General features: G+C 41.7%; 1 protein-coding gene across 8 annotated transcripts; it reads right to left on the bottom strand.

The window, feature by feature from the left end:
* Nucleotides 1–27072: 27072 nt before the first annotated feature.
* On the bottom strand, nt 27073–89881 carry PXYLP1 (2-phosphoxylose phosphatase 1). 8 transcript variants are annotated; one of them, XM_061345340.1, is made up of 6 exons: nt 89765–89881; nt 70600–70731; nt 42963–43124; nt 41937–42063; nt 31990–32129; nt 27073–29415 (listed from the first exon to the last, which is right to left on the bottom strand). In XM_061345340.1, the coding sequence occupies exons 2-6, from the start codon at nt 70676–70678 to the stop codon at nt 28484–28486; spliced, it is 1440 nt and encodes a 479-aa protein (XP_061201324.1). In that variant the 5' UTR covers nt 70679–70731; nt 89765–89881; the 3' UTR covers nt 27073–28483. The 8 variants fall into 8 exon arrangements, with proteins under 8 accessions (XP_061201324.1, XP_061201327.1, XP_061201323.1 ...); XM_061345343.1 differs by lacking the exon at nt 89765–89881 and adding an exon at nt 89375–89498; XM_061345339.1 differs by lacking the exon at nt 89765–89881 and adding an exon at nt 88530–88551.
* Between the last annotated feature and the right edge of the window lie 30604 nt (nt 89882–120485).

Raw genomic sequence — 120485 nt, 5'->3', positions numbered from 1 at the left:
GCTTGACTAGTAGTCACCTTTCTGCTTTCAGAAGATATATGGAGGTCAGGAGCTGCCAAACCCATCTGATCCCCTGTAGGACAATTGCTGCTGCCCTGCATTAGATGTACTGAAGGGAAGCAGAATTAATTGTGCAAGGAGGCACAGGTCTCCATGCCATAATTTTGATTTCCCCCGTATAGTCTGAATCAATTAGCCCTGAGAGGATGAACAACCTTGCTCTGGAATGGAGGTTCTATGGCTTAACAAAGCAAACAGACCCTTAGCCAATGGCCTGAGCACTTCCGTGGGTGTCAAAGGTACACTCTGGTCTATGATTGTGGTGCACTGACTTGTGGCCAAATCCAACCCAGCACTCCCTGCTGTGGCGGTCTGGAGTTGACTGACAGACCGAGCTCGTGGGATGGGAGAATCAGATAATAAGGATTTTGGCTGTAATGACAGAGAGGTCCCTGGTTGCACCCCATTGTGGGTGTGTTGTTTTGCAAGCTGGACACCTGAACTGGGGGTTGTGAGCTTTGCCAATTGGCCCTGTTGGTAGCTTTTGGGGCACCAGGTCTCGAGCCCCTCTGGCCATTTCCTGGACTTGACAAAACATTACCAGATTTGTCCATTTTTGACTGACATTGATTGCCCCAATGATAGCCCTTTTGACTTTGAGGACAAAGTTGGGTAGGAGCCCTACCCGGGGCTTCCCCTCATGATCCCTTGACCCTTCCATTCTGATGGGGGCAATCCTTCTTAATGTGACCCTCTTGCCCACAAAGAAAGCATTTCACTGCCACCTTATCAGCAGTCAACTGCTGAGATAAGGCTGCTGTGAGAAGCTCAGTTTTGTACTGATCTGACCCAACATTCTGACAAGCTGTTATGAGATCGGTTACTGTTTTAACTTGATTCTGCAATGGGTCTATCGCCTGTCTACAATCGGTATTAGCATTTTCAATAGCAAGTTGAAAAAAAAATAACGATTCAGATGCCTATGGGGACTCAATCTGTCGCTGTATAGCTGTTTGCAACGGACCAGGGAACTGTACATAGAGTTCTTGCACCCCCTGCTGGATCGTTGCAAAAGAAGTCTCCCTTTTACCCACATCCGGTGCTCTATGGAGTGCTCTGATGGCAAGGCTAGTCGCTTGAGTAAAAACATCACGGTTTAAAGCTGTTTGAGCTGCCCCTGTTGCATACTGACCCTCCCCCAGTAACTCCAGCTGTCCAATCGCCAGACCATTTGTTAAATTCTCCATTGCTTGAGCTATGGCTAGGTCTCTATATTCTGTTGACCACACTGAATATTGTTCAGCCTACAATACAAGCCGCAGGAGAGGTCTCCAGTCTACTGGACTCATGGCATATGATTCCCCTATGGCTTGCAGCAAATTCATAGAAAAAGATGCTTGTAAACCATAATCTCTTATAGACTTCCGCACCTCTTTTACCACATCATAAGGCAATTGTCCGAACTCAGGAGGTTGATTAGGCTTATAGAAGACTGGCATGGCTTGCACTAATTGTAAATCACTGCGTTGCAAAGCCTCTTCTCTACGTTTGCCCAGTAGACCAAGACTTTGCTCCTTTGGCTGATAAAGTGGAGGGGCAGTTGGTGATGGATGCACCACAGAGGACTGGGACAGCAACCGTTTACACTGCTGCTGCAGGATTTCATCGGCAGTGGGGGCAGCAGCAGCCAAAGTTTTAATGTGTGTCAGTGGTGGGTAAAGATCAGGTTCTGCTTCCGGATCAATCACTCTCGGATCAAAAGGATCCTCCAATTCATCAAATTTTCAACCGGCTTGGGGGGGGCGGGGGGGTGGTGGTGGTGTGGTGTGCTGGCCCACCTCAGAGCCAAGCAATTCAGAAGACTGCTTCCCCTCCATTGCCTCAACCACCTCAGGGTTAGGAGCTGCCACGTTTTGCAGCACCTGTTCGGCTGGCTGTAAAGCTCGCAAGGCAGAGTAAACCATGTGCCAAGTCAATAAATGTCCCTTTAGGGAGTCAGGTTTCAATGTCTGGGCTGCTTGCAACTCCTCTCCCACTTGCTGCCACAGAGTCAATTCATAAAAGCCAGTCGATGGGAACCAGGAACAATGATCTCTGATTCAGACCAGCAATTTAACCAGTTCAAGCTGGGTTCCCTTAAAGCCTTGTCTTTGTAGAATACACTGTAGCAGATCATTATGGAGACGTTGCTCCTTTGTTGCACTTTGACCCATATCAAAATCAAGGGGTCAGTATATCTACCCACAGGTGCTCAACTTAGTCGTCTAGCGACTGGTGATGAATCTTTATGAGGATCCTCTAATTCAGGTTATTCCACCCGTCCAGCCAAACTGGGTACACCACCGGACTTTCTGCAGCTACCTTCAGCCTGAGATTCTCTTCAACCCATGTTGGGTGCCATTTGTGGTGTATGATGTCACGGACTCCATGGAGGTACAGAGTCATTTAGTTGACAAAGTTGCTTGGTTACATGCTTTAAGCTTACAAGGGTGTTATGGCAAATAACCAATAAAAACCCGCCATACAAATATTCCTCTACAGGTCACTCAGTCACCATTTGTCGTAACCATTTCCTTGTTATTTTTTCTAGCTAATATGTGCTTTAGATGCAGCAATCTATGTTATTGCTTAAGAAATCATCGCTCTTACAGACTGTGTTTCTTTTTGTGACTGCATAGCGGTTAAGCACAAGATATCTTCTGCTTCCAGAACTTTCTATTTGAAACAGTCTGTGAGGAACAAACATTATTTTTCTCCTTGGTCTGCTTACACCAGCACTTTGTGGTTAGCCTCGCATGTGCAGCTGCATTGTGTTCTTTGAATGGTCCTCAACAGCCCTGCTCTCAGGAAATGATGCTATCGCAGAGCTGGTTTGGATGCTCTTCAAGTGCAGTATTGGTTAAGGAGTCCTTTTCCTTTGAGATGGTCACGGCTGGGGTGGCAATTCCATACATTCCCCCCAAGTTAACGGATCCAAAGAATAGCAAAATGGAGGATTCAGAGAGCTACACAACAGAAAGAAAGCCAGAAAGAAGGAAAGAAAGAAAGAAAAACAGTCACAAGCTGGGAATTTGAAAGAGCTCCATACACACACATCTATGTTGATTTAACTACCTACACTGTCAAAAACTTCATACCCTCCCTTGAACTGAAGATTACCTGGCCAGGCTACGAATCAGCGTACTGGGACATGTAATGTTGTCTGGGACAACCAAAAATGACTGTCTCTGACATTAGGTGCCCTTGCACTTTTTCATTACTTTTGCCAATCCTACAATGCAGTGCTTACCTTCCTTCCTGCTCCAAAATGTAGAAAACTTCCAAAAACTCAGTTGAATTACGAAGTATGAAAATTAGTCAGCTTTTCTAGAGCAGCATCATTACAGTACTAGGGAAAGTCTTTTTCTGTTCAGTGGTTATAATTTTTTGTGACATTAACATTCTTAGGATGAAATAAAGACAATAATAAGGAGGGGGGAGGAGAAGTGCTAGAATGATGTCTCATTGCTGTTTAGTCGTGGAGCAGGCTCCGAAGCCCGTAAGCAGCTTTCCAAAATGCCACTGTAGCAGCTTCACTTACCCCTAGAGATGGTGTTTCTTCTTCGGAAGCACTCTCAATCTGCGCTCTTTCCCGGCTGTCATTTGAAAGAGCGCCTTCATCCTCCTCCTGAATAGTTCTCTGCCAGGAGAAGAGGAAAGAAATAAAAGTAAGAGAAAGGAACATTTCTCGTCTTCTGCTAACCACAGTCTATCCCAAAGAAATCATAGAATCATAACAATATTGAGAGTTACAGCCACCTCCTGTAGATCTGCCTCAAACTTCCATAGCAGCACTGATTCTGGGAAAGAGATGACAATCACTGAATGATCAAGGTTGAGATGACCTCAAGGTCATCTAGTTCCAAGTCCCCCTGCCACAGGCAGGGACGCCACATGCTAGACCATATTGCCCAAGGCTCTGTACAGCCTGACCTTGAGCACTGCCAGGGATGGAGCATTTACACTTCTTTGCACAGTGCCTCACCACCCTCACAGTAAAGAACTTCTTCCTTATATCTAACCTGAACTTCCACTGCTCAAGTTTAGAACCATTGCCCCTCGTCCTATCGCTACAGTTGCTGCTGAACTGAGTAGCTTCATATGCAAGAAGATTTACCTAAGAATGTTTTTAAAGTTTATTCTGCAGTTGATATTTTTCTCTAGGATGAAATTTAAAAAGAAAATGTTTGCAAGGACTTGCATTGACTTTCAAGGGATATAAAGGGTATACAGGGTATAAAATAAAAGGGTATAAAATATAAGGGTATAAAATTCAGCTACAGAAATCCTCCTAATCTCCATACACACACATCTATGTTGATTTAACATAGACTGTTGAAAAACAGTCACAAGCTGGGAATTTGAAAGAGCTCCATACTCACACATCTATGTTGATTTAACTACCTACACTGTCAAAAACTTCATACCCTCCCTTGAATTGAAGATTACCTGGCCAGGCTGCGAATCAGCATACTGGGACATGTAATATTGGTTGGGACAACCAAAACCCACTATGTCTCTGACAGTAGGTGCCCTTGCACTTTTTCATGACTTGTATCAATGCTACAATGCAGCGCTTCCCTCCCTCCCTGCTCCAAAATGTAGAAAACTTCCAAAAACTCAGTTGAATTACCAAATACAAAAATTAGTCAGCTTTTCTAAAGCAGCATCATTACAGTACTAGGGAAAGACTTTTTCTGTTCAGTGGCTGTAATTTTTTGTAACATTAAAATTCTTAGGATGAAAAAAAGAAAAAAATAAAGGGGGGGGGGGGGAAGCGTTGGAATGATGTCTCATTGCTGTTTACTCCTGGAGCAGGCTCCGAAGTCCGTAAGCAGCTTTCCAAAATGCCACTGTGCCAGCTGCACTCTACCCGTAGCGATGGTGTTTCTTTGTCAGGGGCGTCGTGAATCAGAGCTCTTACCAAGATGCTGTGGGAAAGAGTGCCGTCTTCCTCCTCACTGGCACTCTGCCAGGAAAAGAGGAAAGAAGGAAAGAAGGAAAGAAGGAAAGAAGGAAAGAAGGAAAGAAGGAAAGAAGGAAGGAAGGAAGGAAAGAAAGAAAGAAAGAAAGAAAGAAAGAAAGAAAGAAAGAAAGAAAGAAAGAAAGAAAGAAAGAAAGAAAGAAAGAACAATCTATACCAGGTGCTGTACTGCTTCGTGCAGAAATGAGGGCAGAAAATGGCCTGCACATAGTAAATAGAACAATCAAAGCCATACTTCTAGATTGGGGGAACACTGCAGGTGTTCTTGGCAAGCTGTCCTTTCCATTCCAAAATCATCATGTCACAAACTGAGTGAAAAATGGTGGGAAGGGAGATCTCCAAGGTTGAAGAGCACAATGGCTCCCCATCAGTTCTCCCAGTACACGGTCAAATGAAGCTGGCCTTGGCATATAGCAAAGCTCCAGGACAAACTGGTGACTTCAGCCAGATGGAGACTTGAATCCTGAGGCAGACCCTGCACCAGCACAGCCCGTATCTTCAGCTGGTAGTTTAGCATGAAGTTAGACCTGAACTGCCTACCAGTTGCATGAGGTTACTAGTCTTTATGATAATTCAAACATATCACCAAAAAAGAAAAAAAAAAAAAAAAGAGAAAAAGAAGAAAAGGTATCTCCAATATCACAAGGCAATGTTATTCAGTAATTTGTTTTTATAAAGATGATACAAACCAGCTAGAACAGGTCAAGAAGAAGCAGTGTCCAAAGCAGTGCACAGTGCTTGAAACAAGACTGTGTTAGGGAACAGCGGGTATTAGCGAAGTGAAAATTGCTTCTCCTGTTGAGTTTGCTCTGTTTGTAAACAATGGTACTGTTTATCTTAGGATTTCTTCACAGAGGAATAGGTAAGCATACATAGAAAGGAGAAGACAGGGAGATGGAGCTTACCGATTTTTTCAGTGAAGGGACTGATTCTCCCATCTTTTACACACACATACACACTTCCATTTAGTATCGTCACTATTTTAACCACCAAGTTTTCTGCCACAGCTTCTAGACTGCATCAGAAATTAGGACCAACAGACATGTGAAAAAAAACCTTATGAACATTGTCATGCAAATGGGTCATTTTGTTTCCATCAGCTGAATTAAAGAAAAGAAACCCCTCTTCCTGATTTGCAAATCAAATGGCTGTCACATACAAGTGTCACTCAAAAGATTGCCTTTTCTTAGTTGCAGACCTTCCTTTTCTTTTTTTCTTGCACCTAAGGAAGGTGTAATCATTAGAATGGTCATGGCACAAACACATATTGGGTTGATACAGCAAAATTCTTGTTTTCCCTGGTTGTTCTCCATTCCCCATAAACAGGTTGATCCTCCATAAGAAACTTTTTACTTTCAATACATTCACAAGTTTGTTGTTTTTGTTTTGGCTAGTTGCTACTCAGTCCTCCTCATTCCCAAATTCCTTGCCATAGTTAATGTTCTTTTCAAGCAAGCTTCAGTTTCCATAACAAGACAATTAACTATTTGATTAAATAGCTCTCAAAACTTTCCATTTATAAGCATAACTTTCCCTTCTGCTCTGTTCCATTTTACTTTGGTTACAGATACATTGCACGTGCCTTTGCTGGTCCTGCTTAAACGGGATGCCTAAACAGTATAAAACTCTGTTGACTATGAGGATTTTCATCTCTTTAGTTTTGATTCTAGGCTCTTTTTCAATAATTCTTTCAAAAAGAAATTGTTTGTTTCTTCCCCTAGAAGTCTGTAACACTCACATGTCCTTTCAGCCAAGCACTCACCAGAGGACTCTGCCCTTAATAATTATGTCGCACTGTCTATTAGTTGGGATACTGGGAGTATCCCACCCTACCTGGGGCCTCCTGTTCCTCTGAGCAGAGTTTTGCCAGCTAGCTCTGCATTTGTATCTAATTAGTTCAAAGTCTAAGGACTGCGTCCCTCCCACCCACTGAGTTATAATCAGATGGCATGGCTTAAGTTTGACTCGTTCACTTCATGCATACATAGTTTCCAGAAAGAGTAAATGAACTTTCAATTTAAATGCTGTTCCTACAGCAAATCCTAGGAATCACATTTTCAGTAGCATTATGTATGTTCCAGAGCACAATTAAAATGTCCACAACTAACTCCGTCGCTTAGATTTAAAACATGAGGGAAGTCTGCAGAAAGCAATCTTCTGAAGTGGGAATCCCAAAACAAAGCCTGGCATTTCTGAACATGGTGCATAAACACAACACTCTTAACCTCCAAGAAGTCATTAAAATAACAGAGATAAATTAAATATGAAGCCTTGTATTACTATCATAGTTGATCTTATTTGTTCTTTGGGTTTCTGGGTTTTGCTTTTTCTTTTTATTCTAAATGAATCATATTAAATTTGCAAACTATGCCCCTGTTTATTGTGGGATGTACTTCAAACGACTCAGAAATTCCTAGACCTCATATGTCAAGCAGCCTGCTGAATGCCAGCCATATAGGAGAGGTCTTCTGGATGCTGAAGACTGTCAAACACCGTGGACAGATTTCTCAGCCAGACCTAGAACAAATACTTGCATACTGGGATGGGCAGATGGGCCCTCTGTGAGATTCTCTGCTCCCAGACCACTCTGTTAAGACAAGCCAACAAAGGCTTCCTGCTAGCGTATCAGAACGTAGGTTTCAGTTCAGCTCAGAGCGGAGATATGAAAAACAATCTCATTTTCCAGTTGCCTTGGGCTACTGACTTTGGTTTCAGCACTGCTGTATTGCTCTATGTCATGCAACTTCACAAGAAATGGATATGAGAAAAATCTCAGGGCACTTAAATAGTAGTTAAAAATAACCAACCTGGATACTACATCAAACCAAGTTCTTGCCTTTGACCCCAAAGAAATTACAGAAACACTAACTAAATAATAATGAAAGTTACATCCACTTCCTGAAGGTCTGGCTCCAACTGCCACAGCGGCATCGATTCCAAAGAAGTGAGGACATTTTATATCAGCTGGGGACTTGGCCTATCAAGGCGAATGCGCTGAGCAGCACACCACATTCAGTGTGTGTGCATTTAAGCTCGTTTTACTTACTGCTGAAGCCGTCGGCATGTGCTTTAAAATACACCTTAGAGAAACAGTACAGAGATGTAACTCTTGCAGAAATGCAGACCCTTAATTTCTCATTCAGCTGAGAAAGCAACACAAAACTAAAATATCCAAACCTGTATTCATTCAACTTCTGAGGACGTTTTGGTGAGCTTTTGAGATCCCTTCATTAGTCAAAATATCATGACTATTTGTTTGGGAGACCTGATGCCCGTTCCCAACAGCAGAAAATAAACCATGGCACAGCCTGAAACAACTCAGTTGAATTACCAAATGCAAAAATAAGTCAGCTTTTATAAAGCAGTATCATTACAGTTCTAGGGAAAGACTTCTTCTGTTCAGTGATTGTAAATTTTTTTAACGTTAAAATCCTTAGGATGAAAAAAAAAAAATAAATAAAGAGGGGGGAAGCATTGGGATGATGTTTTATTCCTGTTTCTGTAGAAATGGTCTCTGCCACCCAGGGGGGAGTACCTACATTTAAGCAAGTGATATGATACATGTGAAAAAAAGACCCAAATGTGGAAACTGGTGAATAGTTCATCTTTGCTTTTAAGATGGACCAGAGAAACATACCTGTACACAGGCTATCACTTGGAAGAGTGCCTTCTTCATCCTCCTCCTGAATAGTGCTCTGCCAGGAGAAGAGGAAAGAAAGAAAAATAAGGGAGAGTAACGTTTCTCGTCTTCTGCTAACCACAGTCTATTCCAAAGAAATTATAGAAACATAACAATATTGAGAGTTACAGCCACCTCCTGCAGATCTGCCTCAAACGTCCACAGCAGCACCGATTCCGGGGAAGAGATGACAGAATCACTGAATGATCAAGGTTGAAAAGACCTGAAGGTCATCTAGTTCCAAGACCCCCTGACACAGGTAGGGACGCCACATGCTAGACCATATTGCCCAAGGCAGAGAGAAAGCCATGGCACAGCCTGAAATAACTATTAGATATTCAGCTTCTCAGGCCATAAGGTAAGATACTTATTTCTGGACTAAGAATCATGTGATCATGCTCTCAAGTGGTCAAATCTTTTTTACACCTCAAGGCAAGGGGAGGAGTCGACACAAAGAGATGTCCCAGATTGTGAAACACGAGCTCACTCCTCTCATGGAGATAACCAGGTTTTATTGAGGGACAGAGTGAATAAAGCAAAAGCAACACTGTAGCCGGTGGTGCACTGATTAGCATTTGTTACAGGTTTATATACTATCACTATTGCATATAGCCATATACATATGCATATACATATGCATAATGCCCACGTATAGGCAGGGAATATTATAACTAGCTCCAAGAAATTATTATTATAAGTCTTCTTCCTTTTGGCGCTTGCGCACTGCTCTCCAATGATTGTGGGCAAGGGTCTTGAGGATGAAGTAAGCAGTCTTCCTCGTGCAGGCAGGGGTCTTCAAGATGCAGTAAGCAGGCTTCCTCACGGTGTACTTTTCAGCTTTGGCACAGTTGGATGCCCCAGTAATCACAAAACTAGCTGAAACCAGACATTATCTAATTTTTCTGATAGCTGGCAAAGATTTAGAACAGTGTGACCTTCGTACAAAATTTATTGCAAGCAAAACAAGACGGGCAGACAAGTTGTATCCAATGGTAGCAGATGTTCGGGAGGCACTGTCTTCAAACTAATTGATAAGTAGGAGGATGGTGTGAAATAATTCACTCATGTTTAGTAGGGCCACTAAATCCTGTTATCTCACCACAGACTTACAACACAAACATTGTTCTCTATCTTCCACCCAAGCTAAGCTAAAATTACTTTAACCCTATGTTTTCCAGGCACTCGCTTACCTCATATCAAGTCGTCGTGTGTCATCCCCCCCTCCCCTTCTTTTACCTTTTCAAATTCTTTTCCTATGTGACTCCGTTTTGCTCAAGAGTTCTGGCCATTTTCAACTTGTTGTCTAATCTTGTGCCTTTAGAGAGCTTTGTTTCTGTTATTGCAAACTCCTACAGCTATATCCACATAGCAACTACCTATGATTTGTGAAAGCCAATACATGTATGTGTTTATCAGACAGATTATCCAGGCAGAAAAGTTCAGCATTTTGGTAGTCTTTAAATAGCAAGAGCAGTCAGTGCTAAAAGTTAATATCCTAACAAAGTCTGTAGAATTCTGCTCCCTGAAGCAGGCTCCTCAGTCCATGAGCAGCTTTCCCAAATGTCACTGTGCCAGCTTTACTTACCCCTAGCTGTGGGAGCTTCGTGACTGGTTTTCTGACTTACTGAAGTGAAGTAGTGGAGAAAAATGGTTTGTGGGTCCTCCAAGTGATGTGCATTTGGTGTTACCTGTGCTGTTTGTAAAGGAGGCCAAGTTAAGGTGAGCAAGACAGGATGTCCTTCAGACAAACAGAGAGAAAGCGAAGAAGTATAGCTGATCGGTTTTGGCAGTTGCTTCTGAAGAAGAGATGGACTGAGAAAACTGCCTTTCCCACTATTTCCAGACCAGCACAGAAGACACCAGATGTCTGTAGCTTTCCTTTTAGGGATGTTTCTGGTTTGAAGTTCTTGACAGCACTGAAAAAGATGGCACTGTCTTCGCAGACTAAGCAAGGCATTTTAAAACTCAGCTATGAGAGCATGAGGGGTGTCCTGGGTTCAGCAGTAGCAGTCATCTTTTCTCCTTCTTGGTAGCTGGTGCAGTGCTGTGCTTTTGACTTTTGGCCTGGGAACAGTGCTGATAACACCGATGTTTTTAGTTACTGCTCAAATGTTTGGTCTGACCAAGGACTTTCTGAGTCTTATGCTCTGCCAGGGAGGAGGGAAAGCCAGGAGGAAGCAGAGACAGGACACCTGACCCAAACTAGCCAAAGAGGTATTCCGTACCACAGCACATCATGCCCAGGATGTAAACTGAGAGTTACCCGGAAGGGCTAGTTCACTGCTCAGTCGGGCTGGGTATCGGCAGGTGGTATTGTATTCTCTTCCCTTGTTATTACCCTTATCATTATTATTATTGGTGGTAGCAGTAGTGATTTGTGTTATACCTTAGTTACTGGACTGTTCTTATCTCAACCCATGGGAGTTAGATTCTTTCAATTCTCCTTCCCATCCCTTCGGGAGCGGGGGGAAAGAAAGGGCGGGGGGAGTAGAATGCATGGTTCTGATCTATGGCCTGGGCTTAAACCACGACAAGGGGCATGAAATCAGAGAGACAAATGGCAGAGGCAGCAAGAGCTGAAACTGGAGCCTTGGGAGGCGGAGGCGAGATGGGAGAGAGGAGAACTGAGGTTTAAGCCTGGCTAGCAAAGTAGGCTCCCTTCAATCTGCTTTTCCCACTTGTTCCTTCTGACAGCTCTCCCAGAAATGCAGCATCCCGTGAGTGTGGTAACTGCATTGCATTAGCTCCATCTATGTAAGAAGTACCTTAGGGATTTAAATCCATCATTTTTCCCTTCTATCCTAGAGCTCTTTAGCTTTTTCCAGGACTGACCCATGACATCAAAGGCTTTGCTTCAACACCCTGCCCAATTGATTTGCTCAGATTGTCCTCCTGGGTTGAGTTTTGTCACCCGGGATGAAAGGATGACATCCAAGTTCAGAAATGTGAAAACGTCTCAGGTCAAACCATGGGTTTTCCACAGCAGATCTACTGCTCAAAGCAACTGTTTTGTGATGCTCCAAAGAGACCATCCCACCTCTGCTGGGAGGATGTGGCCTGTGGTGAGAGTACTGACTCAGACCAAAATCTCAGTGTGGCTGGACTTTGTCGGGCCCCTTGCACTCCTATGCAAGATAGCATTTAGCCAGCCAGATGTCCTGAGCTTCCTTTCAGCCTGAGGCTCTGAAGAACTAGAGCTAGACAGCAGGAAGGTCTGCTCACAGGGCCCCGTGGGAAATAGAAGTCACCTAAATGTGGCTGTGGGTTTAGGGCATAGCTGTGAATGCTGGTCACTGCCTGAGAAAGGCTGATCATTATACATCTGTCTATGCCTTTTCTGTCCCTGGTAGCAATCGTTTACATGATTACAAAAACACAGCCCAAGAACAAGTCCACCTCCACGTTTGAAGGTTGTTTTACCATTCTAAAGCAGCTTTTATCCCAGAAGGAACAGAAATACTGGTATGAATCTATACAGATCAACTGTGTTTTAAGCCAGCAGAGGATAAGAAAAGAGCTCAGTGAGCCAGATAAGATTAGTTGATTAGATCAGCGCCAAATCCATGTCAGCAGGTAGTATTTTTTATTATGCCGTCTACCTAAATTGCAGCTGACAGCTGAATGTGTCTTGGCAAGTAGTGTAGCCTGCAATTTACTGCAGAACTTAAAGTGGTATAAACACTGGGGGCATTAATGCCGACAATTGTGCTCTGCTAAAAATATGAAGGATTAGGGGGACTAATATCTGGTATGTTGACACATTAATGTAGTGTCTGCTTTTCATTTATTTCCTAGAGGGAGGGGGGTGGTCGTGCTTATTTCATTAAAATTAAAAGGAAGAAAAAAAAAAAAAGAAAGTGGCTTTCAGATTGTGGTTAAACAACAAAAGATGTTACGAGAGCTCAGTGAAAAACAACAAAATACTTTCCCTTGGCTTCTCTGGATGTAGGTTTTGAGTGTGCTCTCTGATCTGACATCAGGCCCAGTGGTGCTGCAGTTACAGCTGAACATGAGGAAACCCTCTGTCAGTGCAGAGGAAACAGTGTTTTGCTGATCACAGGTGCCTGGGACATTGCCAGTGAACAAGCTCAGCAATGGGTGGGTGTCTCTCTTGCAAAGGTGTCTGCTCTGAGGAGTGACTTTGCATGTTCTCTCTGTTTTCTCACCTTCAGATTCAGCTCCTTGAGCAAGCAGCTGCAAAAGCTTTTGAGTGGAAGGATGTTATATTATGACCTCTTTTTGAAAGCATCATTTCTCCTTGCTGGTGTCTCTCTCTGGGATTTTCCTGTAATGTTCAGGGCACAGTACAAACTACTCCTGGAAAGGAAAGGGTGGTGTTTGGTGGCATCTTGGCACTTCCAAGATGGACATCATGTATATTCCTCGAAGTCTTTTGCCAGCACAGGTGAAAACATACTGTCTTATTTTGTAGCCAAAGCAAACAGAAGCAGGAAGATGCTTGACTGCAAAACTCAGCCTGAATCCCTTGCTAGGCTGGGAACAGAAACTGCACATATCCTGATGCCTTGGGCCTTGCAACTCCATCCCATGTGGTCCCAAGGGAACTGAGTGCCTGGGCCCGCATTTGACCTACTGTGCGCTGTTGGAGCTGGGCATCAGACTTGGCTTCTCCACACTGGCAGAGTCATTGTATACTTACTGCGATCTGACAGAGACCCCTTGCAAAGTGCAGACAAAAGCTTCCATCACCTCTGGGCAGGTTGGGTTTGTGAACTTCCTAAGGCTGCCTGCTCTGCTAGACCTGCACCCTCTGTGCCCAGGTGCAAGGCAGGGCCTCCTCTCCCACAGGAGGACTGCTTCCCTTTCATCTGAATCACCTCACCCCTCGCAGGTGTGTAACAAATGCAGCCTTCCTTTGCTCAAGGGTGAGTCCTGCTGTGGAGAGTGAAGGCAAACAGTTTGGGAGTGAGCTCTGAGGCCTTAGTGCTTAACAAGCCCTGCGGTGATGAGCTGGGCTGTTGAAGGACAGGAAAGGTAAACAAGCAAGCCTCGGGAGGATGGGCCCGGGTGTAGTTGTGGCGGGAATCTAGGATGGAGGCTAGAGGATGTGGGGGTTGTGAGAGGGTCTGCAACACTGTGACTGGCCTGTTTACCTGGAGGGTTTCACAGGGGCCAATGAGATTGAACGTGTTATGTATGTGCAGGTTGGAAAGTACCGAACAAGGGGATAAAAAGGGCTTTGTGACAATAAACGAGGATTTGAGTCTGCATTAACTTGAGTCCGTGTCATGATACACCACAAATGGTGCCCACCATGTGGAGCATGATAAGCGATTAATTGTCAATCTGGTGGCGTGGCTCAGCCGAACTGCTTGATGAATGTAAGCAAAGGCGTACGCTGAAAGGAAGCGAATTCAAGCCGCGTGGATTGCCTCTCGCAAGACAGGGGTCAGCGGCTGAGAACTGTGGGGTCTGCTTTAACAAAGGAGCAGGGAAATGTTCTAGAAGTTTTTGCTATCAATTCTTAAGCAGTATGAGAAAAAAGTTGATAAGGAAGAATTGAAAAGTATCCTTCTCTGGGCATCAAAAGTCAACCTGTCCAATATTTATACCCTGGAGATTTGGGACAAAATTGGTGTTAGTCTGTGGGACTGTGCTACAAACAATGATGAAGTTGCTGCCAATTTATTGAGCCCCTAGCGAGTTATTTCTGAAACTTTAAAACTTCATGCCAGCTCACAAGCACGGGAGGCAGAAGTGGCACCTTCAGCTCCCTCACTACCCCCCTCTTTGCTGGTCTCTGCTGTGAGATTAAAAAATCGGTTTGCTGTTGTTGCTCCTGTGGTTCTGCCACCTGATAATTCTGATGCTGACCCGGACAGTCCTTTTGACCCGGGGCCTGTGGATCCGGAAAAGGAGCCTGATTTATATCCCCCAGATCCTTATGACAAATGGGCAGATGTAAAGGGAGAAGTGAGATGGGCGGGGGATGCAGGTGTATTGAGTGATTTCCCGGTGGCGTATGTGCCGGATCAGGACCTGCAGTGGGAAGGTCTCTCATATGCTCTTATCAAAGATACCAGATGAATGGTGACAGACCATGGACTGGAGGCCCCATATACAACTCATTTGATACAGTCTATCTGTGATACTCATGTATTTATCCCAAATGATTTCAAAACATTGTTTTGTTCAATAATGACGGACATGCAATGTACTATGTGGGAATCGAAAATGAGGCAGCTCGCAGGTGCCCAGGCTGCTGAAAATTTATCATTGAGGGTGCATAACCCACTGCGAGCGGTTACTGTTGATGTATTGCTGGGTCAGGCTGATTTTGGCAGCAATGCTGCGCAAGCTAGGGTTTGCCAGTCAGGCTTGCAGCAAGTTGAACAACTGGCATTGCGAGCTTTGAAAATTGTCCCTGAGGCTGGTAAAGAGAGACAGCTTTTTTTGTCTGAATCAAGCAAGAGGCAAACGAGCCGTTTATGAAGTTTTTAGACCGACTTAATGAGGCTCTGGAGAAACAGTTTGATAATGAGAAAGCACGTGAATGTATTTTCAAACAACTTGCTGTTGAGAATGCTAACCCTGACTGTCAGAAAGTATTGCGGCCATTATGAGATCCGAGCATAGATGATATGTTAAATGCTTGCATGAATGTCGGGTCTAGACAACATGACCTGTCTCTGATGCGGAAGCATTTGCAGCATCGTCGGCTAAGCCACAGCAGTGCTTTTTGTGCAGTTGGTACAGTCATTTGAAAAAAGCATGTCTGAAACTAAAAGCAGATAATAAAAGGGGAGCACCTGGGATTTGCTTGCTCTGTTGTAAAGGACATCATTAGAGTAAGTCATTGCAGATCAAAATTTGACAGGGATAGCCAGCTTTTAACTTTACTGGGAAACGCCTGGCAGAGCAAGGCAAGGGGCTGTGCCATGACAATAAATTATCCCTTCGAATGGCCCCCTTGGGGAGCTGCTGCAGTTTGTGCGCCAGCACAAGCAGCGGCGCTGAACTGGACCTGGCCATCTCGGGAGAGACAATAATTCAAGACACATTAGTTGTGCTTATTCCAACAGGCACATATGGCCCATTCGGGCATGGAAAGGCAGCACTGTTAACTGGACTGTCCTCTACAGCAATAAGGGGTCTTTTTGCGCTGCCAGGGGTCATAGATGCTGAATTTGAAGGAGAAATTAAAATAACGGCATGGACTCCATTGCCACCATGTACTATACCAGAAGGAAGCCGAATCATAGAATCATAGAATAGTTAGGAATCACACAATTAATACATGTTTCACCCCAGTTACCAGATGCTGTCCATACTGTGCAGGGCTCAGAATGTTTTAACTCTACAGGGATACCTGAAATTTATTGGACTCAACAATTAACTTTGGACTGACCCTAGTTGTCCTACACTTTAAAATTACGGGGGACAAACATTACTTTGCAGGGAATAGTCGATAGTAGAGCAGATGTGACGGTCATTTCTGCATCACAATGGCCCAATCATTGGCCTTTAATGGACGCTCATGCCTCATTAGCCAGGATTGGTGGTCAAACCTCTCCAAAGCAGAGCAGAGAGCTTGTTGCTATTTTTGGACCAGAAGGGAGATCTGCCTTGATTAGGCCTTTTGCGTTATCTGGATCTCCTACCTTATGGGGCAGAGACTGTTTAAGCCAATGGGGAATACATTTAAGTATGGATTTTTCCTAGGGGCCAATTCAAATTCAAGAAGCTACACCCTGGAAATATTTAGGATGGAAAATATCCAAGCAGAACATTCAACCACAGAATATCACCTTGAGGACAGGAATAAAGACTCTAAATGATTTACAAAAATTCTTAGGAACCATAAATTGGATCTGTCCTCTCTTGGGAATATCTACAGAAGAACTCCATCCCCTCTTCAAGTTATTGGAGGGACATCCATGTTTGACGTCTCCTTGAACACTCACCCCCTCTGTGTGAGCTGCCCTTGATAAAGTGGTTGTAAAATTAACCAGTCAAGTTGCTCATAGGTAAAAAATGGACCACCCTATTAGCCTTTTAATTTTTTATTCATCTTTTCAACCCTATGGGCTGTTAGCACAGTGGGTTCCACAAGATGCAGATCCATTGATTATTTTGGAATGGATATATTTGTCACATAATTTTGGAAAAACAGTTACAACAGCCATTGAAATGATAGCTATGGTCATTCAGAAAGGGAGAAAGCGGTTATTGACTTTAGATAGTGTTGAACCTAACATTGTCTATCTGCCGCTTGATACAAAACAACTAACCTTTTTAACTCACTAGTCTTTTGCTTTCCAGTGTGCTGTAGCAGATTTTACAGGGCAAATTAGTATTCATTTCCCAGAATACAAAATTGTGCAATCCTTACATTTTCTTTCCCTTTTGCCTGCTTCACAATTAACTATTACGCCAATAACTGAGGCCCTCACAGTATTCACTGATGGGTCTGGCAAGACAGGCTGAGAAGTAATAGTTCGGAAAGATGATGAAGGACACTGTAAAAATGATATGCACATTGTCACAGGATCACCTCACATAGTAGAACTCTCTGCTGTAGTCCGTCTTTTTAAATTATGGACTATTCCAATAAATATTATTACAGATTCTGCCTATGTGGCAAGCCTTGTTTCTAGGCTAGAACATGCCTTTTTGAAGGAAATTTCCAACAGAACCTTATTTGCCTTTCTCTGGGAGCTCAAGTGGCTCCTGGATCGTCGGGTACACCCATACTTTATACAGCATATATGCTCACATACTTCTCTACCTGGACCTATAAGCGAGGGAAATGCACAGGCTGATAGGCTTGCAGGTCTTACAGTCTTACCTGACCGTTTTGCACAAGCTCGCTTATCCCATGAATTTTATCATCAAAATGCAAAAGCTCTGCAACGTACTTTTCAGATAACTCAGGACCAGGCGAGGCAAATTATACAATCATGTCCTGATTTTCAACAAGTTCTACCCACACTAATGACTGGAACTAATCCTCATGGTCTTTTGTCACTTTAAATTTGGCAGACAGATGTTACCCATGTACCAGAATTTGGCAAATACAAATATGTCCATGTTCCTGTTGACACTTTTTCATCTTGTATTTATGCATCGGTACATTCAGCTGAAAAGGCCAAATGTTTGTCGACATTTCATTACAGCTTTTTCTACCCTGAGAGTTCCAAAACTATAAAAATGATAATGGCCCAGGTTATATAGCACACAAAACACAAGCATTTCTTCAACAGTGGGGAATTCAACATATTACAGGTATTCCACATTCTCCCACAGGCCAAGCAATTATTGAATGCACACATAGCACCATTAAGGCTATGTTACAGAAACAAAAAAGGGGGAGTTCAGGGTTAACCCCACAAGAATGTATAGCAAAAGTTTGTTATGTTTTGAATTTTTAAATTGCTGGACGGAGGATGGACCTCCTATACAGTGACATTTCAGGGGTTCTAAGAATTTTGAACAGGGGAAAGCTTGTGTTAAAGTACGTAATCTTGAAGCTCATGAATGGGAAGGCCCGCTCCCTTTACTAGCCTGGGGACAAGGGTATGCTTGTGTTTCCACAGATAAAGGACTTTGTTAGGTCCCTGCATGATGGGTTCGTTCTGCCTTGTCTTCTGTCTCTTCATCACGAGAGGACTGACCCTGCCGTGGTTTTCCGCTCAGCCAAAAGAGAACATCTGTAGCCAATGCGACAGGACAAGACACCCTGTGCCTGTTGGTTGCCACACCTATGAGGACTGCTGTTGGAAGCAATGGCAACCTCAAATCCTGTGGACACGTGGTATGGCTGGGTAGTATAATAACGCAGCTGCAACAAATTTATTTGTTGAGATCTGTAGAAACGATATGTATCTGTATTTTCATTATGCAGTTCAAAAATAATTGTTAGTGAGGAATGTTAACTGTTCTTTAACTGTTTATTTGCTATGAGTGAAAGAATTGTATTAAGAATGTTTGTTTTACTAGTTTTTATTAGCTTAGACAGTTTCTTATTAACCCAGCCCTTAAGCTTTGTGACAATAAAAGAGGATTTGAGTCTGCATTAACTTGAGTCCGTGTCATGAAATGGCACATCCTGCCTGCCCACTCATGAGTAAAAATGCCTCCACCCTTCACTGTGAACTTTGAAACCTGTGTGTTTCCCCTACCTTTGAGCCCCATTTATAGAATCATAGACTGATTTGTGTTGTAAGGGACCTTAAAGATCCATCTGGTTGCAACCCCCTTGGCACAGGCAGGGACACTGGGTTGCTCAAAGCCCCGTCCAGCCTGGTCTTAAACACTTCCAGGGGTGGGGCAGCCACAGCTTCTCTGGGCAACCTGTGGCAGTATCTCACCACCCTCATAGTGAAGAACTTCTTCCTACTGCCTAAATCTCCTTTCTTTCATGTTAATGTTATACCCACTTGTCCTGCCACATTCCGCCCCCCCATCCTCTGTTTGGAGGCTGTTGCCAAGCCCTGGGTGTGTGCAGGAGGAGAGGCCCCATGTCCTAGGATTGCTGCTGCATCTCCTTCATCACAGCCGCAGGTGAAAGCCCATTGCATCACTTGAGGCTGGCTTACTCAGAGGCTGAAAACCTGTTGCTGCTTTTGGCTCTGGGTTTATGAAGGGATTGTCAGCTGAGGAGCCAGGTCTGAGTAGAACGGGGAGGGGTTTGGGGATGAGGGGTTCGGGGATGAGGGGTTCCTGTGGTACTTCGCAGGTACCCGCAGGAGTTCTGCTGTATGTGTCTGTGTATCAGACATTGCTTCTGCTAAAGGGCAGTTATGCCTCTGCTGTATGCTTGGTTTTGCAGTGTAAAGGCAAAGGCTGAAAAAGACCCTTTATCTGTTCTAAGAGGAGGGTTTCCAGTCTCTCCCAGAGGGAAACTGATTGCAGGGTAAAAGTACCTGCTGTTAGGGAGCCAGTAAAAATTGATTTCATAGGAGAGGTCACTTGCTGCTGGCCGAATAAGCCAGAAAATGGCACTGTGGTGTTTTTGATTGATTGCTTATGAAGCAGACATTCTTGGGACTGAGGTCCTGGCATAAAGCTGGATTGTGGCGATGTAGCAACAAAGCAGTGAAATCTGCTGGTAAGGGTCTGATTCTAATTTCCTTTCTTGTGTGATCCCTAGGAATACAGATGTTCATCTGCAACCATGAACACTATGGTTTCCTTCCAATGCCCCTGAAATCACAGCAGACACTGCAAGAAGAAACTGAGAACTTTCTGCACACACTAATCGAGGCTATAAATATGCTGCTGTGCCCTGCCATGATGGACACCCCAGACGCCAGCCCTCAGTCCCAGTACCCCCAGTTAATGTTTGTGGAGCTCTCTTGCCAGCAGCCCAGCTTTCTTCCCCTTGGGAGCCTGCATCCTGATCTGATTGTTCTCATGCAGTTTTGATATGCGGTTTTCCATTTTCTCCCCGGGGATGTAATCCCTTCACAGTCAGGTGAACCTCATTCACAAAATCCCTCAACTTCCCCAGATCAAAAGCAAAGATGAATCTTTCAGGTGGCGCAGGTGCTGCAGAACTCAATTTTTTGTCATGATGTCTGTCTGGCACATGGCTGCTGTCTTCTGCTTTGCACCGTGGATGCTTTCTGCTGTACCTGCTCCTGGCCTGACTTCACATCCCTGCTCCTTGGGGCTTCAGGCCCAGTGATGGAAACACGTGGCAATAGAATCATAGAATAGTTAGGGTTGGAAAGGACCTTAAGATCATCTAGTTCCAACCCCCCTGCCATGGGCAGGGACACCTCACACTAAACCATGCCACCCGAGGCTTTGTCCAACCCAGCCTTGAACACTGCCAGGGATGGAGCATTCACAACCTCCCTGGACAACCTATTCCAGTGCCTCACCACCCTAACAGGAAAGAATTTCCTCCTTATATCCAATCTAAACTTCCCCTGTTTAAGTTTTAACCCATTACCCCTTGTCCTATCACTACAGTCCCTAATGAAGAGTCCTTCCCCAGCATCCCTATAGGACCCCTTCAGATACTGGAAGGCTGCTATGAGGTCTCCAAGCAGCCTTCTCTTCTCCAGGCTGAACAGCCCCAACTTTCTCAGCCTATCTTCATACGGGAGGTGCTCCAGTCCCCTGATCATCCTCGTGGCCTCCTCTGCACTTGTTCCAACAGTTCCATGTCCTTTTTATGTTGAGGACACCAGAACTGTACACAGTACTCCAAGTGAGGTCTCACGAGAGAATAAAGGGGCAGGATCACCTCCTTCGACCTGCTGGTCACACTCCTTTTGATGCAGCCCAGGATACGGTTGGCTTTCTGGGCTGCAAGCACACACTGCCAGCTGGCTCATGTTCATTTTCTCATCAACCAGCACCCCCAAGTCCTTCTCCGCAGGGCTGCTCTGAATCTCTTCTCTGCCCAGCCTGTAGCTGTGTCTGGATTTGCTCCGACCCAGGTGTAGGACCTTGCACTTGTCCTGGTTAAACTTCATGAGGTTGGCATCAGCCCACCTCACAAGCGTGTCAAGGTCCCTCTGGATGGCATTCCTTCCCTCCAGTGTATCAACCGAACCACAACAGCTTGGTGTCATCGGCAAACTTGCTGAGGGCGCACTCAATCCCACTGTCCATGTCAGCGATGAAGATGTTAAACAAGACCGATCCCAACACCGATCCCTGAGGGACACCACTCGTAACTGGTCTCCAGGTGGACATTGAGCCATTGACCACAGCTCTTTGTGTGTGGCCATCCAGCCAGTTCTTTATCCACCGAGTGGTCCATCCATCAAATTGATGTCACTCCAGTTTAGAGACAAGGATGTCGTGTGGGACAGTGTCAAACGCTTTGCACAAATCCAGGTAGATGACATCAACTGCTTTACCGCTGTCCATCAGTTCTGTAGCCCCATCATAGAAGGCCACCAAATTGGTCAGGCAGGATTTCCCCTTGCTGAAGCCATGCTGGCTGTCACCAACCACCTTGTTGTTTTTCATGTGCCTTAGCATGCCTTCCAGGAGAATCTGCTCCAAGATTTTGCCAGGCACAGAGGTGAGACTGACTTTTCTGTAATTCCCCGGGTCATCCACTTTCCTGTTCTTGAAAATGGGAGTTATATTTCCCTTTTTCCAGCCATTGGGAACTTCACCTGACTGCCATGATTTTTCAAATATGATGGCCAGCGGCTTAGCAACTGCATTTGCCAGCTCCTTCAGGACCCGCGGATGGATTTCATCAGGACCCATGGACTTGTGCACGTTCAGATTTTTAAGACGGTCTCGAACCAATTCCTCTCCCACAGTGAGCCCAAGGTCTTCATTCTTACAGTCCCTGCGTCTGCCTTCCAAGACTTGGCTGGGGCGGTCAGAGCCTTTGCTAGAGAAGACCGAGGCAAAGAAGTCATTCAGAACCTCAGCCTTCTCCAAATCCTGTGTAGCTAGTTCACCTGAGAGCTTCCTGAGGGGGCCTACGTTCTCCCTAATCTGTTTTTTATTTGCTATGTACCTGTAGAATCCCTTCCTGTTATCCTTAATATCCCTAGCCCTAGTTTGCTTGGTGGGTTGGCTTGTATCTCTCAGTTATAAGCAGTGGCACTGGTGAACGTTCACTCTGTTACAGGGGTGATTTTTCTCTCCTCTTTAGAGCAAAGTACATGGAGTACCATCGAGTCCAGAGACTTGAAAGCCTTTTCAGCAGAACCCCTCCTTGTTTACCCTGCGCACTCCAGCGGGAAGCCAGGCTACCTCAGTGACACAGAGACCTCTATAATCTGGGACAAGGAGACTGTGTCAACAGGCTGGGACAAAGCATACTCCTGGAAATCCCATCAGTAGGGCAAGATCCACAGTGATCCCCAGAACAAGGATGCTCTGCCTTCCCAGTCACCTCTCAATGAGCCGTCCTCCAGGGATGAGCTATGACTGCCTACTTCCCCTGGGACTCTGTTGACAGCTGAACCTGCCTCACACTTTAGCTTTTCACTCTTGAAAGTTGTAGACTCCTTCACATGGCCTCCTTCCCACTTCTTCGAATGGCAAAGTAAAGATGTTGGACCTACTAACTGAGCTGCTTAGGACTGGGTGGGAGATGAAGGAGGAGAAAGAATAAGTGTTTCCAAGTGGCAGAAAAAAGGCAGAGATGAAAACAAAAGCCCTCACAAGCTTTTGTAAAAACCCCCAGCCTTGAATGACGTCTTTTTGTAGTTCTTTGTGCAGAACACTGTATTTATAAAGATTAATATATAGAGGTGTACAAGTGTTAATACCTTTCTGGATAGCTATAACTGGGCTGCTGTGTAGCTGTAACTTCTTGTATGTTTGCAGGCTTTTATAGCCCTGTTCACTGAGAGAAACCTCAGGGAAGCATTTGGGTTATTTGGTTTTGACACTGATCCCTGTCAGAATTAAGATGGTTTCCAGAAATGTTGAGTGCTCTGGAGCAGTGCTTCTCTGTAGCCTCTTCTCCCTCATCTCATCTCAAGAGAAAGCTGTTGCTAGCTTCCCCTCCGCAGACTTCAAAACTTACTAGATCCCATCAAAACAGGCCTCCCAGCCCAGAACTGATGTCTTTGATGTCTTGGCACATCTAAAATCTTGGAAGCTGGATAGAAAAGTGGAGGGTTTATCTCTGCACTGCCTGAAGGGAGCAGAGGGGGAGCTAGTCTGTGTCATGTCCTGCTTCCTTCCCCTATTTCAATTTATTTCTTCAGGAAAACAAAGCCTGACAACCTACTTGCAGGCCTGTTTAATTAGGCCATAAAGCGAAGCGTAGGACCTCTAGGAACTTAAAATCTAGTTTGTTTACAAACTGCTTGCACTATCCTCATAAAACCAAAACAACCTACAGAAATATTAGTGTTGCCAACCATACTGTTCTCGACATCCGTGGCAGAACTGTGCACAATAGGCACAGACCTCAAGCTACAGACTGCTGTCGCAGTGGCTGGGTTGGTTGATTTTTGGTGGTGATGGCGGTGGTGTTTGGGTTTTTTATATTTTTAATAATTAGTGATCACTGTTGAGCTTTCTGCTAAAGAAGACATCTTATTGCCTGTCAGCAGGTCTTATAATACATAGAACCTGGTGCAAGATGAGCAGCTGTGTGTATTCTTCATTGGGTGGGAGTAGGTGTGGCAGGGATGGCCAGCTCAAGAGTTTTGCATCTCTGTCACTCTACCATGGAGTCACTGGCTGTAAAAATGTGCCTGCTCCACAGCTACCACCTGGAAGCCACATTCCTTCTGTTGTCCAGACTGGAGCAGGTGCCCATGTGCCATGGTGAGTATGAAGAGCAGCTCTGCTGTTGGCCGCCACACACAGCCTGGGTCATTCCTTTCTGACAAGCCCTCTTGCTTCCTCCTCCGATCTTGTTTTACGAGTGTCAAGTCTGACCTGCTTGGAGCACGATGGCCATCCCAGAGATGTTGGTGAGAAGCTTGGTGTAGCCTTCAGAAGCGGGACTCCTGTGACCTGGTAAGCATCCAGCATGCTGTCAGGTGTCAATGTGGATATGAGTATGTTACTAAGTTGGTCCATCACATCATCCTTCCCTTGGGATTGGGGCCTGGGGTATGATTTTGCAGCGTAGCTGTTTCTCCAGGCCTTCAGTAATGCTATTTTGAAGGCTGGCAGCTGCTGGAGCTGTGGTGGGAAGGGTGCACGAGAGGAGAAGGGCCTCAGCTTGGCACAGCACATGGTAATGTTCATGTGCATCCGAGTCTGTCAGAACAGGAGGGATGAGTCAGCACGGGTGGGTGAGCCCCTTTGGCCTGGAGTCATTTCTCTGATCCAGTATTGTGGCTGCCTTTGAGTATGTGGCTTAGAAGAGATGAGCATATCTTTATGAACTATGTATACACAGAAGAATAACTAGCTTAGCTTTTTCTTTTTATTTTTACCTTAGAGATTTGGTAATGCCCATGCACTGACCCTCAGACACAGAGGTAAGCAGGTGCTAGCAATATGGTTAGTAAGTTCCTACTCACACTGACAGCTGCAGGAAAAAAGGAATATTATTTATGACATGAGCACAAGAACATGAAAAGGAAGGAAAAGATAGCTTTTGTTGTAACTGATCTGCATCTTTGGCCATCTAAACAATATGATCAATCTGACCCTTCTGAACCTTTGAAAATTTTGCTCCAGATTTTCCTTAAGTTCCCTAGGCCGGCTTCCTCACCACTGCCCTGCTCATAGTGGAAGGCCACTGTGGCTCAAAGAGCTATCATGCTTTTTATCATGCCCAGTACAGGAAAGATGGAGCAGCTGTAAATTCTCCACTGAAGGTCCACAATGATTAAGGGATGGGAGCATCTACACGAGGGTAGGCTGAGAGAGCTGGGACTGCTCACCCCAAAGAGAGAAGTCTCAGGGGGAATCTTATCAATGCATACCAGTATCTGAAGGGAGGGTGTAAATAAGAGGGATCTCTTCACTGATGCCTAGTGACAGGCCAAAAGGCAGTAGGCACAGGAGGCTGAAACACAGGAGGTTCCACCTGAAACAGAAGGAAACATCCTGTTTTGTTTGCTTGCTTTTTTACTGTGAGGATGACTGAGGTTGGGGGGTCTGGACTCGGAGATACTCAAAAGTTGTCTGAACACAGATACACTGCAATGTTATAAGATTATTAACTCCTGTTGGAGTTCTGGAGAAGTTTTGCTAACAGCAAAGTATCTGTATGTTTGAAGTAACTGCAACGGTCTGTCTGAATTTCCCCTAGAAACAGGAAAAATTACTTACCTGTTATATTTCATGTAACATTGTTTTTTCTTCAAAAGAAAGACAAAAGCATGCAGGAAGAGCAACAACTGGAAAAGGTGCCTTTCACTATACTACACGCACATGGGTCTGATTGTTCACACTGTTATAGATTGGATGCCACAAGAAAAACTGACAAAGGTAAACCACCATCAACTATTAAGTGCACTCCTTTTCACCTTGTTACATTCCATTATGGCCATGCACCTCTTTTTTTATACAATTCTCTATACAAAAGTGTTAAATTCAGCCTGTGCTCCTCCATTTATGTAATGTATACTTGTTCTTTTCAAGTCACTCAAGCACCAGACCGACTTTCTTAAAAACATGATGTTAAGGATCATTCCTTTATTCAGAGATTGTGCAGTAAGGAGTGACAGCAGGGGGAGTGCTTAGCTGAACAACGTGGGAAAGAGCATGAAGTATCCCTATACCCACTTTTCTACCCTCCTTAAAAACCTACAGATGTTTACAGGTAACTGTGAAGCACTGGCTGAAGAAGAGAGAACAGAAATGAGGAATTAAACACCAGTTCCCATAACTCTCTAAGCATAAAGACAACTCTGACTAGAGGATAGCAGTGCTTCATATTCACCGTTACCACCATTGTTAGGGACACCCTTCCACACAGCAGTGTTGATTGTGATCAGACATCCAGAAAGGGCAAACATTTGATAACTGGGGCAATCTGAGGAACTGCAGCTACTAACAGAATCTGGCCTTTCTGCATCTGTCTCAGTTTTTTCAAGATGTGTGACTATACAGATGAGCATATTTCCTGGCACCTAACTTAACTCATTTACTTTGGGGAATTAACCTCCAGATCTACTTGAAACTTCAAGCAGAATGCTCATTAGTTGACCAGCAACCAAAAGTCCACAAAATCAGTGCCTTTTTGTTAAGGTAGAATTCAGGAAAACAGCTGCAATATCCATTAATATCTGGGATCTCAATGATTCTTTGAGCCCAACAAGTGAGAAGTCCACCCTAATTCTCATGTCCTCCAATCTCAAAACCTCTTCAACAGTCAGAGGGGATCTTTCTGCACAAGGAAATCAAATCAGAACACTTCTATGGTCTGTCTTCAGAAGAAGATGCAAGGTTAAATGCTGTTCCTAGCACAGGCTTTTGAAGACACCAAGACTGGCATGTGGAAAAACTGTAAAGGGTTCGAAGTTTCTAAATAACTTGCTTGAAACACCATTCTCTACATTTCAGCATCATTCCTGCAAATGGTCACCAAACAGCAATAAAGGTCAAACAGATAACCCTCTGAAGAGCTATAGCTGGCTTTTGCTGATAGCTCAACAGCTCTTTGCAGTATTTAATACTTACACTGGACAAGCGATTCAGTTCACTCCATTTAGAACAAAGAGAGCTCAGCTTTCAGATTCTCTTCCTGTTTGCCCTCAAGCACACAAACATGTACGACAACTACCAGAGCTAGTCTCTTAGACAGAAAATGTTTCCAGAATTTACACATTCTAATGAGGCATACATAATATTTCAGTATTTGCAAAACGTTTATCTGCTTCTTCTCAGACTAGGAACCAAAATATGTATTAAGTGCAGAAGTTACGAATGCAACAAGCAACTTCACAATACACACTCATTACTGCAAACAGTTAAGGAAGTCAGAATAAATGTAACACACAAGTTACAAACAGGCCCCAAAATTTTATTTAAAAAAACATTCTCAAATGCAGCATTGAAAACAGAGAGTGGAATGTGCCAGTAGTCAGAGAACTTACGCTGAGTTGTGTTTTCTTTGATAAACTAGCACCATTGCATCACAAGTCACAGACTAAATTATTTCTAGAAGCATAAAAAACTTCCACCATTATAAAAATTTCTATGAGTTCTATTAAAAATTGGTTCTCAATTTACCACTCCTAAACAGATGAAAGCAGTCTGAAGTACAAGTTTTCGTATCTACTCATTGTTCAAGTTACCCATGAAAGACAGTTTATTCTTAAGTCTAAACATCCCGATCAAGGGGAAAAAACATCTAAAGTGAGCTTCACAATTCTTTACAAACTAAACAAGTAAGAAAAAATCTACTGTGTTATAAATATACACAGTACAATACATACAAGTCTAATCTTACAAAATAAGAACTTCCTAGTCCATAAAAATACTAAATCAACTACAAAATTTTCTTAGTGTTTAGTCAATCTGTCTCAAGCAGTCACTACATCAAATTCCAAAACCACGGATGTGTTCCATAGCAGAGCAGCTTGAACACGTTCACAACAGGAAACAGCCCACAACTTCACCATAAAACTGATTTCTAACCCTAATTTCCCACTCAGGTTTAGTGGTAATTTTAGTGTTTGCTATCTATTTTAATGTCGTGAGACCTTTACATATTTCTAGACTGTGTTTGAACTATTCAAAGTGCTGAAAGTGCGATCAAAGAATAGAGTTTTTTATCTATTCTCCAGTACACTCTTCTCTGGCACTGGCAACAACAGCCAAATATTTATAGGTCTATGAGGTCAGAAAGGCACATGCTCCTTTGTACATGCTCAGCTAAGTATGCACAGACACACACATGCACTTTGCTTTAAAGACCTGCCCCTAAACATTACAAGGCTTCTTTATTTTTAGTAGGGAGGTTCAAGAATTCATTACAAATGATTTAATACAGATGCCTGGAATTCATAAAGACCATGATACAAACTGCTTAAAATTACTGAGATTGTGGGTTTGGTTTTAAAATTAAGGTATCCAAGTATTGCTCTGGAGTACAGAGAAACAAAGTCTATGCTTTCTCACTCTTTATCAAGTGATATCCAGGTTACGATAGCCATGTGATTTATCATCACAGTTCACACGGCACATGTGAGCATACACATAGACGTAACACCCCCTCAGTACTTGTTCTTCTGTTGGAGACTACCTGCAGTCTGAATAAAAATAAACCTATCTGAAGAATGTTTCAAGCAACATCCTTTTGTACTTACACATACAAGTACAAGAAATAACAGAACTGAACTGCGCCTCAACCAGAATACAGACTTTCACTGATACACAAGTTAACATTGCTTCCTTTCCATTCTCCTTCCCTACAGTGGTCTTCTATGACATGCATCGTAATAACTAGTGCTGTTAAAAATTAAGAACACATCCCTCTTGACAAAATTGACAAACTTTTCTAGGGGGCACATTGGCTTTGTGGACTGTTTATAATAATCCCTACAAAATGAGGTCTGGAATGTGACATCAGCGCCATTATACAGGATGCGGATAAAGTGATCTTTGGGTCTTTTCCCATCCTGCCACAGCTCAAAAACTAATCTGGCAGCAAATCTAGGAAATCTGGCATCTGTAATGCCCAAGGCACTGAGAACAGGTGACAATGTGACATCATGTGCAGAGTAAAGAACAAATACTTCTTCTTTCTTGCCTTCTACAATACGCTGCAGCCGATTAACAGTCTGGTTGAGAAGAGGATGCGTAGCCAATAGTGCATACAAGAAATAAAGTTTCTTTTCCTGTCTTTCTCTCTCATCCTCCAACTGATGTCTTTTGATCACTTTGAAGTGTTCCATATCAATGCAGCCAGTTTTGGTACATGGAAAACTGACATTGTGGCAAAAATAGCACAAGAGAGAATCTATTGGGTTAGAAGCTCTCAACTGCCTGGTGGGAATGCCTACAATCTTTGCCATATCCACATATATTTTCTCTAAGTCATTGTTTTTCACCCGCAAACTGTACTGTCTGCGCTGTTCCTCTTCCAGGTAGTGGTTTCGCATAGGACAGTTGCAGCTTCCAGAGCAAAAAATGGTGCTCCACTGATGTCTGATGTTAATTTTCTTCCAGTCAAAATCTGGCAAAAAAGTGTAGAGCAGTGCCAAAGCACTCTGCAGGGTTCGACTTTTTCCTGTTGTCTCCAAGTAAAGCTGTTTTGCTGTCCAGTCACTCAGAAGCAGTTTATGTTTGTTTATATAAATATCTCGCAATAGTTGTCCATTTTTCAAGTGTTGCACAACCCCTGAAAGAGAATTTTAAAAGAAGTTACAACACGTGATTAGAATCTTGGTTTTTTTTTTTTTTTTTTTTTGGAGTGGGGGGAAAAAAGAGCACAGCTAGCAGTCCTACTGATAGATGAACAATTACTTTAAAGGCCAAAAAAGTTCAAAACTGAACTTCACACCTATGCTTAACTCTTAGGAAAATTGCATGTAATGTGAGATACCTGCTATTCTTCAGTATGTCTTAGATCCTAGGAGTTAAACTGAGATGTAGATAAATAAAGTTGGTTCCTTAAGATCTGTTTCAAACCTTAGTGTTTTTCTGGACTCAGGCACAGACTGAATGGGTCTACCACAACTGAAAGACAGTTATGAAGATGGATCCAGACTGCACCTGAGTCAGGTTTTCAGGCAGGCAGTGAATGCTGTGCTCCCTGCAAATTTATGGCAGCTGGTGAAACTACTGGCAGCCAGGAAATGAACACACAGAATATAAACTAGTGTGTAAACTCACAAAACAGAGTGGTGAGGTGTGTCAGTTGCATCAAACTTCTTTCTCCAACTTTCTTCAGGGAAGTGCTACAATTGCTCAATAAATCTTACACTAATGCTCTGCCTTGATCCAGCTGGAAAGGAAGAGGGTGCGTATCCCTGTCACATGCCAAAACCTTTATTCCAGAATCCACCTTGCTTGTGTTATCCTCCCACAGCAGCAAAGCAGCAGGCATGAACCCTTTATGAACTAGACCATCTATATAGCTTACTACAGGCAATACAAGTCCCAGATACTCTCTATTACAAGTTGTGGGCAGTGCTGAGTCCAGTTTCACACACAACATGCTGTGTTAGGAGGAGTTCCTTGGTAACCTGACTCGGTTTCTCCTGACATCACTTTGCAAGACTTGACACTCGCTTAATACAAGCATTTCTTCTGGTGGGATCCCAGAACTTATGAGAATATGACAGGCAAGTTTTGGACTGAAGAATATAGGAGAGTCCTGGAAAGACAGCTGGCAAGTGGAAAATGCCACTAACTCCTCAGATCTTCAACACTCTTTGTTCTCCATAGGCTGTCTCCAAACCTACTGAGTACCCAGATTCACTGTGATATGCTCTTTCAGTCACTGGTATTTAAGATAGAAAGAGCAACATAGTAAAAAGGTATGGGAATAAAATGGAATGGATCAATGTTAAAATTTGAAAAGATACAGGAGAACAGAAAGTGTTATTAATGTGAATTGTCTGTTAAATTCATGAATGTTGAAGAGAAAAATCCACATGTGAATAATCCTTTTCACAATCACATTTCTGCCCAGTGGTGCAACAGTATGTTTCCACATGTTTGTGGGAAAGCATTTCTATATGTTTGGTTCTGACACACTGATATGGATATATGCAGAAAAATAAACACAGCAAACAAACACATGGACTTCAAGCCCATACCAGTTCATCTGGCTATTTTGGGTGTAGAACACAAAAAATTCCAAGAGCTGTGGAATCTGTTTCATACAAAGTGACAACCTGTTTCTGTACTTCTGCCTTCTTACCTTTTGTTCCCCTCGTATTTTCTATTGCCTGCTGACAGCAGTCCCAGGTCTTTTGTAAATGGCCCTTTTATCGCAGCTCTGATCCACCACTACAATTTTCCCTCTCCAATCCCAAACCCTTTTATCTCTTTATAACATTCCCAGTGCCTTCAGCACCACATTACTCTCAACTCTCCACGTACTTTCTTCTACATAGACAAACCCCTCACTGCAACACTTCAGTTACCTCTCATCTCCCCCACCCCTTTGGTATAGATAAACTAAACAGTATGTTCACCAGCAGAGCTCAGCAGTCTTCTTGGTAGAAGTAATACTGATAAAGTCTCAAAACTTCAACTTTTAAAAATAGTTTTTTGGAACTTAATTACTAATATTTCCACCTTTCCTCCCAATAAATAGCTCAGCAGACCTGATAGATGGAATAAGAAAATAACTAATTTTCCTGTGGAAAAAAAATACAAAAATAAATATGCCAAAACCCACAACCTTGGGATTTCACTACAAAGCTTGGGGCAGGGGAGGAGAGAAGGAAAAAGCACCATGTGTAAAAGGTTTTCTATTTCTATAATACAAGCATCAAATTTATCTATTACACCTGAATCCCTTGCAGGGACACAGTAGGTACCTCATAGGTAAAAAACTGGCAACTAAGTTCTTTAGTTCCATGGCCATGCTGAATTACAAACCCTTGCAGACCTTCCTCAGGAAGGACTGAGCAACGCCGTTTTTTACAAGGGTGACCAAGCAATTTTGTGGTGCGACTGCTCTGACTTGTTACAAATAGCGTTATTAAGATATGGCAAGTGTGATGAACCTGTAACAGAACTGGCAAGCTATAGGATAAAGCAGTTTCTAGAACTGTTACCACTTTTACTCTAGAGACTCTAATACTATATTCATATCTCAGCAGAAGCTAGGCTATGACCAACATTATAAATTTCCCATAAAAATGCATTTATTTCAATATAAAGAAAAATAGGAGATCCCTTTCCAAGCAGACTGTATTTAACAGAAGAGAGGAAAAGACAGAGCTCTACTGGAACTTACCTGTCTGTGTTAGCTCTCCCATTTCACACAAAGAATGGCTAGGGTAGCGAGGCAGGCTGCTTAGGGAACCACCCATCTGGGCTGCAGAGCCTTTTGACATATGTTTAATGAAAGCTTCAAGCTGAGGATGAGAAGGTTTCCTAGAGAGGTAAATCAAAATGTGAAAACTTCCAAAAGTATATGGGAAAACAGCTCAAGAGAGTCAAGTGTTCTGACTATATGAGCTCAGACATTCATGGCTGAGACAACATCTGGTCTCACTGAAGACTTCTGCAAGTATGCAAAATAAACCTAAGTACTGACTAATTACCAAAGGCCTACAGGGAAACTTGTCATGTTAAAACTATGATACCTTTTGGTAATTAATTTTGAAAGTTTTTTTTTTTTTTAAACGCAGTCACTGATACTGTTGTGAATTAAAAAAAAAAATCCCTACCAAAAAATACTCACACTATTGCACTTTAACTCTATGGACAAAGGCACTAACAATCTAAAAGGGTTCAAATAACCAGTAGATTACATAGATGATCTTGAAGGTATTCTCAAGTTTTGTAACATACTATGCTGATTACAGTATCAGCCTTCATTTCTATTTTTATTTGAACTAGATGATCTTGGGGTCCTTTCCAACACTAACTATTCTGATCACTTCAAGCTTCAAATCAAATATCACATACAGCCTCAGTTAAGTTGTACCTGGAAAGTAGTATCTGGTATCCCCATTAAAATTGGAAATCACTGTTTTGGGGATTGTACCATTACTCAGGAAGAAAGAGACCAACACTGCTGGACACTTAAAAAGATGAGATACTCCCGCAATGCACATAATGAATGCAACTGGAAAAGTGATACAGACAAAAATGTCTAAGTCAACTCACTGAATTCAAGTCAGTGAAAGAATGCTTAGATCTCCTAAACTGTTCTGCAAATTTCAGATACACTACAGGCTCTGCCCACTGTTGTACTACTGTGTGGAAAACTACATACAAAAAAACTCCACAATGATTTAAACCTTTAAAAAACTAAATCTACAATCACACTTCTACAACAGAAGTACATTACATAAGTAGGGATTTTCTTTTTTAAATGTCAACATTCAAGAAAAGTCACACAGTCACCTCTCTACTTTGGTGCAGAATTAAATCAAAACCTGGCAACGCAGCTCCACCCCAGACAGTCCTCATTTTAACAGTGCTTTCAGCCTGAATTCAGTAAGTGTTTTTTTATGTTACTAACAACAACAACAAAAGTATATAAAAATGGAAGATAAATTGGATCAGATAACTTTAACAGAAATCTGGTTTTAGTCTTTATTGTTCTATTTACACTTTGCTAAAATGATCAACTATTGTGATACAAAAACTTCAGGTCTGGAAAAAGAAACCTTCCAGAGTTGCAGGAACCACAAGAGGGAGCAATAACACTATTAAGTAGGAGGAAGTGTCTAACCAAAGTTTGCTAGGACATTCATGCTTATACATAGAAGAGACAACTAAGACACTCCCTAGTGCAAAAGCACCTCTTGAGGAGCAATGCTGACAGCATGCATGTACAGGAGGTCTCATAAGAATCAATACCTCTGTCGACAGAGAGGCAGCTCACTGTCATACCATTTTACAAAACTTGAATTGTCTAGTATTTAATTTACCTTAAGAAAAATAATATCCTGTGAATAAAATGGTACAATAAATTCTGGTGCAACTACCAGTAAGAAAAAATGTAAAATGAGGCAAAATCAAGGTGAGATAAAAATATCAAAAGATTTTTTTTTTCATTTTTACTTCCAATTAAAGAAAACCAGCCAGTTTATGGCATTCTAAATCCACAGCTTCTTCTGTATATTATAATTTTGACAATTGAACTGAAGATTAGTATTTGAGAAGTAGAGCTACATAAAAAAAGGTATTACAGTAAGCATACATTAGAAAGCTTAATCCAGCTCCAGAGGTGAATTAACTTTTTGTACGTTTCATTGTTTTTACTGCCCAGCAGTGTAATCTAAAAATGGAAGAATCAGGTTGAGAAAAAATTAAATTAAACTCATTAGTAAATAGCTTTTTAAGCTTATTACAGACGTAGCAGGCTGAACCCCCAATGTTCTAAACTTTGCCCCTTAAAAATCTATCAGCACGAATAAATTGTCAGTCATAATTTTCCTTAAACCCTGTTTACTTAATTAGCAATTTCTGCAAGTACATGTGCAAGAAAATGAAAAGAACTGCATTAGCCGTTCTGCTTCTTTTGCTACTTTGCTTACAAAAATCTGAATACTAATGGAATCAAACCCACACTGATAAAAGTGTCTCAGCAATCACTTGTGGGAAAGAAGAAAGAAAAGAAGAAGTATTTATCAGTGCTTTGCAAAAAGATTTATCTAAAAAGTGGCAGGCAAGATAAACTAACATCCAACACAAATTAATAACATATATGGCGATTTATAAAATCATATTCCACTATATTAATATAGCTTTTCATATACCCATTTAGATTCAAGTTACTTGACTTTGGATTACATTCTTTTTAAAGTGAGCACAGGTTAAGCACATGCTTGCAGAACAGAATTATGAAATATGACTGTTAAATGTATTTCTGAATATAAATTCAAAGCTTACTACTTGCTAAATACATTCCAGAGGAAGAAGAAAAAAACACGCAAAAATCAACAGAAGTAAGAACCATTTTGCCAGGCAGGGACAGACATCTCAGGCTACAATATACTTTTACCCTGAATGTAATCCTCATGTATGTAACAAGATTCTGAACAAACTGGCAATTCTCCTAATTAACCCTATATAACTGGGCAAATAAAAACTTATTTTTCTCAAAAGCAAAACTCACTGCACCACTCAGGCCACCTGGTAACAAAAGATTCCCCCTCCCTCCTCCAAGATTTCATTTAGAATATGAATCCTCCTGTTGAATTGGCCAATTTACAGATGCTGCAAGAGATGGAGTATCTAGGCAACACGAGCAAGACTGCTGGGGCTGTTTGAGTGGGAAGCAAAGAAAATTAGTTGTATAGTTGAAAACACTGAACTATAGTTAAAATTAATTTTCATAAAAGTAAACAGAAAATAAAAATGGGCTAAAGAGATATCATTCTGTATGTTGCTGGGCATTATGATGATAAGTTATCACATTTGGGAAATGTATTTATACAATAAATATTTCAAATTGTGTCAGAATATGGAATGGATTTTCACCTAACACCACAATTAATAAACACACTTTTTCTTAATTTGGAATATTTATTTCCATCTTTAATGTCTGTTAATTTTCCTTTTCATTATCTTATTTTTGTAAAATAAAATAATTTTTATCTGTGACAGAGCTGAGGACGCTTATTTTCCCCTCAAATAATGAATTCAGCTTATCTTTTTGTTATTTACAAACTAAACACTGGAATAATGGGCCCATATTTAATAGTGCAGTTTCCATGCACCAGCATTAAAATGGACCAAATTTAAATACTTATTCAACATTTAAATATCTTATTTGTAAAGGTATTAAGAAGCTTTAATACCAAAATGTCACCTCTTTATTGCTACACTGTAACCAGTGTACACTGAAAGAAACCACCCTGTGCAACCATTTGAACTCTGGTTCAAATGCCAGCAACTGAGCTGAGGTCTTTTCACCCTTTAGTAACAATTTCCTTTCTCTTTGAGGAGCTGAGATACAAAAAAAATAGAAATGAGGTGGTTGTTTTTCGGATTAATTGCTGATTGATTTGTTTATTTATTTATCTATCTTATTTATTTATGAGAAGCGAACACTAACTTGCTGGTTCTGAATTAGCACAGCAAAGTGAGAAACACAGTACCAGGGTGAGCACATGTACATGACACCTCAGAAAATCTGCTGATTGATTTTGGATGGTTACGCTATAATGGCACAAAACACTGTGTGAGAAACATGCACAAAAATACATCTATTGCATCTATTATAGACATGCAAAGGTATGAAACCTTACTCATGCAGTTTCACATTAAGTTTAAAGATATTATACAGCAAACCTTCAAATCTTGCACAGCAGTACAACTTTGTTACAGGACATTCTTGTACCCCACCCCATGAGACTAATTGAATTCAAGAGTTCAAGGTCAGTATTTAGGAACTGGTTTGGGAGACAATGGGGCTTTCTGCCCCTGGATAAAGTGATGTTCACAACTGAGTGCATAGAAGCCTCTTTCGGTAAAAAGTTAACTCTTTGAGCTGGTTGCCTTTGTTTAAATATTATCATCAGCAACACAGCATGAAGACCACTGCTAGATTTCATGGTTAATTCACAGAACAAAAAGAAAATCATCCTTGCTTCTCAGGGCTACTTGTCTCAGGATCATTCATGAAAATACTGCTATTGATTTATATTGTCTACTTGTGAAATACTTGCTTCCCTTCTGATCCTTGTTAGCAGAAATTGGTTTTATTAAAGAATTAAAACATAAATAGAAATCAGATCTGGTTTTGCTCCTCCTTTAGACCTAGACTGCAAAACAGACCCAAAAAGGTCAATTTGGGTAAAAATTCCCCACCCGTTATTCCTTACATTTATTAATTTTAGGGTTACTTTTATCAAAATTAATTCCTCAGTGGGAACAGGCTGAGATTCCTTTAACATTCTTTTCTATTAAGGCTACTAGACCACTGAACTACTGCCTTATTTCCACTATGTATAATGTAAAATGAAGTACAGTGTAAGCTTTGTTTCTTCAACAAACCTGATGGTCAACAAACCACAGCATTCACTCTGTCCTCCAACTCATTAAATTGAATGCTTTTTTGAACCATGTACAAATTTGAGACCATGTATCTCTAAAAATTGCCAAGTTACAGAATTTAAGGAACAGACATGTAAAGACATCATCTTGACAAGAGTAGAGGCAACTACAGTTTATTTAATAATTTACATGTTCATAAAAATTCAGGAGTGGCATAAATAATGTGCTTTTGCCACCATGCAAAATGCAACGGGCCAAAAACATACATTGGTCAAGGTTATGATTAAAAAGAAACTGTCAAAAAAAAAAGTAATTATTGAGATCAATTACTGTGTCATTTAATTAAAAGTAGAATTATGGAGAAGTAAACTTTTTATTCATCTTACCTCTGTAACTGCACAGTTCTGTCCTTTCACAGCACTATAGAGTTCTGAGGTCTACATGCCACAAGAAAGAACTTGTGGAGGTGGACATTTACAAAACTGGGATAACTTTTTCCTTCCCAAATAGCATTTATCTATGCAAATGTCACTTTTGTTAATAAATGCAGAATTTGCAGAGGACTGAACACCTCACAGGGAGTTGCAGAACCCTCAGTGTGTCACTTGGTGAGTAAACATGACCACGCCTGGCACACGCAAAGCTTTGGACAGAGAACGTTTCCTTCCTGTAATCATATAATAGATATATCAGATCCTGCCTGGTAACTGAACCAAAGGGCAGTCCCTTTTCTCTTTACTCAAAATGAAAAAAAAATACAACTTCAAGCAAAAATAATGTGTTTTCTGTGACGTTTAAGTAGACAAAAAAAAGTGTTAGATCAAAGGACTATACTGCTTCCTTTTAGAAGGCAAATGAATGAAAGAGCCACTAAAACCAACAACAGATTATTGCAGTCTACAAAACAGGTAGTTACAAGCATCAATACTGTTGGGGCATATTTATTCATAAAGGTGTTAGAGCCTTTACATTTTTATAATGCTCTATAGTGATCCAGTCTACTTCATTGCTCTTGTGAGTTTCTAGAGAAGTCAGAAGAAGCCTCAGGAGAGGTTTCTTCACCTAATTCTGGCCTACATCATGCTTTGACCTCCCTCCAAGTCAAACCCACACCTCCTTTAGCTTACAATACGATACTTGCCTCTCCCACACTTTTTGCTTTCATTTTTCTGGCAGTCTCAAGACATGTGCATATTGAACCTAAAATTCAAATGTTTGTTACTAAGCTTCTTATGATTAACATCAACACCTTTCAAAATGCCTCAAAGCATATGCTAATTAAGCCAGCATACTATGAAACGATAGCATCTTTCAAAAAACATTTCTTCACTGTCTTGCATACAAACTCAATGAAGAAACATTGCATATTTTTATATGCAATATAGTACATTTATAATTTTATGAGTATATACTTACATACTTCTGCATTTTATATGCAGTATAGTACATTTATAGTTTTGACACTGTAAGATACAAAGGGAAAAAGTGGAAGATTAATTTATTCCTCCCATAAGCAAACACTACAATGAAAAGATTTTTGTAATATCATTCTATTAATTTTCTTAAGGAAAAGAAGTATGTATTATTCATCTCCCTTTGGAAATTTGTTTCCAGAACAATGAAAATAATATTAATTGAAGTTTTAGATGGAAGAAATTTCCAAAGCATTTAATCCATTTGCTTATATTCATTTCACACTTACATGTCACAATCCGTAATTCACAAAACTGACATGTGACCTCAAGGCTATTTTGCATACCCATTAGAAGTCCATGGGCCTGTAGCATAATCTACTTAATTAATGAATTCCATCAGCTGAATGCCAAGTCAAATAAAGAACAGACTGAATCTGAGCAGCATACTTATCTGAAACTGAAGTCAAGAAAGCTTAAATAAGGCAGACTTTCAGACATCTTAGCCATACAGCATCACAAAACCTTTAATTCAAAGGTAGCAATTATACACCTTGTAATACTCTTAACATAAATATGTTTACAGCTGAGCACCAAATTTACATAATAAAAGAATATAGGCCTGACAACCAAATGCAGCAAATAGCTTCCTGATGTTGAAGTAATAAATGTTCCATTCAAAACAATGGCAGAAACGAACAATTCTAGCTTTATTCAGGTCAGCTTCAACACATCTGGACAGAATGGTACAGAGTCAATTCCTTTAATCTTTCTGCTGCCCTTTCAAAGTCAGCCAGGAGATTCTATTTTATATAAACTTTGCTTCAAGGAGACAAAGTCTTTTTGGTTCTCCACTCATATTCAGCTGATGTGAATGGCAAGGGAGGTATCATCTATACAGTGATGTTCTAGTGATTCATAAATTAGTAACAGCCAAGAGCATCTACATTGCTGGCCTCATCACATCCTGACACTGTGCCCTCCTATCTGCTTGAGTTGGTGATTCTGTTGGCAGTGTTAAAAGCTGCACTACTTCTCTGCCTTTTATGGATAGTTTTCCCGAGTTCAGGGCCTTCATGCTGTGTTCCTTGCCTGAAACTGAAGTGGAAACAGCTATAAAAACTTCTCCGACAAATATAAAACTGAGGTCTCACGTGGCACTGTAACACTGAGAAGTACAGGTTTTCATACAACATTGTCACTTGCAGTTAACATCTTTGCAATAAAGTGTTCTCACATACATGCTAATGTGACAGATACTGAGCAAGATCAGAAGATCACAGCCTATAAGAACTCCAGAAGGAATCTGCATCGTATTTCTTTACTTAGTATTTCATGCCGAGAATAATCTCAGCCCTTACAGGCAGGTCATTAAAAATGTTATCATAGCTATTAGCAGATGATTCATTTTTCATCTTGATAAAGAAATTAATTGGTTGGTTAAATCTACTGCAGAGATAATTGATGTTTGGTCTCCTGTCTGCAATCTCAGAGCTGCATATCCAATTTCAGAAAGCCAGTCAGCTCACAGCAGGCATAGAACACTGTTGGGACTGGACACCTCTCAAAGAAGTCAGACTTCTCTTGGAGGATGTTAGATAGGATCACCGAATGCCACTTTCACAAAACAAGGATTTTGTGGTGGAAGTTGAAGTACCGATACAGAAAAGCAGCAACCAATATGGTATCAGAGGAAACTTTTAATCTGTTTAGATCCTCATGCAAAATGTAGGCAGGTAGATACAGTAGCGTGAATATAACTTGGGAGCTCCTAAGTACCTGTTACCTATGAACAGGTAGACACACAAACAGGTGAAAACTGGTGATGGTTTCACACTTTTCTAGGGTTGCCCTTGATTCAACAGTAATGGTTACTTTTCAATTACTCATGCCAAATAGCATTACAACATTGACCACAACTGAAGACAGCACTGCACGCCTTGAAGATTTCAGGACACCTATTAATAACAAGCACATTTTTTTTTTAAGCAGCCAGGTATCTAAAAAGAAAAGCAACATATTTCAGCTTGCTTCAGAGAAAGATCCAATTTTCTTATCATTTTCTGCTAGCCTTTGTGTCCCTTACTGTTTGTATCTACTAGATACTAGGCAAGTCTCTTTAATCAAGCTTCCCATCAGCTTTATGAGATGAAGCTATACTTAATTAGCTTCAGGTATTCTTTCATGTCACTTCAGTGTATTTAAGCAACATTCCTACTGTGCAATATCACAATGGTGTTTGGGTTTTAATATACTTGATCCAGAAACTGACACAGGACCACTTATGAAAACTGGTTCATGTTTTCAAACGGAACTGCTGTAGACTAGCTAATCACAAACCTAGAAGCATAAAAGTGTACCATAATCCATCTTCTTCAGAGAGCTTCATTTGTTAAAAGCCCATTAAGGAAAAGCTGCAAGGACAGACTATTTCAGGTATAAAAGATAAAAATCATAAATGCTATTGATGACAGGAAGCTACTAAAATTTCAAGGAACACAGCCCATGAATCTATCAAAACAAGAAACACTCATTTGATATATCTAAGTCAGAAATGTACTTTCAGTGTTCCATTAACACTTTCAGCTGAGAGAGTAAAGCCAATTCTGAATAATTGGAAAGCAAGAATGTTATTTTTTTAAAGACAGGAGATTCCATGCTGTTCTCAAAAAAAGTATTCATGGTGTATCTGCATTGCTTTGTATACCGGCATGACTATGCCTCTTTTCCTGAGTAATGTGTGCAAGTGCACAAAACAGATGCAGCTCCCAGTTACTGAAATCTCCACACCTGACACTTCTGAGTGGGCAGCAGCATAAATGTGTAGATTTGCTTAGAGGTTTTGCTAACACATCTGACAGTTAAAAGAAAAAAAAAATAAGGAAAACTGTAAGTATTCAAACAATACCACATATCCTACTTAAAAGGAAAAAAACCTCATGTAATCAAGCAAGCTAAGACAAAGGTTGGTGATCACTGTTTATTTCTACTGCTCTAACATTATAATTCCTCTTTATCAATGAGACAAACAAGAAAGAAAGGTTCTTCCACAAGGAAGAGAAGCAATTCAGCTCATAGCTACAGCTCACAATCGTTCATGTATGAAGACAAGCATCAGAAATCTACAAAGACATGATATTAGACAGAAGCACACTATACTGAAATAGAGAGGTAAATGTTTATGTTTTAATGACAGACACAAAGTGTGACAGTTTTAAACAGTGAATGGTAACTGAAGGAAAAGTGTAGTTTTCAAGTAGCAAACAATGTACTTTTTGTTTAACTTTTAATAGTTAAATGTACAACCGCCATATTTTTTCCTTAACACTGACTTTAACTAATGACTTTGATCATTAATTTGAAGGAACTATGATAACCTGCATTCCTGAAAAGAGAAAAAGATAATAACAAACCACAAATAATCATTTTCCTATGGTAGTGATGAACTAAGACCTGTTTGTATTCACACAAAAGGAAGTCTGCTTAGCTGAAAGGGAAGAGACATTCCCAAATACTGAACATGCATTTAGAAAACATCTAGAAGCTTATCTAAGAGGAATGGTAACCTAAATATTCAATTAAATAGGTTTTGCTTTTTAAAGAAATACCAAGAATTTCTTCTGCTCTGAACTGGTAACAGGTAATAGTTCCTGTTTCCAAGGAAAGTGTACTGATGCAGGGTTTGCTGTTTTTTTTCATAATCCATGACAATGCACAAGAAGTCACAATGTACTTCAGGCTGCACAAAATGTTTCCTGAAGAGGAACGAAATAATTATCAAGCACTTAGCAATGAAGAAAACAAAGAATTTTACCTGTTAGGCTGCAGCATACAGTCAATGTCAGGTCTCTTCGTCTTGGGAATGGCATATAGAGGATACCTGTCACCATGTCGAATCAACACTTGAACTGACACTAGCTTAAAATAGTGAGGTGCATGCCCTAAAGTGAAGACAGAAAAGGGGGGGGGGAATCAAACCCCCCAAAAGGAGTGAGATAGAAATCTTTCCTTTGCACATATTTAATAAAATAGAGCAGGTATAATTAGATTAATAGCTTTGGTAATGCAGTGAAAGAAAACCCTGCAAGAAATAACAACTTACCATCTCAAGAAGGATTTCCACTTTAAACTGCAAGACAACTTAGGCAAGACTCAGGTTCTGAGTACATTTTTCACAATACATCTGAAGTCCAGTAACCATACAAGACATTACTCAAGCACTGACCTACGCCAACATGATAACGTTGACCCACTTTTATAATGCCTCTCTTCCAGACCACTAGCATAATGATGGATTTTGCAGCATTTCTAATGTGGAACTTTTCGATATACCAGTTTGTAATTAATTGTAATGGTGGAATATTCTAATGAAGGAACTCATTCAGAATAACTTGCTGCTGTCTTGCTAGGGCAAGAATGCAAATATACCTTCTAGCCGACTACTGATTTGGAGTTCTAAAATTAATTGCTTCTGTGTTTTGGAGGTTAGGGTATTTTTTAGAATTCCAAGTCAACTGTTTACAATGCAGCTCACTTGTAATAAGAATTACAGTTCAAGTATTAAATTCCTGTATCTCTCCCACACCTTTCAGTTTTAGGCCTCCAGTTGACCACTGACTGGAAATAAAACCACTTCCAAAAATCAACGCAACAGAGAGGATACAAAGGGAAGAAAAGAAGAACAGTATATTTTGAATGATTTAACAGAATTCAGCAACCAGCTGGCATTTGCTGTTCCTTCTCCAAGCACCAAAGAACTGACAATGCGCAAAGTTATCATTTCCAATGACATCACGTAGAAACAAGCAAATAAGCTGTCATTTGCATTCACAAAGCTTACCTTCCATGCTGCGCTCTGCAATGGTGGGAATGTTGCAGTAAACATGTGCTTCATAAACAGGATCTATTGCAGGAGGCTCAGTCAGCAAACCAGGCATTATTCTCTTTCGGCTCTTAGTGCTCAACCCATCTTCCCTGACGGAGTTCACTGGGATTAAATGCACTGAAAAATGCAAAACATATACCATATACCTTTAAAAGTGTTTAAGGACATATGGGACTTTTTTTTTCTAAAAAGTAATTATGCACAAAGATTATGGTTTCCATGAAAAGATGTCACTGTACTGTATTCACTGTGATTCCTTCATGATACACATAGTAAAGCAAGCCCAGAGAGCTCTTTAGCAAAGTCAACGCTTGACGAAGACTGCAGAAATACCTCTAGATGTAGAACAACTTTCCCTTTTGCGCTCTTCTTGAAGCTGTTCTTTTAGCTTCTCATAAAGCTCTAAGAGTATGGACAGGAAAAAAGGGCCATAACAAGCCCAGCTGTCTCTCATCATTTTAATTTAAAAACTGAGATTGAAAGGCATCGGCAAAAGACACAGCACAGTTATGACAATGGTGCTACAAACCACTGGGAAAACTAAGTAGTTGAGATTGAAGGGGCTGGATTGTTCATAATTTCTTACTAATTTCTGCCGTTCCATTGTCACCTTTGCCAGCCTTAAATAGTCTGACTTTATCTAAAGAAAATGCACAAAAACTGTATTAGTTGCAACACAACCGAGACTATCACAAAAATGTTAAATACAGAGAAATGCAGTTAACACTCACAGCAAGGAAATTAACCTAAATACCATCACTAAGTCTTCTGACATGTAGAAGCATGCTGAAGCATATCTGAATTCAAGGCCAGAGTTATACTGGCGATGTCTCTTTACCTTGTCTTGATGTAAAAGCATTTGTTAATTTTTGAGCCTTACAAGCCTACTTGTAACAACAAACGGCCACCTTCTTTTTCTATTACTATTTTCTGATATTTGAATCTCCAGAAGATTTGAAGGTTAAACTGAGGAGGGAAAGTGTTAATATTTTTACCCTTACTAATCTTCTGTGGTGAGAGGGAAAAATTAAAAAGAAAGAGAACACATTTCAATGCAGAATTTTACTAATCCTTCTGGGTCAGTTCCTCAGTTGCATCTTGACTCCCAGTCCTAATTTAAGAGGTGAATTTGTTTCACAGTAGAGTTGTGCAGACAAAGAAAACCAACGAAAACAGCAAACTGAAGTGAAACATACAAAGATTTTTAAGAGCATGTAGCTGTTAATGTAACACAGACTTGTCATTCTTCGCTACATTTTAAATATTTTATGTGGTTTCTCTTTGCCTGCCAAAACCAGAATTGAAGCATTTTTCATACCGTTCCTAGTGCTGTTGACAAAGCTAATACTTGCAAAGTTCAGAGACTTTCAACTTTTCCTTAAACTGTTTCAGATTTTGCATATAACTGCCCACAGGACTGTAGCTGGTGAAGAATCAAACTGTAGTTTTGATTTTGGCCACTTAAACTGCAGAGCTCAGCTGCCTTTCCAGCATTTATCTATCGGATTCAGTCTTTAGCTCTTTCCACGTGAAGACTCACATTATTGTGAGTCACTGCAAACCACTGACCAAGAAACTCGAGTGGTCACACAGAGTCTTGGCAACATCTATCAGAGGTTGGTAACTCTGGCTTGAAGCAGAGCTTGCAGCAAATTTGTAGTTGGGGTATAAATCCCAAAAGCTAAGAGCGTGCTACAACAGTTGCTGGACTCTGCAAGTAAACTACAAGACAGTAGTTGGTTAAAAAGTAGAAATGGGAAATTCCAGCAGTTGTGTTATACTGGTTGAGTTTCCTAGCCAGAAAAGGTTAGGAGCAGCAATTGTCAGCTTCCTGTTAACAATTTTTTCTCCAGAGCAACTCACAACATTGCGACTGATCACTTAGTGCCACGAAAACATGTGGAGTTGGCATTAGCACTCACAGAAGTGTTTCAGAAGGCAGGGGAAACCGTATCCCAACAGCAGCAGCTATTTACTGGTGCTAAAATTTGGTTGGAAGATCTAAAAGCAAAAGAAGGAACCTAATTTTTTATCTCAGGCAGTTTTAACTACAAAAAACCTGAACAGATTACATCTGTGCACTGAGACTATTAACTACAGCAGTCAACAGATGCGTACATTATTTTATTAAGATCAAGCGTCTATGATTCATGGAGCCAAGTATTTGATTAGGAATGAGTCTTGCTATCTGCAAATAAAACTAACTGAATAAATATTTTAACAGTGCCAGACAAATTTAAGAATAAGGAAAAGCACTAAATCTTAAAGAGAAAAGTCTACTCTATTTAAAACTAAAACTGCATATTAAAAATAGCACCTACAGGATTATCAGATTACATGTTTGAAGTTTAAAAAGCCACTGACAGAACATCCTTAAAGGATCAGCACAGCAGTTCTGGGTGCAATGCAAGACTGTTTTGTAGACTCAAGAGATTACGAATAAAAACCATTCATGTCATTAATTTTAAAAAAGTTTGTTAAAAATTATCCTACTCTAAATGCTGCTGCTAACTACATTTATTAATTACTTAGCAACAGCTAGTAAATACTGCCCTTACTGTACAGTGAATAAGCCTGGTTTATACCAGGGAAGGAGGGACATGGTAGAAGCCTAGTAAAATACTTTCCCCACTAATCTACTACCACCATGTCCAAGTACCTCAGATAGGGACCGGGCTAAAGGAGCTTCTAACTTTGAACCTGCCTGGAGCATAACCATGTTATCTGGATTTCTGAACATATCTGAGCAACCTGATCTAGTGAAAAATGTCCCTGACTATGGTAGGGGAATTGGACTACATGATCTTAAAAAGGTCCCTTCCGACACAAACTATTCTATGGCTTGACTTAAATGATTCAAACTGTTTGTATGTTTGACAGAGAAAAATATCAAGAAGGTAAAAGATCTCCAGTCACCTAAATAAGCACTTTTGTAGCAAACAGTATTTACTTTTAGCACACTTGAAATAACACATATTGGGGGAGAAATATTAAATAGAAAAATAAAAATAAAAAAAAATCATATGATCCAGGTACTAGTCTAGGCAGTCTACTGGAAATTTCTACCAAATGTACATATAAGAGTATTCCCAAAGAAGAGGGAAGAAATAAGACCAAGGAGAGATGAATTCCAGTTGAAAAGCTGCTTTCTGTTTGCTCAGCCTTATCAGCACAGTGACTCTGAAAAGCCCACTCAGGAGGCTGGTCTTTCTTTCCCCTTATTAAAGCTCCTCACAAGCTGTAACAATTCTGCAGTTTCAATACTTCGGATCAGGACTCAAGACTTCTGCTGGTCCAAACGACGACACATTTTTCCATACTGAACCGAGGATATATACCAACAACTAAAATCTCAGTGGTCTTTCAATTGTTTTCTCAGCTTCTGTAATTCCCCGGACATAGCTAGTGCCTTGTGTATTTATGATGTTTCCTCCTTTTCCCCTCCCTTTTCATTTGAACTGCCTGGGCTTCATGTTCCCTTGCTGCCTTGATTTATCCCGCCTCCTAGCTGTTGAGTCCTTCTTTGCACACCTCATCCTCTCCAGCTCTCTACTGCACAGGCGGCTTCATTAGTTCCTCCATTTTGGTACCCACTTCACTGCATAGTGCAGCTATTTAAAGTTCTTTGGAGAGCCAACTGTCTCTCTGTATCCAAGTATTTAATTACTGAAAGTCCTCCTCTGCAGTGTCAATCCCACCTCTGTTTCCCAAGTGGGTTTTCTGGTCCATATGTAACTAGCCAACCTACAACAGTATTGGCCTGCCACAGCTCAGAGTGGGGGGAAAGAGCCCAAAAAGGTCTTTCCTGTGGAGCTGGAATTACTCTTTTTCCCACACTCTGTTGTGCTCTTTCAGCTGTAAATCATAAGATCAGAATTCTGTTATCTAGGCTTCACACAACTTTTTATAGCTTAGCACTGTTTTATGACTTGCTCTATTAGTTCGCAGTAACAAGCACTTGCCCAAAACAGAAGTCTGCCAATGTGTATATAGTCATACTTAAATCTTTGATTAAGGGAGTTTTTTAACAGGAGGTTTACACTGCTGTGCCTTTCAAAGCTCATGTTTTACTATGACAGGAATACAACACTGTAAAACAGAAATGAAACATGATTTTAATGTTCATTCCCCACAGCCAGGGCAGTTAATAAAACATATCTAAAACCTATTTGGTGATCTAACTGGAAACTTTGCCAATGCTGAAACTATGAAGAATATGTAGATATTATTATAGAGCTAGTCTGACAATAAAAAAGGAAAGAAAATATATATCTCCCACTATTCATAAACTGATTTTTAAAACTAAAGAAACTGCATAAAAACTACTCTGAAACATTTATTTTGAAAACGTTGTATCTAGGAAAAAAGCAAAAGATTTACAGAAACAATAAAATGAAAGAGACCTCAAAGCAACTTCGTGTCCCAACTATTTCACGCTACTTGAAACACAAACTAAACTAAAAACATGGGCTGGTATCAAGCAAAAGCAAGACTTGATAGAACAGTCAAACAGCAACTATCCTGTGAGAGACAGACGGGCACTAATTGCATGGCAGAATAACGAAACACTGCTGGTGAATCACTCCTGCCTTCAGGTGTTTTGCAGGTCCAAACTGAGCTTTTTTTAAGCTGACAAAATTCAGAGGAAATAAAATCCAAAATCTGATACTAAATGTAATGAAATAAAAAACCTCCAGTGATTTTTATTTTAAATAAAATCACAGAACCTGGAGAGCGAATTTTAAAGTCAACTGTTTTGTCTTTATGAACAAAACCAGTGGCATCTTAAATATTATGATATATGGTTTTATTCTTAGTATGCATTAAATATTACCTTAAATAGGTCATAAGATCAAGAAGCTAATTCAACTGATTTCCCTATCAAAGCAGCTTCTCCCCCCTCACATGTCCCACACCCCCCCCCCCCCCCCCAAGGCCTGAATGGAACAAAATATATCAAAAAAGACAACTACGAGATAAGTAGTTTCTAAGCAAGAGAGACAATCATTCATAAGTGCTTTCAGAATAACGATTGTAACAACAACTACACAGCAACTAATCCCTTCTGGAACAATGTCAAGCTTATAAAATCAGCTATTGTCCTCAGAAGCCCAAGCAGAAGCCAGCCTGATATGAATTAGGGTTACAAAACTGACATAAATTTGACAGACTTCAGTACAGCAGAAAAACAAATACAAAGCAAAGTGCAGTTCATATAGTAGAAACACCAAATTAAATGCTTAAACACCCCATTACCCATTTCTTTCCCTCTTGCAGTCCTAGTTTGTTTTGAAAAACAAAAGGTATCACCCCTGACCACCAAGAAGAACATTTGTCCATTAAAAAAAAATACATTAACATTTACCTAAACCCAAATAGATAGGCAATAAAACCATTTTCCGTTTCTGTTTTCTCTTGTAGCTCCAACCAGCCTGAGAAGCAGCAGCACAAGTAGCCATGTTAGTCCCAGTATTCTCACTAAACAGAGACCTGACGTTTTGATCTTTTCCAAAACAGAAGGTTCTTTCAGTCCCATGCAAACGTACTGTTTAAAACAGTCACATGGAAATGAAGCCACACTGCAAAAATGCGGGAAAAAAATTAAAAATAAAAAGTAGCATATGCAAAAAAATTCCACCAACCCCACTAAAAGTAACCTAATGCTAACGGGTAAAAAAAAGCAAATACGCACAGCAGAGAGCACAATAAGTTATTTATCCATCCTCCACCTTTCCCCCCCCACACCCCTGCTCCTAGCAGGGCACTAACAAGGGTGCCTAGCACAGAGGAGAGCACTCAGGCTTGTGAAATTCTGATGATGAAATATAGGCTTCTCTTCTAGTTCCTCTTCCTCTGAAAAAAAAAAGGCAGCTAGAAAAGGAGAAGTGCGGGGAAGAGCCGCCAGAAAGAGGTAGGAATGCTTCAAAAACCTGAGATGGGGGGAAAAGGTGAAGATGCATGCAGCAAGAAAATAATTCGGAAAAAGTAGATAAAGCGCACATGGGCTGGAGAGCATGTAGGGCAACACAAAAGGTACATGCTGCCAGTTTGGCAGCAAGGAAGCCTGGGCATAAAGGCTGCAATAACTCCAATACTCATCCACCCTCGGCTTGAGCCCTGCCACCCTGCACTCATCCCAAGGGTCGCTTTAGAGCTCTACTTCGGATTTCGAATGCATATTTGGATGCCAATGGAGTTCAGATACGCCTGTGCGACACACAATCTACCCTTCTCGTTTTATTCTTTTGTACAGCTGAATAAAGGCTTTGCAAGCCTCAAAATGTGAGATCTGTATTAACAGAGAGGGCCTTCATCCATAATGCAGACTCTGCAGAGGCCACAAGCATCCACCATACCGCATACAGAAAAGGAGGATGGCATTAGTCCAGGAAGCTGGGAGCTAGTAACAAAACAAAAAAAAAAAGCCCACAAAAAAACCCTAAAACAAAACCAACAAAAAAAACCAACACAACCCAAACCCAACAACCAGAAGAGATTCAGAGCAGCCCTGCGAAGAAGGACTTGGGGGAGCTAGTTGATGAGAAAATGAACACGAGCAGGCAGTGTGCGCTTGCAGCCCAGGAAGCCAACCGTATTCTTGGCTGCATCAAAAAGAGTGTGACCAGCAGGTCGAAGGAGGTGATCCTGCCTCTCTACTCGGCTCTCGTGAGACCTCACTTGGAGTATTGTGTGCAGTTCTGGTGTCCTCAACTTAAAAAGGACATAGAACTGTTGGAACAAGTCCAGAGGACGGCCATCAGGATGATCAGGGGACTGGAGCACCTCCTGTATGAAGACAGGCTGAGAAAGTTGGGGCTGTTCAGCCTGGAGAAGGCTGCATGGAGACCTCATAGCAGCCTTCCAGTATCTGAAGGGGGCCTATAGGGATGCTGGGGATGGACTCTTCATTAGGGATTGTAGTGACAGGACAAGGGATTACCCCTTAAAACTTAAACAGGGGAAGTTTAGATTGGATATAAGGAGGAAATTCTTTCCTGTTAGGGTGGTGAGCCACTGGAATAGGTTGCCCAAGGAGTTTGTGAATGCTACATCCCTGATAGTATTCAAGGCCAGGTTGGAAGAGGCCTTGGGTGATATGGTTTAGTGTAAGGTGTCCCTGCCCATGGCAGGGGGGTTGGAACTTGATGATCCTAAGGTCCTTTCCAACCCTAACTATTCTATGATTCTAAGAGCTCTCAAGAGCAATTTGGTAAATCAGCCCTAGAAACGAAACAATCCTACAACATGTTAAAAAGTACACACACACTCTGGCACCGCTCCTCCTGGTACCACCCCTCCTGGCACCGCCCCGGTGAGCTGCCAGCTTCTTGGGCAAGGCCTGGCGAGGGCGAGGGCCTTTCGCCACTCATATCTGAGGGTGTGGGACGCGGTGCTTCCCCTCACTCCGGTTTAAGCGTTGTCTCTGGACATACCTCGGCAAATGATGCGACAAAAGTCTCGTTTCCTTCCCAAATTACTCGCTGTGATTTAATAAAGAGGTGATTTCCCCTTTTCCTTTACTTTTGCAGACCCAGTCAGCACACAGCCTGAATCACCAGTTCCCTCACTATCCTCCCTCCACCTGGAGGATTCAGCCATTCAGTCATGGTGGGAATGGGAGCTGGGCAGGCCACCTGAGGAACCAACCACTCTTCTAACCAGAAAGAATAAGGCAAATTTGAATTAAGATTTAGGATAAACAGATCCTGTTTTTCACAGCCAAAGAGAACTTCAGCATTGCCTCAACTGTTCTTCAGCAGAAAGGCAGAGAAGCTCAGCCCACTGTGACATGTGCTGCATATCAGAGTTTTCATAAATGTCATATATGGGTACACATTTTGTCTATGAGAGCAGTGCCATTCAAGTTAAGGTACATAGATAATGACTGTTCCCCAAAACTTCACCTGAAGCCTTGCTTCTTATAATAATTACCCAAGACAGAAGCAGGAGTCAATCCATCACAGACCTCACTTGGGCAGAGCGTCACTAACGAAGCACAGTACATGCCCCAGGACTGGCAAAACCTAGATGACAGCTTGCACGTTGCCCACTCGAGCAAGTGCATTATTACTGTGCTAATGTGACTCCAGCATTAAGTTAGCATCATCAGGCTGACCACTAGAAAACATCACCAGATTTCCTGTTAACAAATAAAGGTGTTTCAGCTACCTTTTAAAGACTGTCAAAGACGTCATTAGAGGAAAAAAGTGCAGCAGACAATATAACTAACAAGACCATCAGCTACAGCAACTCACTATTATGCATCTCACAGTGAAAACAAACCAAATGCTCTTTTTGGTTTGCTGGCTTCATTTTCATTTGTAACCTGAGGAAAATCACATGTCAAGGCTGAGATGGACATATCTACTGGAAATAAGAAATTTTAATAAATGCTGCCTGAATTTTTCTGTTTTGCATTCCTTTTTTCTAGTTCCTTAAGCTTTGATTTTTTATTATTTTTTTTCACTACTGGTAAAAGTACATGAGTTGTTTAAAGGTTTAAACAACTCATGCCAGTATTTCTGACAAGAAGTTTCTTATTTCCAGCTGCATTAGCTTTATGCTTTGCTGATACTTTTACATGGTCCCACTCTGACTTACACAAGGAAAATAAATACGTTAAGAAAATCTTTTTTAACCAAAGCACAATATGGCAGGCCTTGCAGTGTTGTGGTTTTGGGACTGAATTTAATCAGGTACATTGAATTACACAATGGGTGCTTGTGCTTATTACATCCAGATGTGGCTCTGAAAGAGCTTTATAGTTTTAGGGTTCCCCACCCCCCAGTTGTTTTTCAGTTGACAGTTCAGAAGGGCATATGGCACTGCTTAAATAGCTTCCAGGATTTTCAGCTTGACAGCAATAACATAGCAATACTGACTGAAAATCCAAGCCTTTTCAAGTTCTGAAGAAGACAGTAATTTTCCACTTCTCCTCCCAAAGTGAAAAATTACCCTCTATTCTGTTTTCCTACTACACTGAAACACTATGTTGTTTAACATGGAAAAGATTTATATTTCCACCAATTAAATGTACTCCTCTCTTTAAAATAAATACATCTGCATAATAAAGCTTTTCCTTACCAGCTTCTCACTAATTACTTCACTGCTTGGCTCTCCAGTCAATTTGAAGGGGATGGGGGAGGTTCCTACTAGACATCTAGACCCACAGACAGATTTCCTACTCTACAAACACATTACTCAAGTCAGATATTGCTCATGCTCCAGGTTTAGTGACAGGATGCAGAAAAAAACCCATCAGTGCTTAGGATGAAGCAGTTATGTTGGTCCCTTGCCTATCCTTGTCTCATTAGGATTCACAAATGAGAAGTGTTACATAAACTGCACCATGATGCTATAAATGAAGTCATTCCTATCGATGTATCTGCATAGCTGTCGTGTCTTATCAGGCTGTGAGATGACTTTGACTGTACCAAATCAGTGTCCCGAAGGGTACCACACAAGGCTTAAGTATACAAAGTAGAAGGGTTTTATGGGCTGGAAACATGATTTTTATAAATACAGTAGAGCCAGACACTATCTAACAACTTATTTAACAAAATCCATGAGCACTACTATAAGATTCTAAAGCTCCGTCCTGTGTCTGTCTACAGAACTCAGCAACTGGTAAATGAACTAATCCAGCTGAGTTGTCCTAGAACAGATTTTCAAAACAGCTTTTATCAGCTGTGTTCAGAAACAGCTGGAAAATCTTCCCATTTCCACAGTATTGTCTCAAATAAAGGTCAACATGAAAAGGTAGCTGCAGGACACAATGGGCTGAATGCTACTGCCATAATTTGCCTGTGGGTGGTGACCTTTGTTATTTCTTTTTTCCCTGTGTATTTTTTGGATCTTACAAATCCTGGAGTGGAAAGCTGTGCAGCAATGATTACATCATGGCTGAAAAAAAAGACACTTGGCAGATTTCACATGTGAACTGAACACAAACATAGAGGCCAACAATAATTGTTCAACATTGCAGAAGGAAACATGGCAAAAAAAAAAAAAAAATTCTCAGGAACATGGACTGCATATCCTCTGGCTTCAGTGATCGTTTCATTGACAGCAGCTGAGAATGTTACAAAAATATGCCCTGTGCAGTAGAGTACAGCAGCTGCTCCTGTTCTCTTCCCTAGCAATCTGTCGCTAACACTTAAACATCTTTGACACTGGGTCTCTGCTGCTGAAACACGCATGCTCCCCTGCATTTATTCTTTAAGGAATTCATTAACTCTTGGTACTAACCTCTTACTCCTCAAAGAGGAATTCTGCACAATTGTTTTTTATTATCCTAGATAAAATATTTTTTACCCCTTTAAAAGATAGAATACAGTTATCTACAGCTTCAGGTGCATGTCATTGCCTCTTAGGGGTCTTCATAGACAGGATTAAATCACAAAACACATAGGTAAAAGCAAACAGATTAAAGGATTTAAAAGTAAATCTTTGCCCATCTTTACAAGCATTGCTCCCGTGGTTTCAGAACACCAACTCAGCAGCTTTTTGGGCTGTAACAAATTCTGTACATCTGCTCACTAGTAAAAGCATCTTTCCATCACCACCCAACACAGCTGCTTTCTGCACTTCCCAGCAGTATCTCTGTGTCTGCACACCTGGGTCAGATAGAGTAATCTCTCTCAAGGGCACAAAAGGCAGGAAACCCCATCATGTCTACAGATCAGCCATAGCCTCTGCAAAGGCACAGGATGAAAACTGTTTAATATGTTAATGTTATCCGTCAAACGCAATCCACAGACATCTGCCACTTCTCTACATGAGTGTCCTTCCAAGATAAAAAGCCTTACAAATTCAAATCAATATTTTCACTACTGCATTAAATTAGCAGCTTTCTGTTTGATATCTAATCCCAACTGTTTTCTGTCCACAACCTGACCTGCTCAGGAAAGTGATCTCAGCACCATATGCCACTGCTTACCCAAGCCAAGCCAGCTCACTTGTTTGTCCTTGTCAGCACCAGGGCACAGAAAACTGGCATGGGTTTGCTAGAAGTAAAGCCCAGAACAACATATTTAATACTGTAGAGCCTGACAGATTTTTGTGCTGCGGAAGGCTGTCCAGGCACAGTCATTAACCTCAGAAATTCAAAACAGCATTCTCTGCATCACAGCATTATTGATATCTTTAGGACACTTGCCATAAACCAGCTTAGAGGAAGATGGTGAATCTTATTTCTTATCTCCATCAGTATTAATGTGTGCAGTTGGTAAACCCAAAATTACACCACGTACCTAGGGTTTCCAGCTCTTTTAATCCAACCATCTCACAAAACTCATAAAGGGAGATCACTTCCATTTTCCAAGACTTTACAATTCACTACAGTAAGTCCACAAAAACCTCAGTCTTTTAAATACAAACTGCTTAAACCCAACATCATTAAGAAATAAACCACAATGCCATTTAGTATGTGCAAGCACTGCTTTTCTCTTCGTGAGCGAGCTTTGAAAATTTAAAAGGGAAGTAATTTTGGAAACAGAAATTAAACCACCCCCCCCCCCAAAAAAAACCCCCACCACCCTGCCTGCAGTCACTAAAATCTTCAAAATCAGTACAGCCTAAGAAACCTCATTAATCACAGAAGACACACAAGCCCAAGAACACACAATAAATTTTCCAAAAATCTTCAGAGTCAAATGATGAGACACTTTGCATTAAGTAAATCACCGTATTGTTTCAGCAATGAAAGCCCAGCAAAAGCACAGATAAAAGAACAAAACTGCCTGGAAGATAAATTGCAAGAGGAAAATTAAGAGGACTAAGAAGAAACATGCAGCAAAACTATCTGAAGAATATGAAACAGATACATACAGGAGAACTAGCACATCCATAAAACAGATGGTTTTCAACTAAAATTGCAACAGCACAGTGGGGATTAAGGCAAGCACAAAGCACAGTTCTGAACAACAAACCTATCATCATATCTAATGTTTAAGCAGTCATCCATGATTTCCTGAAGACTGCACGTAGCCCATAAACGGAGGAATACAACTGCATTATAACCACTGATGTTATGATAGTTTCTTGGTATTCTCACATTGAGACTCTGTGCCTGAACTCTGAACAAGGAGGGAAGAGAGTTAGAACATTCCTCTGATGAAGATGCAGAACACAAATCTCAAACAAAGGAGAACAAACAATTTATGCACAAGGAATCCATTTGCAATTAATAGATAGCATTGTGCTAAAAGGTCTAATTAAAGAGGGATAAAGCTATTAATAGAGTACAAATTGACTGTGAATTCTCAGCTGGTCTAAGAGAGTGGTCAGCAAAGGATTAATAAATGGCTTGTACTAAAACAAAGCAGGGTGATGAGGCTGTCTTTACCTTCTTAGATTAAGACACCCAGGTTTTGTTTCAATGCCATAATCTACGAAACATGAAAAAACAAAGGTGTAAAGGAAAGCAGCCTATAGCAAGTGGATGATCAGCTGAGAAACTGCACATGGAAAAGAAGGTGACAATCACTTCCCACTGCCCAACCAGCCAGAACAGGGAAGCTCAGCAGAGTGGGTAAAAGAGATGAGCAGAATCAGACCCAGGCGTTCTCTCTGCCTTTGCCTGTTCATCCACAGGTGAACGAAGACCAAAGCTGCCCAAAGCACGTCTGTCTTCCTGGCAGCCCGCGGCTCTGGGGACTGGATCCACACAACTGCCTCTCTAACACTGAAATCTGTTATCCTGGAAAACCCAAACAGGAGCTAGAATGAAAACCCTGCTCAGAGGGGCTACATTCTTGTGAGCATTGAGGGCTTATACTGTGCAGATTTCACCTGCTTGAACCAAACCTGAATCCCAAACATTTTATGATTATAAAGTATGTAACAGCTTCACATCAGAAATACAACCATCTCTCTTTAGTATTTCTACAAACAAGGTGAATTTCAGAATGTAAAAAGCAACATTACATGTGCTAAAAAACAGTTCAGATCAGTATACAACTAACCTATGGAAAAATCATAGAACAGTTTGGTGGGTTTTTTGGCTTTAAAAGACAGACCTGCCAATCCAAAACACATCTGCCGTTACCGGTATGGCAGCTTGACTCAGCATTAGAAGCCTATGGAAACAGAACAGCAGAGAACTGCATTACTGTGCTTTTGTTGAGTTGAGAAGGGCAGTACTCCTGAAATTTTAAAAAAGAAAAAAGGAATTTGCTCATAAATAAATACATAAATAATCACTGGATCGACTGTCTACTGGTACAGAATAAACTCACCATTTAGATTGGAAGGGACCTCTGCAGGTCATCTGTTTCAACACAGCCCTTAAAGCAGAGCTAACTCCAATCAGGTTGCTCAACGCACTGTGCAGACAACTGTATACAGTTTAAAAGTTACATACATTGGCTAAAACACCTATAATATAGAACATTAGTAGCCATACTAAAGCTTTGTATGACCAAGTAACTCTTAAAAAGCCCAAATTTCTTCACTGTCGTGTCTTAACTGAAATCGCTCATCATCAAGTTTATACACGTTAAAGTACAAACTGCACTGTTCTAAGAAGACATTCAGCTGACATAAAAAGGCAAGTAACTACTGGCTCATAGAAGGAAAAAAAAAGACAGAAGAAAAAGTGGCATAGGAATAAGTGGTATACTCCACGTTAATAAAACCTCACAATAACAACAAACAAAAAACAAACAAAACCCGGAGCATTTATTAAAGCTTTACAGAAAATCTGAGGTACTTATTCTATGTACTGTATCTCAAATTGTCCGCAACTGCCATGCCAGACAGTCCCAAGCAATGGTTCCAAAAAAACCCACTACTGAGTTCATAATAGAGTAATACAACATAAGCTCATAGGACTGTAAAATGACTGCAATATCTGAAGAGGTAGGAAAAAACCGACAATAAATCGTAAGTCATAAGAAGAAAACAATATACAATCATCTTCTATTAGCTCCCCCCAAAGCCAACTGCATTTTCACAGACTTTCATGCAAGACTAGCTATGCACATGGTTGTAAGAGTTCAACTGCAATATAGCTTCTAGCAGTTACACTGGAACACCACTGAATTGCAAAAAATCTTAGTCCAGGTCACCAAGGAGTACACTCATTCCTTGGGGAGCCTCTTGGCCTCCACAAGGCCCCTCAAGAGAAGGGCCCTTGGCTGAAGAGTGCTTTAGAAGGAGCAAAGGCCAGTCTCATATCTTCACACAACAAACCTATAGCTGTGTCTCACATAATCACAATGAAAAAAATTTAAATCCTTTCTCATTCTGGTGATAAATCCAAGTATCTTGAGACAGCCAGACCATGGTGTGTAGAAAGATAAAGGTATTACCCACATCACTGAAAGAAACACAGATCAGATTTGTTTAAATAAAATACAACTACATGTAACATACAAGTCATCTTCTGGTGGAACCTCTGTGGCATTGAGCAAGAGCCCAGTTTGACAGGATGCAGGAACAGGAAGGATTTAACTGCAGCACAGGTATTCCAACAAATATAGCTTAAGTATCAGCAACAAAACAGTTAACTCCAAAGTTAAATATAAAGAGAGAGAATTAAGATCAATGCATTAGTCTAGGTAAAGGCTGACAAAAATATTAATTACTGTAAGCACAACATTTTTTTTTCCTTCTGGGAGTATTGATTTTCCTTTGTTTACTATCCATTCAAGACTCAGAAAAAGTAATGATAGGTTCATACCTATAAGACTGTCCCTAAAAGAGTCATTGACCCTTTCACATATTCAAAATATGTAAGATGTATCGCTATAATTATTAAAAGACTGAAGCAAAAATTTCAACACTTTTAAACTTTCTTGCAGATATTAGGACTAAGACTTGAGCTGAATTTTAAGAAAAATAGTGTTAAAATGCTTATTATTTTTTAGTCTTGTCTCCTTCTCTCCATAATATAATCTAATACTGTAGTAAGGGTTTGCAGAAGCCTAACTAGTAACTTGCTGTTAGATTTTGCAAAATATTAGGTTTTACTTACAATATCTTTCAAACATGTATTTTAACAGCTCACATTAATATCTGCTTAAATACATTTCAAATAATCATCACAGATGAAGCCAAAATACGTATTTAAAGAAGATCTATGAATTTCTGTAGCCTGCCAGGTAATTTCTATAGGTCAAATCCTGTCTGAAGCAACCTAACCTGACCCATAATTGAAGAATATATTTTAAAATGATTGATTTATTTTTGTGGGAGAAAATAAGATTGTCTCACAGTGTCGTTGTCAAGTATTCATTGTGTCTCCTCCCCCTTCAAGGCTTAATTTCTGCCTTCTGTAGTACATAAGATCACCACTTTTGAGAATCACAAAAAAAGTTATTTAAGTATCTCCAGTTACAACATAAAAAGCATCTTTAACAAATATCTGTGTATTTACAGTTAGTTTTCTTCATTCGCTATGAAAATGTACACAGCCTTGTATATATTATTTGTGGCTTATTTTTCCCTTTAATCTTAAATTCAGATTAAATCAGCACTTTCAAAAAATGCAGAGACTCCTCATTAGTGGAAAATCTGCCATGTTTATAAGCTTGAAGGCAAATTCAGGGAGGGATGTATCTGGTCTCATTTTAATTTTGTACACTGGTAGCACATGACAAAAACAACTTCCCTGTATCAAGAATTCCAAAGTTGTGGCTTTTGAAATGCGGTTACCTGAATAAATCAGGAAAAAGCAATACTCTTAAATTTTTTTCTTCCACTGAAGAAATTATATTCTTAAAATAAGAAACATAGAATCATAGAATCATAGAATAGTTAGGGTTGGAAAGGACCTTAAGATCATCAAGTTCCAACCCCCCTGCCATGGGCAGGGACACCTCGCTCTAAACCATATCACCCAAGGCCTCGTCCAACCTGGCCTTGAACACTGCCAGGGATGGAGCATTCACAACCTCCTTGGACATGAGTAGCTACTGCTTGTTGGTAAGGAACAGTAAGAGATCACACAATCACAGAATGGCTTGGGTGGGAATGGACCTTTAAGCTCATCTAGTTCCAGCCCCTGCCACAGGCAGGGACACCTTCCACTAGACCAGGCTGCTCAAAGCCCCGTCCAGCCTGGCCTTGAACACTGCCAGGGATGGGGCAGCCACAGCTTCTGTGGGCAATGTGTGCCAGTGCCTCACCACCCTCACAGGGAGGAACTTCCTAACATCTAGTCTAAATCTCCCCTCTTTCAGTTTAAAGCCATTCCCCCTTCCCCTGTCACTACATGCCCTTGTAAAAAGTCCCTCTTCAGATTCCTTGTAGGCCCCTTTAGGTACTTGAAGACTGCTCTAGAGGTCTTCGCAGAGCCTTCTCCAGGTGAAATAATGCTAAAATGGTCAGGAATTCACCTCAGAGAGATGGTAAGGATATGTATTCTATCCAGAAATAGCTAGAAGCTTGTATTATCTTTTTACTGAATACCTTGGAGTCTTTCCACCCTTCCTTCTTCAGAAATTAAGTTCTGGAAAAAAAACAACTCACGCATTTTTTTCCCACAGACTTCACATATCCCAGCTCCTCTTGGCATCCCACGACCGTCTCTGGTTATGAGGCTGTGGGTGCAGCTCACACTCCCATTCTGGTTCGGGGTGGGGGAAAAGTGGCAGATCTGCAGTGCCGCAGTTACAGCTTCACAACTTAAGGAAACACATCCTGCTTTGCAAATGGAAAAGCTGAACAGGAACGCTTCACTCCCTCAGCTTCCACCTCTATTCCCACCTGCAAGGCCCTGCTGAGCATTTGACCCTGACACACACTCACCTGGAGCCTCCTCCTCCCCAGACCATCCAGCACCTACCTACAGCTTCTATTGTGGTAGGAGCTGCAGCGAGCAGTGGTGAGGATACCAAGCTGCAGTGTCGCTCTTGCATAGCTGTATTGAGCCACCAAGCAGGGTGCAAACAGGCTTCCAAGAGGAAGCAACTGCCTCCTACAGGCAACATCCTGGTGGGTTGCATACAGTGCCCACATGGTCCTCATAGAGTAAGAGCTGGCTGCATCACTCAGGCTGACAAAATAAAACTCTACTGCTTTTCCTTGTGGAGAATCCTGATTTGTTTCGCATGACTCATCTGTAAAAACAAAACCTCCAGTGCAAAACCAGATGACAAAATTGAGGGAAATTATTACTGGAAAAGCAAAATGCCATCTCTAGACATGCTGAAACACCAACACCAACGCCTGAAGCATCAAGGCAGAAAAAGTTATTTAAAAGAAAAAAAATAAAAAAATCTCCTTACACACCACTTTACATGGGAACCAGCACCCTGCCAGCGTAGTGGCTGACATCCTAAAAAGCAGTTGCAGGTACCAGAATTCTTTTTATCAAAGACAGGCCTGAGGCACAGAGCAAGGTATTAAAGTATTCAGGGAAACAAACTTCCAGCCAGAAGAGAAGTTCCATATGCAGGATCTGCCTGAAAGCCAGGAACTTCATGATTCTGAAGTGCCTGAAGCAGGCAGGCTCAAAAGGAAGGTTTCTAGTTTATGCCTGCCACAGGGTTAGTTTTAGTCTTCTGTTGTCTATTACTTTCTTTAGGCTTTCAGTAAATGTAAGCAAAAATAAAAAACAAAGTAAAATAAAGGTATGTGCCTCAATGGAAAAAAAAATAGCTGCATTCAATTAAAAAAAAAAGAGTCTGCAGTCATTGTCAAGTAAGCTTTAGAGTGATTATATTTGGCATCTTAACAGCTAACTTTTAAATTTTCTTTCAGTTTGGTTTATTCAAGATAAAGATAAATAGTTGAAGCATCCTGAGGAGACCCACCTTAAGGCTTCTGCAGTCAGTCACAGATGTTCTAATACAGTGGAAGGTCTGTGCTCACCCAGTAATTGGGTTCTCATGTACTACACCAATTGTAAGGGAAAAAAAGAAAGCAGCTCTTCAGGCATACTTGCAACCTCCTGTTCCTGAGCTGACCTAAGGACTAACCAGTATAATTAACTGACAGGGTCCTAAATTATGCCTTTTTCCCTCAGCATGAGGCTGCAGAACCACAGCCCTTACAGCACACTTGAATCTAGCTGCACTGATCCATCTCTATTGCACAGCAACTCCCCCAGCCACTGGATTTACAATCCCTTTGCACTGGTCTGGGCATTTTACACAGCACTGAGTATAAAGGAAAGGGCTGCAGTGGTTGAGTTATTCCTCTAGCAACAAGAATAAAGTATCCCAACCTGCATTCACTCTGTTTTCACAGAAGTAAACTGCCCAGTTTTAGTCAGCAGCATTACAGATAATATTTACAGAGACAAAAATACAGACCACAATCCAGCACAGGCCATTTTTCCATTCTGCAGTTTTTCTGACAAAGCAAACACTGAAGTCTTTTAAGAGAAAAACATTATTCCATTTTAGAACTAACCGAAAAGTCTATCAAAGTCAGTTCTTTTGTCTCTAGTAATTAAGTTTTAAATCATTTTAGAACCATGACCATTTACATGACAGAAAAAGAGGGGAAAAATAAAAACATGTGGAATGATACTGTAAGGAAAAAACTTCTCCACTCTTTTACATAATCTGGCCGCAAACATAAAACAGGAGGGAAACAATGACAGTTCCCAATAAAACTTTAACCTGTCAGTCATACCTGGTTTGGAAGCCAAACAGCCACCCTTTTCAGTGTGTTTACCAAACAAACTCTCATCACTGTAGTTATCCGACAGAGATGACATAGTGTGCTTTCAACCGGCAGTGGAACATATTGAGAGTTTTTAACACTGCATTTTTCTAATCTATTTAAAAATTAAACGTACAAAATTCAGAAGTATTTGCCATTCAAGAGGGTTTTCCTCTATTGCTGATCTGGTCCAGATTTCACAATGTACAACAGCCAAACTGAATGTGAGAACACATCTGGCTCCCAGTCTTCTGCTTCAGAGTCCAGGCCACACAATTATATAAAAGATGCCTAGAACCATTAAGATCTGTAAGTTTTTATCAAGTATAAATGCCTTTTTAAGGGTCTTCTATGTGCCTACTAGAAATAGTAAACAACTCTGGCAAAACTATGAAGTTTTCAAACATGCCTCAAATCTCCTTTTTGTATCATCTACCACATACATTCAGAAACAAAACCTAAGGCATTATTTATGTAAATAGCTCGAAAAAAAAAGTAGGACTTTTTCAAGAAAGTTGCCTTACCCTACTGCTCCAAGTGAAATACCCAGAAGCCAGCTGGCAGCACCTCAGGCAGGCAAGCCTGGCACCTCATGCAGTGGGAACCAGCATACAGAGAGACTGTACTCGGACCCTCTGCCTTTTGTTTCTGTACAAGGGCATAAAGAGCACAACTAGTCAAGTCTCTCATTGTCCAAAACCTACTTGGCAGAGGATTCTGGCAGAAGGAAGGAAGATACCTTATGGGATACACAGCAACTACATCACCTTGAAGAATTACTATTACAGTTAAAAGTCCTTTCTCCAACTGTCTATCAAAAGTAGTGTGCTTACATGTCTCCCTCTTCACAGGATAAGGAAATGAGGAAGATTTAGATGGTATTTGATCCAGCAAGCCAACCCAGCACACAACATTTGACAAATGTGAACTGAATGCTCAGCACTGGTACCACTCGTACCACAGCAGTGCAGATATAACACAGAGAGTAGCTTCGGCTCTCGTAAGAGTGATCCTTTCCAAATGGTCCATGTCCATCCACTGCATGTGGTCCATGTCCCCCACTGGTGGGACAGAATACTTTAAGCATTCAAAGCTGTTTGCTGTTGAGAGAGATTTTGGGCAAAACTTTCTCAATTATTTACCCTGGAAGTTAAAGTGTTAGTATCCATGTAAAGCACCAGTCCTGGGGGAAAAACAACATAAGAAAGCAGACTAGTTTAGATTGGAACTCAGAAACTAAGACAGAAGAGAAAGGGACCACAAACAAACATCAAACAGGACATAGAGTCTTCCTTGGATCCTGGATCCATGCCCTGTCTACCACAACTGAAGACTCTGAGGTCCAATCCTAGTTATTTTCCTCAACGTTTCTCTCCTCATGTCTAAACCTGAGATGTGACAACTGTTAGCTCTGAAACGATTGCCTTGGGAGTTTGTTTTACAAGGAAGGACAGACTTACATTAGGACTGCCAACACACCACCTATCAGCTCCACGTCACTATGGCTGCAGGAATCACTGCTCACTAAGCAATTTCAGACCCTTCACAGCATAGCCTGTGAAAGTAAACCAGCACTGATTTCTGCTGCCTGGTGGCAAACTGCTGCAAGCAATTCCTGTACTCTCACAGTTCAAGCATGGGACAGGCTGTAACCTTGTCAGTGATCCCAGTGGGGGCTGTTTGTAATATTGAGTCAGAACCTACAGAAAACCAGCTGAACATGGCCTTCACCGCTCCCTTTACTTCAGAGTCAGCTACATCTCACAAGATTGGCTTCAGATTACCACAGTTCCACATGTGGACAAGAGGGGATATAATATCAAACATTTACAGGAGTGATGCTCTGACCTAAAGCAGAAGTTTAAAAAAGAAAGATATGTATCATTTGTATAATTATGCCTCTACTGTTACTGATTCACATTTGTAAACAAACAAATTTAGTGCCGAAAGGAAGAAATATTTCCAACATTCACTGCTTAGAAAAGCAGTAGTATGTTTTAAAAATGACCAGACCTCCTCCAGAAAGCTGTGCACTGCTTGCTAACAGAGAATCACAATCTCACAACAGCATAAAACATCCATTTCCACTCCAAATGTTTCAGGAGGTAGCTCCCTTCAAACAGACAAACAAAGCAAAACAAACAAAAGTCAGCGCCTTGGGCATTTTCCTAAGCCTAAAAGTAAAAACTCTCATTTTCATTCTGTGATCTGCCACAAATTATAGAATCATTCAGGTTGGAAAGGACCTTTAAGATCATGGAGTCCAATCATTAACTGAGCATTGCCAAGTCAATCAATGAACCATGTCCCTAAGCACCTCATCTACACATCTTCTAAATGCCTCCAGGGATGGTGACAGAAACACTTCCTTGGACAGCCTGTTCCAGTGCTTGACAACACTTTCAGTAAAGAAAGGTTTCCTAATATTCAGTCTAAAACCTCCCCTAGTGCACCCTGAGGCCGTTTCCTCTCATCCTGTTGCTTACTTGTGAGAAGAGACTGACCCTCACGTCACCACAACCTCCTTTCAGGTAGTTGTAGGGACAGCAGTAAGGTCTCACTCAATTCAGCCTCCTTTTCTCCAGACTAAACAATCATAGAATCATAGAATAGTTATAATAGTAACCCCAGTTCCCTCAGCTGTCCTTCATAAGACTTGTGCTCCAGATCTTCACCAGCTTCACTGTTCTTTGGATCTGCTCCATCACCTCAATGTCTGTCTTGTGAGGGTCCCAAAATTGAATGCAGTATTCGATTAATATAAAGCAGTATGATCACATTTTTTCTCCAGGCAGCTCAGAAGGGACCAAAATTTTGAAACTGAATTTTACAGTCTGAAGAAAAAGAAAAGAAGCATATTGCTTTCAGAAAAAAAGCACCACAACAAAAAAACCCTTAATAAATAAAACAAGGCTACATTAGTATCAATTTGTGCAGCAGCAAGAATCAAACTATGAGGGACACATGGCTCCATACTGTGTTATGTGTTAAGAAGAAGAGATTCAGTGCAAGGAAGGACCTTCAATATGGCAATATGAAACAAATGGTAAATACAGACCTACTAAGTATGTAGTGTCTATGTAGTATGTAGTGTCTAAGCAGAGTTAGACACCTAAAAGTTCCCATCCTTCAATACTCTATTGCAGTAAAGTGCTCCATATCATGCAGTATCAGAGGGACTGACAGGTGTTTTCTAATGGATGTTATGGGGGTTACTGCTTTACTGAGTCAGCTTTTCAGTCACCATGTGCTAGTACTTAATCCACTTCTATCAAAACGGCAATTCTATGCATTTATATTAGTTATGGAGATTGACTATAAACATTCTGCCCTAGCACAGTACTGAAACTACACTTCCTTAAATATGTGCATGCCCATTTCATTAAAAGCTCAAGTTCAGAACCAAGTGTTTTCTTAATTTAATGTTAAACCAGTAAGGAACTGAAACTTGGAGAAGACTTAAAAATGTACACCTATGTTTAATCTGAAAGCAGCTCATCAAACACTTGTAGGCTCTTAAGATAATTTTGCAGATAGTGGATTGTTTTGTGGTCAGAGGGGAAGAACTGGTTTTGGCTTTAAGACTTTGGTTTGTTTTTTAAATTCTCCAAATTCCTGCTGGTTTCCATAATAGTTTTAGATGGTGATAGAAGAAGAGAGCTTTGTCTTTCCTCTGGAGATGGCCTTAGCTCCGAGTTTGAAGAACTGGCTCTACAATCTGAAGCTGGTAGAAGTTAAAATATCAGATTACCTCTATGCTTTAAACTACTTGGTTTCTGTTAGCCTTTATTACAGTTCTCATTATGTAAAAATTTCTACATGTATTTTGGTATTGGCACTAAGCCTCATGATGTCTGCCTGCTGTATCTTAAGTGCTTTTCAAAGCACCCCCTCAAACATCTTCTGGACCTCTACTTGTACGAATGTTATCTTCTAATTCACTGAAAAATAACTTCCTCTTTTGATAAAATGTGATTCACACACCTGCAAGTTTGGTGATGACACTAAGTTATGTGGTTCAGTTGATATGCTGGAGGGAAAAGATGCTGTCCAAGAGGGGCCTTGATACACTTGAGAGATGGGCCAGTGCAAACCTCATGAAGTTCAACAAGGTCAAGTGCAAGGTCCTACACCTGGGTTGGAGCAATCCCAGGCACAGCTACAGGTTGGGCAGAGAAGAGATTCAGAGCAGCCCTGAGGAGCAGGACTCTGGGGTGTCAGTCAATGAGAAAATGAACATGAGCCGGCAGTGTGCGCTCGCAGCCCAGAAAGCCAACCATATCCTGGGCTGCATCAAAAGGAGTGTGACAGCAGGTCGAAGGAGGTGATCCTGCCCCTTCACTCTGCTCTCGTGAGACCTCACCTGGAGTACTGTGTGCAGTTCTGGTGTCCTCAACATAAAAAGGACATGGAACATTTAAAAGGACATAAAAAGGACAAAGGACATTTCGCAGCATGGGAAATAAGCAGGAGGAGCTAGAAACCTGTGTTAAGTCAGGAGATTATGATCTGGTGGCAATTACAGAGACGTGGTGAGACAGCTCACATGACTGGAATATAGTCATGGAGGGCTATGTCCTTTTCAGGAAAGACAGGCCAGCCAGGCGGGGTGGTGGGGTTGCTCTTTATGTGCGAGAGCAGCTACAATGCGTTGAGTTCTGTCCTGGGACAGATGATGAGCGAGTTGAGAGTCTGTGGGTGAGAATTAAGGGGCAGGCTGGCAGGGGTGATACTGTTGTGGGGGTCTGTTACAGGGCACCGGATCAGGGTGAGGAAGTTGACGAGGCCTTCTACAGGCAGCTGAGAGCGGCCTCACAGTCACAGGCCGTGGTCGTCGTGGGGGATTTTAACTTCCCTGATGTTTGCTGGAAGGACTACTCGGCAACCCAGCCGCAGTCCAGGAGGTTCCTCCAGTGTATGGATGATAACTTCCTCATGCAAATGGTGGATGAGCCAACCAGGAGAGGTGCGCTGCTGGATCTCATCCTCACTAACAAGGAGGGTCTGGTTGAAGGAGTGAAGGTTGAGGGCTGCCTTGGTTGCAGTGACCACGAGATGGTAGAATTCAGGATCTTGTGTGGTAGGGTCAGTAGAATAGCAAGTAGAATCGCAACCCTGGACTTTAGCAGGGCAAACTTTGGCCTCTTCAAGCGATTGCTAGGGGAAATCCCGTGGGCAAGGCTGCTTGAAGGTAAAGGGGCCCAAGATAGTTGGTTGACGTTCAAGGACTGCTTTTTCCGAGCTCAAGATCAGAGCATCCCGACACGTAGGAAGTCGAGGAAGAGGGTCAGGAGACCTGCATGGCTAAATAGGGAATTGCTCGGTATGCTCAAGTGGAAGAGGAGAGTTTACAGGTCATGGAAGGAAGGGCTGGCCACTTGGGAAGAATATAAGGCTGCTGCTAGAGGATGTAGGAAAGCTGCTAGGATGACTAAGGCCTCCTTGGAATTAAAGCTGGCGAGAGGGGTCAAAGACAGCAGAAAGAGCTTTTTCAAGTACATGGCAGGTAAAACTAACACCACAGGCAATGTAGGCCCGCTGATGAATGGGACGGGTGTCCTGGTGACAGAAGATACAGAGATGGCAGAGTTACTGAATGACTTCTTTGTCTCTGTTTACTCTGCCGGAGGCAGTCCTGAAGAGCCCTGTACCGCTGAGACCCCGGATGAAGATAGGTCAACGGAGCGGTCTGCCTTAGTCGATGAGGAATGGGTTAAAGACCAGTTGAGCAATCTGGACATCCATAAATCCATGGGTCCAGATGGGATGCACCCGCGGGTGCTGAGGGAACTGGCTGAGGTCATTGCTAGACCGCTCTCCATCATCTTTACCAAGTCTTGGGAAACGGGAGAGGTGCCTGAGGACTGGAGGAAAGCAAATGTCACTCCTGTCTTCAAAAAGGGCAAGAAGGAGGACCCGGGTAACTATAGACCGGTTAGCCTCACCTCCATTCCTGGGAAAGTGATGGAACACCTTATCCTTGGTGCCATCTTAAGGCATATCAAGGATAAGAGGGTTATGAGGGGCAGTCAACATGGCTTCACCAAGGGGAAGTCGTGCTTGACCAATCTCGTAGCCTTTTATGAGGAAATAACACGGTGGATGGATGATGGCAGAGCGGTGGATGTGGTCTACCTTGACTTCAGCAAAGCGTTTGACACGGTCTCCCACAGCATCCTCGCGGCTAAATTGAGGAAGTGTGGTCTGGATGATCGGGTAGTGAGGTGGACTGTGAACTGGCTGAAGGAGAGAAGCCAGAGAGTTGTAGTCTATGGGGCGGAGTCTAGTTGGAGGCCTGTATCTAGTGGAGTGCCTCAAGGGTCGGTACTGGGACCAGTATTATTTAATATATTCATCAACGATTTAGATGAGGGAATTGAGTGTACTATCAGCAAGTTTGCTGATGACACTAAGCTGGAAGGAGTGGCTGACATGCCAGAAGGCTGTGCTGCCATCCAGAGGGACCTGGACAGGCTGGAGAGTTGGGCAGGGAGTAACTTGATGAAATATAACAAGGGAAAGTGTAGAGTCCTGCATCTGGGCAGGAACAACCCCAGGTTCCAGTATAGGCTGGGGAACGACCTGTTAGAGAGCAGTGTAGGGGAGAGGGACCTGGGGGTCCTGGTGGACGACAGGGTGACCATGAGCCGACACTGTGCCCTTGTGGCCAAGAAGGCCAATGGCATCCTGGGGTGTATTAGAAGGGGGGTGGTTAGTAGGTCGAGAGAGGTCCTCCTTCCCCTCTACTCTGCCCTGGTGAGACCTCATCTGGAATATTGTGTCCAGTTCTGGGCCCCTCAGTTTAAAAAGGACAGGGACCTGCTGGAGAGAGTCCAGCACAGGGCAACTAAGATGATTAAGGGAGTGGAGCATCTCCCTTATGAGGAAAGACTGAGGGAGCTGAGTCTCTATAGTTTGGAGAAGAGGAGATTAAGGGGTGACCTTATTAGTGTATATAAATATATAAAGGGGGAGTGTCACGAGGATGGAGCCAGGCTCTTCTCAGTGGCAAACAATGAAAGGACAAGGGGTAATGGGTACAAATTGGAGCACAAGAGATTCCACTTAAACCTGAGAAGAAACTTCTTCTCAGTGAGGGTGACGGAACACTGGAACAGGCTGCCCAGGGAGGTTGTGGAATCTCCTTGTTTGGAGACATTCAAAACCCGCCTGGACACGTTCCTGTGTAACCTTATCTAGGTGTTCCTGCTCCGGCAGGGGGATTGGACTAGATGATCTTTTGAGGTCCCTTCCAATCTCTAACATACTGTGATACTGTGAACTGTTGGAACAAGTGCAGAGGACGGCCATCAGGATGATCAGGGGACTGGAGCACCTCCCATATGAAGACAGGCTGAGAAAGTTGAGACTGTTCAGCCTGGAGAAGAGAAGGCTGCGTGGAGACCTCATAGCAGCCTTCCAGTATCTGAAGGGGGGCTACAGGGATGCTGGAGAGGAACTCTTCATTGGGGACTGTAGTGATAGGATAAGGTGCAACAGGTTCAAACTTCAACTGGGGAGATTTAGGTTACATACCAGGAAGAAGTTCTTTACAGCGAGGGTGGTGAGGCACTGGACGCCCAAACACATTGTGAATACTCCACCCCTGTCAGTGTTCAAGGTTGGGTACGGGCTTGAGCGACCTGGTCTAGTGTGAGGTGTCACTGCCATGGCAGGGGGTTTGGAACTAGACGATCTTAAGTTTCTTTCCAACCCCAACCATTCTGTGATTGTATATGCATACCTCCTTATCTTTAAATAAAGGTCACGTTTGTTAACACTTCGCTTTCATATTTCTTTTGAAGTTCCTCTAGGATGTTCAAACTATACACAATTTCCTAACCAACCAGATAATGTCAAGGCCAGAGCCATAGAGAGCCTAATGGACAGAACAAGCTGCAAATAGACCTCCTGGCATGCACCCACAGGAGGTTGAAAAAGCAATTTGGTGACATAAAGTCCCCATTGTACATGCAGATGGGTTTAAACACAAAAAAAAACCCAACATAAACCTACAACGTTTCTTCCTCTGCCTTCCCGCCCTCCCCCCCCCTTTTTTTATTTTCAAGTTGTCCATCATATGCAAAAGACACATTCTAAATCTAAAGTAATCCCCTGAGTCTGGGTTTGTTTGGAGGTTTTTCACAATATGCAAAAAAAGCACAGAGCAGTCAGACCACACTCTTACATTAAAACACAGTGCGACAACAACAAATAATAATATTATCCTCTACTTTGGATAAGCATTTTCCTTGCCTTCTAAGAACAACTGATTACATCAACATGTATTAGTACATACCGGATTACACAAAACATGGCTTTACCTAGCAAATGTTATCATTCATGAGCTAGGTGATAGCAGTCACCTGGCACATTTATTAACAGACATTAACCTGCATTCAGCACCACCTTCCTGCCTAGTGATCAGTGACAGCCCTCTGGACTGACCCCTGATTAATCGATCTAAAGCACAATATAATGAATCTTTCATCTATATTTTTCTTAACTTTCCTTCAAACTGGCCACTTCTGATAAGCCAATTCCACTTTTAAAAGTTTGTGTGAGGGTACAAGTAAGAAAAAGTTCCAACATTCAATCCTTTCACAGCAGTTTTCTCAGTCTCTTCTGGTCTGATGCAATATAGAATAGGAATTGCAGCAGTTTTTACTCAAATGTGTTTTCTCTCTTTCATGGGAGCATTCAATCGCATTAAATTACTTAATTGCACTACAAAATGAAGATTTTTTTTTTCTGAGATAGTCTGATTTGAAAAGTCTCTAGATTGTATAGATTTCTAGATAGCACATACAACTATCTTTATTCTTACATTTATTTTCCTACTTGGAAAAAAACCCCAAACACACAACAACCAAATATTCAACTACAAAAAGAATGCTTAAATAACATGTAAGAATGGCTATTTTTAAACACACCTACAGATGACCATACACAGGAAACAAAACGGGAGGACACTTACAGAATTGTAGACTGAGGCTCAAAAAGGCTAATAAGGCTGCCAAAGCCAGCAAGAACAGAAAACGGTTTCGGAAAAGCATTATTATTCGTTCTGCTTTCTCTTCATGGTTTCATCTTCATATATCAGTGATTCCTGCAAACAAAAAAACATTGGCTAACATGTTTCAGATGTGGAAGCATCATCTATAGCAAAGAAAATTCAAATACCCTTTTGACAGTGTCAGTTAATTTAAGGCAAGCACATGAGACAATTCAAATTGGCAACATTATCAGTAAGGTTGTAAGTTGTCTCCACTCTAGTTATGAGATTAACTATATTTCTGCAAGACAGAACATTCAAGTAAATAAAAATAATGCTATTTCCAATAAAATCAAGTCTTCTTCTGCTAACACAGGGTTAATGCTCACTCAGTGGATAAAGAACTGTCTGGATGGCCGCACGCAAAGGGTTGTGGTCAATGGCTCAATGTCCAGCTGGAAAAGAGTAACAAGTGGTGTTCCTCAGGAGCTGGTGTTGGGACCGGTCTTGTTCAAAATCTTTGTCGCTGACATGGACACTGGGATTGAGTGCGCCCTCAGCAAGTTTGCCGATGACACCAAGCTGTGTGGTTCGGTTGATACACTGGAGGGAAGGAATGCCATCCAGAGGGATCTTGACACGCTTGTGAGGTGGGCTGATGCCAACCTCATGAAGTTTAACCATGCCAAGTGCAAGGTCCTACACCTGGGTCGGAGCAATCCCAGGCACAGCTACAGGCTGGGCAGAGAAGAGATTCAGAGCAGCCCTGCGGAGAAGGACTTGAGGGTGTTGGTCGATGAGAAAATGAGCATGAGCCAGCAGTGTGTGATCACAGCCCAGAAAGCCAACCATATTCTGGGCTGCATCAAAAGGAGTGTGACCAGCAGGTCGAAGGAGGTGATCCTGCCCCTCTACTCGGCTCTCGTGAGACCTCACTTGGAGTACTGTGTGCAGTTCTGGTGTCCTCAACATAAAAAGGACGTGGAACTGTTGGAACAAGTCCAGAGGAGGGCCACGAGGATCATAAGGCGACTGGAGCACCTCCCATATGAAGACAGGCTGAGAAAGTTGGGGCTGTTCAGCCTGGAGAAGAGAAGGCTGCGTGGAGACCTCATAACCGCCTTCCAGTATCTAAAGGGGGCCTATAGGGATGCTGAGGAGGGACTCCTCATTAGGGACTGTAGTGATAGGACAAGGGGTAACGGGTTAAAACTTAAACAGGGGAAGTTTAGATTGAATATAAGGAGGAAGTTCTTTACTGTTAGGGTGGTGAGGCACTGGAATGGGTTGCCCCAGGAAGTTGTGAATGCTCCATCCCTGGCAGTGTTCAAGGCCAGGTTGGACGAGGCCTTGGGTGATATGGTTTAGTGTGAGGTGTCCCTGCCCATGGCAGGGGCGTTGGAACTTGATGATCCTAAGGTCCTTTCCAACCCTAACTATTCTAGGATTCTAAGAGCTCTCAAGAGCAATTTGGTAAATCAGCCCTAGAAACGAAACTATCCTACAACATGTTAACAAAGGACACACACACTCTTAAATATATGCTAAAAATGGCTAACTGGTAGCCTAACTTTAAAATGGCTTTCTAACTGGTAGCCTAATGTTTTACTGATACAAAGCTCACAATTCTTATTTAAGAAAATGAGGAGTAAATAAAATTACAAATGCCACTACACAGAAAATGGAAAAGTACACTGACTTAACACCTGGAAAAATTCTGCGTATTAACATTTTTAAACAACAGTTTTCACAAGGATCAGAACAATATATTTCAAATTAACAGTATTTAATAAAACTTAAAAACTTAAATAAGCCATTGCAAGAGTTATTAAAAAAACACCCCTCCCAAAACCCAATGAAAAAAACAACCCCAAAACAAAACAAAAACCTAACAAAGCAAACAAACAAACCAACCACCACAAAACAACAAACAAACAAACAAACAAACACCAAAAAAACCCCAACCCAACCAAGACAAAAGACCCCAACCCTCTCCTGAAAATACCCAAACAAGAAGCACTGTTAGTAAACCCAACAATTTTCCTTGCAAGTGTCATCCCAAAGTGCACAGAATTTGCTGAAGTGCTCTGTCTTCACAGATATCCATCTTCCACTGGAAAATGGCTCTGTGTAAGAGATGGGGTGTTCCCCTTTTTCTTCTTTCTTTTCTAAACAACCAGCTGCTCTTACGTGCAAGAGGTGCCTTTTCCTAGCCTGGTGCAGGAAATTGCTTAGTCTTGAAAGCAATATTCTGAGATTGCCAGATCCTTTGAACTGAGCTCTGTTCATGACAGCATACTCAAACATGTTGACAGAAAATAACCTGTTTTCTCCCCATGACTGGATTTTTTTGCTCTGGCACTTAATTTGCTCACAGAAAAGAGATCTCTCCTGCTTCCTTCCTGCTTTTGAGAATGAAAAGGCTTACATGTACATGTAATTAATACATATTTGTTTATAAAAACTCTTCTGCTCTCCAAAAACTATCTTACCAAGATTTCTCTGAGTGCTGATAACTTATGTAAAATCATAATCTCAAAATTCAGATCCACCCCCCCCCATAACTTCCTCATTAATATTTGAAAATGACTCATGTCTCACTGAACTTATTTTATCTATTGTAATTAGTCTTAAGAAGAGTTGTGGGATCTTCAAGTTGGCCCAAGGTAACTTCCACAGTGAGAAACAATGGGACCCAAAGCATGAGTGGTGATCTTTCAGAAACGAAGGCGGTGGGGCTTGCAGTAAGTGAAATGTATTATGCATGTACATTTTGTAGGATTGAGGTCTTTTCATCTCATTTTACTTGGAGGACTATCTTTACAGCTTTTGGAAACTGTGGAAACATGGAAAGAACTGAAGATTCTGAGAAGCAAGAAACCAGAGCTATTACAGTATTTTTCCAAAATGCCAATAGCACCATAAATGGCATCTGCAAACAGTAATAAAAATAAAGTTAAAAAAAAAAAAGAGAAGGAAAAATTTTAACACTCTCAGTTTCATAAAATCGCAGCTCATCCTGGAACATCTTAGTGAAAGGTATGCTGAAACTAAACTGAACTAACCCACTGAAACTAAACAAAGCTGCAAAGAGTAGAAGCTATAAGGATTAGTGTATACAAAAACACCAGGAGAGAATAAAGCAGTTAAATCAAACAGATGGAAGAACAGAAAGGGAACCACAGGAAAAAGCAAAATCAGACTGAGCAGGAAGGAGAAGGTAAAATCTGCTAAAAAGCTCTTAGGAACAAGAGGTCTCGCGCACTGTCAGTGCTCATCAATACTGCTGCTGCATAAAAAAAGGTGCTATAAAAAAGGAAAAATTACAAGACTGAAAAAAGGAGATCATATACACCTCATATTAGCAAGATGTTTTAGAGGGAAAAAATTAATTAGCTTTAAACCTTAATTGCAAGATCAGAAGTTGTTTTAAAACATACTGGTTTAAACACAGTATTCAAGAAATTATAAACAAAATGGAAAGACTTAAATAGACTTTGGCCTACTAACAAATTAAAAGTTGCTGTGCTACAACTTAGGAGGAACAGGAACAGCTCCTGTTCAGTAGCTGTTAAATAAGAGCCTGCCAATAAAATTTGTTATCAGCTCCTACTTGATATCAAGTTGCCAGGCATCACATGGATGTATGTAAGACCATATACTGAAGCCTCTACCTCAGTGTCCTGGGTGTACCTTGCTGGCATACAAGGTACTCCCAGGGACAAGCAGCACTTAGTCAGCATATATAAAGTCAGGGCAGAACAATAAGTATTGTGAGTACTCACCGAAATGAGCATTTGTAAGCTAGAAGTGATAACACTGAGCCTGGGGGTGGGTGCGTGTGTGGAATAAAAAGCTAACCAACCTTATCTCCCCACAAAACTATTTTTATATGCAGACGGATCAAAAAACCAACCACAGAGCAAAACACACTGTGGGTCTTCAGAATATACTACCACATAGCAGGAGGCTGCAGGGCTGCTGAGCATCTGCTGCTAACATGACATTTAGAGAATACTGATCTTTAACTATTTACTCTGCACACAGGCCAGAGTGCAGGTCATGCCCCAGCCTCACCATCACTGTGCTGTAAGCCCTCAGTACTCAAAGGTCGATTCTATCCACAGCTGACACCACCACCTTGCTATTCTCCAGGCATTGGTTCTTTGGAGATAAGTAACTGTTACTGCTTTTAAAGGTAAGCACCGTACTGCTGCAGAAGAGGCAGAACTCAGCCCTGGGAGCTCAGCTCACGAGAGGCAGCATTCTGATGTGTGCCAGAAAAGCAGTGATTTATGCTCATCCCTTAAACAGGTCTTTTGCCCAAGACCAAAACAGCCTCAGGTTGCATCTGGGAATATTTAGCCTGGATATTAGGAAAAATTTCTTCACTGTAAGGGTTGTCAAGCACTGGAGCAGGCTGTCCAGGGAAGTGGTTCAGTCCCCATCCCTGGAGGTATTTAAAAGAGGTGCAGAAGTGGTGCTTTGGGACATGGTTTAGGGGTGGACTTGGCAGTGTTAGATTAATGGCTGGACTCCATGATCTTAAAGGTCCTTTCCAACTTAAATGATTCTACATTTTCTATGAATGCAGGACTTGATAAAAATTGCTTACAGACCCCCAAACTTTTTTCAGGAACATTATTATAAGCATGACACACATAAGCAGTCTAGATATTCTGAAGAACAGTTGTTAATGAAGTATCCTGTATCAAAATGCAGATATATAAAAGGCTACTTCTTAGCCACCTTTTGCAGCATACAGACTACCCACAGAATTTATCTGTTAAACATGATCCAACTCATCAAAACATGCCAGAATGACTCACAGCATTAGAGCACCCTCCCCATGGGCATAGTTTAGTGAACACCCATGCAGTACCAAAGCTCAGGATTCTGAGAGGGTCCTCAGGATGGTCCTTGCCTGTGGTGTTTGCTATATGACCCCATCTTTTGCGCATACTCAGTTGGCTTATACAAGTCTGGTAAGCAAGTTCCAAAGTCCTGTGGAAGCTTATCAGCCTCGAACAACGAGATTCAGTCCTACCTACAGGGTATCGAAAACCAACATCCTTGTTCTTTGCTCCGTTCATGGTCATTCTTGGAAAGCTTTCCATGACTGAATGCAAGCAATGTTTGGGACAAACTCAATTTCTTGTTCTGACTACACAAAAGGGCCAACATGTGCTAATGGAAGGTGCTAAGATATTTACACACTCACACAAGGGTAAAAATAGTTTTACCACTGACAGCAAGACCAGATAGCTCAGCCAAGCCTCTGGAGGGCTCTGGAAAAACCTGACCAAATCACATTCTCCATTTTAGGCCATTTCACTGGAAAAGTTGGTACCTACCTAGAAAGGCTGTGACAGCAGCATGTCTGCTAAGAGCCCAGGCTAAGCTGTAGCTCCCAGCAGAGCAGCTGGCATGACTAACCTACTTTTTGCTGGGTATTGCTGGCTAGTGCTCCACATGGAACCTCCCACCCAGCAACCCCTCCTCCTGTGCAAAATACAGTTTCTGCAGGGTTGACTAGCTAAGCTATTTCTTTTGATTATTTTAAGTCTGGCCCTGAAAATGACTGCTTTCAATGCACTTGCAAGGTTAGACATGACACTAAACCACCACTGCCAAACTTCTGTGCCAACTAAATGATACTGTTACATCCTCTAAATCACCTGTATCCATCTAGAATACAAACCTGCTATCTAGCATGAAGCGTAAGCACATTATTACACTGACTCACCATGACAGCTTAAATGATTTTACTTGATTAAAATAGCATGTCTCCATAAATAATCAATAGTACTCTTCTAAGTCTGCCTCAATAAAACTAGTGTATTTATCTGATGTGGTACACCAAAGTGACATTGTCCACTGAAATACAACCAAGCAAAACTGGCTGTAGTGAAATAGCAAAAAGAAATGGTGGCTTTGTCCAAAAAGTAAGGTAGCATGAAGTCCCTAACTATATTCTATATTCCATAGTCAGATACAGGTATATTTTGTAGCAAGGCTCTGTAGCCTAGGAGGGAGAGCAAAAAGCTGACAGACAACGTAAGGTTTATCTGGAGTAACATTCATATATGGTTTTAGAAAAAGTCATAGTAGAACACAGGGACCCACTCACTAGTGTAATATCTCTACAATGCAGAGGAGAGTTTTTAACTGTAATTGCTTTTTGATGCATCTTTTATTTTTCATCTACATCTGCAGGCTTATTTTCTGACAAAATCTGTTTTGAAGACATCCGAAATGAAGATGACAGCTCCTTATACAATTATAATGAAGAATTCTGCCTTTACTTCAACTCATGATGCTCCATCAGTTATTCCCCAGCCATTTGGCAGCAGACTACCAGGCAGTCTATTTTTCATCTACTGAAACCCGCAAGTCCAGCATCCAGACATTCTCTGATAGCTGGAGAATTTCATACTCTTGAATTGGAAATTGGGATAATATAGCTGTGTCAGCAAGTGGCATGAGCCAAACCTTTTGTTTGGTGCTTCAAGGGATTTTCTCTTTTTCCTGCAGGAATGAAAAATAGTGGCTGGGATCATGTGGTCATGACCAAATTGACCAGCGCTACAAAGATCTATGGCAAGCACCAGAGCAGAGAGGAAACTGGAGCACTCAGCAGCACCAGTTTTCTGGTCCACACGACCTGCTTAGTTACTCATGCTTGTAATCATCACATTGAGGAAAGCCTCATAAAACCCCTGCAGCAATTTAAACTGGACATATGATTCCTGCAACACTGAAACTGTATTTTGCGTAGCATCATGAAGTAACAAAGCTAGCATCTACGATACTGTTGCTAGTAATTCGTTTTCCCACCAGAACCAAATACTATTTTATTTTCAAAAAAAGCATTTATGAAAAATAGGTCACATCACTTGGTGTAAAAAAACCACATTTCTAGGAAATGTAGAACTAGCTCATCATTGAAAAAATCAAATAAAGCCTGCTCAGTAAAGTTACTCATGTAAGCCATGACTTAATCTAGAAGTTTGTAACCACATGAAACACAGAACTTGACTGGAAGTGTAAAGAGGTCAGCAGCCTCATTTAAAAAAAAAAAAAAAGAAAAAAAAGAAGAAGAAGAAAAAAAAAGGTGATATAAAGAAAGCCAGGGTAAAAAGGGCAACATGTACTACTCCATGGTAGTCATTAATGGAAACAGCAAGAAGCAGCACCTACCCACTACATACAGCATAGCTACATGTCGATATGTAAAAACTGATAGCCACTTACAACTTTATTTTCAAATTGTTTAAAATTTTTGCAGCAAGCATCTGGTGTCAACGTGGGAGTCACGGACAACGCAGGAACAATCAATGTGATCAGTGAATGCCAATTTATTACAAAGCTTTAACTCCTTATATACCATTTCTTACAGGCACTTACAGTGATCTGGCATATTATAATTGGATACATGTCTTGAAGACCCTTAGCGACTAACATATAAATGGTTAAGCACAGGTGTGAGAACTTGACCTCGAAAGCTTGCCAACAGTCCACAGTTCTCATAACGCAGTGAATTCCAGCTTCTTCTTATCTTGCTTGCTTAAGCTTCCTCGGGCCTCTCACGGCCTTGCTGTATATCTTTCAGGATTATTCAGAGTTTATGTACCAATTATCCATTCTCCTGTGAGAGCACTGTCTCCACACATCTGGTGTATATATATGTATATATATATATATATATATAAGAACAACTAAGTTGCTAAAGTTTAATATATTTTACTATTTAGAACATTAAAATACCTGTATCTAATTTTCTCTTTTCTCTGATTCCAAGTTTGTTCCTTATCTAGTCAGTTCTAAACTCCTCATACTGGCACGGCTGGTCTTGAGATCTACAAAAGCTTTTGAACATGGGACACTACTATCGCCCAATATGTCAAAGCAACCAACACAAGCTCTCACTTCATTATAGCTAAGGGATCAAATAGAGCTCTTACTCAAAAAAAAATTTGCCTCTATCTACAGAACTCGCTTTTTTCACTGTGCTGCAAATTTACTGCTGGATTTAATAAGTAAAGGTGAGGAGCGGCTTAGCATTCAGAAGTGATGAAGGGACCATTAGCCATACTGAGATTTGACCATACCATGAAGATAATCCGCTGTTCTGAAAAGGTTCACTTGACGCTGAGATCTCAGCTTTTAAATCTCAAGGTGCACAGACAGATAACATGGTGAATGTCTTAAACATCTCTTTCTCCTAACCAGCTTTCAGGTTTGCGCTGGACTGTCATACAGTTTTATACTGGAAAATCTGAGAAAGCAGTCTTCAGCTTATAACCTTCAAAGGACAGTTTCCTGCTATTCAATCGCTGTTACGAGTTTCCTTCTTTCAAGGATCAGCAATTCAGAGAGGCAAGCAGAACAAATTTTTACATAGTTTAGGTTTGCATTTGATTTTTGTCAGTCCACATCCTGTAGAATATGTTTCTTTTATTAAAATTAGAACCTACAAGTCGGTGGATCTCTTAAAATTGAGTAATAAACAGTCATGCAGAGACATCTATATTCAACTTATGTTTAGTGCATTAATGTTTAGCTAATGCAACGTAATGCTGCAACATTATAACTACTCTTTATGGGTTTCCTGGCACTGGAAGCTGATAATATTTTGCAGCCAGAGATGTGTTTTCTTGAACTGGGGTTGGAGTGGGGAGGGAAAAATAAGTGTGAGAACTGTTAAGAAGCATGAAAAGATCATTACAGTGTTTGATTCTTTTATCTTTTTCACACTTCCACAGAATGTAAAAGTAGGTGTATCAGCTTATCTCTCCCATACTCCAACCACCAATCACCTTGCAAGGCACCCTTTCTACAACCAAATACTTCTGACAATTCAAACAATAGTTTTTGGAAGAAATGCTATAATTAAATACTATAATTGTGACTTTTATTCAGTAACATTTCAAAGTCACACTTTAAAAGACCTGAATTCCCCGTAAAAGTATTTTTTTTTTAATCTAGCACAGTAATTTTTGACATGTAATCACTAAAGGGTATCACTACTGCAGTTATTTCTACAAAATTGATAATTCCTAGGACTATTAAGAAAAAAATAAGAACATGCATAAACTAACTTTGATATGAAGGGAACTATATTGCCAAAATAGAAGGTACTGTAAACACACAATTCCTTTGGTATGATGCCATTCCCCTAGATCACCCTTTTCCTTCTCCAGTCCCTCTTCTACTCCTAAAATTATCAGTATATGTGAGAGAAGTTCTGAACAGCTGCAATTCAAATACAATTTATATGTTGTGCACATCCTTCCCTTAAAGAGGAAGAAAGAAAAACGTTTTAAATTTAGTCTCTGCCTCTTCCCAGAACACTTACCCTTTAGAGGTTCAATTTGGAGACAGTTTGCTGCCTTCAAGCCCAGGCTCTGGCAGCATCCTGAGAGGCATTTTTGCTCCTACCAGCTTCACTAGTCTATTTATAAAGAACATAAGTGTTCCCATCAGCTGGGACGCAAAGATGACATGCCCCTGCTGGGAGGAACTTACAAGAGTCTAAATTAGCTCTAACTGTAAACAAAGAGGAAAAGCAGGATTACACATAGAAACAATTATGGAACATTTACTGCGACCTGTCTGTAGTCTCCTTTATGTTCTACTTTGTGCCAGATTTAGACACCTCTTCAGATCAGACCACAAAGTGATGATCAGCATCAAAATTCATGCTTGCCAGCTCATGCATTCTCTCTCTTTTGATTTGTACTTTTAGTCATACTTGTTAGTCAGTGATGCTCTGCCACGTCACTTCACTGAAGTGCTCAGAGCCAAGACAAGAACCTCTCCTGCTGAATTCTGCTCCACATTATGGGAAACACACAGGTGAAGCTCCATGATACACCCACAGAAACCTGCGAACTGCAGTCCTTCAGCAGACATGCATGTTGGCAATGACTGTATGAGTACTACCTTCTCCAATTATGAACATCTGCCCTACTACAAGGCCTCTGAGTTCCAAATTACAGGTGTCATGCTGATCCTGCTTTCCATCAGCTTCAGAGAAGTGTTCTTTTATAGGTGCCACACAGTTCTTTCCTTCATTGCTGTTCTCCAGAGGAAAACAGGATAACTTACTCTGTCATCTACCACTGCAAACCATCTCCACCATTCCATCTGGTCCCTTTTACAGGGTCTGTACCTCTACATGTTTTGAAGTCCCACCTACACAACTGATTACATTCTCTCACCCTTCTTAGAAGATTTTGGATGATCTTAGTTCTGTCAGTGCCTGCATATTAAACAAACAAAAAACCACCCAAAGAAAGAAAAACAAACCCAAAACAAAACACCACACCCCTTCAAAAAAAAAAAAATAAAAAAAATCCAAAACACACACAGAAAAAAAAATCAACCAAACAAAAAAATCCAAACCCCACAAAGCCTACATAATCATATATGCAGCAAGTCCCTATACCAAAGGTATATGTATCATACACAGTATTTTTCTTTCCTTGGTTTTTCATCAAAATTGACATAGATGCCCATAGAAGTCTTAATCTCTTTTGGCCAGCAAAATGTGTATATTTAAGCCTGTATTTGTGTCACTGCTTGCAAGCACTAAAAGTGACTCAAGTTTTAATTTTGCTATTATTGGTTGCATCCAGCACAGGATCCATAGGACTGCATTTGTAGGATGCATCCAGAGAAGGAATGGCAACAGATGCTGCAATGCCACATAATGTATCTGGGTTATCTTGCTGGGCTGGTTTCTAAACCAGTTTGCTGCCAAGCAAGCCACCAAAACATGAAATGAAAAAACACATTAGAGCAGATTTCCATTGGGTTTTCCTGCTTCAGAGTTTACAGAGATTGGGTGCTAAGCCCAAATACACTCTCACTGCAACTCATTACAATCAATTTACACTGCTGCTGCTATTTTTTAAGTTGTAATGGATGTACAATCAATTTGTACAAACATGAGAGCAAAACCTCGGCCTTCATATACCCCTGGGTTTCACACCTATGTTCTTTAACAGAAGCAAAAATCTAAACTCAATACACAGTACCTTTTTTCTAATGTCAGTAAGAAAGATCTGTTATACTCCTATTAAGTAAAAGAACATAAAGCCCACCAAATGACAGGAAAAAGCATCATTGCAAGCTGACTGACAGCATCCTTTTCTGTAGCAAGAAAAATAATATTTGCAAACAAACTGGAGTATTTTGAACAAAAATTTTGTTTTCTATCTGACAATATAGAGAAACTGCATTTAAATATAAACCTTTACATTTTCTAAGCTACACACTAGTCTGCCTTTGGTGACTGCTTTGAGGACAGGGTTTACACAGAAATATATTTACTGCAGATTGATTCTCTGCTATATATGAAAGGTTTTAGAATGTGTCCTTGCACCTTACTGAGAAAAAAACCCAATGAAAATTCCACTACCAATAGCACTGAAGTCAAGCACATGCTGCTGCCATGTGCATTTTTGTGACATTTCAAAGTTTCTCTTGCAGTTCCCTTCCCAAAACTCTTTTCCCTCATCTCAGCCTATCAGGACTACTCATTTCCTGAGTACGCCTCCAACAAACCTGCTCAAATGAATCAAAAATCTAAAATAAAGTCCCCCCAGCTCTAAGGAACTGACCCCTTTTAGATTACCAAAATGAAGACTGAGAAAGACCATTTCGTTCACAGGAAAAAACCCACCAATCTATGGCTGCTCTAAGGTCTCTCAGGGAGCAGCAGATGCTCCGAAGATGGATGCAGTTTTGAATTTGAAGCTGCATTTTGAACAAGACATGATATAGCACAGACTACTTCCTTTCAAACCACAGAGAAGACTTAACACAACAGTGAAGCTATCAATAAAATCCAGTCTATAATGCAATCTGTCAAATTATAAAGCTTTAAATGGTTTCTAAATAACTTTGGATCACAAACCATTCCCCTTTTTAAAAAGTCATTCTTCATGGCATACCCAAAACATAGATACTGAAAAGACAGACCACTGCATTTCTTTTGCTAGCTTACCACCACTTCTCTCATTTTCATACTCCCTTTAGGAATTGTTGAAAGCCCATGCTTTGGGCTTTTGTTTGCCAAGTATAATGATTTTATAGGTCGCAGTTTTTGAACAGCAAATGTATGAGAGCATGAAATACTTCAAGGAGTAGGTGTCCTTAGCTTCCGTTTCTTTTGGTCCATTTAAACCTTTAGTTCAAGAGATCCTTCCATGCAGACAAAATTCTCAGTAAGTGCTGTGATCTGGCCTTGACTACCTCTTTTTGGTTGGAAATAAGGTCAGTATTCTACAGCTATATATGTTAACACTGTAGAAACGTGAAAAAAGTTGAAGTCAGCAACAACCTACCAGTGCAGCACATAACTTAGGAAGCCCTGTGGAAACAAAATTTTATATCTAGGAAAATCCGTCACAAGCCCAACTCTTAGTCATCCACTTCAGGAAGGTCAAAAGAAATGTTCCCACTCCTTTTCCTACACAGTGATAGGTCATGCATGTCTGTGAACTGCAGAGAAAGTAAAAACAAAAACAGAGGAAGTGCTTTTACTTCCTTAAAGGAAATCAAGTGACTTTTTTTTAACATTATTATGAAACTTGAAAGAAACCTTATGATTTTGATGGCTACAGGCCAGAACTGAATCTTAATTGGCAGCAAAACCATTCCAGAACATACAGACAATAATTCTTGAAAAATGGCACCAGAATGTAATTATTTTAAACTTACGAGTTTTTAAATGCTATACCATATGCTCATAATTGTATGAGCATAAATCATAATCACACACAGATCACAGCCAGTGGCTGGTCAGATAACATCACAGCTCTAAAAAGCACGCAAAGGCAAAGCAGTTAACATGCTTGAACTGATATACTTTCCTTTTTTAGTTAAGCTTTTACCTTTTACAGTTTTAACTGTTTGAACAACTTCCTCTCTTACTGTAACACTCCTCTCCATATGTGTTTCCAATATAGACTTTTGAACATGCCTCTGAACAGGAACCTGCCTCCCTCTGCTCCAGTGTCAGGCGTTGTTGCATTCTGCTGCAAATACTGGACTACCTTTGAAAGCGACCATTCCAGGGATGCACCAGTGAAGTTAATTTGAATAAACAAATCAGTGAAGAAACCTCATAAATGTAGGAAAATGCTTATTTTCCCACACCAGCTCAAACCCTATCCAGCATCTGAGATGATGTCAGTATGCTCCCCTCCATGTTTGCACTTCTGCTCAGGTTAGATGGATTTGAGAGTAGGACCTGAGCTCCCAAATCTGCCCTTATTCTTTTAATTACAGATGTTTTTCCACTGGGTCTGTTTATAACCTGCCTTCACACATATATATTCTAATGCTGAAAGGTTACATGCCCACAGTTCTCAGGGGTTCACACAGGCTGATTTGCTCACAGTATTCCAACTGAATGGATTTGGGGAGACACTTAATTGTAAAAGCTTGCTGACTTACTTACTCCAAGCTCTTCAGCCTACTCACCATCCCATCTTGTATCCCCTCTTCAGCTGATCCATTATCCATCACCCTATGGAAAACTACTGGAATCTGAATCCACTAATTTCCCCTGGCAACTTACCCACAACTCCACCTGTAACCATTAGCTAGACATGTATGTCTTCATCTTACCCTAAAAAAATAGCATTTTACAGCTGGAGATGTGGCCATTACTGACAGCTTTCCATTAAGTAAAACACAGTTTAACTAAATTATCTAAATTATACTGTTAAAAATGGCAGTGAAACAACCTGTTGTTAGAAGTGTTTGTGCCAGAGGGATGGAAGGGCTGACATATATTTCAGTACTGATTCTATTTCTACTCTATCCTCATGCTTAAGCTATATTCTGACCTTAATTCCAAAATACTTTTTCTCCTGACTATAGCTCTGTTATGGGATCTGTTCAATCCTACCATAATCACAAGGATTAATTCAAAATTACATGGTAGATATACACTTCTGTTTCCTGTCTTCCACATGGAAAACTTTTGTTCATGTCCACAGGCTATACTATTGCCCGTTGCAGCACCAACAGTTGGCAGCTCATACTGGAAAAAATAAAAAAAAGGGGGAAAAAATATAGAGTAAACAGGCTTTATTCAGCAATTTTGTCATGTTCCTGCAATCTAACCCCAGAATGGTGATTACACAGATGCATCAGCAGACAGTCAGCATTTTCTGCTGCCCTTTCTTCCCCACAGCACTTCATACAACTGCCAACTTGCCTGGCTGCTGGATGGGGAATAACACAGGCCACATACTGGGAAAAATACCGTGCTGCTGGCAAAAGGATGTGCCTTGTTTTATCCTTGATTATTGTGGCAGCAGCACAACCTAACTTCTACAACAATGCCCTCTTACAGTTAAGAGACAACCTGAACACAAAGGTGCAAGCATGAGACTTATTTTTTTTTTTTCAAAAGGAAAAATAAAAATAGGCTTAGGTAAAGAGCTGTGGGATTAAACACGATGTCCTAGCATTTCATCTGAAAGGCCCACTGACCACATTTTTCTTCCTAACTTCCACAAAGTTGTTTTCACAGTTTATTGGCCCAACAGAAGCTCTTCATGAAGGCATCCAAAAGCCTTCACAGACAGTCCGTGTTCAGACTTTTGCTTCAGGGGCAATCAGTAAACCAGCATCATAACACACACATGAGGAAGATGAACAAAGCATGAAAAATATGGCAAAGTTCAAGGTCCAGCATTAGCACTCCTGTGTCGTATTAAAATAATTATTAACAGAGTGTACCAGGTATTCACAAGGCCTCCCATTTTATCACCAGAGATGGTGATAAAAGGTCAGTGTTAGGTAAACTTAGAATGGTGTCTTCCACTAGGTAAGTAACTGTGAAATTCACTATAGCAGACATTGAGACAAAGTTGTGGTGTTTATTTTTTCATTTTCACAAGGGAAGCCATGAATCATGTGACAGTTTTCTGGGGGAAACTGACTTCATTCTTTGTCCATGAAAAGGTTTAAGGTGGCTGTAGAAACCATGGATGAAACAGCTGGAAAAGTCACTGACTAGGATTTCCAAACAGCATTTCTGAACAATGTCTTTTCCATGTGGCACAAACAAACAAGACCAATTATTTCAGCTTCCAAAAATCAGTTATTTTAATGAAATATGCCAGCTGTCTAGCTGTTCAATACCCAGTTCACCTCTCTAATCAATACAAAACAGTTCTCAATCTTGCTCTGAATCCTTTGCCTGTCATCAGAATCACTTAGTGCTTAATCACACACTTACCATCCGCCTTTGTAACCCTCCTGGCAAGTGTTCTTATTATCATCTTGCACCATGAAAAAATGCTCTTTTCTGCTGCTTAGAATAAATCATTACATTTATGATTCAGGCATTATCTGAACACAACAAAATGACATCTGATTTTTTTTAGAAGAATCATAAACACTGATTGTCAGAGTACACCTTCCCACTCTATTTCTTCACTGAGCAAAAGGGTGTCTCACCCAGCTGTAATCAGAGACCACCGAATAATTTCAAGACAAACAAGAACATCAATTTTGAATTCTAACTTATATCTGATGCCACAGAATAAGCCGTATGGGCTATACTCACATGCTCCTATGTAGACATAAGATTCATGTATCCTCTGTTACAATTTTTAGACAATAACATTTCTAATATTTTCTGCCCTAAATGGTTTTCAAAGTCAAATGCTTGCTTAAGGGACTCCATTTGGATTTCACCAAATTGCAGCCTGATTTTAACTGAACATGAAGTGTGCCATGCTCCATACAACATCTCTAGTGTCTTTCTGGAAAGCTGCAACATAAACCTTCAGTCATCATCATCATCCTATATGTGGCTTTATGATCAACTGCTATTTCTATGCAATTCTATTTCTATGTAATTTATACCATACATTGACCTGAATTCTGGAAAGCATTTGAAAGAATGGATACACGTATTTTAAAGCATTATCTTTTTATCAGTAGTGCAATATTTTAGTTTCATTTCAGTAAAACTTCCACAACACCAAAATCCACGCAAGTAGAAATTTTGCAGGAAATGTGAATTTAAAGTCTCCTCCCAGGTATTTGGCATTTCTTCCCTTTTTGCTACACAATTTAAGTTTTCATTTCTGTATATAATTTACCACCCAAGCTATTTTTAAATACAACCTCCTGAATGTGAATCAATGCATAGGTTGCTTACCGACTCCCTCTCCCAGCAAATTAAGATTAAAGGCTACGTTCAAACACTTCCCAAATGCAACACACCACTTGAACAGTTTTGTCACAAACCACACTGTCTGTCCAACGTTTGAACCATTGAGGTTATTTTTAAGCAAGACTTTCCTCACCTTTGAGGATGCTGTCTAGAAGCATTTGCATGTGCTAGTCAAGTCCTTACCAGCACAGTGAGCTGCTGTGCTGTCTTTTCGCATATCTGATCAGTAACTGTCTTGCACATCTACTGGTGACTCTCAGAAACTTCTTGTATTACCAAAAAAACCTCCATCTTCTTTAGTCCTCTCATACTTCCTTCACCATAGATTCCTATAACACCTGAAGCAATAGCTGCATGTCTTGTGTGCGCTTCCCAATATTCCTTTGAGAGGGCACGTCCATCATCTTGATAGAGGCAGAGTTGAGGGCTCTGCCCTCTTGAACAATTAAGGTACCACCACCTCACTTGTAGCATCCCTCATAAGCCATAAATCTAATCATATCTAAATCATAAAACGTATGTTAGTAGTTGGCTTAACATTACATTCCTACACTTATTTGATGTATGTGAGCAACACACATTTCAACATGTTTCTTTACATACTAATTGCCAATATATTTTTTGTTAGTTAAAAGAGAATAAAAACCTTGGGGAGAGGAAAAGAATATGCAACTAGACCTGACTATAAATCCAGATAGAAGGCACACTTAGGACCACATGAATTCATCACTCATGTTTCAGGAGGTAACATGAAGAGACACTTCACATACAAGCCTTCTGTAATTAAAAATAAAATAAATAAATAAATAATCTGCAACTTCAGCAGAAAATCATCCAGAAAAACTCAACCAAAGTCTAGTTTCAAAGGTCTCCTATGACATAATGAAAATGAACAAAGATTTACATAAGAAACCACACAGGACACGCAGGGTTTCTTTCATGTAAGAAGCTCATGAGGGAAGGTAAGTATGTAAAAATATACACCCCATTGTAAAACCACTGGAAAAATCAGACTTCATGAGGGACAGTAATTCTGCACACCATGAAGCATTGCTTTCTGGATGTGTTCCTGCTAAGATGACTGCTTTTGCAGCTAAAAGAAGCCCAACAGACAAATGAAGGCTATCAGGGAAAAGCAAGTTCAAAATTATAAAAATAAAACAATATAAGTAAATGCCTGAAGTCTAACCAGAGCTACACCTGTGTAGGTACACAGGTACAGATGCACAGGTTTAGTTACACCAATGCAGTTTTACAGCTCTGTTGTCAGACCTTCACATGAGACCCTGCCACTCCTCAGTACTTCCTTTCTTGCAGAACAGGGATCTCGTTTAGCACACATTGAATCTTACAGAAATCAATGTTTCAGCACTACTGATTTTACATAAAATATTTAAGAGACTACAATTAAAAGCCATTAGAGAGAGAAGCATATGTGTTTTAATCATATGCACTACTTTTAGTTACCTTTTTGAGAAGATTAAAATTAAGCAGCTTTTGCTTTTCATCCCACTCACACCCTCCCACTATAAATTCTGTCTGAGCTAATCCTCCTTCTACAGACGTCAAAACAGCACATACGTATTACAGCTACTTACTGCCAAAATGTGTTGGTTTAATATCCCATTACTATTGTAATACTGGCACAATAACTTATTATATGTGACAGCTTTTGCAGTTAGTCAGGGATAGAGCCACTCACCCTCTAGTTTTTTCAACCACATGAAACTGTACTTGTAAAACCTGTAGAAAAGAAAATTTAAGGTCTGAAGTAGACGCTCACCTCAGACTGTAATGCCAGACAAATAAAAGGCTTAATAGGCTATTACACACACACTTCCCACCCTGTCATTTCCATTGTCCCAGCCTTTATGTAAAGTGATCTATTCAGAAATTCAGGTTATGGTATTTACAAATACATTGTTTAACTCCTTATTCCCTAGCATTTTAAACAATACTTTCACTGATTTTTTTGAAATGTATTTATTTTTAAGTGTAACATTTCACATGAAGACCAAGGCGATCTCTACGTCAGAACATGCTTCCGATAAAAAGACCACACTTGTCAAAAGGTTCGGGTTATTCCTTAGGAACCTGCAGGGCAGAAATACACTAAGAAGTCTGTTCGAGGCTCTACAAATATTTAGGTTAAAGTGCATACAATGACAGGGGCTGCTATCAGATACTCTAAAGACAACAGGCATCAAAAAGAAGGTAAAATTCAAGCCAGTTGTTCCACTCCAGACACAGCATATCGGCCAGTAACTGCTGACAAAGTGTCAGCCCGCCGGAGAGGCTCGGCAGCTCTGTGGCACTCGCCGGTCAAAGCTGGTGAACCCGAAACCCGTCACCACCGAGGCTCCGCTCCGCGGGACCCACGGGCCCGCCCCGTCGCGGGCTCTAGCCCCGCACGCTGTGTGCACGCCCGTGCGGCCGGGCGCCGTTGAGCCGGGACAACGCACAGACCGCTAGCACGCACCGAATCCCTCCTGGGAGCGCTGGGACGTGGCTGCCTGCCGCGGGCACCGTCCTGCCGGCAAAGTTTACCCGCCCAGGCCCCGCGGAGGACGGCTGGCCGCCGGCGAGTCCCCCGCCCACCGGGCCGCTTCAGCCAGCCCAGCCGAGCCCGCAGCGCTTCTGCTGCCCCGGGTCTCCCCCGTACGCGGGGCAGCAGCGGACCCTTCCCGGCCCTCGGAGCAGGACGCGAGGTGGCCGCTCCCGCCGTGCCCAGTACGCCCGGGCCGCCGCCCCCGCTCTGTCCCCGGGCGTCGGCAGCGGCCGCCCGCCGGACCCGCCGAGTATTTACCGGGAGAGGGAAGCAAGGCGCACACCGCCGGGTCGTACAGGGCACCAGCCCAAGCACTCCCCAGCAGCGCACCCAGGGAACCATCCCGCCTGCCCGGCCGGGGGAACACCCCGCCCGCAGCGCGCCTGTACCTGCCCTGCCTGCCGCGCTCAGCGCCTCCTCCCGGAGCCGCGGCCGCTGCCCGCCGCCACGCCACGGCGCCGGCTCAAGCCAGCCCGCCGAGCGCCCGGCTCCTGCCAGCGCCGCCCCCCAGCGGCCACGCCGCCCGCCACCGCCCCGGAGCGGGAGGCCCCGCCCCGGTTGAGCGAGTGAGTGGCTGCCTCGGGACGGACCGGACCCGGGCGAGCCCCGCAGCGGGACGGGACCGCGGCCAGCGCGGCGGGGACACTCGGTCCGCGGTTCCGACAGCCCGGCGTGGCGAGATGGTGCCCGTTGCTGCCCTCGGCACAGGCGGTTCCCGGCCCGCCCGGCAAGGGGCCGCGCGGTTTCAGACCTCTGGGGACTTCTTTCATCGTCACCCTTTGGGAGACCAGCGAGCGGCTCCCGGATCAACAGAGGGCAGCTAGCCAGGGTTCCCCAACATCAGAGCCCTGGATTTACTTCCTGCTGCTCTCAGCGTCGAGAGGTGGCCATCGGGTCCCTGGAGAACAGCACAAACATCTCAGGCAGCGAAGCGAAATGGTTACTGCTGGAGACTGCTGGCAAATTCTTTTCATACTTACCGGGAAGTGCAGCTGGAAGCTGTAGTGCCCTTTCGTAAGACATGCTAATTTCAGGCCCTTGTCAAAGGAGAATTCCACGAATTTCAGTAAAAAGATAAAACATATTTTGCTGTATAGCTGATACAAGCGAAGTCATTTCATAAGTTGTATTTGCCAAGATCTGTTGCCACCTAAGAAGCTTCCAGTTAACCAGCCTTCTAGCTCCCTTCTAGGAGCTGCTCCTGCTGTGCCAGCAGGAGAGCTGGTGCAAGCCTACAAGCTGATCATTTCTGAAATACACTGATTTTTCCTCAGTGTAGCCCTAAACCAGACTCTGAAATTAGTTCTGCAGATTTGGAGAATGCCTTAATTCCCTTTACATATCTGCTTTGACGTGTCTGTGCAGAACCCATGCAAATACAGGGTGATCAAAGCAGACATGATGATACTAATAAACATTTGGCACTGGTGTTTATGGCAAATGGCTGCAGGGTTTTGGTTGCAGCCAGGAGTCACCTCAATGAGTGTATATGGGTCACATACTCCCAAGGTTCCTCTTGCTGCCCTGGATCCTTCTGCCAGCTTCCAACTCTGTTGTCATACTGCTCTGCCAGCTGACCTACTTATCTGCATGGCCTCTGCTCTTGGGTCATGGTGACCACGGGTCACTGCCCTGTAAAAAAAGCCAAATTTTCTTTCTTTGATATCACACATCCGTAGAGTCAACATACTTAGCAAAAGACTGGGCTTGTTTTTCTGGCTAGACCAGTACCTGACTGGTATGATTTCATCTGGAAAAGTGCTGAGGTTCTCCATCTCCCCATTTGGGATAAGAAGTAGGAATTAATCTTGTTTTAACACACTGCACAGTGGTGTGGGAAGTGGTTGTCCAGCTGCTGATCAGAAGACCAGAGCCTTTACCAGCTGCTGCTCTTTAAAAGCCATCCCCAGAGATGCCCAGCATACCGACTGCTGCACATAGAGTACACAGGCCCTGCTGTTCTTCCCACTATAGCATCACATTAGATTACAGCTAATCAGTCACAATAATTTTCCTGGGTTTTTTTAGAGAAACAGTACTGTCCAGCTGAGAAAGAATGATTTGCCGAAGAGTAGAAGACAAGCTATGGGACCCTAGATTTGGAAGTGAGACTTCTGACTGCCCTTCACTAGAGCACCCTAGGGCATGTTAGGATTGCATAATGACCCACATCAGCACAAAGAAATTTGTCGTTTCCCTGCCCAGAAAGCAGAATACATACATTACAGAAAAATGCATCCCCAAACATTAATTTACCTTGATAGCAGATGCTAGCAAGGGCAGTTACATTTCCAGCTCCATCAAGAATAAAGTGGAATAAAGTGGAATTCACAAAGGATTTGGGATTCAGGAACTGTCAATCTGTTCTCCATATAATAAAAGGATTTCATTTTCTTCACAGGATGTTTTTGCTTTGAGACTAAAATACAGTTGTTTATACACACAAAAGAAATCAACTTTGTTAGAGATAGACATTAAGATATTTATAATGTGAATGACTATGTACTCCAAAGTTGTTAATATCCTGAAAATTTATCTGCAGAAACCCCATACACTTGGATTTTAAAGATAAAATTAAAGGAGGCAAACTGAATACTCACAGGGCAGAGCAACTGCAACCACTGTCCTTGGAGCAGTCTTGGAGTTATGCACAGGCTCACCATATCACCTCACTGATATTCTTTGGCAAGTGGATCTACTTTCTCCTATACATACTATTATGCATCCAACAACCTTCTCACAGTGCAAATACTACTTCACATGATCAGGATTTGCGCTTTGGCAAGTATTGTAAGAATGTCCTCAAAGTACAGAGAATTAGCTATGAACTAACAAAAACTGTGTTGCGTTAACAGTAGCCATGAGTATGCGTGAGCACTGAAACCGTAAGCTCACTCACTAACATCCACCAGCCACTACCAGGACAATTCATGACTGTATGTGGTCAAAACACTAGTATTCCTCCGTCTGACCTCAATCTGAAGAGATAAACTGACAACCTGAATTACAGAGGATAGGTAGTGAAATGCAGCCCCATCATCCAGGGAGAACAGTTATTATTTTATGGTTTACTTAGATTTCCAAGCTCCTGGTCCTAATCCTACTTTTTTTTTTTTTTTAATAATTACATATGTTTTAACTATTAGGTGTGAGGTTTTTCTCCCTCTACTTCATTTCTAGTCACCAAGTTAGAACAATTACACATCCTTCTGTTTGCCAGAGCTTTTGAATACAAGATTCTTTGGAGAAGGTATGGCTTGCTTCAGGGATGTCCTGCAGACAAATACTAACACACATGGTACACAATCAGTTACTTTTCACCCTGTTAAATATTTCAATTTTCTGTTTAATCCAAGAACTAATACTTCTGCAAGAAATGAGAATCGGGAAGTAAGGCCAAAGACTTTACCCACAGTGCCAGCCAGATCCCAGCTGCTGCTCCCAAAAGCCATGACAGCAGTGGAGTACAGCACATAAGCACAAGTGAGTAGGAGGAGAGAGAAGCAAGTCAATACTCTGCAGACGAGTCTGCAGTCAGTTTTGCTCATAAAAGAGGATTTCAGGCACTTCTAAGCTATTGTACCTTTGAACTGTGTGAGAGTATTTAAAATTAAGGTATATTTGAATATTTCAGTTCTAGGGTTACTTCTTCACTCTAACAGTTTTAGATCCTACATGTTTGTGGGGTTATTTCCCCCTTCTTTTAAGAAAACAAGAGTTTCAGTGGTTTGAATCATTGATTCAGTTCCGTTGTTTGACCTTGGCTGGATTTCTCAGCTACATGCCTGAATGGTTTAGAGAGTCCTTACTCTCCATCTAGCTAAAGGTCTCTTCTGGCAATACCCCATTCTTAGCAAGCACTGTTTTTTTTGCCGATTACTGATTGCAGTGCTTTGTGTCTCTGTCCTACTCCTTTAAAGTACTTAGATAAACCTCTGGCAGTTCTGGAAGGAAACTCCTTTGAAAACAATTATTTACACCTGCTTTTTGCCCCCACATACCTGAACTCTGATGTCACCTCTTTCAGCTGATTTGCACATGTTCCTGCAACATTTCAGTGTCATATCTATCCAGTGCCTGACAAAGTTAGACCTGGTTTTATAGCTTAGAGTGCCTTGGTGACTCTTGTATATTTCAACATCATATTCCTCCAACTACCTGGGATGCCAATATTGTTACCCAGTAAGTTTCCTCACTCTGAGCCTCATTGGATTTTTTGGAAACTTTGGTTTCCATAACCATAGGTCTAGATAAGGTGCCACAGCCACTCACCCAAGGTTTCTGTAACTCTTGATTTCATTATAGCAGCTTCTGTTTTCTTCAGAGGCTGCCTATTATCTTATTCATCAGCACTTCTACATATATGGCTTTACAGCATTTGAATTACCTCTGCAGGGAGTCACTCAATTCAACCCTCAAATATGCTATTTTGCATTATATCATGTTTGTGTTAAATATTACATTTTCATCTCTTGCTCTCAGGCTTAGCTTCCTGGTAATATCACACTCAGCCTCATCAGTTTCAGCAGTAATCAAGCAATCAGTAATTAAAGTGCATACTAGGAATATTACCACATATTTTGTTATTTTTCTCTACTCTTTCAGAGGTTGATTAACTCCCAAATGATAATTACACATTCTACATTGTTTCTAGGTGGAAACAGACATAGCAGAAGGTGCCTTATCTGTCTGTACCTGCCAATACTCCCCTTTTTTTCTGGATAGCATCAGAGGGAAGCCTGTTTATTTTTCAGAGTGACCAGAAGACTGCTCTTTGCACATGACTGGATGTCCTGTTCTATAAGTGGGTTTATAATTTCACTTCATTTGGAAAATCATCTGATTTAATTGCAGGATTTTAAAAAATAAATTAGGACCTCTGAACAAATATAACTTGAATAGCTGGTTTGGCCCATTACTTCCTCCTCCTCTTTTCCCAAGCCCTGCTGTCATGCAGCTGAATGCATACCAACCCTGGGATTAAAACCCAGGTACCTCATCCCAGCAGGTCCCTATTTTATCCCAGCAGGACCCTGCATGGTCACAAGAGAACTGTGAGTGCACATCAGAATAACAAAGACCAGTCAATCAAGTCATTCAACAGCAACGCAGTCAGCTACCTACAAAGGTAGTTTTAGTGTTAGTGGGATAGGTATCACCAAATGGCAATACTGCACATTACCATCCAATTGTGCTTTTTCTAAATGTGCCAAGAGGGTGCTGTATTTTGAAGAAAAGAGCTTGTTTTCACTTCTTTATGGAGAATTTACTGCAAGCAGCAGAAACCACAAACTAAATTTGGGGCTGAAGTTTTTGAAAGAGGAAGTCTGCGTGGGACCACACTCATAGAGGAATGTGTGCAATACAAATACGCTTTGTAAGTCTGCTAAGAAAATTCCCATATCATGCATTGATGATTTCTCCCCAACAAAAAACTAAGCACCTGTTTCTAGTTTGCAGAGGTTCAGCAGTAGTCTTTGTAGCCAAATTTCTTCAGCATGAACATGCTGGCGTAAGATACAGTATGGGAACCATAGCTCTCATTTCGTTCAGTGCCATGGGAAACGAAGCTTAAGTGACTTCCTGATTTTAGCATAATGCTTTATGACACATTATACATCAGTTCTGATCAAAGGACTCCTGTTCGTAATTCACACTTCAAAGCCATTTCAAATGAGATTTTACACTCATTTAAGAGCATAAACAAGTGACTCAAACTCTAGCTTTTGTTACCATCTACGATCTCTTTTAGTGAGCATTGGCTACATCAGTAATCAGTTATTCTGTTAAAAGACTTTTATCCAGGTGTTGTTCTGAACACCTATATAAGTTTGAATAGCACATACAATGAGACATGACAGACAACTTCTTAAACAGCCTTAAACCAAAATTAAATGTTGAGGAACTTTGCTCCTAAATCACTTCACTTTGCCCCTAAAAATAGCAGTCAGCAGTTTAGGGCTCTGAGATGGAAACTGACTTGTAGACAGCATCCACCTTTGCCATGCTAATAGGTGCACTATTTGTCTAGCTTATTGTTTCACCTATTCAAAGCCTCATTTGATAGTTTTCCACTAGATTAGCTTCTGAAAAGAAACTCCACAAAGGATTTAGCATAGTCCTCCAAAACACAGGTCTCAGATTGTGTGAATATATATCATTGCTTTTATTTGCATTTCAAACAACTCAGATGAAAGTACAAATGCCCTAAAAGGCATCAGGTGCTTAGAAAAAGCCTAAAAAACAACCCTTAAAATAACTGCATATATACACAACTACTCTCCAGTGTCAGTTATGATCCCAAACAGTTCCTTCTATCTCCCCTGAATAAGGCAGGCCATTCTTACAGCACTTAATTGGTTCTAGGGGTAACCAAGTCCAGCTGCTCTGTCTAGCAAAGCAGTACAGCTGCCTTCTCTCAGTCCAGAGGAGCTGAGGAGAGTAAAAAATGGAAAGTACCCACCACTTTAACAGCTCCATTCCCAGCGTCTCACAAACATGACTAGAATCTGGATCAGAATTTTAAACAGATCCTTTAGGAGCAGCAATCAGCTTCCTAGGCAACCAGGGTGGCCGCATAACTGTGCTGCTTACATGGAGATAGGAGGAAAGGGAGGGGGTGTGGAAATATATATATAATTGCCCTTATACACTCACAGGAGGGTTTCCTAGTTCATAAATATTCTTGCTGCAAGCTGTGATTTTAGTTAAATTCAGACGCGCCTTGCCAAAGTGGTAGGCAGTAAAGTTATTCAGAGTGACAGCTTTTAGCCCTTCTGGTGAGTTGGGACCAGATGGCTAGATGCCAGCAAAACTTGCTTTAGAGTATCTGACTGTTTTGCGGTGCCTGATGAATGCCCAGGTACCTTGCTGGGAAAGAGTTCTGACCGTTCTGGTGGGTGGAACTAAAGAGGTGTCCATGAAGCTAGGTGAATTTTAAGCACGTTATAAGATTTCCCTGTTGCATTTAGTTCTCAGGGAAGCTGACAACTTTTAAAGTCTAATTAGAAAAACTTACCTAGAAAAAAAGGCCCTTGGCATAGACGTTATCACTGCCAGCTTCCTTATTACCCCTTTCCCTGATATGCTTCAAACCTGCTTATGAAGGACCCCAGCCAGACATGAAAAGGAGCGGCTGTTCCTCCTTAGTTATTTTCCTTCTATTAAAACCAGTACCAAGGGCACCCACATAGCAAATGTATGTCCCACACTGCTGTCCAAAATGTGAAGATGGGAAAAGCTTTGGAATACTTAATGGAGACACACACAGAATATCATGTTGACATAAAAATATTGTTCATACTGTACCCTTTCAGAAAGGAAAAAAAATCATACAGAACAGGACATGTCAGTCTCCTTAACCTATAGTCAGTAACACTGGTTTGTGTTAAAGCCAGCAGGTACAGCTGCATTCAGCATACTAACCTGATGTTCCATCAGGAAAGAACGTATATATGGATACAGATAACATGGGTGGGTGTAGCAGAAACAACATTCAAATAAGAATATTAAGCCACTGATACTTGAAATATAAATAACACCAAGCAATTTAAGTATCTGAGTATCCTAGCTTCCTATTTTTGTGAACGAATCTATTGGCTGAGAATGCAAGGCATGTTTAGTGTGGAGCCATGTCCTAGTTTAGGTGAAGATAAACAGGACTGCAGGACCCACCTTCCTGAACTTTTAATTCTTACTGCTTAAAATTAGAAATGACTGACAGATTGTGAATCAACAGAAGGCTTCTTCTATACACGTATGTGCACATACTGGTGCATCCACTATCATAGAATCATAGACTGGTTTGGGTTGGAAGCAACCTTAAATTTCATCCAGTTCCAACACCCCTGCCATGGGCAGGGACACCTTCCACTAGACCAGGTTGCTCAAAGCCCTGTCCAACCTGGCCTTGAACACTGCCAAGGATGGGGCAACCAGAGCTTCTGTGGGCAACCTGTGTCAGCGCCTCAGCACCCTCACAGGGAAGAATTCCTTCCTAATATCGAATCTAAATCTCAGTTGATTCAAGGCAGAAATAGTAATGTACTGAGCAGATACAAAGCCAGACACTTCCGTATAATTTCTTTCTAACTGTATTCAATACTCATGTCTGGAATATAGTTCATTTTTAGGGCTTGATGCTTCTGCATTAACATACAGAAGGCATTTTGCCAGTGTTGTAGGAGTAAATAAGGAAGAGGGTAGAATGTAGACAGTGAATGAGTTGTGTTTTCTTGGTGTGACAGAGGAAAAGCAGTAAATGTGGCTAAGCCAGACTTCTCTGTTTCCACACCCACATAGGGTGAGTATTTCAAGTATTCATTTCCTCCTTATTACTTTAAGGTTTGTCAGATGAACAAAGCCAGTAACCTCAAGAGTAGCTGCAGCCCTAGGAGAACTTGCTTTCATACAAGGAATAGAAAAAGTCATATTTTAATATTTGATTCAGTTTGGATGATCCCACTGTGAACACCAATGAGAGCAGGCAAGAGACAGTATTCTGAGGAGAGCTAGATAAGGAAACTGCAATTGTAGCACTGTCTGATTCCTTTCAGGCCGTTTAAACTTCTCCTGTTCTTACAGATCTTTGCCTAGTACATTCTGGGGACAAAAAAATATTCCCCATTTTAATCTATACTTATGAACTCTTCAGCCAGTTAATTCCTAATTCTTCCCTTGACTTTAAAGGATTCAAATACTTTGCTCCTTCCACTTAAAGTTTTCAGATACTGCACAGCTGAATCTTCAGGGATCAAAACCAGACCTTCACCAGAATTAGGTTTTGACAATGCAACTGAAACAGAACAGAACCTGGGAAATAAACAGCAGCTGAAAATTAACACACAGAGTCAGATACATGGACTTTTAGGAAAGAACTTCTAGATCAGAATAAATTTATGTGAATCCTGAAGTGATGGGCCAGAGTGTTCTGCACTGCTTAGGAAGTTCAGAACAGCTGAGAAACTATCAAAACTATTACTCTCCCACGTGTAAATCCCTAAGCCCATTTCTAACATTATTCTTTTCTAGCAGAAAAAGAAAAAATATTATCAGGTCAAGTCCTGGTTAGTAAAGCTCTAGACAGATCTTTACCATTTCCTAGAACAAAAAGCAGAATTGGCAGATCCAAGAATCATTCTTTGGCAAGGCATTTACAGTTTCTTGCCATTCAAGTTTCATTAATGAAGTAGTAATACATTAGTACAGCCTCAGAGGTCATAAGTATCTTTACTTTCCTGAACTCTAGGGCTATTTCTTGAAGTTGTCTCCATACTCCCTTTTTTAGTCTCCCCATCTTTCCTCTGAAGGTACAATTTATTGGTGCTTCTTACATAGGGGGATAGTTTCACTGCCTTCAGTACTGTTACTGCTGATTTAAAACTGTATAAATGATGTCAGAAAAATACCTACTTAACTCAGGCATTTGAAATCCTAGAGTCAGTACGTTAGATCTTTGATACAACCCATTCACACAGCTTCTGAGCTGCAGTTGCATGCTGAGGGAATTGAAAGGGTGAGCTGTTCCCTGTGGGGCACGAGCCTTGCCACCCAGAGCCAGCCCCACAGCAACCAAACATGGGGAGCAGGGCAGATCCTGAGGTGAGAGCCAGGTTCAAACCAGAACTCCTATCCTCAGGTGAGTTCATGGTGAGGAAGCAGATCCCAGGACAAGCCAGAAAGTAAATCCACAGGTAAGAATCAGACCAAGTGATTGACAGGCAGATCCACAGGACAAGGCATGCCCAGGGTCCAGATCAGTGTGGTCCATGGCAAGACAGAGCTATAGCTGAACTAGAGACCAACACCCCAACAGCATAGCTCACACCAGGACTGAAGGTCCTAGATTAACCTTAAATGGGCTCCTGTGCCCACAGGCAGGGGTTTGGATGGGGACACTGGGTGAGGCTGGTCAGGACCATTAAGGTCCTTAAGTGCCCTCAGGGCCATAAGATATATTTCCTTCCTATACAAGCCTCTTGTGACATCTGTTTTTTACAGACATGCCCAGTGACACCCTCCTCAGTGAATATATGTTGTGTATTAGTCAGTTCTTTTAATATTCTACATATAGCATGACTGTTTCTCAAAAATCAGCTCTTACAAGATTTCTGTGTGCCAAACACAGACAAAAAAAGACAAAGGGCCAGGGTACTAAGCTGATACGTGAGAGTAGGTCAGGAGAATGACACCTTTTCACAGCTGAAGATCCAGTACATGCAATGGGATGGCAACAAAATCTGCTTCAGTGTGTGTAACAGTTGCTTGGGGGAAAAAGAAACCCCACAACAAACTTTTGAAGTGCTCTGTAAAATGATGGATGCTAAAAAAGCTACTTGGAGGTTACCCTTTACTGCATATGTTGTACAGGGAAATGTAGCACTTTTATTTTCAGTATGTTAAAGACAGCATTCTTTTTTTAGGTTGAAGAAACAAATAGGCTGTAAAGGTCACCCTGATATATACATACAGACTGTCAGCATTCAGTGTTTATAGGAGTGCCTTCCAGTGCTAGCATAAATCATTTGTTATTGTCACTCTGAGAACTTATGGGGGGGTTGTGGGGCTTTGGTTTTTGTTTTTGGTTTGTTGTTTGTTTGGTTTGTTGGTTTGGGTTTTTTTTCCCCAGAAAAGCTGTGACTTCTTCGTCTTGTTAGTTTTTGTATACAGCTAAACTAGCATGTTTCAAGGGCAGGACAAGATCAAGAAAAGATAGGAGGGTATTGAGTCAGAAATGTGCGAGAGAGACAAATGAGTTGCGAGCTGTGTGATGACAAAAAAGACCATTTGATAATAGTAACTGCAGAGAATAGCTAAATAATACAAATCATTTGATGAGCATCATTTTGCCCATAATGAAAAGAACCAACCAAGCAATGGTCTGAATGCTTACTAGCTCAAATATATGTCTGAAACCAAACATATTCATATGAATGGAGCTGTCACTAAGAAACTGATTAATCCAATGATCCCAAATGAAAAATGAGCCAGCTGCAGCATTCTTAAGAGCTTCCCTTTCAGATATAGGAGAGAGAGAAAGAACTACTACTACCCAGAAAAAAGCTACAGAAAAAAAAGCTACCCAGAAAAAGCTGCAGGCTCCCTTAAATATGAATTAGGGACCATAACTGAGGGATCTCAGGTCATATTTAGGGATCAAGGCCTGAGGGATCTATTAACATGGTAAGGAATACATGCCATGGACCTTTACCAACTGGACAGACAAGCAGGGCATGAATACTCAGTCTGTCACTTGTTCAAAGGTCTAAAAACATCTCCCAGTTCGGAACCTCCTCTCCACATCTATGCTATGGGAGAACTAGGGCTTGGATCTTCACCCAGCACCAAACATCTATGCACATTGTGAGCTGTAGACCAAGTGTGGAGAAAATAGAGCCACTTGCCTCTCTCTCGCTGTCATTAAAGTGAGCTCCAGTTGCATTCGCAGCTGCAGGAAACCAGGGGACTATTTTCCCAACAGCCTTTAAGTGAAAAGAGTTTTTGGAGAATTTCATTATCCTTCCCCACTTCCAATAGTTCGATATTCCTTTCCAGAAGCTTCAAAATAGTATTAGCCACTGAAATTTGTTTTTTTTTTTTTTCCCTTTTTTTTCCCCCCCTCAAAACCTGATGTTCTAAAGTTGAATTTGAAACAGCATTTACGTGATTTCCCCTCCCCCCACCTTGTATTCAATGGCAGTCTTAGTAGATTCTTAGAACTTTTAAAGTAGCCTACATTGGTTGTGATTATTTTGTAGGCTGATTTCAGATACACAAAAGGACTCTGACATCTCTCCAGTGACCTCAGTGGGGTTATTTCAGGTTTATATCAGCATGACTAAGTAGAGGAGAATTAGCCCTTTTAAAAAGTCAGAGAGCAATGAATGCCTCTTGCCCACAGTCAAGTGCAAGTTCTGAAAGAGGAAAGCATTCTTACATTTAATACATATTTGAGTTCCACTGAATTGCTGCTAATATTAAGTGTGTGTTTAAAGACTATTAAAAAAGCAAAACAAAACAAACCCAAACAAATTTCCTTTAAACTGGCACAGACATAAAGCAAGCTGACTCTTACATTCTGCTCTTAGCCACAGTGGTGTCGGATTTAATTCACCTTCCTTCACAAGAAGTAAAACCAAGCCAGATGGGAATTACAAAGATAAGCTGAGGTGTCTCAAAGGAATGATCAAAATCAGACAGCAAACTATGCCAGGTAACTCAGGTAAATCCTTTTAAGGCTTTGTGCCCCTTTAGGAGGGACCATATGCAACTGGGAGAAAGGACAGCTAAAACCAGATCTACACAGGGTGTGCTATGAAACTTATATGTTCTTTTTTTTTTCTGGCTGATCATACTTAAAAAAGTAAAGCTACTGTATAAATCTATGTTAGAATTACGGGTTAAACCTGTGAGTGAAATGAAATTGTACTGTTTGTATGTGTTTGTTTATTTGATGTCTTGCACAAGAGAAACTGCTTGTTTCTTAGCAGATTATACAGCATCCTGTGCTATCTAATGTTTAGAGGCCCCTGTTTACAATGCTCTGAAAGTATGTTTTCTGTATTTTTTTCTGTTCTGGTAGATTAGAAATCCCCTGCAGAAGGCAAATTTTTTAACTATAGACTTAGTAAGCATTCAAACTCTTACACTGAATAATCAATTGAATAAATGTAGTAGCCTTCAGCCTTTTAACAGCTTTCTCATTGAAAATGGTAAGTAGGCAGCAGAATTCATAAAAGGTATCTAAAAAAATATCTAGCTCCAGCAGTCTTGGGCATACTTGTTCCCCTCTCTCATGTATGTAATTGCTTACTCCTATAACAAATGGGCAGTTCACAGTCCAATCAGTACAAGCTTCGATAGACTTCAGGCCCTTGTGATACTGGTTCTCATTATATGATCTTTAAGATCTAATTCATCACAGCACTTGTCACAGTAGGTAGTACTGTGTTAAATCCTGTTTTGTTCTCAGCCAATAGATGGGTGGCATATTAAACCACATACAGATGAGAAAGCTAATTTAACACCCTGGATGCTTAAACAAAGAAGCTTATTAAAAGAGACAGTGATTTCACGTGTCTTTGCTACTGCTGATAAATAAAAAATGACAGTTTTCCTCTCTGGTTTTAAAGCTAAACATTTTAGTTCTGAACAAAGGAGATGGGTAAACAAGTGGCTTTGAGGACAGGAGGAAAATATTGTTATTCTTTGCAATGAATGTCTTAAAGCGTGAAAGCAAAATCCTCTGCACTGTATCTATGATACTGCTCTCTCCCTAGGGCACAAAGGGATGGCACATGGACTCACACAACTTTGACTGCAGCAAAGTAGCAGGGATCCCAGAGGTGTTCCCATGGAGCTTTCATTAGAAATGGAGTCTCATGGTGTGTTTAATCTCATCTCCTGAAAGACTTTGCTATGTGTCATTTGGCAGCAGTGCGTGAAGATTAGAATAGCAGTCTGGCAAAACGTGTTTAAAGTTGCACAATTTAGTGTAAACCAGCACCCCACATCCCTAAAAAAAAAATATCTGAGGAGAAATTGAAGATGGATCAGGCTTATAAAATATGAAGAATCTGAATTATGATACCTCTGGCTTTTCTCAGCATATAATTGTTATTACAGGACAAACTCCTGTTGCAGTTGCAGCCTGTATGTCACGTGATTATGTCCTGTTCACCCCCTCAAAGTCAACAGAACGTAGGCACAAAGGCGTTCATTACAGAGCACCCTGATAAAACACAGATGAAACTTCATACTCGAATGAGCTGAAAGAGTAGCTGTATATTGAGGAATTTCTTGCCTTAAGAGAAAGAGACAACGTTATTGTCTGCCTGCTCTGAAAATCTGAAAAAGATCAGGTCAGACAGATCTGCCCACAGGGTTACTGTTTTATCTTCTATGATCCCAGGTTGTGCCTCCAAAACAGTTGTTCTACAAATTTTCTCTCCAAAAAGGCAGCAAAGGTAACAAAAGACTGTACTTAGTATCTCAGCCTTGAGTATCTCAGCCTTGCTTCTAATTGTTTCAGTTTCTCTCTGCATGTTTCTTCTGATACAGGTTACAGGTACAGCAGATAAATCCTTTTTTAACCCAGCACCCTACAGGGTTAGCAAACTCCCCATACCTATGTGCAGAATTTTATCTTCATGTAATTTGTGAATGGACAAAGAGCAGACATATTACTTAACATCAAATATGGCTTGGTTTGACTACTTCTTGTAGTTAGAATATTATGAGAAAAGAATTTAACTCGGTTGTTTATTCCTGTACATTCTAAACGTCTTTTAACACATTATCTACTCTGGTATCGTACAGACTTTTAACCTGAAGGCTTTTCAAATACAAATGATAGCAAACATGTTTCAGCTCTATATAACTGCTTTCTTTTCTTTGTCAAAACCAGTGACAGAACACGAGTTGCATTTCCAATACTCCTTATATTAAAATGTGCAGTCCTTCAGGATTGCTCCAGTGTGGGTTCCCTGCAGGGCCACCAGTCCTGCATCAAACCTGCTCCAGCGTGGGCTCTCTCTACATTAGTCCACAGTGTGGACTTCCCACAGGGTCACAGTGTCCTTTGGGCACCCAACTGCTGCAGCGTAGGGTCCTCCCTGGGCTGCAGATGGATATCTGCTCCATCGTGGACCTCCATGGGCTGCAGCCTGCCTCACCATGGTCTGCACCATGGGCTGCAGGGTAATCTCTGCTCTGGTGCCTGGACCACCTCCTGCCCTTCTTCTGCCCTGGCTGTGGAGTTGTTTCTCTTGCATGATCTCACTCCTTTTACACAGTAAAAATTACACAGTAATTATACAGTAATTACACAGTAAATTTTCCCCTGTCCTGGTTTTAGCTGGGATAAAGTTAATTTTCTTCCTAGTATCTTGTACAGTGCTGTGTTTTGGCTTTAATCTGAGAACAATGCGGACAACACACTGATGTTTTAGCTGTTGCTCAGTAGTGCTTACCCTGATCAAGGACTTTTCAGTATCTCATGCTCTGCCAGAGAGGAGGGGCACAAGGGAGCAGAGACAGGACACCTGACCCAAACTGGCCAAAGGGGTATTCCATACCACAGCACATAATGCTCAGTATAGAGATTGGAAGGGACTGATTGCTCCTTGGGTAGGGCTGGGCATCAGTCAGCAGGTGGTGAGCAACTACATTGAATTGCATTGTGCATCACTGTTGTTAAAGCTTTTTCCCTTTTTAGTTTCCTTTCTCTCTCATTATTTCTATTATTAGTAGTAGTATATTGTACCCAATACACAGTCCTTATCCGTTATGAACATGGTAGGTATTAGAAGAAATTAGTAACTCGATCAGCAGCTGTCAGGTTTCAGCAGCCATTGTGTTAACTATTTTACTTCTGGGGAAAAAAGAGGAAATGCTATATCCTACTTCCCCCCACTTTAGCCTACTTGGCAAAAGACAAGATAAAACTCCTTAGTATCAGGCACATGTAGGCTGGCTGCAGTTGAACAGTTTAATAGCAACAGACAAGATGTGTCTATACAGCAAAATAGGGATATCATTACATCGGCACTTACCTCTGCTAATGCTTGCCATGGAGATGTGGCAGCCAGCTCTGACAATAGCAAGCTCTAATATGGCTGATATTCTGTGCTCAAGAGCATACCACCAAATTTCTGCTGCAGTCTTACAGCTGCTAGCTAAATTAAAGTTATCATGGATATAGCAATCATGCTGTGACCACTCTAATATATTTTATTGCACTCTGAAAGTACGTGCAGAGAAAATAACCCAGTACAAACAGACCCTATCCACTGAATACTGCCCTATACTTGATCTGCCAAAACCCCAAATTAAGTGCTTTGAATATTATCTGAAAAAAAGCCCCGTGTATATTGCCTGAGCTTTCAGTAATGTCTATAATAAAGGACACACAGGGAAAGGTAGATCTGATTAGAAGTCCTCTCTGGTAATTGCTGGTTTACACTTTTGTGGTGGAATCAAAACTTAAATTGTTAAAAGCACATACTCAGGACAAGTGCTTCAATAATACCTACTTATGTAAAGTCTACCTGGCAGTCAGCAACTACTGGTATCTGTCAGGGATCAGTACTGTCTAATGTCTTCATTCATGATTTGGATTATGGGACAGAGTGCGTTCTCAGCAAGTTTGCAGACAACACAAAACTGGGAGGATTGGTCAACACACTGGATGGCAGATCTGCTCATCAGCCTGAACAGGCTAGAGAAATGGGCTGACAGGAACTTTGGGGAGTAAACCAGAAGCAAATGCAAATTCCTCTACCTGGGATGGGATGACCTCTTGCAACCCAGACAGGCTGGGGCCACCTGTCTGGGAAGCAATGCTGCAGAAAAAGATCTGAAGGTCCAGGCAGACAAATTCACATTGAATCAGCAATGTACCCTTGGATCAAAGAAGGCCAGCTTCAACCTGGGCTGTAATAGTCTAGCCAGAAGGTCAAGGGAAGGTTCGTTCCCTTTATTTGGCACTTGTGAGACCTCTCTGGGATATAACATCCTGTATTGGGCTCTCCAATACAAGAAAGACATTGACATACTTGATTGAGTCCAGTGGTTGGCCACCAAGATGGTTGGAGTGCTGGAGAACATGATGTAAAAGGAGAGGCAGAGAGAAGTGGGCCTGTTCAGCCTAGAAAACACTTGCAGAGAGTCCACAGATATCTGATTGGAGGTAAAGATGAGATGGAACCAGATTCTCTATGGAGGTACCCAATGGTAGGATGATAGGCAGCAAACATAAGTTGCAACATGGGAAAATGATTACATACAAAGAAAATATTTTTACCATTAAATTAGTCAAATGCTGGGAAAGGCTGCCCAGGAGGTTGTGAAATCTCCCTGCCTCCTTGGAGATGTTTAAAACTCAACCAGATATGTGCTGCCACAACCTGACCTCTGACGTGCTTTGTGCTTGGAGTTAGACTAGATGGCCTCTGGAGGTCTTATCTAACCCAAATCACTCTATGATGATATGATTCTTAGATACAGAAAGAAATGCTACATGGAGCTGTTGACAGATAAACTGCACATGGCTAGAGAATAACAGAAAAGCAAACAAAACTGTGAGCCTGTTTCTATCTTCAACAGGCTTTGAGACTTTAGGATACATTTTAAAGAAAAGAAATACTGAAGACAACGTGATGAATGGACACTGAGATAATACCCTATATCAGATTACCAGCATCACATCATTCAGATCATCCCCGTATCTTTGATAAGGAATCCCAGGTAGCTTAGACCTGCTGTGTTTAAATAGCACTTTAAGTTTTTGAATCTGAGGAAAATGTTTAGTGCAGTAAGTACAAACCAGAAGGGATCTGATTAAAGAACTGATAATTTTTGCCAAAAAGAGAGGGCTGAAAATAGGTTCCTAACTGATCTCTTCATGATCTGAAATTGGGACTGCCACTCCCTTTAACAATTACTTTTGCCATTGCCATTAAAAAGATGCAGGAGGTATTACTTGTCAAAGAAGGGCCATGCAATTGGCCATGTTACCAATATCAGAGAGGGCTGAAATAACCTACAGGATGAAATAAAAGATCTTGGGGGGTGACAGAATAGGAAGTGGATGATATTTAATTGCACAGCATGCAAAGCTGTATATTTAAGGAATTGCAGCCAGCTGGAAATGACTAAGAAAAAAGATCTGGACACACTGGCAAATCACTCGCACTCTGTGTAGTGAGTCAAAGGGGTATGATGCAGCTGCACAAAAAACTACAACTCAACAAAAGGCTGTAATTTTTACTGCTTCTACATTTCTTACCAGAGACTGACCTTGAATATTGTACATTTTTTCAGAACCGACTTTTGAATTTTTAGAAACCTTTTGGTTTCCCATACAGAGAACAGCAAGTGAAAAGTATGTGATGTTTGCAGAGGGGGAGTGAAAAGAGGAAAAACAGGGGAAACACTGGAGCAAAGGTATAATTTTTAAGGGTTGTGATCTTCTGTTTGAATAAACAAGCATTAATTCCAGAAATGTGTCCAAAGTCTGCTTTTGAAAACTTTTGGCAACATGAGTTCTATTAAGTAAAGGATTAGTATAGTTAAGTGATTTTAGGTGTATGAATGTGGGGATAGCAGGTGATGTCTCACCAGCTTCTCTTTTGGCAATGTTATTTCTATAGCAAAGATTCTGCATGCTTGAAGTATTCAATGTTGTTCATAGGCTATGAATGCCAGAAGTAACAATTTCCTTAAATTGAATCATATTAATAAGTTCTCTTATTCTGCTCTGATAGTTTCTTATTTTATTATTATATACATTATTAACTATGCCAGCAGCAGGGCATAACAAATGCAAAATACTTGTTCAAGAACACTACTGTTTTCAGCAGGGAATAATTAAGAATGCATGTCAATAACATTTAGGATTCTAATGAATAAAAGATAACTCATGCAGACAACTCAGAGGCTTGCATAATTTTCTCAAAGTAGGTTAAAATGCATGACGAGTGCCTAATTCAGAAGGAAGCACTTTTGGGTCATATATTTCAATAGCAGGCAAGATGAGCTCAAGGTTCAGGTAACATAAAGGTTTGAAATGTCATCTTTCCTGCAGGGAGCCTTCAGAAGGATGTCAGAACTCTTCAGGGTAATTCACCTGAAAAGCAGAAAATACCTCAGAGAGGTAGAATTTTAGAGCTTCAGTGTTTTGCAAACAGGATGTGTATCAAAACTAGAAACTTTACCTCTTACTGATGGAAGCACTGATTGCATTTTCCCAGCTGGATCTGAGCTGGTAAACAAGCACTAAGCACAACTGTATTCTCATCTCTGTAACAGCAACAGAATGAAAGTAGTGAAGAATATGACCACAAAACTGGCTTTCTTTTTAGACCCTTCACCATTCCATAATTCTTCTAATTGCCAGATGCAGCTATTTAGTTCTGAATCAATCCCACAATTGCCTTGATTTTACTTTTTCTAAAAAAATAACAAAGGATACAATGTGTTTACGTGGCTCAGTTCATTCAGACTGCCTGTCTAATTTGGTTTAAACTTTGCTGTCTACAGCAAGTGTAGGCTGTAGCAGCATTGTCTTAATCTTCTTGGATTCCACACCACAATACTGTAACAGCCTGATTAGAAATGATTCCTACCTCTTTATAACTTTTCATTTCAACTGGCATTCAGTATGCATTCCAGGGGCAGGTCTGAGATGACGATTACAAAGAAAGCAAGTGCAAGCGCTATGATAGTATAGAGCACAAGCTTTAGATAACCAGGATTGAAAAGACATTTTGTACACAGATCCCCACACAGTGCTGCCCTTAAAACAGCAGAGCTGAAAATTATCAGAAATTTGGAACAAAGAAAGCACAACAAGATTAGTTGGTTGGTTTGTGAACATCAGATGCCTGTCTCTCAGTCCCATTGTCTGATAAATGCAAAAGCTGAACTTCAGTTGCTGTCTTTGTACTCCCCTGGCATAGCCTCCTCCCTTATGCAGCCCCAGCTGAACAGTTTTTTTCTCCACTTTCAAAAATTCGTCTTAAAGCTTGAACAAAACCAAAAGAATATAATTATTTTTTTTGGACAGGTTACAATCTCCCATCCCTACCAAGTGAGCAGACAGTAGTTAGAACTCCCTGCAAGACACTCTGGGGTTTTCGGACTAATATTAGCATCTGGCCAGACTGATGCTCTTCAGATCTGGTGCGAGGCACACAGAGGAAGTAAGAGGCTTTGTTTACAGGCCCATTCTATTGCCTATAGAAGGAGAACAAGGATTTTTCTGCCACTTCTTGTCAGTGTTGTTCAAAATGCTTTTTGACTCATAAATCTGCTTGCTGGCAGACTGCTTGTTTGTATACATGCAAAGATCACAACTAACTAGTTTCATTTCTATACTAAGTTGGGATAAGCTGCAACAGAACTCGATTTAAGGCAGCTTCATCCTTCTACCTCTATGCTGTTGCCAGGACTACAGGAGAGAGACTGGATTTTGGCTAGGTTGGTTCTTATGATGGATGGGCACAAGGAAAGCTCTTACCCCTGGGTGCTTCTTTTCCCTTCAGCATAGCTCCTTTACTAAAGCAAGGCTTTCCCTTAGCCCATTACCATGTCATACATAAATAATTTGTTTTCCTTTGCTTTATTCTTGCCTCCCTTTCTTTCTCTTTCAACCAAATTTATTCTTCCTGTTACGAAGGAGACTATATTTTGGCATCGATTCTGCAAGCTGTATTTTTCTAAATGATGATGACTATTTCATCATTGGGCAGTGATGCGAATTTAAAATGCTGATCTCCTGGTTCTAGGGACCTCCAGATTTCTAGGTCTAGGTGATGCATTTCTATACTTCTCAAGCTTTCATGGATTTAGAGCAAAAGTTGCAAAGAGTATCAGAGCAAATTCTAGACCTAAAAGCCAGAAAGCAAGCCAAAATGTACATACAAGCATTAGTTGTAAACTCTCAAGTGACATGTTTGTTAAAAGTCAGTATTCTAGGTGCTGCTTGGCCACAAGAGATGTAATTAAAATGGTGTTTGTGACAAGGAAAACAAAACCATCGTGGTTGCTCTCCCTTACCCATGGCCACTAACTGCAATGATTTAGCCCAAGGAATATGTGGTGATGCTTTTACATTAGAGGTTTTGAGGGTATTTTTTAAAAAGCAGGCATGTGGTGGAGGCATATCAGGCAATTTAACATTGTAATAGTGTCTGATCTCCACCAGCCTGATCTCTGCAAGCAGCAGTGGGAAATGGAGCATCAGCTGGCAGCTCCAAGTTCATAATCAAAAGGCTGAGGTGCATCATGCAAGCCATCTGTGGCCTGTTCTCCAGAGGACATAAGACACACAGGAGTGCTTTGAATTCTAATGTATGCATTGACTTCTCAGTACCCTCTGTACTGGAAACCTATTTTCCTTCGCATTCAGTGTCATTTACTTCATACTTGCAAATATGGCTAAGGATCTAGGCTAAGTCATCACAGTTCAGCTCAGGTGCAGTGCTTTGTAATATCCTGACCAGATCTCTTCCTTTTCCCTGCATTCTCCAAGCAGACAGAGTTTCTTGCTTGGAAGTAAGATTCTGGAGGAAAGAGCCTCTTTGTTAACAAAAGAGTTAAGTAGGCATCAGATAATATTTCTCTAGTTTCTGAGAAATGCTATACAGCACGGATCTTGAGACATTGGATATCAGAGGCCAAGCAATAACTTACTTGATGTGTCTGTCTTTTCTACATTGACCGATGTAGGGAAATCATGTAAGATTTGCTACTCACTGACCATTGCCTGGAGATGGTTTCATGGGAAATTATTACTAGTCCTGACATATATTCTGCAAATCCCAATTAGGGAGAGGATGAGAGAAGGGTTCTCTACAAGCAGAATAATTACATTAGACTTAGCATGGTTCAAATGAAGTCAGTATTTGGCCTTAAGCCTCTTTTTTAAGGATGTAAGTCTAAATGTCTTTCTGAAAACAGCAGTTACAGTATTTTCCAGCAAATTAGGCAGCATTCCAGGGGTATACTTGGGTTTACTGGAAATGATCCTTTAATTCCTGGTAAATGAAGGACTAAAAATTATGATCAGGTCAAGAGACAGAAGGTCTGAGGTGCACTTCAGAATGTAGATCAATAGTCAGAAAAATTCAAAATAGGCTCCCAGCTAAGTGTCAGTGCAGATTTTCTGCATGAAATGAGTAAAGTGCTGCTCTATTGGCAACCTCATTATTCACTACTTAGCAGACGCAGTAATGACTTTAGGCAAATGTGAATATTGAACCTGAAAGGTCCTAGTACCATAAGCAGGAAATGAGCATAAATGACAGTTGTGTTATGTTGTGGCCCCTCAGAGGGCCAACAGAGCAGAAAACAGGAACTCAGAACTTGAGTAAATTGCTCTTCTAAAGCCGAGCTGCACTGAGAGTAGGGGGGATGGAAATTGAGGCAGAAAAAATACCTGTGAAGTTTCTTTCCTTGTTTACTGTGTCATTCTTTCTTTGAGAGAGTAGAGGCACTGTGATGTGCAGGGGTGAATAGATCACATAGACTCCTACTTCCCTACTACACCACTGATGGGGAAAAACATGAACCGTAGCCTCCTCCATAGGAATGGGTTAGGAATCTTCTCCAAGGATTATAGCATGGGAAGCACACACAGGAGGTCTAGGTATGTTCCAACCTAGTTGATTCTATGAACACTCTCCACCTTCACAGTGAGGAATTTCTTCCTAACATGTAATCTAAATCTCCTCTCTTTAAGCTTAAAGCCACTCCCCCTAGTCCTGTCCCTACATGCCCTTGTAAAAAGTCCCTCTCCAGATTTCTTGTAAATCACCTTTAGGTATTGGAAAACCATTATAATGTCTTCCATGAGCCTTCTCTAGGCTGAACAAGTCCAGCTCTCTCAGCCTGTCTTCATAGGAGAGGTAAATAGGCTGAGCAAGAGACCCCTTTGGCTTAACTGTGAGCTTCTGAGTACTCAAAACCAAAAGGGAAGTGCACCAGAGATGGAAAAGTAGATGAATACTCATTTTGAATTATAAGGGCATTACCAGGGCTTGCAGAGATGAAGTTAGAAAAGCAAAAGCCCAGCTCAAATTGAAATTGACCAGAGATGTAAAAAAACCATAAGAAAGGGTTCTTCAGGTACATAAACAACAAGGAGAAACAGAAAGAAAATATCAGCCCACCATTAAGCAAGAGAGGGGAATTATTTACCAACAATGCTGAAAAGACACAGGTTCTCAACACTTTCTTCACCTCTGTCTTTACCAGCACAGTTAAGCCCTAGGCCTTGGGAACAAAAATCCAGGTGTTATGGTCTACACAAGTGGTCAGTGTGGTGAGTGGGGAACTGCCTGACTGGTTGCACCTGGAGGGCGGTGGTGAATTGCTCCTTTTCCAACCCATCAATAATGGGGTCCCCCAGGGATCAATATGGGGTCCAATGCTGTTAAATATTTCAATAAGTGATCTGGAAGATGGGATCAAGAGTACTTGGATGAAGTTTGCTGATATCAAAGCGAGTGGGGAAGTGGACACTTCAGAAGGGAGAGCCACCCTGCAGAAAGACCTGGAGAGGCTGGAAGAGTGGGCTAATGAGAACTGTATGAAGTTCAACAAGGCCAAGTGTAAGGTCTTGCACTCATGTAAAAACAATCAAAGAGAACATCACAGGCTGGGGTCTACTTGGCTGGGGAGCAGCTGTGTAAGAAAGGATCTGGGTGTCTTGGTGGACAAGAAGCTCAAGATGAGTGACCAGTATGCTACTGGAGCAAAGAAAGCCGACAGGATGCTGTGTTATATCAGCAAAAGCATCACCAGCAGAGAGAAAGATGTCATTGTCCCACTCTACTCAGCTCTTGTCAGCTGGAACACTGTGCTCGGTTTTAGTCCCCTCTATGCAAGAAAGATGTGGACAGGCTGGAGAGAATCCAGACAGGAGCCACAAATATGATCAAAGGGCTGGAAAGCTGCCATGTGAGGAAAGGCTGAGAACTGGATTTGTTCAACCTAGAGAAAAGGAGGCTGGTAAAAATTTTAAATGCCTTTTGAAGGTCAGGGCATGGAAATTACTAAATAGGGCTGCTTATCTGGTCTCCTAAAATCCACAGTGTACATCACCGCTGCTTCATCTGTGTCATTTCCTTTGCACACCAGCTACTGTTCAGCTATGCTTTAAAAAAAATCAAGCAACCCCACCCCACCTCTGACTGTTTCAGTGGACATCTGACCACTTGTTTATATCCTTTTTCTGTGTCTTTCTTACATGCCCAAGCAGAATATGCCATTAATAGGGACAGAGGCAGCCTTCTGCATTTTTAATATGTGTAAAGTCCAGAAATACTTGACATTTTGAATAATTTCCCCCAATAACTCAGGGCTGCCTGTCCTGCTCCCTGTGGTCAGTGCCCTCCATCGCACATCACAGAGCTGAAAAGCACAGCGTGTCCTGAGATTCCCTCCAGGTTCAAAGCAAAACCTCTCTTGCAAGGGTTGCCCAACCAGCTCTTTTGAAAGGCTGCAGTTTCATCTGCTCTGCTGTGTGCAGATGGCCCATGATTTCTTTGTGGATTCTCTTTAGGGAGGGCTGGCTTAGCAGGATTCAGCACTGGGTAGAAAACTTGCACTGAACTAACAGCCTGTACACCTCTTGAAAAGGCAGCCACCTAGTGCAGCAAACAAGCTGCCAGGCCTGTAAATGGAAATTACTTATGTGACCGCTTATGTGGTCCCCTGCAATCACTTCATGCATTGGCAATGCTCCATCTGTGCCCTTTTCTTTACACACTAGCTAGTGCTCAGCTGTGCATAAAAGAACCACCCCTACCCCTCCACCCCACAATTTGTAAAGAGCTCTCTAGACACAGCTCCTGTCTCTACGCTGGCATGGCCCTACTGCGGGGGTGAATAGTACACAGCTTCCCAGCAGCTCAGCAATTAATTTCTCTGACTTGGTTAAGCCTGAAAACATCTTGGAATAACCAAAAGGGAATTCTGTGTGGTAAGGAAGCCAAAAGTATCACCAGTGGCAGCCTAGCATGTCAGTAATCTTAGTTTCTCTAGTGCCTCTCTGATTATGAAGAGATATTAAAAAATACCAAGTAAAGTAAGACACATTCTAGTGTAAACTAGCTGAACTCTGAGCTACACTAACTAAATTAAAATTATTCTAAATTAAGATATTAATCTCACAGTATGAGGCTTTTCAAAGGAAGCTTTTATAAATTTATTTGCTAGAATTTGGTTAAATTTCTTTTTTTTCCAGTCTAAAGCCTGATTGTAACACTGCTGTCGTGGTTTAAACCCAGCTTGTTCACCCACTCCCCCGCTTCTTGCCCTCCCAGAGGGACAGAGAGGAGAATCGAAAAGAATGCAACTCCCACAGGTTGAGATAAGAACAGTTTAGTAACTAAGGTATAACACAAATCACTACTGCTACCACCAATAATACTAATGATAAAGGAAATAACAAGGGAAGAGAATACAACAACTCAGCACCAGCCGACCAATAACTCACCCCCACCCCCTAGCCCGACCAAGCATTGACCAATACCTCCTCCAACCCCGCAGTCCCAGCCCTTCCAGGTAACTCTCTGTTACCTCCTGGGCATGACGTGCTGTGCTATGGAATACCTCTTTGGTCAGTTTGGGTCAGGTGTCCTGTCTCTGCTTCCCCCAAGCTTCCCTCCTCCCTGGCAGAGCATGAGGCTCACAAAGACCTTGGCCAAACCAAAACATCATTGTTATCAGCTCTGCTCCCAGGCCGAAAGTCAAAACACAGCACTGCACCAGCTACCAAGAAGGAGAAAAATGACTGCTACTGCTAAACCCAGGACATCATCCACCCCTTATTCCACACCATTCACGTCATGATCAGATCCCACATTTTCAATATACCATCACTCTTATTTCAGTGCACTCTTATCTTAGTCCACGGACCAGTCCCTATAAAGCTGCTGAGTCCATCTGGTCCATGATGTCAGGCTCCATCTCTTGTAACAGTCTTCCAGAGCAGGAGAGACTGTGTGCAGTGTTCACACTCGTGAACAGCCTGGGCAATAGTGTCCATTGCTAAGTCAACCCCTAGATCATGAGTCCATCTCTATGTTGCATCTCTGCTCTGATGGCCTGAAGTGCCACGGGCCCACCAGGCTTAAAATAATTCACTTTCCCTTTCAGCAGTTTCTGCAGGTTGTTGCTGGGGACTCCATACAGCTGCCTTCCATCTCCGACACCTCCAAAGCACTGCAGGGGCCCAGTGGACTAGATACTTGCCCATACTGTCCCACATGCCCTGCCACTCATGACTGTCCAGCCTTGGGGAAAATCTCCTGGTCCTCCCATATCATCGTCTAACCCCAGACAAGACCCAGACCTGACTCTGCTTAACTTTTGAGATCAGAAAAAATGATGGTGGGTAAAACACACTCTGTGTGTGTGCCAACATGCTGATCCCCATCACAATCAGCAGGCAGGTCCCAAGGATACCCAAAGGACATCCAAAACCTTCAGAACTCTCAAATGATGCTGCTGTACTTGTCACTGGGGCTGCTGTAGCTGCTGTGCTTGCCGGCTCTCCCACCACCAGCTTCTCTTTTCCTGAGTCCAGCTCTTCCTCCTCTGCCTTGCTGGGAAATGCCGCGGGGTCTCCTGCGTCTTCCTGGGGCTTGGCAAGCGGCTTCCAGGGAATGCTCTTGGTCGCCGCGGGGCTGGGCTCCTCCGCGGGGCTCGGCTCCTCTGCCACCTTCTCCCGCTGCTCGGCAGCCGCCTCCTTCCACCCCTCCACCGCTTTGACCTCCTCCACCGGCAGCTGCTCCCTGCTGGCCTCCAGCCCCACTCCCGCCGCCGCTTGGTCCCCGGGGCCGCTCTCCTGAGCCGCTTCAGCGGCCGCCGGCTCCCGGGACTGCTCCCCCACGGCTTCCCAGAGCCTCACGCAGACGGAGGCGAGGGTGAGGGCCAGGACGGTGAGGAGCAGCCGGACGGCCAGGTACCAGTCCACGGCCACGTCCGTCCCGTCCTGCTGCTGGAGCCCGCCTGTATTACAAGTCATTGCCATAAAGCACAGTGAGACAGGAACCTTAGCCCAAGCCCCACGCTTGATAAACACTAACACAGCAAATACTGGGTCTAAGTAATGTACTACATTCTGAAGCTGTGAGATCAAGAGGAACAACTTTGAGAGCCAATAAATCAGTATTGTGACGAGTGACTATTAATCCGGTCAGATCTGTCGTTATCTCAACCCCTCGTGCCCCACGTTGGGCGCCAAAAAGAACTGTCGTGGTTTAAACCCAGCTCGTTCACCCACTCCCCTGCTTCTTGCCCTCCCCCTACTCCCAGAGGGATGGAGAGGAGAATCGAAAAGAATGCAACTCCCACAGGTTGAGATAAGAACAGTTTAGTAACTAAGGTATAACACAAATCACTACTGCTACCACCAATAATACTAATGATAAAGGAAATAACAAGGGAAGAGAATACAACACCTCAGCACCAGCCGACTGATAACTCATCCCCCCCCCAAGCCCGACCAAGCATCGACCGATACCTCCTCCAACCCCGCAGTCCCAGCCCCTCCAGCTAACTCCCAGTTCCCTCCTGGGCATGACGTGCTGTGGTATGGAATACCTTTTTGGTCAGTTTGGGTCAGGTGTCCTGTCTCTGCTTCCCCCAAGCTTCCCTCCCCCCTGGCAGAGCATATGAGGCTCACAAAGTCCTTGGCCAAACCAAAACATCATTGTTACCAGCTCTGCTCCCAGGCCGAAAGTCAAAACACAGCACTGCACCAGCTACCAAGAAGGAGAAAAATGACTGCTACTGCTAAACCCAGGACAACTGGTGTAGGATACTTGTTTGCGTTCTGGAATAGGTCAAACGGCATTTGTTATTACCAGCCTTTCCCTTTGCTTTACAACAAAGAACACTTTAGTGAAATTACTGTGAATATTGAAATATTTAACTTGGATACTTTAGAATAATTTTCATTATTTGCATAAAATAATAATTTGTATTTAGAATATTTTTAAATTCATTAATTCTGTTGGCTCACTGACCCTTAAGCACAGCTCAGAAAGGGTGATGATTTATGCAGCTGATTTTTCAGTGTTTAAATACTGCACATTGCTTTGAATGGTTCCAACAGCTCTTGCAGGGTCTCAGCCTAGTCTTACTTCTCTTCACCACTAGAGGGAAGCATGTTCTCATATAACCGCTTGACAGAAGACTAACAAAACATGCACAAGACGTTAATTTACTATTAATTCCCAGAATTAATCATACATACAGTTCCTGGGGAAAAGTGTTATCTCTGCTTTTGTAGCATTCTAGATAAATACTAGATGGCAGTCAAAATTACTGTAAAAAGTAACAAGTGGCAGAAACTGTTTAAAACCAAAGATACATTAGCTCTCACAATATATCCTAATATAATAAGTATATAATAAGAATATAAGTAATATCCTTTCTGAACTACTCTTCAACAATTTAATAGGAAATGAATGAAACACGGTATCTTTACTACATTAGTAGTGCTACATTACTTCCAACACTGACTAGCTTTGAGCTGGTTTTCAATTAAAAAACAAACACAAAATGACAATATTTCTTTTTTTAGGACTTTATAATAATTTTCTAGAAATGGACTGTCAGACAATGACAGGGCTTAGTCATCATACCAAGTCTGAGAGCTGCAATGGAACAGGGAGATCTGAGACATTTAACAACACTGGCAAGTTGTAGTGAATCTACATACTAGCTAAAGTAGATTTAGCTTTACCTAAAAGCAAAACAGTTTTCTGAAGCAGAAAACATGAACGAAGTGATGTATAAGCACCTGAAGATGTATTTTCAAACAACACAATTCAAAACAAATGACAACAGTTAGAAATGCCACCCTCAAACAATTAATAATTTGAGTCTCTCTAGTAACCAAGTAAGATCATACAGAAAGAGAATAGCAGAAGCTCTTCTCACAGTATACCCCAAAGGCCACACAAAGCATGTGAGAAGAGGGCTGAAGTCATGTAGCTCACCACGAGGCACTGAACCTCTGAGGAACTCACTTCTTGCCCTTAATTCTGGGGGAATGAATTCATGCCACTCTAAATCACTGCTGCAAATATTGTCATTGAAGTAGCCTGATGGAGTAAAAAGAAGTGTGATTCAGAAAATAGAATACAGGCAGACTGAGAGTCCAGGTTTCTGAAATTTGTTTATGCAACCTAAACATAACTTGCTTTCTAGTCTGGGTTTATTTCTGGCTGTGGTTTACTATGGCCTTGGTTTAACTTGTCATGCTTCAGTTCACCAGTCTGTAAAGCAGGTTCTTACATCACAGCATCTGTTTGTAATCAGCTGGAACAATGTCTAAAGCAGTCCCCAGCCTCCCCTAAACTCAGGTGATACAGAGTCCAGGTTGCTCAGTGTTGCTGCAGAAACTGTCCTTAGTGGAGCTGCAGTACATTTCTCTGAGCTCATCAGCACTCAAACACAAACCATGAAGTATCATGAAGTGCCCCTTGGCATTTCATGCACCATTACCAACTATTTGTTTTGTGATTAAAACCTCATTGGTACATTGTTGCACGCTTTTCATTGAGGATTCTTTTCATCCACTCTGATATTTGGAGACAGATCTGACAGGATATGGCATCTGACAGATGCCATTTTCCTTTTCCACAGGTGGATACTGAAGTGATACATTTGTAGAGGAAAAAAAGAAAGAAAATCTAAGCCATGTGGATGGCATGAATGGGTTTTCTTTTCTGCTTTCCAGCTGCACAAATCCAGACAGATTTGGCTTTCCCGGGAGCCCCAAATAGGGGCTTGCCCCCCTGCCAAATGGTAATATTTTTTTTGCCCCCCCCCTTTTTTTTTGTCTGTTTGTTTGTTTCCACTCCCCTATTCCAGACCCAGAATGTGAGGCTTTGAGGTATTTTTATGCTGCAATGGGTGAAGTCCTTGTTTGGGAGAACTGGCCCCAAATTGCAGGGGGAAGAGAAAGGAATGGGGCAGCTTTTGCAAGTGCTTTTACATCTTCAATAGGGAGATATTGGGGTGGGGAGTGGTAGGTGTTGAGTTTTAAAAGCCATTCTTAGGTATCTATTTACACATACATATATTAGGGAATATATGTGTTTTTTATACATTATCTATATCTATCTGGAGACAGAGTTGGGAGCCTCTGGACACGGGGCTGGTCCCTTATGCAAGTAAGCTAATGACCAGCAGGCAAACCTGCCGGCAAACCTGGGCTGGGGGGTATTGAACATCATGAGATGCTTACACCATCACATCGAAAATCAAAAATCTTAAAAGAGTGAAAAGTCTTGTTGCTGATGACTTCTGCTCCTAAGTACATTGTCTCGGAAGATCCACTCTGATGGGTGTCATGGAAGAATCAAGAACTAGGCTCACCAGAGAGAAGTAACAATGTACCTCACTGAAATAAATGCAATGGTAATTGTGACAGTGGTTTAGTATGATCGACAGATGGCAAAGCTCACTTAATTATTTACTACACAGAGGACAGGGTTAGGTAGAACTGCCAGGGTGACCCTCCTTTTGAATCACGAGGTTCAGAGAGGACCCCTTTGCTTTCTGAACTCCTTCTCAGAGGGGAATTTAGCTGCATCTGGATCCATTCTTAGTCCCTTAGTAATACTCTGACAACAGTAGTAGATTACAGGGTCTAGATACCAAGTGGAATCAAATACTACACGACAGGGAGTTGTCCCAGGCAGCATCGCAACCGAAGTGGAGAGGCCTCCACTGCAGACCTACTGCTACAAGGAGGGTACAGCCAACAGCATCCCCAGGGGAGCAACAACCACAACCGCAGCACGGCCTCTGGGCAAGGGAAAGAAACAGCAGCAACCGTTATTAATGTAGGTTACCCCTGGCTGGAGACCTTCCTTCCGTACAGGCTCCCTGCAAATAGCACACATGGTACAGGACAATCAAGTGTATTCGAGGACTAGCTTGCCGCCTGCAACACAGGGCTTGGAAGTGACTTGGGGCTATGGGACAGGCTTTCAGGGAAGGTGACGGGTCTGCTGCACAGGGAGCGTGGGGCTGGCGGATGCTCAGGGGCACCTCTGGCGAGCCGGGGACGTGCATGGTATCTGCGTCTGGGGGTCTGTCCGCCTCCTTCCCCTTTTCTCTTCCGTCAGCTCCTGGGGAATGACCTGGGGCTGCCCCGACCGGGCTCTCCCCCCCGCAAACCGGGCGGTTTGAGGCTTCCTGTCCCGCCACCCCCAGGAGCCAGCGGACAAAACCCGCATCTGCACGCCCTCACCGGTGACCCCAGCCCTCTTCCACCCCCACGCCTCGCTCCCAGGACCGCGCATGCACTGGAGAGGCCCTAGTCTGCCCTGCAGCACCACCTTCGGCCACGAGGCGGCAGCACCGCGAGTACCGGCGCGGAGCTCCCGGGGAGGCGGCGGCGGCGGCTCCCGGTTACCGGAAGCAGCGGCGTGTCGCGTTGCCGGGCTGCAGCACCGCACATAGGTCGCTGGAGGGCAGCACCTCCCCAGCGATAGTTCTCCGAGCAGGTACCGCTCCCGCCGCCCTATTTATAGCACCTGAGGCGTCAGCTGTTTGAGGGGTCTGTGGGGTTTTCGTCGTTGC

The sequence above is a fragment of the Neopsephotus bourkii genome, unplaced genomic scaffold (genome assembly GCF_033783945.1).
Source record: "Neopsephotus bourkii isolate Nb327-2 ecotype Australia unplaced genomic scaffold, CSIRO-AGI_Nbou_v1 NB_234, whole genome shotgun sequence".
Lineage (NCBI taxonomy): Eukaryota > Metazoa > Chordata > Aves > Psittaciformes > Psittacidae > Neopsephotus > Neopsephotus bourkii.
The sequence above is the reverse complement of the archived record's forward strand: the minus strand, read 5'-3'. Positions and strand labels throughout refer to the sequence as shown.

What these genes read in the sequence shown, in the direction of transcription:
- PXYLP1 (XM_061345347.1), bottom strand. Translation starts at nt 48,466, where the DNA reads ATGGCTACTTGTGCTGCTGCTTCTCAGGCTGGTTGGAGCTACAAGAGA. An exon ending in TGCAGAGCGCAGCATGGAAG is followed by an intron (nt 42,064 to 42,962) that starts GTAAGCTTTGTG and finishes TCTTCACTTTAG; the next exon opens with GGCATGCACCTCACTATTTT. An exon ending in TGTATGCTGCAGCCTAACAG is followed by an intron (nt 32,130 to 41,936) that starts GTAAAATTCTTT and finishes TTACCTCTCTAG; the next exon opens with GAAACCTTCTCATCCTCAGC.